This window comes from Carassius carassius, chromosome 49, assembly GCF_963082965.1.
Source record: "Carassius carassius chromosome 49, fCarCar2.1, whole genome shotgun sequence".
Taxonomy (NCBI): domain Eukaryota; kingdom Metazoa; phylum Chordata; class Actinopteri; order Cypriniformes; family Cyprinidae; genus Carassius; species Carassius carassius.
Genome location: NC_081803.1, coordinates 18,891,525 through 19,000,591, shown reverse-complemented (window position 1 = coordinate 19,000,591; position 109,067 = coordinate 18,891,525). Strand labels below are relative to the sequence as shown.

The following is a 109,067-nucleotide window of genomic DNA, read 5'->3' as shown; positions in this document are numbered from 1 at the left end:
CCTATTGTGGACTGTTTCAAAACAGTTCAACTTGGATATTCTACAACCTTTTCACTTTTATTTTGCGTGTTGCAGCAATCTGCATTAAAATTTGTTGGTCAGTGAAAACTTTGGAAATCTGTTCTTTGCATGTTTGTCAATTAAATAAAAGTTAAAGGGAATAAACAAATCACAGATTCTTGATTTTCACTGCATTTTACAAAATGTCCCAACTTCTTCAGAATTGCGGTTGTATATGCATAACATTAATGTTACAATCCGTCATATTTAATGTTAAAAAGTTTAAATGAAAACAAATCAAACAAATGACAGCCCTAAACATATTTTTTTATTGTTTTACTTGTAAAATTATTGTATTATTATTATGATTATATATGATGCCTTATATTATTATAAAATTTTATTCATTTTATTTGAAAGCATTTAATGTGTGGAATGTGTTGATGTCTGAAATCATGCCTTTGAAGATTACTTATATCAGAAATAGAGTCTAATCCAACTAACTTGTATACAAGTGAATTCCAAGTATGTAGTATGTATACTGTGCACATCTGTTCTTAATAATTCAATCCCTACAGAGTGTCCTGCTTGATCTATCACAATATGATCCCATATGTTATCGTATGCCATCTTTCGGTGACAAACACATCAATTCCTTCACTCCCCGGTCTTTGAGAGGTCAGAAATAAGTCTTGGATATGTGTGGTGGTTACATGCGCAGATGTCTGTTAAGTCTGAGCTTTGTAAATCATCCTGTAGCATGTTGCCGTGGCTCAGTTTCAGCAGACCTGCCACGGATTGCTTCTGTAATTGGAATGGTGTTTTTCCAGCTGTGGATGTGAATTGATTCAGTGATGGAGAAGAGCGGGGCTCTACGGTATATTGGGAAGAGTGGCACATGTAATGAATTTCAGCATGCGTTAGGATGGAAGAAGGGAGGTTTGTTATGGTTTCTCAGGTCTGCTTGCAGGAGTTTTTCGTCATCCGTGTGAGCAGGCGGTCAGCCAGGCTTGATCTTGTGTGCTTGGGTGGTAAAATAATTCATAAAATGTTTGTTTGCAGTGTAAACAAATCAAGCTGTATGAGCAATAAGTCAGTCATTACCACTGATCTATAATAGAGAACTGGATCACTCTTGACGTCATAAAAGTGAAGTCGCAGCGCCGCCATATTGTTATTCCCTAGTGTTCCCATACATTCTATTGAATTAATAAGAAATTGTATGATTTTAATGAGATATTATCATGTAAACTGTTATTTGTTTAATGAACATGATTATCATCAGACAGACAAATCCACAACATAACCATTTCAGATGATAAAGTGCTCATGAAATCTTAATAAAGATTAATGCTTTGTATTTATGCGTTAATTTGCCTTACTTTCACGGTTGATGTAATTATATGTTGTTTTTTATTCGTACTGCAAATGTTTTTCTAACAATGATTTCGTTAATAGCATTAATTTTTTTTTTTTTACAGTTAATGATTTAAACGTTGGTTAAATTAATAATGAATTAAACATACACATTGCTCTTGGAAACTAATGTTAAAATACCAATAAAGAATTTGCGTTATCTTGAGGAGTCTAAAATAGATATTGCTCCCTCAAGACATAAAATAATACAAACATCATAACCTTTTCAGAAACATAACACTAGCTGCATATGCTACGGACTTAGAGACATTAAGCTTTATGATGCATATAAGCTTCAATACAATATAGAGCAATAGTAGCAGGCTTTTATTTTAATATGTATTTTATGTCTGAATCCATTTCTGATACTAATAGCAGATATATATTCATGTTTAATATTTTCTGCATAGTTGCATACACAAAGAAATCTATTTTGTCTTGAATCAGCCAACTGTGTCGGCATTATGTAGTAGCTGACACATCCACCTTAACTATTTCAATATAGCGCTTATCCTGCCAAGTCAAAAAGACTTGGACTGAAGTAAAAATTAATTTACATACACTTATCCAAGGTGTGACTCATACGTTTCAAATCGCATGATAACGGTCAGTGTTTTGGCTGTCAGTCAATGATGCTCTCAGCCCATAGGGAATAGTAAGATGGCGATGGAGATGGCTTCAATGGCAGTGTAGAATGCGATGAGCGATCCAATCATATATATATAGATCAGCGTTCATTATTATAAAATAAACCCCTACTGCGTGTTTCAGGCTTCACCCTAAAGGGGTTTATTTATTTATTTTGAAAGCTCTGGGTACTATCCAGATAAAATAGGATGTACTAAAGAGTAAAAAATGCGTTCAGTTGTCTCAAACATATGCAAATACAGTATTTACAGTATTGTGTTTATCTTCTGATTTTAAGGGGTTGAAATGTGGCCATGTTGTGTTTTGGTCAGTTTCCCATTTCTGTTCTCTTCTGAAACTTTTGTCAGCATGTCATGGAACGTTCTTGTCTTTCATCTAGAGTAAATCTAATGAGGTCCTGTGAAATGTACTGTACATGTCACATCGACGTGTTTGGAGAAAGCGCTGCTGAGCATTTGTTCATGGCATTATTTGGATGCCCTTGTGATTCGGCACGCCTCATCTCCTGCTTGGAGAAAAGCCTTCTGTGCTGTAGGCTTCCCTTGACTTTCAAGAGCGGAAGGGTCTTTTGAAGGAGAAGAGGCAGAGAGGGTTCAATCGATCCGCTCCTCGTCGAAATGGGTTTCTCTTTTATTTAGCAGCAGGGCTGTCAGACATCAAAGCAATCGGGGGAGACAGGAGAGGGGACAGATCGGATCATTTGTGAATGTAAAAGAAGATCAGGAGCGCTGCAAAGGTTACAACCACTGCAGAACTTCAGCAGCTGTCAATCAGACATCTGTATCATTAGTTCCAAGTGCCGTTCACTTGATTCGTTTATGAAAACGTTGAGTTGAAGAATGAAAATGATATGGCGTTTAAAGCACACATGTTTGAAGGCCATCTCATTGAGTTTAACTTTTGAAATTCATCTGCTCAAATATTCTAATAGTCACAAATATAAAGGACTTCAGGTCATATCTGATTTTTACATAATGAAAGAGCCATGCGCAGGTCTCATTGACATAGCCGTTGTTAGTCTAGAGAAAGTACAGGAATCCCAATATTATGATAATTATTTTTTTTTGTAATTGGTGAGGAATAAGGCAGCAGTGGCTCTATGTGTGAAAAGTTACATTTCAGTGTTTTACATGAACCAAAACATCACACACACATAGAAAAACAATTGTTTTAATCAGATGATAGTTTGTAATTAAATCATTCACTGCATCATTCATGAACTGAATCAACAGATTCATTGACAACATTCTACTTAAAAGAATGATTTGTTTACAAAGACATTATTAGTTTTGAAGTCATATAATATTGCACATTTTCAGCTTCATAAGAATTCATATATTCATGCTTTTATGATACTTTAATATTGTGTTTGAAGGCTCCAGTCCCCATTCATTGTAATATTATGGAGAGTAATGACCAGCAAAATCTTCCAAATGTCTCCTTTTGTGTCCTCCCCAAAAAAGAAAGTCAAACAGGAACAACATGAGAGCGAGCATTTTAGTTAAATCTTAAAGGAAGAAAATATATAGGTTTGGGGTCAGTAAGGGTTTAATAGTTTGAAATTAATAAATTCAAATTAAATTAATTAAAAATTAATAGTTTTAAATACTATAAAGACATATATAATGACACAAAAACTATCTATTTCAAATAAATACTGTTCTTTGGAATGTTCTGTTTAACAAGAAAATGGTTTCCACAAACATGTGAAGCGGCACAACTGTTTTCAACAATAAAAATAATAATAATAAATGCTTCTTGAGAAGCAAATCAGCATATTAGATAGATTTTTGAAAGATCGTGTAACACTCAAGAAAATTCAGCAATATTACATTTTAAAATATATTAAAATAGGGAACAGGTTGTAATAATACATTTCACAATATTATGTTTTTTATGACACTTCGAATCCTGCAAAACTGAACACCAAAAGAAATAAAATATATTTACAATGCAGGTAATTCTTAACTCTAATATAAAACATGTATTTCTCAGCAGCAACCTTCTCTTGCAGAATCTATTATGTTGTTTCCATGTATCTGACAGTAATTCAATTTAGAAGTGTCATTTAAACATGTTTTTGAAATGTGCAATGCAATGAGCTGCACGAGCCTCTTTTGCAGTATCTGCGCCATCAGCATATTTAAATGTGTCTTTACATATCACCAACATATCAATGTGCTTAGAATGTATGTGCCATTTCACTATTATCTGACTCATTCAGACACATGTTGGCCTAATGTACACTGAAAATATATGACAGATGAATGTGTGTACAGTACATTTCCATATAGGCCACATAAAAACCTGCAGTGCGGAAACTCATCTGTCTTGTAAGAAACGACACACACAAGCTGCACGTGTGACATGCAATGCATTCTGAATTCACAGCATGCTGGATAAAAAAGCAATATCAAGTACATCTCAGAGCAAAAGAGGAAGAAATTGCATTAAAAAAAAAGGTATTAAAAAAAACTGACTGCAGTCTTGTTACACAAGCATGTGGTGGGATTGGAGAAGACTGAGGTGTTTTTTTTTTTGATGATTAGACATACAGATACAGGGAGATTCAACCAATAGTAGAAAAAGTAAAAAAGTAGTTAGCTATGCCACTAACAAAAAGAAACTAGCTACATTAAAGACATGATTGGGTGCTGTCAGGAAAACATCACAATGATAAACAAGCAATCCACACGACTCCAGTCCATCAGTTAATGTCTTGAAAAGTGAAAACCTGTGTGTGTGTTTGTAAGAAAGAAAAAAAAACAGTCAATAAAGCATTTTTACTTTAGACCATCACTTATGAACAAAATACAGACAAATTAAACCTTAAATACAACTAAAAACGTTTAAAATAGGCTACAACAAAAAATTGTGTGAATGTCTTTTCAAATGTAAGTATGTCGGTGTTGTGTGTGTGATTTATAAATAAAATGCATGTACAGTACACATATAAATGCAAAAATAATTAATTAGTGACTGTTGATTGACTGCGAAGCTGTGTGCAAAACAATATAACATTAAAAAAAACGATGCTTCAATTTGTCATGCTGCAATACTGTTGGGAAAAGCTACTGAGAATCTAGTAAGGAGTAGGATTTTTAGTTAATTATTTCCCAAAGCTGATTGAAACGAATCAGAACATACAGATTTCCATATGCAAATCAGCAGCTATAGCTAATGAGTGAAGGGAGCGAGTGTTTTTCGAGAGGATTCAGGGGTGTAAATGAACGTTGTGTGTTGGGACTCGCTGCTTGAGCTGTATGCATAAGGAACAGGCAGATTGTCAGACAAATGAAGGGCCCGGACTTATGGTTGCTCCGAGGACTGGCTAATTGAGCAAACAATTATTTTTGCATTCAGCGCACACAATGCAGATGTGTTTTGAAGACAGCTGTCAGGATGACTCCATCTGAATAAGCCAACAAGGAGTCTTATTTCAAATATGCTAATTTTTTTCATTTTTAATTAATTTTGGGAAGAAAATAACTTTTCCTGAAGCTTTCAACTGCCAATGTGGAAATAAATTAGTGTAAAAATGCAGGAAAACATACATTTTTGTATTTAGTGCATGTGGGCGAAATCATAACCCAGTTTAATTTACTGATAACACTGTTTTTGCATGACTAAAACTCTTCAGGGGGCAGAGGACTGGCGAAATTACCACTTCACTTTTGTGATTCATTTTTTTTTTTCAGTCTATTATGTCCTTTGAAATGTTTTTGAATTTGAAGTGAATGCAATTATCCAACGTACAATTTTCCTCTTTTGTAAAGTCATGGAAATGCTGTAGTTGTTTTCTCCTATATATTTTTCCCTTAATGGTGGGATTTTTCCCATTTGTACATTTTATTTGTCTCACTTCCGGTCTCATCCACGTCCAGCTATTTTTAGCTGTACAAAACTAATTTTTGATATTGGAAGTTGGTGTGTCTTACCATATAAATGTAATGTATTATCGTCATTATGAACACACTGGTTTGTAGTACAAACATTTTTACAGTTTACTGCACATTTTTATTCTTCTCCTTATTTCCCTACAATGCTAATGAACCGGAAGTCTCTCACATCAGCTTACTTCCATATTGAAGAATGAAGCGGATAGAAGTTTACTAAGTTATGACGACTTCCAGGGTCCATTAGATGAATATTTATCCTGCCTTCATGTGCTATTAGAATTATCGTAAAAATACGTCTCCTCGTAGAAAGACTGATTTTTTTTTTCTTGTAAAATCTACTTTATTCCAGTATCTTTGTTTTATTTTAAAACAAAAAAAATCGTTTTAAATAATTATTACATTGTAGGTTTAAGAACACTCGTGCTCCCAGCAGCAGCTGCTGTCAGTAAAACTGTAATCAGAAATTACTGCACTGTGAAATATCACTCCAGCTCAGGAGCAAACAGTACTAGAACGCTGTTTGGACTGAAAACCACCTAAATTTAATATTCTCTTAATTACCAGTGTAGTCTAAGGGAACGCTTGGGAGAAGTCATTCTCTTAAAAAACAAATCCATCAAACATCTCCAGGCTTAATAAATTCAAATAAAAACAAGATGAGGTTGCATAATGTGCCAAAGCACTGTAAAAAATATAACAAGTTAAGCAAAACTTTGATTTTGTTGTACACAGAAGCTGGGGAACTGCTAGAAACTTTCTTCCATTCTTTAGCCCTGCTGTTTACAACCAGAAACTTTATAACTCTTTCATCTGTTCAGCTCTAGGATCAGCGTTTGTCTAGTTAGCAGCATGTGTCATTTAACCTTTGCTACACCATCTGAGCCCAAAGATTATTTAGGTTTAGAGCATTTGGGTATATTTTTAAGATGTAATAAAGCATTGATGTCACTGACTTGCTGATGCACATGCAGGAAATAAGGATAATATTTTGTTTCTTTCTTTGCTGTAGTTTTGTGCTGTCTTGCATGATCCTTGTTCCATCATGCTGGTTTATATGAATATTGGATTGCCAATGCATTAAAACAGGGGTTTACTGGCCGAATGATGCTGAACTCACGCTGTATTGACAGAGGGGAGCGGTGAAGACTGTGCCTCATAAAATATCGAACACAAAGGCTAATTTAATAGGGCTTTCTAGAATATCTGCTTTATTTTCCCCTGCACAGCTCTCACTGAGAAGGACTGAATGTTCATTCCTTTGAGCATATCTTATGGAAATATTTGTCTGAGCTGTGCAGTTCCTTTATTTTGCTGTTAAAATTGAATTGCAAATGATTCATTTGGTCTTGGGCATCTAAAATGCTTTCAGTATGTTAGAAATATATATTGACTGCTTTTTAAGACCTCATGGCAACTTCCAGTCTAGGAATATTTTAATTTTTTGATTTGTTTTCTTGTATTATGGAAGTGTCATCTAATTTATGAAAGCAAAATATTCCAGATTAATACTCATGGAAAGTTGGGGAGGGTAGTGTCTGGAGTATAGAGCCTGCAGCATGATTTAGATTTAATAATCCCTAGAGAAATTCTCTGTCCCAATTCCATTTTTCCTTGTAATTAAATTTTTTAAGTAGTGTGCATGATATAAGTTGTCATTTATTTATAAACTTTATTCAACAATTCAATCCATGTGGTGCGGCTGACAAAGTACAACATACGCTGTTTGCATTCAGTGGATACTCTCCAAAATGGCACTAGGGTACGTGGAGGAGACGAACTGTTGAATAAAGTATTTTTATTTTTAATTTTTTTAACAGATGAACGGAGGTTTGGAATGACATGAGGGTGAATAATTAATGACAGAATTTTCATTTTTGGGTGAACTATCACTTTAACTATAAAGTTCTCTTTGAATTCCACCGGGTTCCTGGGAGATGCGTCATTGTTTGAAGGCAGATCTTTGAGGCATAAAGGACTGTAGTGTGAACACTGCGATCTGAAAACCCATGCAGTACTACAACAGAGTATGAGAACATGCAGGCGACCCGTTCCCCTCCCACCGACACGATGCACTGGTTCCCGCTGGTAGTACTGGTGTGCCACAGCGTACGGCGGGTAATTAGCCATCATGGGAATATCTGTGGGACTGAGATAAATAACGTTAAATGGAGCCTTATTGATGGTTTGCCATCAATCTTGAAACTCCTCCAACCACCCCGAGAGCCAAAGTCTGCCTCTTTTTGTGAACTAAACATGCATGAACATCATGTATTAAAGGGTTAGTTCACCTGAGAATGAAAATTCGTCCATTCTTCTTTTTTGTAAGATAAATATCCAGATTTCAAATGTAATAAACACTTTTTTCCTCACTTCTGCTGACTGTTGGGAACCAGAAGACGTGCAGGTGGATGTCGTAGTTCGTCAGCGCTGCGTGGTTAGTGACGAGCGCGGAGAGAGAACAAAACAAAACACTGCTCACGAGTTAGAAGCACAAAACCAGGATTTGTAAAGAAAAAATGTCGGATGATTTTGAAATAAGCCAAGAGGAGACTGGTTTTCCTTTGCTAAAGTAAGGAAATTTTGTTTCCTTTGCTCCTACATTTCCCAGAGGCAAGCGCACGGCGCTTTTTTACTATTTTATCATTTACTTTCCGGTATTGAATTAAGTGTATTTAAATTCAACATTTTTCTTTCTTCATCTATTTGTATTATTTTATTAATTGGGCCTGTAATGCCACAGTGCATTATGGGATTGCACGCCTGCAGTTTCAAGCCGAGTCTGTTAATTGGCTCAGTTCACACACGGTCTTCATTCTTCTCTCTGAGATAGTAGAGATGGTATTCAGAGAAAAGAAGATACAGTAACTGAGCTGGGGGAGGAATTGAGAAGGAGAGGAATGGACGTCAGCTGGAAGTGGAAGAGGAATGGTTCGGGAGGAGGAAAATCTCTGGATGACAAATTCGTATGTCACAGGTACTGTACATAGATAGGTAACAGGTTACAGAAAAGATACACTTTTTAAAACGCAGTGCGCAACAATCCAGTTTGCTCTGAACAGGTCAAATGTTTAAGCTCTAGGAACTATTCCTTTATGGTTTTGAGCTTCAGGAAATAACATTTTGTTTCAAGATATCCTCAGAAACTACCGCCAAAATCTTTCCTGCTGTCTTGGAAAGACATCATAGAAAAACCATAATCTCTGTCTGTCTCTCTTTGTCATGTTCTGTCTCTTTTTTTATCATCTTTTTCACCTTGTGTCAGAAAACTGGATTTATTCCAGCAGTCATTCTCAGTACAGATTTGTGTTCTGGTGTCCACATTGTGATTATAAACAGAGTGCCTTCATAGTTAAAGTGAGGAGATGTAGGTCTGTATTTTTCATTTATAAAAATACTGTTTTATTCCTGTATTCATGTATTCAGAAGAAACACTACTGGGGTCTCAACTCTTCTTCCTCTCGCATCACTATAAGGTTAACCCCTGTCCCCGAACCGGTAATCTGCTTCATATTAAACATCTCAGTTAGACTGTGACCCGCATAATATTAAGCAATTATTATTTCACAGCAAGCCTTCATTGTGGCCTAGTGAGTTATTTCCATTTTGACACGTTTTTAATCGCAAAGTAACACCTATAGCAGATGTACCGGGATTGTAGGAGAATAATCTTTGCCCTAATCACTAGTAAAATTTAATTAATAAGTCTAAGAAAGGTACACAAGTCTGAGTGGGTTAGAGGTTAGCAGCCAATAAAATCAATAAGAAAAAATGAAAGGCAAACAAGGGTCTTGACAGGCCACCAAACGACATCATATGTTGTTTTATATTTCATGATCTTATTGAAAAGGCCATCAGATGAGATTGAATATTACATTTCTAATAAACTGATAGATGATGTTGGTCAGCAGCAGCTGTGAGCGCTAAAACAGACGAAACATACTACAACCGACTTCATCTATCTTCATCTTTTCGTTTACACATTGGCTCTGACAGAGCGATAATTGGTGAGGGAGATACTCAAGGTATAGCTGGAAAATGGAAGTTCACAAATTGATTGTTTTAAACATGAGGATGAGGAGATGAGGTTGAGCATGATTAGTCTTTTAGTTGTTTTTGGGCTGAGCGACATTAATTGAAGAAATTAAGATTTAAAAAAAAATAAATAAATATCTGTAAATCTGAATATGGGGTGTGAAAACTTTTTTTCCCCTTTGAATTAAGTTACACTGCCGCTAAGTTACTTAAATCCACTGCACTGATCGATATTTGTTCTTTTTAAACATAAACTTTCTTCATTTGATCGGTTTCACTGAAGAGACAATATTCTAGAACATTACTTTTTGTGCAGTGTGATCACTGATCAGAAGGTACAGTAAAAGTTATTTTCATATTCTTGTTTTGTAAAATGATTAAAAATGGCAATTGGTAGGATTTGGTAGGACTGTAAACCTAGAAGTGTTTACAACGTATTGTGTTCTCCCTATTTACATTTAGAACATATGTTTTCAGTTTATTCCTTACATTTTCTTAACTTGGTCTTAAAAGGTCTTAAAACAATTTGAATTTGCATTCATAAATCCTGTATAAAAATCCTGTATTGTTCAGTTCCTATATTTCTTTAAAGCAGTTAATGTAGTTTCACATGATATGTCATATCAAGAACGCACAAAAAGGAGGGAATCGTTTCTCTATGCTAAACAGGCATCCAGAGAGCATGACTCGTGTTATTGGGATCATAAAGCATTGCTTTACCGTGTTTGGTAATCATTTTATATCAAGGAAATATTGAAAAGGTGCGCTTACACAATGGCTAACAGCATTAGCTGTGTGTAAAAGTAGGTCCTGCTTGAATAATAACACGACTCATCTGGTTTAAAAAAACCTGAAGAGTTTTCACCCTTTATTGAAATAGTACTTGACAAAGCATAGTTTGTCGGATTAGACAAATTAGACAGTTAACCCTTTGCCTGTGTAAAATCACTGAATTGTTGGTAATGTAACGTACTTATATTCTTCATATTTTGAAGCGTCGGTCCCCATTCCATGCAACCAGCACAGCTCTGTTCAACTGAAGAAAGTCAAACGAGTGAATCATGACAACATTTGAATGATTATGTGAACTCTTTCTTTGAAACAAACCTGCTAGCTTTCTAGCATTCGGGTCAGTCGGCCTACTGACACATAATATTTCAGTAACATATGTTTATTAGGGCTTGGTCCATGTGCGTCACTCCTCTCTCAGCGGGGCCCGTGTCAGTCTCCGTCACATTAAAAGCTAATTAAGATCTGAGTGATTTCCAGTGGGGAATGTGTTCTACTGAAACATCTTCACAAAGCTGGTGATTCCCACATTAATCTTCTGCCCCCCGGGAACACTTCTATCGATTTGTGGTTCCCTGTGAACCAGTCTCATCTTGGAAGTGATGAACAGGATTAGACTAAAGTGAGCAGTCAGAGGAAGGAGGTGTTAATGCTGAAGGCGAGAGAGAGAGTTTTCAGTCAGTCAATTGCTTGTCTTTGTTATTCTGTTTAAGTGCTTTGCTTTACTTGATCTTATTGAGTGAACTGGTGTGATGGTTTCTAATTGGAAGTAACCAAGTGAATGTTGCGCAGAGAAAAGCACTTCTACTGAAAATTAAATTAGCAAGGTCACAATACTCAAAGATACTGATGTGGACACACATCTCCCTCAATATTAAAAATAATGGGACAATCTATACAGGGTTTGCAGTTACCAGCTTGTAAGTTTTATATTTTGAATAACCTTGAGTATGTGGTTGCTTTCTAGATATTCAGATCTGGAATATTCTAATTTTATCTCATGAATTCAGGGTTGTGTGCCAAATTGATTTGAGAGTGCCTAATTAAAATTAATTTACTGACTTTGATTTGAACTTGAATTGAGGTATAGAAAACAGAATCCACATTTGGAATGAAAATTAAAGGATTTTTATATATATATATAAATATATATATATATATATATATATATATATATATATATATATATATATATATATATATACAACCCGAATTCCGGAAAAGTTTGGACGTTTTTAAAATGTTAATAAAATGAAAACTAAAGGAATTTCAAATCACATGAGCCAATATTTTATTCACAATAGAACATAGATAACGTAGCAAATGTTTAAACTGAGAAACTTTTACACTTTTATCCACTTAATTAGCTCATTTAAAATTTAATGCCTGCTACAGGTCTCAAAAAAGTTGGCACGGGGGCAACAAATGGCTAAAAAAGCAAGCAGTTTTGAAAAGATTCAGCTGGGAGAACATCTAGTGATTAATTAAGTTAATTGATATCAGGTCTGTAACATGATTAGCTATAAAAGCTTTGTCTTAGAGAAGCAGAGTCTCTCAGAAGTAAAGATGGGCAGAGGCTCTCCAATCTCTGAAAGACTGCGTAAAAAAATTGTGGAAAACTTTAAAAACAATGTTCCTCAACGTCAAATTGCAAAGGCTTTGCAAATCTCATCATCTACAGTGCATAACATCATCAAAAGATTCAGAGAAACTGGAGAAATCTCTGTGCGTAAGGGACAAGGCCGGAGACCTTTATTGCATGCCCGTGGTCTTCGGGCTCTCAGACGACAGACAGACTGCATCACTCATCGGCATGATTGTGTCAATGACATTACTAAATGGGCCCAGGAATACTTTCAGAAACCACTGTCGTAGACACAATCCGCCGTGCCATCAGCAGATGCCAACTAAAGCTCTATCATGCAAAAAGGAAGCCATATGTGAACATGGTCCAGAAGCGCCGTCGTGTCCTGTGGGCCAAGGCTCATTTAAAATGGACTATTTCAAAGTGGAATAGTGTTTTATGGTCAGACGAGTACAAATTTGACATTCTTGTTGGAAATCACGGACGCCGTGTCCTCCGGGCTAAAGAGGAGGGAGACCTTCCAGCATGTTATCAGCGTTCAGTTCAAAAGCCAGCATCTCTGATGGTATGGGGGTGCATAAGTGCATACGGTATGGGCAGCTTGCATGTTTTGGAAGGCTCTGTGAATGCTGAAAGGTATATAAAGGTTTTAGAGCAACATATGCTTCCCTCCAAACAACGTCTATTTCAGGGAAGGCCTTGTTTATTTCAGCAGGACAATGCAAAACCACATACTGCAGCTATAACAACAGCATGGCTTCGTCGTAGAAGAGTCCGGGTGCTATCCTGGCCTGCCTGCAGTCCAGATCTTTCACCTATAGAGAACATTTGGCGCATCATTAAACGAAAAATACGTCAAAGACGACCATGAACTCTTCAGCAGCTGGAAATCTATATAAGGCAAGAATGGGACCAAATTCCAACAGCAAAACTCCAGCAACTCATAGCCTCAATGCCCAGACGTCTTCACACTGTTTTGAAAAGAAAAGGAGATGCTACACCATGGTAAACATGCCCTGTCCCAACTATTTTGAGACCTGTAGCAGAAATCAAAATTGAAATGAGCTCATTTTGTGCATAAAATTGTAAACTTTCTCAGTTTAAACATTTGCTATGTTATCTATGTTCTATTGTGAATAAAATATTGGCTCATGTGATTTGAAAGTCTTTTAGTTTTCATTTTATTAAAATTTAAAAAACGTCCCAACTTTTCCGGAATTCGGGTTGTATATATATATATATATGCAGAGCTTTCATACACCTCAATGAACTCACTGAGGACTCCAGCTGCCCGACTTAATTAACATAACATCAAGTTTTAGTTTAAAATCATTTTATAGGTGATTTGTTTCATATTGAAACTATTTTTAATCATGATTTGCTGCTTGCTGATGCAGTAACAGGTGGAGAAGGATTTTCTCAGTTTATGCACCCATGCAAAAAAGTCATAAATATTTCTGATCCATTTTCCGGAAAGAGAAGTCTAAATTTTAGTGCATTTATCAGCTCAAATGTACTTTACACTATAGCTAACAGCAACGTTTCCAATCAAACAATTTGGCCAAAACAGTGATAATTAAAAAAAAACAGGCTGATTACATCAGAAATGGCAGAGAGAATGAAGTCTTCATTGCAAACTCATCTTGGGTTTTCAGTTAATTATTCCAGTGAATTTCATTTTCGGTGAAATACAGAACGAACCCAGGTAGCACATGTACGTCTGCAAGATGTCAGTTAAAGTTCAGTTCTTCTTCAGATGTCAGTTTTACTACGTCAAAACATCCCACTTATGTATGATATGCCTACAAAAGGAAATGAGCTCCTCATCGTGGCACTTTAACAAAATTTATGCTGTACTGTGCCTTACAATCTCAGTCAAGTAAATCAATAAATTGTGAGTGTTATTGTTTGTTGAAGGCTTACCAGTAATCAAATTATTAACAAGCAACAATGTTTTTACCAGGCACCCATGCAAGCAACATTATACTAAACATTATTCTCGAAGTGAGTAAGTCTCGGCGCCCCTCAGGGAAGGATTCATGCATGCCCACCAAACTGATTAGCATTGCATTTCCGGTTGTCATGAACTGCTCAGAGACACAAAGGCTGAGGATCCAAAAGCAGTGTTTATTCATAGGGTATTCCACAATCATGATCCAAACATAAGCAAAAGTCATAAAACAGGCAAACTTTACAGACAGAGTAATCCAGAACGAGGGGCAGAATAATACAAGACTCAGGAAACAGTGGCTCAGAAATTCAGTACTTAACACACACAAGACTTCACTATGAATGACTGAATGAACCAGGCTATTTATTGGGTGGATAGACAGGGTTAACAAGACACAGGTGCAAACAATGAGTGCTGATGAGTCCGGGCGAAGGATTGTGGGAAATGAAGTCCTAGACTGAGTGACAGAGGTATGGGATGAAATGCCCTCTGGTGGTTATCAAGTACACCTGTCCTGCATGCCATATTGAATGGAAGTTTATCGTGTGGACAATTTATAAATCAAGGGAACGAAATAGTAAATCATGCACACGATTTAGCCTACTATTTTTTCCTGCATGCCATGTGTGGGGCTCCGTAAATATCTCACAAAAAAAAGAAAAAAAGAAACTGAGACAAAAAGTCAGAATGGTGAGACAATTCTGACTTATACTTCTCACAGATGTTTATATCATGCAGTTGTGAGAAATTGCATGAGAAAAGTCTGAATTTGGAGATATATTCTCGCAATTGTGATTTGTTTGCAATTTGTGATCTTTTATCAATTGCAAGCTTATGTTTCGCCATTGCAGAATTGCATTTGCATTTTTTCTCACAATTATGTTTTTTTTCCTCTTGAGTTTATCTTTCTGTTTTCACAATTGTAAGATATAAATTCAGAATTGCAAGAAATGTCAGAACTGTGAGATAAAAAGTCACAATTACCTTTTTAATTTTTTTATTGTAATTAAGCTTCCATAGGCCTACATGTTAGTGTAGTAAATAAACATATAGTACAGGGGTCTTCAACAGGGGGGTTTAATCTACAAAAGATTCTGGCTCCACATTTTTCACCATTATTTCTATTTATGGTCATTCCCACAGCTTTCCAGTCTCTTTTTGATAACAACACAGGAGGACACTGACCGCAGTATTCTTTCCATGTTAACTCTGGATAATTGCTTCAGGCCTGTCTCTTTAAAATTAAATTTGTGCAGGCAAAACCCTGTGGAGTCAAGTGATCTTAAGGAGCTCATTTAAACCGAGTGTGCTGTTTGATGACGCACATATTCATGGACCATTGTTCACACAGTTCTGTTATAAACATACTTTTATTTCAAACTATTTATTTTAATTTACTTGTTTACAATTTGTGTGGCAGATTTTCTCTGAATGCGAAGCAGCTGCTGCTCATCGTAATGTGATGATCTGATCCTATTTCTGTTGTTCCATCTTGAATTTCTTTCAAATATAGTGATCAGAATTCAGAACCAGAACCAACTGAACCAGAATCGGTTCAGTTTTGTGTGACAATGTCTGAACTTTTTGCATTCTAAACAAATAATGATTCAAAAACAGGGTTATCTGTCATATGGAAAGTGCAGTGAATCATGGGATACAGGTAATTTATGCATACAGAAAATTTGCATAGTTCAGTATACATACTTTATAATGCAGAAATAGTATAGTATAGTTAACTATGCCTTTTTTGCACCATATTTTTGATTATGAGAACAACATCACTTACATTTAGGTTCGTTTACATGTTCGGCATAATATTTTCAGCATACTGTGACTTGAGATGCCTTCATTTTTATTTTACACACTATTTAGAAAGTAAATCTGATATTGATGTTTTCTGAGTGTTTTTGCTCATATCAGTGGGTAATAAGTTTGTTGTTGCAATTAAATCTCAGTTTTCAATCTCTTTTGTTGTTTTAAATGATGCAAAAACAAGGGGCAAAAGACAAATCTGGAAGAATGTCTTAGTTTATGTCTGGCCAGATTTCCTCTGTTCTCTTCAGACTCCATATAGAAGCACATTAGCATAATCAGTGCAATAGCTGCTTCTGGCAAGATCTCTGTTTGGCTATTTCACTCTGGGATTCATCCAGAAATCAGTCTAAACAGGACTAATGACAATCAGAGCAGACAGAAAAGCTTAATGGAAATTAATCTGGTCATTTGCTGCGGCCCAGAATAAACGGCCTGTATTTTGAGTGAGTTTGTAATGGGCAGATGCTTGTGATCTCGTGAACTTTTCTCTCAATTTGAGTACTTTCTCTGCACAAATGTACCAGACTGCTAATTAAAACATGGACAGATTGTGTGTAGAAGATTAAACTTGACTGCGAGGAAGTTTGTTTGTTTAATTATTAAAGAACTTCACAAGTTCATCGTTAAAGCGCTTCCTCCACCACAACTTCAGTTTGAATGTCATTTGTGCCAGAAATTAGCTAATTTAATTATGTTCTATCATTACATTTAAAAAAGGAATCCAAATTTCAAACTACAAACAACATGACTTCACAATCTTTAGGTTGCTGGTCAACAAGGTTCCAATGGCCAATTCTTAAAATATTACCTCCAATCCTATATGGTAAATATGTAGCCAGTGGGGAAAATATCAAAAGCTTTCATAACTAAAATTAACCTTAGATCACTGCATTATTAACCCATATTACAGTAAGTTTAGTTTTTATATACTTGAAATTTGAATTGAAATACAAGAAAATGCATGTTGTATCAATTTCTTTTTATGTAACTTGTAATTTACATATCATGATTGGAGAAAAACAAAAAAATCATATTATGTCCAACAGACACATTTTAAGTGAACCCTTTCCAAAAGAGTGGTTTTGTTTTAAAAATAAACATCAGGTTTCTTCACGATACCTAATTTGTTCTCAATAAAATAAATATGACAGCTGGACTGAGAACTGTTTACAAAACTGGATCAAAGCAGAAGAATGGCAGTCTGTTCAAAATTAGTAATCTTACACTCATATGATGTAACCAAAAATAAATAATAAATAAATAATTATGATGGGGTCGAGATAATATCAGAGTTATTAGATGCTCATTGAGCTTGATGCAAACACTTGTGATCCAGCGGACAGGAACAATGGCTTCATTTTCAACTCCGAATCAAAGGAATCAAAGTCTTTTCAGATTCACTTAATCAAGAGTGAACAGCCAAAGCACAGATCATATGCCACTTGGGTTTCATGTTCCAGCATAAAGGCTAAAGACTTAAAACCATTGTGACATAACCAGTCTTCTTAACCCTGTAAAGACTTAAAAATAATACTAAGAAAAATCATGTTGGTAATTTAGAGGCCTTAAAAATTAATGTATCAAACATGATACAGTAAGCTATAGGTTTTATAGGCTTAATTAGATGTGTAAAATTAACCTGATTCATTTGGTGACATTTTAATGTCCATGCACCATTATTAAAAATGCATATGTTAAACATGTACTTTCCAAATGCATCTGTATATAATGCCCTTGAGGACAACCTCTGTTTGATTTTAAATTCAGCATACATTGCATATCGTATAGCTCTCTCATATCTCTTTCTCATATTGTCATATCTTATAGCTCTCTCATTTGCATGCTTAATACCTCGTCCTTTTTTGTAATTCAATACATCTTCCTTTCTGTGCAAAGCATTCATCAGTTTGACAATGTGAAACAACTCACCTAATTCGTCTGTAAATAAAATATATTAAAGTGAATGTAAAACACACTATTTTACCATACAAAATACAGCACCAGGTAAAACCAAGAAACTCTAGACATGCTTTTGAAATCCTAAAACAAGCTGCATTCTCTAAAATGTGTGTCTGGCTGGCGAACAGCTCAGGGACCTGTTTAATGGCCTAAGCAGACATTTTAATGTTTAATGTTAGAAACAGTCATTCTGTCTAGAGGTACCACAGCAGACAGACTGTCTTTGTATTTTTGTCCTTATTGTATTGTCCACAGCATTGTTTTTTAAATATAGTCATTTTAAGACACAGGTGAGATGGAGGTCGCACATGCAAACAGACAGACGTCATAAGGGCCATCATTACCTGTGTATCACTTTTCCAATTAAATGATTAAGACGCATTATTGAGGAGACCGTCTTTAGTAACTTACTGCCACCTTATGGACAGAAAAGTTAATTACACAATCAGTTTTTGTAAATACATAACTTCACTATGTTTCAATATTATGATGCCATGCGATTAAATTATTTAGCTCTCTGTTTATATCCTTATTCATTTTTGCCTTTATCTTCTTCTTTATATTGTGAGGCTCCTTGTAATATGTGTGACTTTTTCTAATATTTAAGTGCGTAATAGCAATGTGTACAGTTTTAAAGGAATTCATAGTGGATTGTTACGAGTAAATAAATGTTTTAATTACACTTCTTCTTTGGCAAATGTATGCACTAAAAAATTTATATTTTAGAACTATTAAATTGAACGATCTGTATCTGAAAATCATGGAATGATTTGGAAAAAATCATAGGTGACTTTACAGGTAACACGTGAAAAAACATAATTAAGGCCTATTGTACATGTAAGATTCAAAATAAATTCTGGGCTTCTACTACGCCCCATAGACAGTAGCTACACGAACTTAGGTGTCTTCTTCTACCCGCTTTCATCTACTCTGTGAGAAATCTTTCTTCGTGGCCATGCGCTACTTTCGTTGTCCTCCTCTCCAGCAGGGGGAAGCTGTGCTCCGTTAACAGTCGCGCGCCAGCGTAGAATAAGACAGCTGCGACAACAACAACAACAGCAATGGTTGGCAGCTCTACGGCTTATTGCCTAATGTGAGCTGTCACATTTACATCAACCTTTATAAAATCACTTCGATTTACTTGTTTAGTGTCAGGACAACTGGTTGGACCTTTTGAACAGCTTAATGGTAAGTGAGGTGTTATGTCAACCCTTATATTGTAAAATGAAGTTGATTTTCTGAGCTCGTAGTCATGTTTTTATATGATAAAACGCTGTTTCCTGCTCTTTTGCTAATTTAAGATGATTAGCTCTAGTTAAAACTCCTGAAGGTCAGAAAATCAGCAGCGAACTCTTCTCTGACATCATGGCCCAGCAGAGAGGGGTCAACAGCCTTCAGTTCAACCAGAACCAAAGTGAGTCTGCAATATCATTTCCTTTAAGAAACATCCTGCTGCTATATTATTACAATTGCTGCTAGACTGATTATATATATATATATATATATATATAAATAATTCGTGATTGTATTTTTTTTCAATATTGACATCCAGAAAGCAGAGTGACCAATAAAATATTAATATATTTATAATACAATTTCATGATAACAAATGAGACCGGTGCAAATTTTCAAATGAACACATATTTTTTTACGCAATAATTTTTGAAACCAGAAAATAATTTGCATTGTTTTGACAAAGTGGATAAAATAAAGTCAGTGTTCTCAAAAATTAAATAAATTATCAGAAAAGTTCTTGTTAGCCACTGTTAATAATGTACTGATGATCTTTTCTGTATTCATTAGCTTTGACTTTTTCCATGTTGTTTAGGTTGTTTCTGCTGTGCCATGGAAACAGGTGTTCGTATTTACAATGTGGAACCTTTAATGGAAAAGGGCCATTTAGGTAGGATAAATCTGTTTTCTTTTTTCAAAAACCTATTTGTAGACTTGTTTGTTGAATGTGTGTGATTTGATTGGTTATAGATCATGAGCAGGTGGGCAGCATTGCTCTGTGTTCAATGCTACATCGATCAAACCTCTTGGCTGTGGTGGGAGGCGGTGTCAACCCCAAATTCTCCAAAATCTCAGGTACACTTGGAGTCTAAATTGCACTTATATCCTTGGATAAAGTACACTTGAATGGCTCCCTTCAATCCAGACTTTATATGAGCTGGAATAAACTATGTGTGTTTTTTGTTCATCTTATCTCTGGCAGTATTAATTTGGGATGATTCTCGGGAAGTGCGAGACCCCAAGGATAAATTAGTGCTTGAGTTCACGTTCACCAAACCAGTGCTGGCTGTGAGGATGAGACATGACAAGTAAGATATCCAGCCATTAAACAATAGTGTTCCATCTTTACACATCTTAAAAATGCTGTTCATATTAATAACGTCTCATTTCATGTTTTTATACATGAAGAATCATCATTGTCCTGAAAAATAGGATCTACGTGTATAGTTTTCCTGACAACCCTGTCAAGCTGTTTGAGTTTGACACTCGAGATAACCCGAAAGGTATTGTGAGCATTGCTTGCAATTTCATATAGTTTCATCAGAAATAGGCTTGACTTGTTTTTATGTATTTTTCATCACTGTATTTTTGTGTTTGTAGGTTTGTGTGACCTGTGCCCTAGTTTGGAAAAGCAGTTGCTGGTTTTTCCTGGACACAAATGTGGCAGTCTACAGTTAGTGGTAAGATTTATGTTTAAATTATTATAAAATATAACAGTAGTAAATTTAATTTCGCATATTAAAATTTCCAATCATTTATCAAAGGAATAGTTCACCCAAAAATGAAAATTTGCTCAAAATTTAGATTTAGATGAGTTTGTTTCTTAATCAGAACAGATTTGGAGAAATTTATCATTAGAGAATTTATCAAATTTGTTGTCAGTGAATGGTTGCCGTCAGAAAGAGATTCCAAACAACTGATAAAAACATCACAATAATCCACATGACTCCAAGCCCATTAACATATGGTGAAGCAAAAAGCTGCATGTTTATAATAAACAAATCCATCACGAAGACATGTTTAACTTCAAACCATGCTTCCATCTAAAATATGAGTTCTCTATCCGTATTATTGCTTTTCATCTCGTCTGAATCAGGAGAGAAATATGAACAAAACAAGCACGTTTTACAAGCGAAAAAGACTGAAATAGTTCTAAACAAATATGTTGGTGAATTTTGATTTGAGAGGACATATTATGATGGACGTTTTCACTCATTATGGACTTGTATTTTAGGCAGAAGCGACGGTATGAAATTAAAAATATCTGGATTTGTTTGTTACAAACATGGAGCTTTTCACTTCACAGGACATTAATTGATGGACTGAAGTGGTGTGGATTACTTGTGGATTATTGTGATGTTTTTAACAGATGTTTGCACCCATTCTGACGGCACCCATTCACTGCAGAGGATCCATTGATGATTAAGTGATGTAATGCTACATTTCTCCAAATCTGTTCATCTACATGTTGGATGGAATTTTTAATGCTGTTCATGACGCTTTGACAGGACCTTTCCAACACAAAACCTGGCACATCATCTGCTCCATTCACTATCAACGCCCACCAGAGTGAAATCGCCTGCCTGGCACTGAACCAGCCTGGCAGTGTGGTTGCGTCTGCATCCAGAAAGGGCACGTTGATCCGTCTGTTTGACACTACAACACGAGACAAGCTAGTGGAACTACGTAGAGGAACCGACCCTGCTACACTCTACTGGTATTGTATTTGAGCTTCTTCTTTATCTAGATTCAAGCTCTGCTCACTTTGGACATTCTCTCAAATTAATGAGGTGCATCCTGGGATACTTTCTACACAGTATTGAAGGAGTTCACATATATACTAAAAACCTGTCTGCTTTTCCTTCACTGACTGATATCTATATGATATGGAGCTCCTCACGACATGCAAGAAAAAATAAATAAATTGTGAGCACAATTTACTAATTCGTTCCATTGATGTACTAAAACAATTTATAGATCGAGGGAACGTATTAGTAAATCGTGCTCACAATTTTTAAATCGAGGGAACGTATTAGTAAATCGAACCCCTTAGACAAAATATTTGTTAATATTTAGTTAATATTTCTATAATTTAAAAACACATTTGCATGTTCATGGTTCTCTGATGTCCATTGGTCACATGGCATGCAAGTAAGCAGATCAAATATCTGATTTTTATTTGGTGTTTTTATTTTGAATATATATATAAAGGGATGTGCATCTATTTTATTTAACAATATATTAAAATTATATTTTGTTCTTCTAAGCCACATTAATTTTACATTTCATTCAAATATCATTATTATTTTTGGCTTTTTGTGAACCACATTTAGAAAACCCTGGTCTACAGAACTAATTTAAGTAACAATTTCAGTAGAATTTAAGTAGAAGTTTCTTTTAGATTAAAAGAAAACATAATTTGATTTAAGTTTGCCCAAACTTCTTCACTGCATTTTATATGAATAGATTTTTAGTATTGCTTTTTTTATGAAAAAAAAACGTATGAAATTAAAAAATGTCAGATTATTTATTGAATTCTGTTGTTTTACAGTATTAATTTCAGCCACGACTCATCCTTTCTGTGTGCATCGAGTGACAAGGGAACAGTGCACATATTTGCTCTGAAAGACACTAAACTGAACCGGCGCTCTGCGTAAGATTAACCATTTCACTCCAAAAAAATCTTATTTGTCATTTCATTACAGTTTTCGTTACATTCTAAGTGTTATTTAGAAATATCCTAGTAGTCACTGGGTTTTATGTGTGGCATTTTGTCTTCTCTAGTTTGGCACGTGTAGGAAAGGTGGGTCCGGTCATCGGACAGTATGTGGACAGTCAGTGGTCTCTGGCTAATTTCACTGTGCCGGCTGAATGCGCTTGCATCTGTGCCTTCGGGAAGAACACCTCCAAAAACGTCAACTCTGTTATTGGTACGTGGGTTTTATTGAAGTCCTTTGAGTGAGCTGTTATTGATTTGTCAGTTTCTCATCACTTGTCTCTCTTTGAAGCCATATGTGTTGATGGGACATTCCACAAGTACGTCTTCACCCCTGATGGAAACTGCAACCGCGAGGCTTTCGATGTGTATCTGGACATTTGCGATGATGATGATTTCTGAGGCTGGAGATTGAGCTGTAATTTATGTAAACTAGTAGTCACTTAACAGCGAACTCTGCTGGTTGGTCCTGTCGCAGTGTATGTTACTGCGCTGTATAATCAAATGTACATAAAATCAGTCTGTGAGTAAATGTCTTGTTACCTTTTATCTTATCACTCCACATAGAGGAGGTTCAAAGTCTGTTTACGTGTTCTTCTGAGATACTCAACCTTTGAACACTTTGGAATGATTACTCATCATTCTTTGTCCTGTTTGTGTGCTGTTACTCTTGAGGAATAAGGTCTCTCAACCTTTAAGGAACTTTATATATTAAATAAACACAGCCTTTTGGGAATTAATTAAAAGAGCAGGGTTTTGGCTTTGTGTTGTGTTTTATATAAAAGATGGTAAATCATAAATCATAGATTTAATCTATAATCAAATCAACTGTTGCATTTTATTATACACTGTTATAAATAGACAATATATAATGACTAGGTTTCAACGAGTACCACAGATCAGATGTTTGGGTTTGGTAGGAAGTCTCTTATTTTCACTAAGGCTGCATTTATTAGATAAAAAATGCAAAAATTAAAAAATATTATAGTTTAAAATGTAAATGTGTTCTATTTAAATATATTTTTAAAATGTAATTTATTCCTGAGATGGCAAACATTTCTTATTATCGTTGAAAACTGTCAATATGAAAATATTGTGAAATATTTTTGTGGAAACCCTGATATATGCAGGGTTTTTGGTGATTAGAAAGTTCAAAAGAATAGCATTTATTTGAAATAGAAATAATTTCTAACATTATAAATGTCTTTGCTGTCACTTTTGATCAATTTATTGCAACCTTGCTGATTAACAGTTTTAATTTCTTTAACAAAATACTCTCCCACTGCTCCGGGTGTGTGTTCACAGTGTGTGTATGTGTTTTCACTGCTATGTGTGTGCACTTTGGATGGGTTAAATGCAGAGCACGAATTCTGAGTATGGGTCACCATACTTGGCTGAATGTCACGTCACTTTCTTTTCTTGAAAACAAAAAACGTTTGAACTGTAGTGGTTACAGGGGGGCAAAATCTGATAATAGCTATCAAGTATAAAGTAAATCTAACATAAAATACTGTGTGTGTGTGTGTGTGTGTGTGTGTGTATAATACTGTAAAACTTTAATATATCAACACCACTGCATAGTTAATTCAATATTTATTATATTTACATACATAACATTTATGTCAATATTTACACAAAATAGTTAAAAGGTCTGTCAGTGGATATCACATTCACATACCACAAACGTACATTTTAAGATATAACGTTACATAGTGAGTTTTGAGTGCACAGCTCAACTTCTGCTAATGAAGTGATAAATGTGTTTATATCAGATATAAACACCACACGACAGAAATACTCAATGCACGTTTGTATTTGCATATGTATTTGCATTCTCAGCCATAATTTTGACAGACATAAACATGATGAGTGTGGAGTCGAGTCGAGAGAGGGAGTGTTTGCTGCTCATTATTACACACGGATGTGCCGAACTGTCCGTGACTGAGAACATCCAAAAACACGCCACACGACTCAGAGAGAGAGTCCCGAATCGATCAGAGACGGTGGAGGTGTCGTGTTGGCTTGCTTTTGTTGTATGACAGCAGCAGATTGTTGAGCCCAAATTGGGATTTCTCCTCAGAAAGTGAGTTTTTGTCAAGCTAACATGTTAGCCATCTAACGTTACGCTAACCAGCAGAGTGACAAGAGAAAAAATATTTAAACTTCGTGACTGAAACCCATAGAAATAACCATAATCTGAGATTTAGACGTTTTAGGTGTATGAAACGTGCTTATTTATATAAATAAAGTCTGTACATGTGTTACATTCGCGGTATGTTTGTGCTAGCTTTAACTAGCTTCTCATAGCTTTATGTTAGCTCAAAATTGATAAGCTAAACTGATTATTTTAAAACATTGGTTTTGTTGATTATTATTTGAATAATTATAAAAAAAGTATTGTGAACGTTTAACACTGACATTTTAAGAATCGACTGGACATTTGCAGCAGGCCAGCATGAACTGACAGCTAATATTGACGTTTAACGTTACATTGACATTAAGTATCTTTTTATTGATAATTAATGGGTTAGAACTTTGACTTTTATTTATGCCACGCCTTACATTAGATATAATAATGCAGATTTGACGCTTGGGCACATGACTAATATCGTGCAACCTTCCCTATTCAACATGTTTGTGTGTTTGTTTGGCAATCACAGTCATTACATGTCATTTGCAGAGGTTGCATACTAAATAACTTAATTACACATTAAAGAGACCTCACAAGTGATCCTATCGTTTTATTAGGCACAGTTTAGTCCACTAGGATGGCTTCTCGTAAAAAGGTGCTCCTGAAGGTGATCATTCTCGGGGATTCTGGGTACGTGATGATCTTCTGAACCAATTATGCCTGATAATGTTATTTCAGTTTACGTTTCAAACACTTAGAGTAATAATTCTTCTTGTGTTTGTGTGCTACAGTGTGGGGAAGACTTCTCTGATGAACCAATATGTCAATAAGAAGTTCAGCAATCAGTATAAAGCCACTATCGGTGCTGACTTTCTTACCAAGGAGGTGATGGTGGATGACAGGCTGGTGACAATGCAGGTATGAGTCTTTAGATGTATTTTTATATTATAAACCATTGTTAACTAAAGCTAATCCCATATTTTTTTTTCTAGTTGCCAAGATAGCATTTCTCATGTATATATATATAAATTACTAAATCACACAAAATAATATTATTAAATTATTAAAAACGAATAGTATATCAATGATACTAAAATAATAATACATCTATTTTATATATAAATATTATTAATGATTATGATTTTATAGATAGATGGATAGATATAAATTCTTATTTATTTATTTTACCTGAGGTACTATAACAATGTCAAGTCCTTTCACACTCAGAAATACTATTATATTACTATGATTATATATGTTAATATATAATATTAATATTATAAATATATGTATATATATAGAGAGAGAGAGAACTAGCGATATTTAATATAATTATATTTATGTATATTTATATATATTTATACAAAAAATAAGTGGACCTCAGGGTAAAAAAAAAAATTAAATAAAATAAAATATATATATATGTGTGTGTGTGTGTGTGTGTGTGTATATATATATATATATATATATATATATATATAAATATAAATATAATATTATTATTATTATTATTACTAATCCCGCATTTATTATTATTATTATTATTTATTTTTTTTATTTTTTTTACCTGAGGTCCACTTACAGTGTTTTTTGCACTTATACATATTTTTTGTATATATAATGCATATTTGTGTTGTATTATTTCATGACCATCTTTCAGCTCAACCAGTTTTTTTGTTTTTGAAAAACATCAAGGACATTTTGATTTCTAATGATATGGCCCTTTAAATGCAAACAATGCAGCACTGTACTATTTCATGGCCGTTTCAGATCTGGGACACGGCAGGACAGGAGCGCTTCCAGTCATTGGGTGTAGCTTTTTACCGCGGGGCAGACTGCTGTGTGCTGGTGTATGATGTGACTGCGCCGAACACCTTCAAAACCCTGGACAGCTGGAGGGATGAGTTCCTCATTCAGGCCAGCCCTCGAGACCCGGAGAACTTCCCCTTTGTAGTGCTCGGCAACAAAATCGACTTGGAGAACAGACAGGTGTGTCTTTATTTAACAGCGCGGGATTACATGTTTACATTTTGACATCAAATTCTCAGAAGAAAGATTTCAAAATCTCATCTAAACACAATCTTCTTTTGTTGTTGTCTTCCAATGATTGTTGTACATGTAAACACACTCCTTTTGGGGATACTGAATGGATAGATAGTTAGAGATGGTCAAACTGGTTTTATAAAATATTTAGTATTGATAAGTGTTATTAAAATACTATTACAGCTTTTGTTTAATTTTTATTTAACATTTTGAAGCAGTTTTTATTTTTCAATGGATTAGTTCACTTCTAGAATTTCCTGATAATTTACTCACCCCCATGCCATCCAAGATGTTGATGTCTTTCTTTCTTAAGTCAAAAATAAATTAAGGTTATTGAGGAAAACCTTCCAGGATTTTTCTCAATATAATAAACTTAAATGGGGATCAGCAGGCTGAAGGACCAAACTGAAGTTTCTGTGCAGATTCATAGGGCTTTACATGATCCCAGCCAAGGAATAGGGGTCTTATCTAGCGAAACAATTAGTCATTTTCTAAAAAAAATTAATAAAATGTATATACTTTTTAATACATCTAAAGCAGCAGTAAATCTGACAATTAGGCATTATCTCATTCAGTATTGCAGATCAAATCGCCTGAGATATTGCCCAATTGTCAGTGAACTACGGCTCTGTGTAGTGAATGCCGCTCTGTCTGAAAGCAGGTGATGGAGATTTCCTACTAATCACAGAACCGGCGCGCCTGACAGTTGCATGAGATTAACTGCACAGCCCTACTTTTTAACCACAAATGCTCATCTTGCACTAGCTTGATTTCACACATTACCAGGGATGTGATTCTTGCGGATTAATTCGGAATTCGGTTTAAAATCATGACAATTAACTAAATAAACTGCGAAAAGGTTATGGACGGAAACATCATGAACGGAATGATCCCGAGAGCACTGAAGGAGCTCATGGCGCCATCTGCTAGACAGCTGAAAGGGTTCAAATGTGAGTAGATTCAGTGCTGAAATGTGTTTCTCACCATGTAACTTTTTTATGAATGGTGGTAAGAATTTGAGACTAGTACTGTCATAAAATATGCAATGGTTGCGGTGTAATTATATAAATATAAGCTGCAGTCTGCTGTTCTACATGTCTGCTGAACAGTTTCGATTCACTGCTCTTCGCATCACTGTAATTTGCATTTGGGAACACAGCATTCATCATTAGATTCATTTATAAGTCTGTTGTTGTTTACAAAAATAATCTTCAGTGTTCACATGATTTTTTTGAAATCATTCTAACATTCTAACATTTAACATTTTGATTTGCTGCTCAGAAAAAATTTACTATTTATTATCATGAATGTTAAAAACAGTTGTTGCTGCTTAACATTTTTGAGGAAACAATGAGACCACTCAAACATTTGTGGTAAGGTTTAAAACTGAGAGAGTTGATTTTATTCATCATACATTAAACCGATAAAGTGAGTGTAGAGTGAATACATTTAAAATGTTTTAATAAATATATTTGACAAATGCTGTTCAGTGAACTTCCTTTTTATCAAAGAATCCTGAAAAAAAATATTCCACAAAAAATATATGAAGCAGCATAACTCTTTTGAACATTGATAATACTTAGAAATGTTTCTTGAGCATCAAGAACTGGAGTAAAGATGCAGAAAGCTCTGCATCACAGGAATAAATTACATTTTATAATATATTAAAATAGAAACCTTTTTTTATTTCATAATATTGCTTTATTTTTTTACTTTATTTTTGATCAAAATCAAATAAATGCAGCCTTGGTGAACAGAAGAGAGTAATTTCAAAATCATTAATAATTGTAATGTTTCCAAACTTTTGGCAGATATTTAATAATACTAATAATAACAATTCTATTAATACTTTTATTATATTACATTACATTTTATAATATGAATTATTATCGTGCTTTTTATTTTAACTGGACAATAGTATGTGTTAAAATATAAGATTTATCTTTTCATGTGATGATGGCGTGGCTTGGTCAGATGTTCCTAATTTTTTGTTTCTAGTCCTCATTTCTCCCTATTAATTTCTTCTTTGTGTGCAGCAACTGTTAACGTTTGTTTGTGAAAGTGGTATTCGTGTAGTGAATCGAGAAATATTTATTAGTCAATTAGAAGATGACTTCAGCTTATTTTTAAGAGATGCTTCCCAAATCTGTATAGCAATGAATTGTAAAAAAAAAAAAAAAAAAAAAAAATGATCTGAAGCTTCATGTCTTAATCTAAACATAAGTAAATGTGAATTAATGTCTATTAAAGATTGTACAGCACCCACTATTTATATATTTCATATTTAGGTACTGTGATGACTTAAAATGTGAATGTGCAAAAAAAGTCAAATGCCCTTTACAAAAAAAGGTAAAGCAATGATGTCTGAAGATTTTTTATTTTAGAAAGAAAATGAGATCTACCCTACCTTTTCGAACTGTTGTACACAGACGAAGAACTAAACGCGCATGACCTTTCCAACGGGTTTACGTCACCCGTGAAGTCGTTGATTCGCATCACAGAGTGCAAGATGAGCATTTGTGGTTCAAAGCATATACATTTATGTCTACAATATTTGGACCTTCAGTCTGTTGATTCCCATTTAAGTCTTGTTAAATTAAGAAAAATCCTAGATTCTTTTCCTCAAAAACCTTAATTTCTTTTCGACTGAAGAAAGAGACACAAACATCTTGGATGACATAGGGGTCAGTAAATTATCAGGAAATTTTTATACTGGACTAATCCTTTAATGTTATTATATATATATTACTATATCTGTGTATATTCATTTTAGTTAAAGTTGTAGTGAAAATATTGTTTGTGGGGTTTTTTTGAGTGTGAAATTATTTTTATTAGCTTTTTTTCTGAGGTCCAATTACAATTTTACTCAAGTCTTTTTGCAACTTTAAATAATTTATACTATATATTTTTGTTATACTTTTAAGAGTTTTTATTAATATCTGTAATATTTTTATTAATATTTACTAATATTAATATTTCGTTTATTATAATTTTTTATTGGGTCCAATAATAATGTTTGTCAAGTCCTTTCACACCTTTATTTTTTTCTTTTAATTTTAAAGTTGAAGTCATTTTCTGTTTTTGTAATTTTGTTATTTTATATATTTTTAATTGATTTTATTTCAGTTTTAGATGTAATTATTTTACTATATAAAGTTAAACAAATTTTGTTATTTTATTACGTTATTTTAGCAACAAGCTGAAATAATCGTAATTTTTTTTTTTTTTTTTTTTACTTTTTAATAAATTTTTTTTGTTTCAGTTCATGATAACCCTGATATTGATTCTAAAATCTGACTGCATGACTGGATGATGCCTTATTAAACTGACCAACTGTCTGCCCTGTGCAGGTGACAACGAAACGAGCCCAGGCCTGGTGTCAGAGCAAAAGCAATATCCCGTACTTTGAGACCAGTGCAAAAGAGGCCATCAACGTGGACCAAGCTTTCCAAACCATCGCTCGCAACGCCCTCAAACAGGTACGTACCATTTGACATTACGGGTAGGAATCTCTAGGCAACCTCACGATTCTACCTGATTTTGATTCAGAGGGCTGCGTTGCGATTATAAAACGATTATCAATGCATCAAAGTGAACTGCAAGTGATTTCAACACCCCTCATATTTATAGAGGCTCCCCGATGTGCAAAAAATATGTGTGATATTCGGATGTTTGCTAATGTTTTGACATTTGTGATTCAAAAATTGCAACATCCGCATCGCAATGCATTTTTTTTTTTTTTATAATAACAGCACCTCCACTCTGATACTAATGTATGCCCCTCTCACAGGAGTCTGAGGTTGAGACGTATGACTTCCCAGACCAGATTAAACTGAGAGATGACAGACCCGTGGCCTCTGGTGACGGCTGCAGCTGCTGAGGCAGGACGTATGGAGACAGAGGGGACCAGAGATGCAGAGGAGAGCCAGTGTGGGGCAGACCGATCCCGAAGTGCAAAACATCCAGCATTCAGAAGAAAACACTTCCTTTCCAAACTTGTATGTAAAGAACTGTTAGGAATTTAAAGAAACTCCCTACTACAGCATCACTTTTAATATAACTACCTTTAAGGATATTATTTCTATGAGAAAGAGATGAAATGTGATAGTTATTCTATTATTTACAAGTGATTTTTAATTTTTTTTGCTTTTTGTATTGTTTATTCCTTCATCCATGCAGATTATAGTCTTTCAGACTCATCTCCTGCTTGTATGTCTGTCTGTGCCTTTTACTTTGTTTTAGGATGAAGTCTTCCTCGAAATTCCTTTATTTTGCCAAATCCTTTAATATGGTAAACTAAACTCTTTAACTAAACAAATATACATACACTCAGAATACACAGCCAAGCATGTCACAATATCAAAATCATCAGCATAATTTAAGAGCTGCCAAGGCCAGAAAGAATTATATAAAGTTTGCGCCTAAGGAGGCCCCCTTACATGACTTGTTAGGCTGGTGAACATTTTGGGGATCTGGGAGCTCAGGAAGTCTTAAGTGCAATCATTTTAACCATGCAACAGTTTCTTTCACTTCGAACGAAAGTGTTTCCCCAGTTTTAATGTATGAATGTAACAGTAATGATTAATTCTTGTCTTGACCTCATGCTGTTTAATTACTAGGTTTACAGTTTATTTTGATGTTTCTATGTTCATATAGTAGACATTTCTAACAGGCTCATCTCATTGATCGAATTATGGGTATGATGTAGGTCAAATAAAGGAAAGCTGAAATCGGAGAGTGAGCCCTGACAACCCTTGAATATGTATGTGTGACTTTTTTTTTTTTCACGTCTGTTTCTATCAACCAGTGTTGGAGATTATATTGATCGAAAACCCTTAGTGATGTCTGCCAATAGAAACCAATAAACACACATCTGTCCCTCTTTTATAAAACAAGTACCTTTCCTTAAACACGGTCAAATCATTTCTCTGTATTGTTTCATCAACAATGCTTCATTAATAAATCTTTATTCAAATGACAAAACTGGTTTGTTTTGGCTTCTTTTACACTGATAAACTTTAAAGGAATAGTTCACCAATTAGCTAAAATTGGCTGAAACTTTACTCAACCTCAGGCCATATGAATTTGTTTTTTCATCAGAACATATGTGGAGAAATTTAGCATTCCATCACTTGCTTACCAGTGGGTCCTCAGCAGTCAATGGGTGCCATCAGAATGTGAGTCCAAACTGCTGATGAAAGCATTACAAAAATCCACATGATTCCAGTCCAACAATTAACTATTTGTGAAGTGAAAAGCTCCATGTTTGTAAGAAACAAATTGATCATTAAGGTGTTTTAAACTTTAAACCTTCATTTATGGCCATAATATGGAAAATATTCTGACGGCACCCATTCACTGCAGAGGATCCATTGGTCAATTCAAATATGTTCCGATGAAAAAACGAACTCTACATCTTGTATGGTCTGAGGACGAGTAATTAAGTACATTGTTACTTTTTGGTGAAATATTTAATTTAACAACTCAAAGCAATTGTCTTAAGACATGAGCAAAAGCACATTATTTTATGCTTTTTAAGCCTTCGCAGTCCAAGATGAACACACGGCAGCAGATGTTTCTCTTGGATGTCCTCCTAACATAGTGCAAACAGCGTCTGGGATCACATTTTTCCTCTCATGCTTGAATTTGTCTCTCAAATTGTCATTATGAAACAGGTGGTCCAAATACATCCATAGTTTCCATCACTAGAGACAAATGGTCCAAGAAAGAACTTACAGAAACACGAAGAATCCGAGCTTCATCCGCAGTCCATCTGCTATAAAGACATGACCAAAAATAAGATAAGTTTTATTGTGTATAATAGAAATGTACTGTTATTTTTTTTTTTTATGAATTAGTATCACAAACACAGGATGGTATTTGAAAGAGGAAAATAAGGTAATTAGACCAGTGTGGCATAGTGTGTGACCTAAATCTAAATTAGGACAGCTATTTTTAACGCTAGAGTTTTTTATGTGATCGTTCATGTGCTTTAACTCACACAGACAGTGTTTGTCCTGTAACATCCAGGTTTTTATTGATTCCTCCTTTCCTGGGCTCAGGATCAGGAGATAAAGACTGCAGGGCGATAGCTGCCTCTCTCTCACATGGGAAAGATACATTTAAAAAGCTGATGTTTCGTTAAGGATAAGCAAAACAGGACTTGGAAAAAAACATGCACCTGTTTCTCATGCATTGACCGATCTACTGTTACTTGACTGCACACGTGTCTCTGATCTAACTCCTTCGTGCAAGCAGGTAAGAGCTTAATAGTCTTAATATATCCCGGGATAGACAAGCAGAGTTCAACTGTATCATATTAAAATAGTTTGATATTTAAGAACAGCAGTACTAAAAGGATACAATTCCAGTTTTTTATCTGAATCCTTTTCACTCACGCAAGCCGCCATATTGACGTTTTGTTGGATTTCAGTTTGAAAGCGGCATTTTCGTCATGTTTTGATTAAACCTAATCCTTATTTTCATAAAATAACATTCGACAAAGATAGATTTGCATTACAGTTAAAACTATATCTTGCATTCAACTTAAATGGTTCATGCTTTTCTTATATTTAATGTTATGTTTATTGATTATTGTACTGGTTTAGATGATCAAAATATAATTCATATTTTTTATGATGAATTTTCATAATTTAGATTTTCAGGAACGAGAGTAAATCAATAAAATCTACACAAAAATACAGTAGTAAAAATAATTTATAAAGTGATGTTTCTTACATAAATACGTCAAACGGTGATTCAAAATTCAATTAATGTTATTTTATTTTATCAAATTATTGTAATTACTATTAAGATATTATTTTGTAAATGCCGCGAAGAAACAGACATTTTCTAAACTTACTCATTTAAATGAATCATTCGAACGAACCGATTCGGAATGAATTTTTCATATTTTAGATTGTCAGGAACGAGAGTAAATCAATAAAATATAGCTACACAAAAATACAGTAGTAAAAATAATTTATAAAGTGATGTTTTTTGCATGAATATGTCAAACGGTCATTAACACTTATATGTTATATTATTTTATTAAATTATTGTAATTAATATTATGATATTATTTTGTAAATGCCGCGAAGTAACGGACATTTTCTAAACTTACTCATTTAAATGAATCATTCGAGCGAACCGATTCGGAATGAATCTGAATGCTTCATACAAGAGCTAGTAAACATTTAAGAGAACGCGCGGAAAAGTCGTTACAAAAATAGCGATTTGTCACTTTACTCTGCTTCTTGTCGATATGCTCCTTGCTGGAAAAGCTTTATAGCCAAGCTACTGTCACTTGTGTCACTGTCAACGGAAACATAGTTATTATTAGTAGCATGTCTAATTTGATATTTTTAATACAGGTCAGTTCAAATGAATCAAACCCAGTCAGAAACACACCTGCAGCATCTTCACTCCTCATCGCTAATCACATACAGCAAGACTCGTTATGAAGAAGCGAGCTTCGTTTATGGACGCAGAGGAGGAGGCACATATGATGCAGTCTAGTTAGTGTGTAGGCAGAGCACTAGATGTTGAAACACAGCCGAGTCTCTCCCTGCTCATCTGCGCTGGATCGGTTCAGTCCTCTGTGCTTCTTTATTGTAGGTAAGTCCGACACAGCAGAACCTCTTTTATTATATGATTGAATATTATTTCAGGCGAAACATTTTCCTTTTATGATTTTTTTTTAAAAAACATAAATGACAGAGTAGTAAATATTTTTCTATATCTCTTTTTATGTAATGATTTAAACAAGATTTTTTACAAGGACCATAATGATAATCATTCTAATAAGCCTTTCTTATTGTATTACTTGTTTTTCTCTTACTGCCTATATCTTTATGCCTGAATACTAAAAATAATTTGTTATTTAGAAAACAATGTGCTAAATAAACATTTACAATGTAATATATAAAGAAATATATCTAAATCACTTCTGTTCCTTTTCATTTCTTTATGGTTCTCTGTGTATTTGTTCATATATATATATATATATATATATATATATATATATATATATATATAATTATTTTATTTATTTATCGGGGATTCAAAGAAACCTAAATTAATCTGGATTTTGAAAATGTTAAACAAAGAAACATGATGTAAAATAAATAGGAAAGTTTAAAACCAAATATTACGAGACTATGAAATCAATAGAAAATCATAATTTTCATAATTTCAGTATTTTTTAAAATTCAGATTCACACTTCAGTTGATGCTACAACAATTTGTAATGAAAAAAAAACAACTATTCAAAAAGAAAGCATTTTAAATGTATATTTATTTGTAGCCTATATTTGAAGTTTTTTTTTTAAGTTTGTATTTTAAGTTTCATAAAATGAAGAGATTTTTCAACCTTTATTTTATTCAACCTTAATTTATAAAGCACTTTCAAAACAATACAAATGGAAGTTCTGTACATAAATAGCATATTATCTAGAAATATAAAAAAACATAAAATATTAATACCATAACGCCAAAAACACAAGACATAGAAGAAATCATTCACAATTGTCAGACCTAATAAAATGCTGATCTTCTTGTTTAGTATTTGAGACCAATTACTAAGAACCTGTAAAATACATGTTAATTTTTGAAAACTCATTTGAATTGTTACTCTCATAATTTAATTTGTAATAAAAAAAACTGTATTCAAAAAGAAAGCATTTTCAATAGGACTCCACTGTATTTCTTTAATTTACACTATATTTGTGTTTAATTTATTCATAATTCTTTCCTCATCATCCCATCAGCTGTAACACTTCCATTTCCATGACTGAAATCAATAACGTCTCAGAAACATCCATTCCAAACCCTGTGAAGCTGCTTGTTCTGATTTCTTTATTGGATTTCATTGCTTTTATGAGTGCATGATCCTCCAGCGGTGACGGGCTGATGGGGACTCTCCGTGACCTCCAGTTTGCCCTGCAGACTAAGATTGAGGAGCTGCGGCAACGTGACGCCCTCATCGATGAACTGGAGCTGGAGCTGGACTCCAAAGATGAGCTCATCAGACAGCTGCAGGGCGAGCTGGACCGTCTCCGCACCGCCTCTGTCTCACTCAACCCCTCCGGGACGACAGAAGCCACAGGTGAGCTGGGAACTCAATCTAAAGCCTGGATTAACCACGCGGACACATTTTATTTATTGGTGCATTTTATTTTATTGGTGCAGCGTTACCAGATGAGCCCCAGCGAACTAAACGCCAGGCCATTTCAGCCGAACCCACGGGGCTGGATCCAAATCAACTCACCCACGTCACCCTCACCAACTACAGCAAGAGCGAGGAGTGAGTTAGAGCCCGGACACATGAGGGAATTAGAAAAGACACGTTTGATTGCGTCTCATCTCCATGTGCTCATCCCAGGTCTCGAGAGTTGATCCAAAAGGCTCTTTTGGAGAATGATTTCATGAAGCACCTGGAGGCCAGTCAGATCCTCACCATCATGGACTGTATGTATCCCACCACACTGGCACAGGGCTGCTGCGTCATCCAGGAGGGCGACGACGGCTCTACCGTCTACATCCTGGAAGGTGAGGAGCATCTATTTCAAATCTACTGTTTTTACTTTATGATCAGTTAAAACTTTTTGGAGAAACGGTTTATGTAAAACTGAAAGGCCCCCTAACAGCAGCGTTTTGTTTTTATGCTAACCTCTGTCAAGTGGGCAGCTGAATTTGCTGCCTGTTCGTCATGTGTTTGTGACAGCGATCCTCTGTGCAAAAAAAAAAAAAAACACTTCACTTCACATGATGTGTGCTAGTATTTCATGGCTTTGCACAGGAATAGTTCAAGCACAAAAAACTAAAATTCTACATTTTTCAGCATCATTCCTCCAGTCTCCTTCAACATGATCCTTCAGAAATCATTCTAATATGCTGATTTGCTGCTCATGAAACATTTCTAATTAATATCTATATTGAAAATACTATATTTTTAATAAATAGAAAGTTCAAAATAACGTTTATTTGAAATAGAAATCATCTGTAACCTTCTAAAGTCTGATTTTTCATCAGTTTAATGCATCCTTGCTGAATCAAAGTATTAACAGTTCTCCCACACACATTCATCTCATTCTCAGCCTCAAGGTTGTTGGGTTTGTTTGTGTGTGTTGTGTGCAGAGGGGTCTGTGGAGGTTACCAAAGGAGAGCAGAAGCTGTGCACCATCGAGCCGGGGAAAGTGTTCGGAGAGCTGGCAATCCTCTATAACTGCACGCGCACGGCCACCGTCACGGGTGAGATTCACTCAGTCTATGTGCTTCAGCACAAAATATCACTCAAACTGGGAACTAAATGAAGCTGACTATTTAATGAGCTTTTTAAAAATGTAATTAGCTATTTAATTAGCTTTCTCCTTTTTTCAGTTCAACTGAGTTTTAATGGGATTTGCTTTATTAGTTTGACAAAACTGTACGTTTATACTGTTAACGTGTTTGGAGTTTAGAATAAACATATAAAAGTAATATAAAATAATAAAGTAATATAGAGTAAAATAACAATAGATCAAATGGAGTAAAAAACTTTAATTAACAAATTTGTTTTTCAATTTAGTTTATTAAATTTAAATTTCAGAGAAAGTAACAACCAGCTTACCAAAAAAAGAACAAGATGTATCATACAACCATAGAATAATTCAAATGTGTAGGTAAATATAGAGTGAAATAACAGAGTAAATTGATTAAATGTATTATTTATATTAGATAACAGAATTCATTCAGTTAAATTCTAAAATAGATTTAATCAAGATATACAAAGGGTAAGAGTTATATGAAAATATTAATGTTAATATAGAGCCAATAACAAAATTATTAAATAAGTATTATTACAAAAAAACAGAATGGTTAATTAAATTAAATAAGTTAATTTATGAAGGAACAGGATGTTACATACAAAAATGTAAATATATAATATATATAAAATAATATTAAAATAGTATGATTAATAGAGTATTAATAACAATAGCGCAGAGTGAATAAAAAACTTAAAAAACAAAATGTAAACAAAATAATATACCATTGCAGAGTAAATTATATATAAAAGAGAGAGAGAGAGAGAGAGAGAGATAGGATGTGACATAATTAGTTAGTAGGAAGAGTATAAGCCTGAATTTATAAGATCACAAATACAAAGTTTGTTGTTTTGAGTCTGAATTCCAGCTCATCTGCCAGCGCTGTGGGCTATAGACAAGTAAACGTGGAGGAATCGGCAGTGTGTAATTGCTGGGATGTTTGGCCATATGGTTTTTCTAATATATCCTCATCCTATGCCCTTTTGTGACACATCGGTTTAGTGTGATGGATTGGGGTGAAATGAGTTGACTCTGGTGGTGTCTGTTTAATCACAATAATAAAAATTCAATTAAAATCAGGCCTTTGGCTGTTTCTGTTCATGCAAAGATCACTCTATATTTCCCTGTAAGAATCTCACCTGTGAACCCTGATCAGATTTGTTGGATTTCAAACAAAAAGTGCTAAACATTTTTTGCGTTGTTTCTCTCTGCCGCTCAGAATGAGTACAATTTGTTATATTTGCATAATTATAAAATAATGTTAATCAAAGATGTTTCTCAACTTGACACACATTGGCTTCATCACTCAGCATAGTGTTTAAAAGAATAGTTCACCCCAAAAAAATGGTGAAAATGTACTCAACCTCAGGCCATCTAAGATGTAAATGTAGCATTTGATCACTTGCACACCAGTGGATCCTCTGCAGTGAATGGGGTGCCGTCAGAATGAGAGTCCAGACTGATAAAAACATCACAATAATCCACAAGTAGTCCACACCACTCCAGTCCATCAGTTAAAGTACTGAGAAGTGAAATATTTTTCACAATATAAGTATTTTATAGCATTTTGGGACATATTAGTCCATGTCACATGTTCTGGTTTTATACTGCAGATTTTGGCAAATGTAGTAATTGAGGTATTTTAGCATTTCATTTAATTTCATACTACAAAACAGTACAGATTTGCTGGATTTGAACAAAAAGTGCTTCAAATTTCTTTATTTATTTTGTGGCCCAGAATGACAACAATAGAAGCTGGATTTACATAATTAGAGAATAAAATAAATCAACAATGTTTCTCAACATTGTCATATTTCTCTCTTTTGTTAATAGAAAGATGACAAGCAGTGTCTGCTGTTCAGGGTCAGCTACATGAATAGCTTGAAAATAAAATAACTTGAACAATAGTTTCTTACAGCATCCTGCGTTCATTGTCTGCTTTCACCCCATCAGTTATTTCTGGGCTTTCTCATTTCTAGCTGTTTTTGATGTTAGAGGTCAGCTCCATTTTCAATGTACATCTGACGTCACTGAGACATCAGAGAGTGACAAAGCAGGGTGAAGGTCTGTTAGAAATGTCAACAGCTACTTTAGGTTTAAAGTATGACTCAGGGTTTGGGGGAGGGTTCATATATTCCAAGACATTATTACCTGAAGCTCCTTGATGGCTAATGTCAAAATGCAAGATTTAATGTTAAATATTTTACAAAGGTTAGCAGATCTGCATCACTGATCTATAATAGAGAACATTATATAGATCAGTGGTCTGCACTCAGTCACACACACCTTTAACCAGAGTTTTTCGGTTCGTTATCATGGCTTGGCACATCAGAGTATTTTTTTTACATTTTTAAAAGAAAAAAAAACATGGACTGTCATGTCTACTTCAATATTAATTTTTATATAAAAAAAAAAATAAAGAGAGCGAGAGAGAGAGAGGGAGGTATTATTTATTTATATATTTATTTTATGGATTGGCCATTATTTAGTGCTTTTCACACTTAATGTTGGTTTCATTCATACTGGACACCAGAGGGCGGCCTCTAGCAGAAAATATGCAATAAATGTGCATCACAGAAATAATAGAACTGATGACACTCCAAGAAATCCACAGTATGGACAATGATAAAACATGAGGACAGTAAACACTGGACTGCAAATGGAAAATAGTTTATCTGTTTTCTTTAAGCCTTCTCTGGTATTTTCATAATTAATTATGGATATTTATAATCCATTCAACATTGAAGAATATATTTCCTGCCTCAAACCATATCAGATCACTAAAGGTTATTTCAAACACTGATGTTGTGGTGTAAAACATGTTATAACGTTCTCTTTTGTTGGACAGCCGGTTTCTCCTTAAAGATGTTTTGCTCATCTCATCGCATAAACTCACAGACACACAAACAGAGCCATTAAAACACTTGAAAATTATTTAAACATAAAACCAGAAGAAAAAAACAAAAAACGCGATAATGACTACTGTACTGTGTCTGTGCTCGCTTAAGAAATCAGCCAGACGGCGGGAGCGGAGGGGGATCGGGCGGGTTTTTCATCGGTTGACTGTCACCTGACCAAACCCGGAAAACAGGTCTCATAGCTTCCACTTGTCGGAGAACGTGCTAACAGCCGTAATAAATAATAGCGATATCTATTGACTTTTACGATAATCAGTTAAACTAGCTAGATTAAACTAGCGTTTTATCCAGTTTTTATATCTAAATGTTAGTGAAAATAGATATCAGTCCACATATGTAATGGACATTGGCTATGATAATCTTTAGTATCTATTTTGAAGGCATCTTGAGAAAAACTGCTTCATATTTAACAAAGCATATGCAAAAAGCTTGAACCGGAAGTGACGGGTCACGGGACCCGGTTAACAGAACATGGAAGTCTGTTGTGCATAACCCCTATTGCAGCAAACCCTGCGTCACAATGTTCAAACTAAGTTAAAATAAATGCGTCCCAAAGCAAAGTATGTTGAAAAGCGCGACAGAAGTCTCCGTATGGTCTACTATTTCAGGTAGATTTTTGAAGTGTGGATCCGTGGACACTTTAATGGCTAATATTGCCCACAATCCTTTGTGCTTAGGCAAAGGATTTGGTTCAGAACTATAAACGCAAATAAAAAGCATAAAAAAACTACAAATACGGCGGATGTGAGCGACCGACGGTTAAGTAGAGAGGTTGGGGTAAAGGGGTTTGAGTTACTAATAATCAACATTTCATCTGGTAAAAAATATTTTTTAATGTTATCTGTGTTATATTTCATTGTAGAGGATGTTAACTGTGACAAGATGACTGATAGGCCAGTTTACAGTGATGGGTTGCGTGTAATTAGGCGACAGAATGGACTGTTAAAGATGAAATTGCATGACATTATAGTTTTTCCCAAAGCTTGCCTATCCCTTTTTCTACATACTCAAAAGTGTGTACTTTGTCTTCACCAAAAGAGTACATACTTTAAGGGCGTAGTATAAGTAGGCACATTGGGACGCATCAAAAGATTTCAGTCTTGGTCGAACTCTTCTTCTTTTGCTGCAGCTTGATTTGAGTACTGTGTGTTCACAGAGAGAGGCGTCACCATGTTTTTGAGTAGTTTAGAGTGACAAATCGTACCAGGTTGGCAGGTCTGGAAAAATAAAACATTTAAGTAGTTCATTTGTCTTTGTCACACTGAAAGTGGAAGATCAGGTCAAACTCATTGCATCATGGGAGACAATATTCTATGCAGAGTATATAGTTCACTGTTGTGTATTGGACATTTTGTCATTCAGGTACTCTGTTCATTTTAATAATTTGCAAACTTGGAACAATATACTCATTACATACTGTAAAATAGTACAGTAACTATTGTAGTAAGCTATTTTGAACAATATACACATATATATTCATATCCACACACACATATATACTGTACATACATAATGGAAGAACAATAAGCCAGGAAATAGAATGTGCAGGATATGTAATCATACAATCATGCCATCAAATAATCTTTTGGCTTAAAGTGAAGGTATTTTTTTTTTTTTGAGTTTATTGGTGTTTACTGAGGAATATTAACAGTATGTGATAGTGTTTGTGTGCGGTGGGCTGGCAAAGTAATTACGTTGAGTGGGATGTGAAGAGTTCTCAAAGCAGCATCTGTCAGTCGTGTTGAGAGGAAGTACAGAACATATTGTGTGTTGAGGTAAGGGGATCAAGCCCACATTTATATTTGCACATGTTTATGAATTATGAAGCAGAGAATTATAGTAAATCCATCTGATCTTAAATGTTGTAATCCATGTCATATATTTCAATAAAAGGCTTTTTGACTGTAAAGTTCCAGGGCCCTCATTTATCAACAGTGCATAGAAAAGGTTCTATAATTTGCTATACGAATGAAATTTAGAAAGTACAAAAAAATCCGCATTTATCAAATATGCCCACGCAGTTCTTACGCACATGAGTAAGCTATCATTGATGATAAATCCCATATGTGCGTAAGTAACATGCTCGTTCCCGTTCTGTTATTTGCATTCAGAAATGCCTTCAATGAACCGTATATGGTGACTCCCTTTATAAATCACGTGAATGTATGTTGAATGGCAAAAAAAAAAAAAAAGCGGTACCGACCGAGAAACCATTCTGTGCTCTCAGCACGGTCTTTGAAAACACGTTCTGACAGGAAACACAGGACATATAAGGATTGTTTAATGCATACTGTGACACTCTTAAAGTCTGCGTGAACCGGAAGTTGCTGTTGACTTTATTTCAGTGTAAATACGTATTTCCATCTGAAACGGAATATTTAATAGAGGGCATGGTTTTATGTTTGCGCACCTACTCTCTGTCTCTCACTTATAGCAATCTAACGGTGGAAGGGGTGTTTAATGATATTCTGCCCAAGCCGTCAAACTGACGTCATCAGAAAAGGAATGGCGTTCCAAAACGGAAGTAGGCGTACATGTTCAGATTTTGATGAAAGATTACAAAGACATTTTTTTTTCTCCAGTGGATTAACTTGCATGGATTAATTGTTTACATCAAGACTAGCATTGTGCGCTAGTACAGTGAATAAAGTCAATTTCGATTTCATGGGGACTTTAAAGTCCCCATGAAATCAAAATTAACGTTTTTTGGGTGTTAGCATCAATATGTTAGTCTTAAGGTTATCTATAAAGCAGTGTGCTACAAAACATTGACAAAATTTGCATTAAGAAGATTGCAGTTCGTCACTTCTGCCAAAATGGCTCAACGTTTTTTTGACATCACATCGTATTTCATCTTCTCATCAAATTTTCTGACCAATTTCGTTCTTGTGCTGAACACAAAAGAAGATATTTTGAAGAATGTGGGTAACCAAACAGTTGCTGGTCCATACTGAATTTGATAGTAGCAAAAAATACTCTGGAAGTCACTGTGGACCAGCAAATGTTTGGTTATGTTCCTGAAAATAGCATTTATGTTCAGAAGAAGAATGAAACTCATTCAGGTTTAAAACCACTTTTGAGTGAGTAAATGGTGGTACTGTACAAAAATAAAACACTATGACAGATTTTTTGTTTGTTTGTTTTGTGGGTAAACTATTCCTTTAACATTAACAAAACACAAAGAGAAAAATCCCTCACTTGACTGTAGACTTGACTGAAGAAATTTTACACAGTTGCTTTAGGATTATATAATGTTTTATTTTTATATTTGTTCATTTAATTTATTGAATGCTCCTGCTTAATAAACCTATTGTACCTGAAAATAAAGCACTGTTTGTTTTATTTATATGTTATGTGTAGCTGAAATGTGTATCTTTGTCATTCTTTTATCTTTGTTATTAAAAAATAAGAACAAAGAGTTTTATCTTCACCCTCTTTGGCCTAAATATCTGCCATTCAGTTTTTTCTTTTTTTGTTACCTTGAAAGGCTTTGTCTTTATAATTGGGAAATTAGTTTGGCTGTAATGCACAGACAACTTGCAAAATAGTAAAACCAACATGACAAAGAATTGTGATAAATTTGTGAATCGTAATATTTCTAAAAAATAAAAAATCATGATAGGATATTTTTTCCATATCACCCACCCCTAAGACTATAGAATACCCAAGACGTGTCACCCGTATAGTTTTGAATGGGGGAAAATGCAATGCTCAATATGGCTGTTCAATCGCAGGAAGCAATGTTTCCCCAATCAAAGAGATAGGAGCTGCACTTGGATGCCCGAGAGGCGTTTCATAGATGGCGGCCGAGTGACATGACTTGTCTTAAAGAGACTTTGATGGGCCCGAGCAGCATATCAACAAAACGCTATTGGCTATTTAAAAAAGCGGGCGGGGCTACTCGATATTTTACTTGAAAGGACAGTTTAAGAAACAATATATTTAGGGATTTGAATTAGTAGTGTCATTTATTTGCATGGTAAGAATAAAACCGCACATTTTCAGGAATAATTTCCTCCTTTCTCACCATTATCGTCTTCTTCCCTTTCAGCCCTGACTGATATCAAACTATGGGCTATAGATCGACAGGGTTTCCAAACCATCATGATGAGAGCTGGTCTTCTCAAGCATTCAAACTACATGGAGTTCTTGAGAAGGTAACACATTTCGCTTCAAATCAAATTTGACATCTGAAACCAAAATCAAGAGTTTAGATTTAGTAATACTAGTAATAGTAATACCATCACCTGAATTGTGTCGTCAGTGTCCCCTCCTTCAAGACTCTCACTGAAGATGTGCTGAGTAAATTAGCAGATGTTCTGGAAGAGGTGAAAGTGTTTGAACACTGCATATACGAATTGATTCATGTGATCTTTGTGAGCTTCAGTGTTTTTATTCTGTGTTGTTTTCGCTCTCTCTTTACACTTTAGACTCACTACAGTGATGGCGACTACATCATTCGTCAGGGCGCTACTGGAGACACATTCTTCATCATCAGTGAGGGTCAGGTGAGAAAGCAGCCTTAATTGTAGTTGAGTTGTAGAACAGAATATTTATTATAAGTTTTGTGGCTGTTTTGGCCAACAGGTGAGTGTCACCCAGCAGAAATCAGCCAGTGAGGAGCCAGTGTTCCTGTCCACGCTGTCTACAGGGGATTGGTTTGGAGAGCAGGCTCTCAAAGGGTCAGGGAGAAACTTCATTTTTTTTAGGGTTGTAATTCTCATTCTAACCAATCTGGTTAAGATTTAAGAATATCTTTTTACATTTTTTCACTTTTCTTCCCAGGGAAGATGTGCGTACAGCAAATGTAACGGCTGTTGGAGATGTGACCTGTCTGGTTGTGGACAGAGAGTGAGGAGCTCGCAGCACAATCACAATCAGGGATCATTCAAAAACAGCAGACACTATCTATCAGGATCACATCAGCACAACAGACAAAATCACAGTCAGTCAAATCTACAACCACGATCATTTGAAACCACAACCAATATCACAACCATCCCAAGCAAAGAAAATCGTAACATCACAATCCACAATATCATAACCAGCAAACTATTTCAATCAAAATATTAATAACCACGTTTGCTCAAAATCATAGCTAGTCTGAACCATCATAATCAGTCAAAAGTAGAATCTCTACAATCACAATATAAGAACAGTCAGTGAACTAATAACATCATCTCTCCTCCGTCTTGTCACATTTACTGACTGCTAATAAAACTCAACTCTAACAGGTCTTTCAAGCAGCTGATCGGAGGACTGGATAATATGAGCAACACGACGTATGAGAGTGAAGAGGTGAAGACCAGGTAAGCTCACGATGAGCTGCCTCAGATCAATCGATCAGAGACGGTTTAATCAGAATGACTGACATCTCTCATAGGTTGGAGGCAGAGGCCGCGTTCTTCTCTAATATGTCTCTCAGCGACGTCCGTGTGATCTGCACGCTTGGGGTGGGCGGCTTCAGTCGGGTGGAGCTGGTAAGACGAGTAGTTCGATGTTTCTGTAGAGGTGATTAGAAGTATATTGAGAGCATGTGTTCATATTGATTCTCTACAGGTGCAGCTGAAGAACAATCACAGTCGCTCTTTTGCCATGAAGGTCCTGAAAAAGCATCACATCCTGGGCACGAGTCAGCAGGGCCACATCCTGTCTGAGAGACGCATCATGATGGAAGCCCACAGCCCTTTTACTGTCAGGTCTGTACAGCTCAGTGCCAGTTGATAACTTAGTCACATGATTTGATTGATTTAACTGTTTAATGTGCAATGCAAAATCAATCTTATTTCATATCAACCGATATTCAATCCTACAATACATTTTAATGAGTTTTATTGTTTACACATGTTGGTCTCATAAAGCTCAACTCTGTTAAAGGAGAAAAAAATAGAAAGAAAAAAGATTTGTCTTGCATGGCACAAAGTAAATATTGACTGTGAATTATGTGGCCATATGCGTCTGTGAACTGACATTCAACTTATTTTAAGCCTTTTGGCACAAAATTAGAACTAGAATATCAAGAAAGTAAAATACCATAAGTTATCAATATATTATTTCATTTAATAATTCAAAATAAAAAAAATATACTGATTAATTATTATTATTATTATAATTGTGAATAATGTTAATAAAAATTCTTAATATTTTTTTAAATTGTTAATATATTCATTCTAACAGTGTAAACTGTATATTATCAGGCTACATAGAGTATTGGGTAAAAGTTTAAAAACTGAAGAATTAAATAAAGCATATTTGTTGACCACTAATTTGATTATAATAATTTATATTATAATTATTATAATAATGATTATAATTATAATAAAATGTATAATAAATATAATTAAAACTATTATAAATATTATTATAATATAATTTATATCACATTAGATACAATAATTATTATATCGTATATCCATTTAAAAGGCAATTATAGTCTAATTATAATTAGTATAATCTGATTATAGTAACTTAAAGAATTAAATAAAATTCTTAGTTGACAGATGACACTGTAGCTCTACATATTTTATGAATCACATGGTATTTTTATGAAAAGCATGCAATAATAAGCCCATAATGGTTCCATGTTTCAGACTTTATCAGACCTTCAGAGATTCGAAGTACCTGTACATGCTGCTGGAGGCGTGTTTGGGTGGAGAGCTGTGGACTCTGCTCAGAGACAGGTATCAGGATTAGTGGTGGACCGATATTGGTTTTTTGACAGCCGATGCCATACCCTGGAAAGCAGGGGGGCCCGATAGCCTATATTAAAGCCGATTTTATATATATATATATAAGAAATTTGACAATGGATTAAAACTTGTGCTTTAGTTGTACTTTAGATGACAAAGTATTTTTCACAAATAAATAAATAAATATTTAATTAAAATATAATTAAAAAGGAAGTAAACACTGTAACCAACAGGGGAATCCTTATTATACAGAACTGTTCAGAATGACAGTAAACAAGAGGGAGAGTATGAGCTGTACGCGCTTAGGTGCTGCCATTATCAGCGTCGTCAAAATAAAAGTCCCGCCTCTAACACATCGGGCAAAATGAAAAATTATCTTCCGATGCCGATATTTGAAAACTGACAAATATCGGTCGACCACTTATCAGGATCCCGCGCAGTATTTTCTCATATTCTCCTGAACCGATCTAGTGACCTACAGGAAGTTGTGTGGCTGTTTTCAGAGGCTCGTTTGATGACAGCACCACACGCTTCTACGCTGGATGTGTGGTGGAAGCTCTCGCTTTTCTACATTGCCGTGGAATCATCTACAGAGACCTAAAGCCTGAGAACATCATACTGGACAACCGGGGATATGCCAAGCTGGTAAGCAAAGCAGTGTTATTTTAGTATTATTTATATTTTTTTAGAATATTTATTATTATTTTGCATTAGGTTTTATTATTTTATTTTGTTTTAATTTTAATTTTGGTTTAATAAATTCAATTTTTATTTTAAAATGAATGAAATTAATACTAAGTTCAGCATAACAAGTTTTTATAGTTAAAGTGTTGTCATATTTATATTTTGTTTCGGTTTTAATTTAAAATGTTTACTTAAAATGTGTAATAGGTTTGTTTACATTTTTTGTAGAATTTGTAGTGTTGAATTTAGATTTTTTTTTGTACTTAAATTGATTTAAGTACTTAATTTTAATAAGTGTTCATCTGATATTTATATTTCACTCTGTTTCAGCTTTATTTGAATTAATACAAACATTTTAATATTTTTATTTTCTGTTTAGCTTTAAATTCGATTTTCACATTTTTATTTCAGTTTCTTCTAGTGATTTTAGAGCTTAAATATTCATATTTTTTAAGTTTCAGTGTTAATCTATTTTTTATTTATTTTAAGCTTTAACAAAAAACTGATTTTAAAGTATCAGTTTGAGTTTTTTTTTTTATTCATGCTTTAATTAATGAAAACAATTTTTAAAAGTTTGTTTAATGTTAGTTAGTGTTAGTTAACAATCACAACACTAAACCAATGTACTTCTGTTGTAGAATTAATACACATTAAATTACTGTACATACTACATTTGATATCCATAATACTTTTTTTTATATTAAATAAAATGTTTAATTTTGTCTTGAAATGTATTTGTAGCCATATATTATACTAGTCTACAAAATTTTTAAGCATATGTCTTTAGATTTCTAAGAAAAACAGTCATTGTTTTCTAGGTGGACTTTGGTTTTGCTAAAAAAGTTGGTTTGGGGAAGAAGACATGGACGTTTTGTGGCACTCCAGAGTACGTGGCCCCTGAGATCATCCTAAATAAAGGACATGACGTCTCGGCCGACTACTGGTCTCTAGGAATCCTCATCTTTGAGCTGCTGAGCGGAAGGTTGGTGATTTATTAATGTCATTATTAACAACATTAAGTTTTTCCTGTTTCCAAAATCCCAGGAAGCGAAGTTCACACTCTGACTCTTCTAATTATTAACATTCAACACCATTTGTACTCTGTCCCTCCGAGCCCACCTTTCTCAGAGTCAGATCCCATGAAGACATACAACATTATTCTTCGAGGAATCGATATGGTGGAGTTTCCCAAGAAAATCACTAAGAGTGCTGCGAACTTGATCAAGAGACTGTGCAGGTACAAAGAGAGAGACGTGTTTATTCAGAAAGGCTGTTTAAAAAACTGTTCTTTTGTTATGGAAACCTGAGCTGCTGAAAAAACATCATTCTGTATATTATATTTTTTTAGGAGGGGGGAGGGGAATTGTTACAGAAATACAGTGACTCAGAAATTCTTACTTTATAATTTATAACTAGTTGAGGCATACCTCTGCATTCGCGCTATTTTATGCAAGGTGCGAGTTGAAATATTACGTTTACGTTGTGTCTGATTAATGCAATACAGTAACAAGGTTTCAGTGTTTTATTTAAAAAAACAAATCTAAGAGAAAAAAAACGAAATGCAGTGTGAAAAAAAAATTAAGAGAGAAAAGTGTTTATTTTAAAAGAAATATTTGAAGAGAAAAAAATTGATTTCTTTTTGTTTTGTTTTAAAGAGATACTAAAATGTGGAAAAAAAATTAAGAGAAAGAGTTCATTTTAAATTAAAGGGTTTTTTTGAGAGTGAGAGAGAAAAAAATTTGTTGTATTATAAATTTTTTTTATAGGAAATAACAAAATTTTCGCCCTTTTTTCACATTGCAGTTCAGGCCTTCCATGTGTGAAATTTTAATTAATATCATGATGCACATTTTTCATCAATAAATTTTATTTTCAAAAATAAAAAAAATAATATATATATGTGACGAGTGGGACGGGGCCGAGAGCCGTGGGAACGGAGCGAGGCCGGGGGGGAGTGATTGGAAATGAGCAACACCTGCTGGACCCACCGATCTCCTCCGTGGGACTCGAGTCCGGTGGGTCGAGCAGCTGTCGCTCATTTCCAATCACTCCCCCGGCCTCGCTCCATTCCCACGGCTCTCGGCCCCGCCCCACTCGTCACAATATATATTTGATTATATATTTTGAAAATCAGCCATAAAGTGTATCATATGACCTGGCAGGGACAATCCGTCTGAGAGACTCGGCAACCAGAAGAATGGCGTGAAGGACATCCAGAAACACAAGTACAGACAATACATGCCGCTCTGACTTTATCACTACATATTCACTGTACTGCATTTTATTTAACAGTCATGATGTGTGGGCTGTGCTGGTTTTAATGTGTCTTGCAGATGGTTTGAGGGGTTTAACTGGGATGGTATTCGTGAAGGGACCCTGACTCCTCCGTTTATACCAAATGTGAGATTCTCCAGCGAATAAGAGAAATGAATCATTTGATGGACTGTTTTTAACATGGAGGGATATGAAAAATACATATGTTCAGAATGAATGAATCATATCCGATAAATAAAAAGAAGTATTAGTTGACTTCATAAATCCTGATAGAATTTTACTCCGTCCGAGATATTTTTAGAGAGTTGCAGTCCTGAGGGTGTGAGTTTCATCCAAAGAAAATGAGTTTGGTTTGTTTGCCACAGGTGGAAGGACCTTTGGACACGAGTAGTTTCGACAGTTTCCCTGAGGACACAGATGAGCCGCCGCCTGATGAGGAGTCCGGATGGGACCTGGAGTTCTGATCGGAGGGACCAAACGCTTATATGAAAGAATTCCAGAATAAAACAACAACAGACCTGAACGTCATGTGCAAATAAATGTTTTTATTCTTCAGTTTTGCTAAGAATATCTTGATTATAATATACACACGTATCGACATATCGCCATGACTTCTCTGAATAACATGACTAGGCACAATTATGAGGTGAACTCACATTTTCTGATATAATTTCAGCACTAGAGTCTAGTGATCACCTGACTGTCATGCCAGTTATAATCAGGAGAATATACATGATATGATTTAGGGGATGAATCACAGAGTCATTGTAGGTACAATGCTAAAAATCAAGAATATTATTATAGGCTAAAAATGCGATCTGTACTAACTGGATTAGTTTAGTTTTGTTTCTTTGGGTGACTCTTCAGTTTTCCCACAGTTCTGCTTTTGAGGCTAAATGGTTTTAGATCAGTAGCTCTCAGTTAGTGGATCAATAATAAATAAATTATTTACTAAACATTTAGCATTGCAAAATATATGAAATATTATTATTTTAACTATCTCAGAAATCTCTTTTGAGGTCAAACTAATATATATATATATATATATATATATATATATATATAAACAAATATTAAATAAAATCTAAATATCAATTAAAAAACTTTTTTTTTAAATGCCTTGAAAACTTACTGAAACAATCTAAAATTATTTTTTAAGTATCAAAAAAAGGTAAAAATCACAAATTTACTAAAATAACTGAAAATATAAAAATTAAGGCTGAATCAAAATGGTAATGAATACTATAGTAGTATAGAAATAATATACAACCAGAGTGTTCAATTCAATAAACTTTTTATGTGAAAAACACATTTTTGCCTCACCATTTGATGTCTAAAGTTGTGAATCAAAATCTGTTGAGAGCCACTGATCTACATCACAAAATCACAGCAAGGTTTCTTCATTGTTTGTTTTAAGATGAAATGTCTATTTGTTTTACTACAGTCACATTCGGTAAACCGTTTATCTAGACCTGGTTGCCGGCCACGTCACATGTGATGCCTGTACACTTCCAAGTGCAGGACTTCAAGCACCAAGAACATCAAAGCACTACTTGTTGATCTGAAACCAAAAAAATTTGGTGGATGTGTTCACTGCACCTTACAGTTTCTCCATCTCTAAGGTTTCACCCTCGTCTCTTCAGATGATAGCAGAGGAGCTCGAGGATGAGGACGATGAAGAAGATGAAGAGGGGTTCGAAAGGGAGGGTGGAAGATTCCACAGCACCCATTTACGCTTGTTTTGCCGTTTTTGGGAGAGGTAGTCCTCTTTTTCCCTCTCTTTCCGAGCTCTCTGGTAGTGGTCGTCCTCCTTCAGGAACCAGACCGGAGGCCAGCGGTGCTTCTCAAAGTATTCTTGGTTCTCTGAAAATGCAAATGAACATGCATCCAACAGGGTTATTATAGTAAACAAAAAGGTAAAAAACATTTTAGTTTCTTGAAATATATAAAATAATATAAAATCATTTGAAAATATACTTATTTCAGTTAACCCTCTCAGGCTCAAATTAAGTTTTAGTAACTTAGTAACTTTAGTAACCTTTAGTAAAGTTTTTAGTACTCCAGATACATAAAATATGTATCTGGAGTAACTGTTGCAAATCAGCAACGCCTGCCTTGAGAGGGTTAATCACCATGGCAACATTTTCATTTGGTCTAACTTGATGTACTAAGATAATGAAAATTGAAATACAAAACAAATTTCATAAAAAACTATATAGGCATATTTTAAGAAACAAAAACTGATGAAAATAACCAAATCACAACTAAATTAAAGGGTTAGTTCACCCAAAAATGAAAATGATGTCATTAATAACTCACCCTCATGTTGTTCCAAACCCGTGAGGCCTCCGTTTATCTTCGGACCACAGTTTAAGATATTTTAGATTTAGTCCGAGAGCTTTCTGTCCCTCCATTGAAGCTGTGTGTACGGTATACTGTCCATGTCCAGAAAGGTAAGAAAAACATTATCAAAGTAGTCCATGTGACATCAGAGGGTCAAGTTAGAATTTTTTGAAGCATCAAAAATACATTTTGTTCCAAAAAAAAGGCACTTACAACAGACCCGGAAGAGAAGACAATGCTGAATAAAGTCTTAATTTTTGTTATTTTTGGACACATGGACTACTTTGATGATGTTTTTCTTACCTTTCTGGACATGGACAGTATACCATACACACAGTTTCAATGGAGGGACTGAGAGCTCTCAGACTAAATCTAAAATATCTTAAACTGTGTTCCGAAGATGAACGGAGGTTTCACGGGTTTGGAATAACATGAGGGTGAGTTATTAATGACATAATTTTCATTTTTGGGTGAACTAACCCTTTAATAAAACTTGACCAAAAATGAAAATATAATATTTAAAAGTAATAAAAACTAACTTTTACTTAGTACCTGCTGATTTGGCCCTCATGTCTCTGAGGAATTTGCGGCACACGTTGTTGTAGTTGGTGCAGATGTGGTGAAGGCACCAATCGGTGAGCTGGTAGGCACAGTGGAACTGAAACCACATGACAACAATAATCAGCATTTATTCACCCTCAAGTTGTTTCAAAAACACAGACTATATCATTCAGAATTTGGTGTTGGAACAATTTTTTTTTTATGTTTTTGAAAAGAAGTCTGAATTTATTTGATCAAAAATACCATAAAAACTGAAATAATATTACAATTTAAAATAGCTGATTTCTATTTGAATATTTTAAATGTAATTTATTCCTCTGATGTAAAGCTGAATTTTCAGCATCATAAACTTAAGTCTTCAGTATCATATGATCATTAAGAAACCATTCTAATATGCTGATTTGCTGCTTTATATTTTTGTGGAAGCTTCTATCATTTTTTTTTCTTCAGGATGTTTCGATGTATAGAAAGCTCAAAAGAACAGCATTTCTTTAATAGAAAACCTTTTGTAAAAAAAAAGGTCTTTACTCTCAGTTTTTATCAATTTAATGCATCCTTGCTGAATAAACCTTTCTTCTGCGAAACGTCAAAGTTCCTAGATTTCTTCTAACCAAAACTTTTCATTTTATTTCTTTATGTCCTGTTCACCAAACAAGTGAGCAATGTGATAAATATCTCGGTTTGTAATGGCATTATTGTGAGTGAGCTCATTCTCCACAGTCAGTCTATACCAGCTCAACCATGGAACTCAAGCTATGTTGAATGCGTTTTATAAATCATACCATTTAGTTTCATTATTACATCAGCAGTCATCTACAGGATCCCACTTTATGGCAGAGAGCTCCTTAGTCGTGAAATGCTCAGCCTTTAGTAAAGCATTGACCAGTCAGGCATGACTTAAAGAACCATGTGAACGGTCACAGGAATGCAGCAAAAATTTGTCTGACTTCACACCAAATTCCAGAGCAGGACACGGATTACTGCAACGTTTGCAAAAAAAACCTATCATTTCCGACACAACAATTCTAAAAAACCTGTGATTGTTAGAAGATGAAAATTCAGTATCAATCGATAAAGGAAATGAAACAACTTAAACAACCTATACTCTTCAACTGATAATATATGCTACATTTACTGCAGGAGGGGCTTGTGGTTGTTTTCACATCATGCAGTTTTACCTGAGCCATCTCCAGATATACCAGCACTTCTCCGTCGATGTCCGTGCCCACAGCAGCGGCCTCCTTCAGAACAGTCACTGTATGGAGTTCTGCAGCAAAACACAATCTTTTCAATCAATTCTGATCATTATTCATTTAAATGAAAGGGGACACCGCATATTTTTATTCATGTTAGTATGTAAATAAAAAATCCTAATATTTACCCTGTTATTAAAAACTTGTGAAATTAATTTAAAATTAAGAAATTAAAAGGTTTTAGTAAGAATGCGCTGAAATAACCTAAAGTGACAGTAAAGACATTTATATCGTCACTAAAGTTTTCTCTTTTGAATAAATGCTGTTCTTTAGAACTTTATTTTCATCAAAGAACTTTGAAAACAAAAATATTAAGCAGCACAACTTTTTCAACACTGATAATAAAAAGAAATGTTTCTTGAGCAGTAAAGCAGCATACTAGAATGATTTCTGAAGGATCATGTGACACCGAAGACTGATGATCACAGGAATTAATTACATTTTAAAATATATTTAAACTGAACTATTTTAAATTGTAATAATTTCACAAATTTACCATTTTAACTGTATTTTATTTTTCAGAAACAAACAAACAAAAAATCTTACAGACCCCAAACTTTTGAACAACCGTCTATATATTTTATCTAAATAGAAGATAAAATAAAACCCCAGAAGATAAAAATTTTTTTAATTAACTAACTGATCTCTGATAATTCTTATATTCATTATTGGCATAAGAATCGACCATCAGACCTGTGAGGGCGACCAGGTGAGACAGGCAGAGGCGATTAGCCAAGATAATGAGCTCCATGGCGTCCAGGTCAGGTCTGGAGCAGAAGCGTCCCGTGTAGAGATATTCCAGCACCGCCTGCATACTACTACGGGTCGTGTTTGGGAACAATACCTGTGGAACCACAACAAGTCATGAGAAAAATCTGTACACCAATGCAAAAAAGACATAAATCAACAGTAGATGTCTTTGAAGATAATATTAACATCTGGACACTACTAAAAGAATCAAGTGTAATATTGTTGCCAAATATTGAGGTCAAAGGGACAAGTGGAAATACACAATTTACCAAATATTCTTTTTGTCAAAAGTGATGTTTACAAATGCTGCACATGAATGGGTCACATCCATAAAATGCTGTACTCACCTCTTTAGTACAGCTCTCGACAAAAGGCCCACCAAACATGGCTGCCATCCAATCACAGCTGGAGATGAGCAGGGGTTTATGGGCCTGAACGGGACCATCGTCCAGTTTAAACACCACATCTGTGATATGAAGAAACAAATCTTTATTGCATCAAAACAGATGAATGCGAATACGACCCTATGATTTCCGCAAGATAATGAAACGTGGACAGAATCGTGGAATCCAGTCACAAAATCTTTCTTTACAGTATGGAATGTGGAATCTGGGAAATTTGCGATTAATAAGTCAATTGCAGGTCTGTATACGTAATTAAATCATGATATAGACAAGTGTCTGTGAATATTAAAGTCCAAAAGACTGCTCTTTAAATATGCTTATCTCAGCTGAGTTAAAAATAAAAGGAATTGTTAAAACTTTCATCCGATCACATACGAAAACATTAATTAAATTGTTAATGTTTCATGCCTTCATATGATTAACGTGGTTTTTGCTAATAACTTTGCATAAAGTCATAAATAAAAAAAAAGTGCTGGTGGTGGTGGTGGGGGGGGTCTTAGTGTCCTATTATTGCAGCTTTTATGAACTTTTAAAGTTTTATGAATTCAGTTGATTAGACATACTTTTTATTGTTAAAATATAATTGAACCGTTAAAACAGAATCCAGAAAAATTTAAGTCAGAAAATACTGGCTTTGGGAAAAATTTGGGGAATATATCACAGGGCCCTAGAAGTTTACATTTTGTTACATTCAATTGTATAAGTTTCGTGATTTCAATGAATCAGACATGCTTTTTGATTACTACAATTTTACCATTTAAACAGAGTCTAGAAAAATGTTAACAGAAAAGAAAAACAATCCAGATTTTTTTTTACTGAAAATGTTATTTGAGAAAAAATGTAACCTGAGAAAGTCCCTTTGGCCAAGCATTCCTTCACCCGATTGGTCCGTCGCACATGGAAAGCCTTCGTGATCTCCTGATTCATGAAGGCCTCATTGTTGAGGATGTTGGCGACCATCATGCGCAAGTCAAACACCTCCAGTAGCTCAGCGATGTGTGCGATGTGCATCAGGTCCTTCTCGTGTTCGTCCAGCTGGCCCGTGTAAAGGTAACGCATGACCACACGAAACGGCCCGAGTAACACAGAGGGGTCCATGTCCACCACCGTCATCAGCCGGGAGATGAACGTGACGGGGTCCTGGATCATTTCTCTCCTGATGCTGATGAAAGCCCGACCCAAAGATGACAAAAGCTGCCCCCCGCGTCCGCCCTCAAGGATCCCATCGGAGTCTGCGCCGATTAGAGTCCCGTCACTGATGCAGGGCCTGAGGTTGACCCTGCTTTCTTCATCGCTGCTCTCACATATGTCAAAGCTGGTAGCCCGTGCAGGAGGCTCCCGTCCCGTGGGTAGCTTACGGTCAGCCTCGGCTTTCACATCCTGGAGGAAAAGGTCATAGAATTTTGAGGAGGCTGTGGCGAGGTAGACCTTATGAGCAAAGACTCGCTGGTTCTCCTGGAGGACCAGAACCACATCAGCACACAGTGGATCCTCCAGCAGCCGGCCCGGGTGCTCCTCGGTGGTGGAAGGGGGCGGCGGGATGACTATAACGGGCGCAGGAGGTTTGGGAGGCAGAAAAGGCGCCTGCAGAAGGGGCCGTTGGACGTCGCGCAAGTGAGACTTCCAGAACTGCAGGTGGCGCCGTGAGATGAGAGCTGCGCGGATGGCATTGTCAAACACATCCTTCACTCCAAACTGAGCCACCACACTGGTCTCGTAGTACGGCACACCCAACTCTTTGGCCACCTCACGACCCTTCTCAGGAGGAAGAATCTCGTTCGCTTTGATGGGTCTGTAAGGTGGGATCATGGAGAAATGGCGACAAAAAGGATGTACTACAATATCTTGTGAATGGCACATATTTGGTCTCATGTCCCATACATGACGTCCAATTCACACTGAAGATCCAATCAAATAGTCTGAATATTATTGATATAATATTGATAAAAGAATATTTCATATTTACAATTTAGAGAAGCAGGTGGTATTTATAATATAGAGACAGTTATAAACATTTTTATTGATTTTCTGTGTGCAGTATTAATATTTTAAAATTTGTACTTTTATTCAGAGGAGATGCATTAAATTGATCAAAAGTGAGATAAAAGACACAAATAATAAAATTCTATTTCACATAAAAGTTGTCATTACTAAATCCTTATAATGACTTCAACAAAAATATGTAATTTTATCTATTTTAATTGTAATTACATTTTAAAATTCATTTTAATTTAATCCACAGAAATAAATATAATTTTTAAAATATAATATTTATTAAATATTTTTGGTCTGTTTTCCAGAAAAATAATGACTATAAATTTGAAATAAGTGTATCCACTAAATTAAACTAATCTGTGATCAAAGGGTCTTTAAATCACAGATCAAAAATTTGACAGTTCACCTGGCAAGAGGTCTCCGTGCCCTATTAACAGCTTCCAGGTCAGCGTAACGCAGGTCTAACTGGCAGCCCACCAGGATGACTGGAGCACGAGGGCAGAAGTGCTTGATCTCCGGGAACCACATGGTCTTCACATGAATCAGAGAATTGGGGTTGGCGATGGAGAAGCACAGGACCACCACGTCTGACCTAGTGTCCAGATACAAGATGAAGCACTCAAGAAAACACTGAAAGTAAGTCTTAAGAAAGATGTGGTCCACAAACTCACCTGCCATAAGCAAAGCGGCGGTCTTTGTGGTGGTCGCCAAAGGTGTCCCATAATCGAAGAGACACACTGACATCATCCACGACATCTCTGGAACGTTCCAAAACCTTCAAAACCAGAAGAGAATTGGATTTAAATTGGAACTGGATTGAAGTTATAATACTTCTCTTATGCTTCTGAAGTGTCATGAGTGGAAAGATAAAACCCGGACCTCTTGACAGACTCTGTACTGGTCAATGGCCCAGACAGTGGGCACATGCGTGGCCAGTAGTTGGTACTGTGTGAGAGTGGCGTTACACGCCCGAGCACAGATCAGACGCGTTTTGCCCACAGCATTGTCCCCCACCACCACACATTTAATGGTCTCAACATTAGGCCTCTCATACTCCATGTCAGTATCTGTAAACTGGGACCTAAAAGCAATGGATAAAAAAAGAATTCATGCAAGAAATTTGTCAAGTTTAAGTGAAAAAATTATTTGCACAATCAAGAATACTGTAAATGATATTTGTAAAGATATACTTTTTATGTCCTCATGTTCAAAGTGCAGGCAAGATGGATTTTGATCAAAAAACTGATTATTGAGATATATGACAACGTCCCAGATACAAAATGATAAAAGATTATATAATTAAATGGCAATAAAAAATGTTGATATAACAATAAGTTGCAATGCAGTATTTTTCCCTATTCTCTCATAATTGTAAAAGCTATTTTTTGCCCAGTTTGCTAAATATCTCTCTAAAAGTTACGATAAAAATAAAAGTAGTGCTGTTATGTTGCTATGGATAACATCAAAATATATGGGTTAGAGTCCAATTTAAGTAATAAAAGTAGTCCATTTACATCGCAGCAACAAAATGAATTCAAAAATAAAGAAAAATGGAGACAACTTAACTCTTATCACAATATTTTCCTACTTTTACTGTGGACTCCCATTTTAAATGTCTCTCAAAAGTTACCAGCAAAATAAAAGTAGCACCAATGTTGCTATGGACAACAGCGAAATATTCGATTCAGCGATAATTTTAAGAATCATTAAACTTCCTACAAAAAGGAGTCCATTACATCATAGCAACAAAATTAAATATTATTACTATTCTGCATAGAAAATATTGTTTTCTATAGATTATTACCAATAAAAAAAAATGTGTAACTTAAAACTCTTATAACAATGTTTTTCCTGCTTTAGCTGGGGACTGCCTCTCTAAATACATCTCAAAAGTTATGTTGCTATGAACAACAGCGAAATATCCAATTTAGAGTCCATTTTAAGTATCGTTAAGCTATGAAAATAATTCAAATGAATTCAAATATTGTTTCTCAACATAGACAATGTTACTTTTTCGCAATAAATAAATAAATAAAAATTGCGAAAACTTTTTTTTTCTGATTTAACCGGGGTCTCCATTTCTAAATATCCCTCAAAAAATATGGTTAATAATTAAAGTATCGCAGTTATGTTGCTATGGACAATGGCAAAGTGTCCAGTTTGGCGAGAAAAAAAATATATACTCCACAGCGTTGCTACTGACCAATCAGAGTCAAGTATGACGTCAGCATCGTTAGACGCGCTCAGAACGCGATGAAAAAATACGCTGCCTACAAATACTGTCTAGGTAGGTAGCTCACTGGGTTTTAAGACACAGCCTCAATCCTGAACTTATGTAATGTCCTGCTCAAGAGGGCAATTAATATAGCCTACACGCAAGCACATGCATTTATGAACGCGCAATACCTTACCGAAGCGAACTGAAAGGATGCATCGGGTTGGCAGTCGTTTGTGATCTTAGAGATGAAGATGATGGTAATAAAATGCCCGGTTGATGCGGAGAGCACCTGAAGCGAAACGGGCATACACTTCATTTTCCCGGCAGAGACGCGGAAGATACCGAATTATTTTAGCGTAGTTTACCGCTACCAGACTTTAGCTAACCCATGTTACCAGCACATGCCCTTATTCTTGAGCTCATCTGAGTCAAAAACACCGATTGAATGCGCAGAGAAGCGCGACGGCTGGAGGTTTCCGATTCGTGACATTCCCGGTGTTCCTTGCTTTCTCTTCCGCATGTAGCAGCGCCATCTGACGCACCACACAATCGCTGAGGAGAATTAGATTTAACGCCTTTAACTTCCTCAAGCTTCTTGACTGCAAACATAATATACTTAATCTTAATATATATATGCGTTTTCCACCATCTTCAGTCGTGTGCACTCCTGTTTGCCCACCTGTACACTCACTTTTATGAAATAATAATACTTAACATTAAATCTTAATAGATAAGTTTGCAGTGTCATGATGTGTGTTTGGTGTTAATATAATTAAAGTCATCATCTAAAAGTCAGACTAAAATGCTTTAAACTTTTTTTTTCAGTTGATATAAAATCTTGCATGGCAATCAGAGAGAACTGAAAAATTTGGATTCATAATTTCTACAGTGTTTACTATTTGTTAGGCCTTAGAACCCTTATTATTATTAACCAATTTTATTTTATTTTTCTGTCAAGTCAAGTCACCTTTATTTATATAGCGCTTTAAACAAAATATATTGCATCAAAGCAACTGAACAACATTCATTAGCAAAACAGTGTGTCAATAATGCAAAATGATAGTTAAAGGCAGTTCATCATTGAATTCAGTGATGTCATCTCTGTTCAGTTAAATAGTGTCTGTGCATTTATTTGCAATCAAGTGAACGATATCGCTGTAGATGAAGTGACCCCAACTAAGCAAGCCAGAGGCGACAGCGGCAAGGAACCGAAACTCCATCGGTGACAGAATGGAGAAAAAAACCTTGGGAGAAACCAGGATCAGTTGGGGGTCAGTTCTCCTCTGACCAGACGAAACCAGTAGTTCAATTCCAGGCTGCAGCAAAGTCAGATTGAGCAGAAGAATCATCTGTTTCCTGTGGTCTTGTCCTGATAGTCGTCTTAGACAAGGTCTTTACAGGGGATCTGTATCTGGGGCTCTAGTTGTCCTGGTCTCCGCTGTCTTTCAGGGATGTAGAGGTCCTTTCTAGGTGCTGATCCACCATCTGGTCTGGATACGTACTGGATCCGGGTGACTGCAGTGACCCTCTGATCTGGATACAGACTGGATCTGGTGGCTACGGTGACCTCGGAATAAGAAACAGACAAATATTAGCGTAGATGCCATTCTTCTAATGATATAGCAAGTACATCGGGTGTTATGGGAAGTGTTCCCGGTTCTGGTTTACCTAATTAATGCAGCCTAAAAATCCTTTAACGGATTTGGATATTAAAAGCATATTAGTATGTTATGTGTAAGCCAGGTTAAAGGGGTCTTTAATCTAGATTTAAACTGCAAGAGTGTGTCTGCCTCCCGAACAATGTTAGGCAGGTTATTCTGTGACAGGACTAATGATCCATCATATCCAGCAGAGCTTTGTGCTTCAATTGAAAATATGTTGTTCACATATTAAATGTCACTTAATTTCTTTTATTTGATTAGTGACATGATAGGACAAAAAATACTTATGAAAATATAAATTTATTACGTATTTTATAGGCTATATTACATATTTTTATATTACATTTATTTATTCATTCATTTATAAACATATGCATCATAACTTTCTATTTTACTTTACAAAATCTTAAAACTTTGTTTATTTCCAGATTTGTTTTCCTAAATCATCTCAGACTTTTGGAGTCCACTTTCTTTAATGAATATTTTCCTTCCTCAGTTTTGGAAACTGATTGAATGGTAATGAATTGTCAGGTTGAATTAACTGAGGTTGAGCTACAAACATTTACATTTTCTGCTTAAAAGATAAAAATAACCACTTAAAACTTCATACCTGCTGCCTCACATTTTAGCTTTTTCCCTAAATCTCTCAGGTAACCTGACTAAAAGTAAAAAAAATATGACTTCAATGTGACATGAAGGACAAATAATTGATCAGCATTTCCACGTAGTCTGAGAATCACTGGAGAATTGGAAAATTAAAGGCCTATGGTGTGTGTGTGTGTGTGTATTTATTCTTTAGACTACTCATTCATGTTATTCAGTAAAGATGTGTGTGTGATTTTCCTGCACTACTTCAGTAGTAACAGACAGATGTCTGTGTGAACAAAGGTAATAAACCCAAAATAGCTCCGTCTCCAGCCCCCTTCAAAACCAGTGAGCGCTCTGATCATTATCAGTGTAATTAACCCTCTAGGGGAGGAAATTTCTTGAGGCTAATAAAATTCAACCTGGAAAACACCACTTCCTCTAAAGCCTTTCCAACATCCACTGATTAGACACTGATAAACGCTCCTCCGTCAGACCCAGCACTGCAAACGGTGGGAAAAAGATGTTTAATTAACAACATGACCAGTTCTGACAAGCTGCATTTGTCGGTTTTCACGAAGTCCTTAGGCATTGTCAAAAACCGCTCATACTCTACCTTTAGCACAATTACCTGTGCCAGGTGTTAACAAAACTCCCTGAACTCTTCTACTTTAAGTACTGCAGCCGAAAGCAAACAAGAGAGATGTGCAAAACCAAAATCACAGTTATATGAAGTCCAAACCAAACATACGTTAGTTGTTTTCAACAAAGAAGCCATTGAGAGTGACCTGCCTGAGGGAAATGTCATTTATCTTCTACACAGTTACTGAATCAACAAGATCCTCCAGTTTAAAATGTAAACCAAACATTATTTAGAATCCTAAGAAATCTGATTTATTTATTTTTTAAATAAAGGTTGGTTTGACAATTTAGGTTTTTAAATTAATGAAGAGTCTTTAACAAAAATGGAATCTTTCCATCGCGTTAAAGGTTTTTTGTGTAAGAAGGTTCTTCAGACCTTTACACTAAAGTTGGTGACTTCACGACTTAACATCTGAACAGATTTTAAAACACTGGGCATACCGACTTTGTAACAGTCACAGAGGAAAACCTGGCCATCATCCACTAAATGACTGAGGAGCACACACAACCAGACTTTAAAGTTGTTTTACGATCACAACAAACTCACGCAAAAACATGCGTCTTGTTGCTGGGAGATGCGTGACGAATGAAAACAATGTGTTCTAAAATCAGATCAAACCATCATCATACACTACACGATTTTCTATGAAATCGGTCAACTCAAATCTGCAGACTGCCTCTGCCTTTTGGAAACTTGCATCAACTTCACCAGACAGTAAATCAGAGGAAAATCATGGCAAAATCGTGTAGTATATTCCAGCCTTAAGAAAAAAAAAGTTATTTTAAGAATGTCTCACCAAAAGGTCATAACTTTGACTGGTCCACTTAAACTAGTACACACACTAGGCATACACACACATAAGCACACACAGAGTTAGTGTGTAAAGTGGTACTCCCAAAGTTCTGGGATCCAAATATATACAGTATATATATACATATGTCTGACTGGACCGATTCAGATCATAGTGGTCGGCCATTTACACCAAAAAATGCCAGGGCTGATTTTTTTTTGTCCCAGTCCAGCCCTGATGTACATTTTTTGGAAAAAAATAAAATTTTAAGTATCTAAATGCATTTGATGACAGCACACAAAAATAATTTAAACGTCCAACTGGAGATAAAATCATAGCAGGTATTAACCATCCGTCCATGAATATTTATGAAGAGATGGAAAGTCTGAGCTTTCGGATCCTGCGTTCTGATTGGTGATTATAGGGGTTTATGAGCCGTCAAGCTCAGCTGAAGATCTGTATAAAGCTGAGGCTGTCATCCACCTGAAACATAAACCTACAGAATCAGCAAAAGGTTTGTGTTTTTATCCTAGTTTTGATTCTGAGTGCAGACATGCTCCTGAAAAGCGGATTTGTTTTGCTCCTTGTTTTGGTTGCATCTGCATTTGGAACAGATCAAGAACCTGCCCAACCTAGACGAGCACGATTCTCTGCCAACAGCCCCAGTAAGTATTATTTTCTTTATTTAACTGTCTTTATGCTTTTGTTTTTCTCGGAGCATGCATGGGCAAATGTCCAGAAATGCTTAGTAGATTCAGGACTGCCCATCTAGAAAAAAGGGTCCACTTTTACACTTCTTTGAATAAAAGCACCTCTCAAAAACTTGTTCTTCTTCTCTAGCTGAGGTTGCCCGTTGTCTGAACGGAGCTCTGCAGGTGGGCTGCGCAGCGTTCGCATGTCTGGAGAATTCGACCTGCGACACTGACGGCATGCATGACATCTGCAACGCCTTCCTCCACACTGCTGCGATTTTTAATACAGAGGTACAAAACCTCATTAACCAGAACCCTTTACTTAGCGAGTCAAAATTATACCTTTTCACTTTCCGTTTGCTTTGCAATGCAAGTCATAATCGGGGTTCTTTTGTTTTTACAGGGTAAGACGTTTGTGAAAGAAAGCATCACGTGCATCGCCAAAGGTATCACCACTAAGGTCTTCCAGACCATCAAACGCTGCTCCACCTTCCAGAAGATGATTGCTGAAGTGCAGGAGGAATGCTACAAGAAGCTTGACATCTGCGAAGTGGCCAAATCAAATCCTGAGGCCATTGGGGACGTGGTCCAGGTGCCCAGCCACTTCCCAAACAGGTAATATAGCGCGCGAACTTGTTTGGCATGCGTGATTGGTCCATATTAGACTTAAAGGCGCAATATGTAATTCTTTTGCTTTAAAAATAGCAGAATTAATTAGAAGACACGGCACGTTTCTTTATTTCCGTTTTGTCGCCCGTCTATGGCGTCATATAAACTTTGACCCCTCTAGTTTATCTAACTTCCTGCGGAACCCGGCGGAGCCGCCAAATACAAAGGTGAACAGAAGCAAAGACGAGACGAAGAAGAAAAAGTAGTAGCTAGCCTTGATCGAGACTATTATATTCAGAGGTGGAAAGTAACGAATTACATTTACTCGCGTTACTGTAATTGAGTAGCTTTTTTGTGTACTAATACTTTTTAAAGTAATTTTTTAAATCTGTAATTTTACTTTTACTTAAGTATATTTTGTTTGAAGTATTGTACTTCGCTACATTTTAAAACACATTAATTTACTGTGTAAAAAAAAAAATAATAATAAAACGCTCCCTGGAAACTACGGCATAATGGGCAGGAGGGCAAACTGGCGCTAAAATCACAAGAAAGATGCAGATGGACAAAACAGGCGTTAGTGGTGCAGACACCGCTGAAAACGAAACCCCGTCATATTCTGAAGTTGAACTCGAAGGAAATGAAGTGAACCCCTGGCCATATGTATGCTCTATTATGCAGTGTGAGCTGTACTTTCCTAGGAAGACCAAACTAGCAGCTTATAAAATCTCGACAAGACATCAACCCTTCGCAAGAATGTAGTAAGCTAAATAATTGCATCGTTGAATTGGTGGTTAAAATGAAGCTTTGACATTTTAGCAAGAGGTTTTGCACAAATTAGCTAAAAAGACCGTGGTGAGGAGTGTGCTATTTTTGTTTTAATGATGTGCGCGCGCATTTATAGTGCGTTCTTTCACTGTGTGATTCAGTCTCCTAAAATGCATTTAGAATGATCACAAAATTGAAGATATAGGGGCAGAAAATTCACACATTTATATAATTTCATATATTAAATCAAAATCACACAAAGAATTCCATCGTTTCCTCCAAAAATCATCATGAATATATACATACATATATATAACAGTTCAGTAAACAAGTTAATTAAGAGACTTGCGTTTTAGACACCATATTGCCATTGTTTTTGCTCTATTTCTACAACAGAAAATAATTCCAAACACAGCCACCAAAGCACAGTTTTGCGTCTCTGAGCAACGTGACAGTGTTTCGTTCCTGAATGAATCAACCGTTTAAATGATTCGGTTCAATCGCAATGACTCACTTATTAACAGTGACTTGCTGACACATACTGGCCATTTTTTTTTCACATTTAAAGTATCTTTTGATTTTTTTAAATAATTAATTTCTTATCATTTCAAATGAGTATTCAACATTTTATGTCTTGTATATCAAAACATTATTCATGCATTTGTAACTGCAGGTTAAATGCATTCTTGTCCTGCACTAAACAGTGTAATACATCTAAATGCCACTTCCAATGAATCTTCTGCATTTCCTCTGCATTAAAAGATGAGTTTGTTGATACTGATTTGCCTGGTAACAGCCCAAATTTTTGATTATTCTAAATAACTGATTCCTTTAATTAAAAACAACTAGTTTGAGATTAATAGACTTATCCCAGGGGTGTCAAACTCAGTTCCTGGAGGGCCGTAGCCCTGCAGAGTTTAGTTCTAACCCTGCTCCAGCACACATATCATGTAGTTTTCAAATAAACCTAAATGATTAGATTAGCTGGATCAGGTGTGTTTAATTAGGGTTAGATCTAAACTGTGCAGGACTGTGGCCCTCCAGGAACTGAGTTTGACACCCTTGGCCTGTCCCATTTTGACTCCCTCCCACTGTTAAAATGTAACTAAGTAATTTTTACTCTGAGTAAAGTTTAAATGAGCTACTTTTTACTTTTACTTGAGTATATTTTTAGACTGGTACTTTTACTTGTACTTAAGTAAAATTTCATTAATGTAATGGTACTTTTACTTGAGTAGAATATTTTTGTACTCTTTCCACCTCTGATTATATTTTATATTTATAATGTTTATATTCGTATTTATACCTCAATCAATAACTTAGTTATGGATCATTATTATGCTTTGCCTGCACGTTCTGTGAAGCGCAAACGTACGGGTGAAATAAATGACCTGAGAAGGTTTTGAGGACAAGAGAAGAAACCAGACACGGGTGAATATTGGAGTTGCATTTCCAAGATAGAGAGAGCTTCCTGACAAGCTGAAACTACAGAGAGATGCGGTATGCATCCATTCAGCTAACTATATCTATCCATATATTTTGTGAAACGATGATGTCTTGTGTAAAACGCAGACGGACTAGCTCTCATGTAGAGTATAATGTAAATCTACATGTGTTCTATAAAGTAGCTTCAAATGCAGTTCACTATCTTGTTCGATATCATCGTATAAACGTAATTATAATTATTAACGAAAGGCAACCGTGTTTTTTTTTACATATATTACTACTAGTTAGATGGAATATTGATTTGATAGGGGTCTGATAATTCATATATCTCTCCGTTCGAAAAGACGTGATTGTCAAAATACTAGGCTGCTGCTGCTGTAGGTGAAGGGAGACCGCTGACAGACCAGGCTCTTGTCTTCATGACAACAATATCTATACTTCATGTTGAACATAAATATAAAGCCTACTGATAAAGGACACCATCAACAGTATTGACGGCAAAATAGACTATGTTTGACAGGTGCAACATTTGAAAATCTATATTTATTTATTTTTTAAATTACATTTATATCTGAATTTATGTCAACCTATAGACTTTCAAACATCAAAATGAATTAATATGTATTTGTGTACAAGATTACATATAAACATATTTTCCTATCATATTTTGTCTGGAAACGCTTCCAACACGCTTGCGTGTCGCGTGAAAAATGGGCGTCGGTTCTATTTCTAGCATGCACGCGTTTTCCGCGCGGCTCACACAGGCAGTCTGCAAGCTCTAAACTATTAACAGGGGAGCCGAATTAAAAACTGACACGCCTAACAGCTGAGACGCTTGCGCCACGCATCCAGTGTGTCTCCGGCCTCGGTTAAAATGAGTGAGGAATGTGGGGAGCGACGCGTGTTCCAATGAACAACAACTCCCATGAGCCTACGCTCTTTGCCGACCAAAGTACGTCTCATGTTATTATTTTGATTGAGTGACCCCTGGTGGCCAAAAATTCCACACTGTGCGTTTAAAGGGATAGGATTTGTTCAGTTTATTTATTTATTTATTTATTATTTGCAATTTTGCTTTAAACCAAAGATACACTCAAAAAAATAAAGTGACAAAATATAAAAAATAAATATACGATTTGAACAAATTTTAACAGTCATAATGCAACATACTGTACAATATAAGGTAATAAATGCAATAATACACTCTCCACCTTATTTTGCAGGAAGCTGTTTTCTGTGAATGTGCAAGACTTCTGACTCATTAATTAAAATGACAAAGTACAGTAAACGTTAGAAGAACTATTCTATATGTTTCAAGGCAGTGTACATTAAAATAATGCATTAAAATGATCAAATATATGATAAGAAATAATAGTTTGCCATAGCAAGAAGCATAACGGGCTGTTTGGTTTTTGTACAGCTTAAATAACTAAAAGCCAGTGACACCAGAAGCCTCAGACATTCAAAGTTGCAAATGTTTTAAAATAAGGTGGATATTATGTTCCATATTTGAATTCTTCTGGTGCCAAATTATACATTTGTGTGAGGAACAGGCCAACATATAAGTTAAACTTATGTTATGGTGCTTTATGGGCTTTTAATAGCTTATTACATTGTTGGTAGCCTACTTTTTGAAACTTTGAACTGCAATGGCTAGAAGTAAAATGTATGTTCTTTAGAAAAAACAAAAACCTTTTTTTAATTTTTTTTATTTAAACAATAACAGAATTTTACATTTTGAGTTAACTTTTTCTTTATATAAGAAGCGTACTCAAAAGTGCATACTCATGCATCATACTTTGGTGTTGCAGGTACTACAGCACACTTCTGCAGAGCTTGATGGAGTGTGATGAAGACACCGTGGAGGTGATGCGAGCCGGGCTGGTGGCCAGACTGGGACCTGACATGGCCACACTCTTCCAGCTGCTTCAAAACAAGCCCTGTCCACCTGAACCTGCCGTTGCTGGGCCTTCTGTGATCGAGGGCCACACCAGCTTCCGCTGGCCTCCCATGTTCAAAATCCAGCCCAACCTGCGCAACAGGGACCCCACGCACCTCTTCGCCAAGAAACGCTCAGTTGATGGAAGCTCTTAGAGTCGCACAATCTTCACAACTACCAGTTTGCATCATGCATTATGCTGATGTTTATAAGTGGAAGACGGTAATGAATAATTAGTGAATGTAGTTTTATTATGGGACACAACGGAAATCTTTGTTTGATTCTTTAACTGCATTACATTGAATATACATGCCAATGTCATTTATAGCATAAAAATGTTTTAGACTCTTAATATTTATTGCATTTTTAATGGCCTAATGCAAGGAAAGCAAAATATTAGCACAAATTTTTGAAAAGGGAAACCTGTCACCCTAACCAACTTGTTGTGGCAGGGCAGAAATATTTATTAGTGTACAATGAAAATAATTTATATTTATTTTCCTACCAAATGTCATTTAAATAGTATTTTATTGTTTATTGTAATCGGAGTCTGAAATGAAAGAGTCTTTATTCTTTAAGAGAAAGAAAACTACATATTTCTGGATATGTATCATAAATGTTTCCTATGCTGGTCATGAGAAATATTCTATATGATTAAGAAGGGCATACTTTGTTCATGTTGGTGATATTGCATAGTTGATGTGCTTGAGTAGAAATAAAATTCCTTGCTATACTTAATTGTTTCATCTTTCATTGCTTACTGTATGAAATGTGTCCATGTAACAGCCATAAAAACTCTTCAAACGGTAATGTTGCTGCGTGTACTCGCAAGGGGGCGCTGCTTCCAAACACATTAACCACGTTCTTACGTTTACCAGACAAAACACTCGAAGTAGTTGATTCCCTGTTGTTACATATTTTTCCTAACGTGAGCTAACCTTATTAACATATTTGTATATTTTTACATGTTACAGTAGAAAATAGTTTCTTTGGATTTAGGATGGATAAAATGCTAGCAATAAAATAATCTGAGAGTTTAAAGAAATATCCACTGATAGTGTTTCATAGAAACACTATCAAATCATAAATGGAAAATGAGCTAAATGGAAAACATTAGTTGCATTCAACCAAGCAAATTTCCATGACTTTATTATAATTAACATAACATATTATTATAATATAAAAGAGTAAATGAAAATACAAAAATGTCATAATTTAGACTTTTATGTCTTAATTATAACTTTGAATCTTATATTTGACTAAATTTTGTATTTTCATTTACTCTTATATTATAATAATATGTTATAATTTTCAAGTCATGGAAATTTGCTTGGTCAAATAAAAGATTAAAAGTTTTAATTAAGACATAAAAGTCTAAATTCTGACATAATACATCATGATTATGACTTTTTTTTTCTTCTCATACATACACAGAAAGTATCATAAGTATCTCACAATTTAGACTTTTTGTTATAATTTCGTAATTTCAAATTTTAAATTGATTATTTTGAATTTTTCCATCACATGACTGAATATGACATAAAAGTCATAATTATAATTTAACAAATCTATTTTTTTTATGTGCCGGAAATTGGCTTCCATAGTCAGGAGTGGGTCAAAGCAATTAATTTATCTTGACCTTGATCCTTCGTGTTCAACTACATTACATCATTGACTAGAGATGATTGTAACCACACACTTTTCAAAAAAACAAAAGCCAATTTCCAAACTTCCCAGAATCAAGACAACAGTTGTCTGGTACTGTTGCCTAACTGAGACCGAACAAATAAACATCTAATCAAGTGATCCTAGAAAGCAAGTAGAACATTAGTTTGCTCTTGGGTGTTTTGTGGGCCAGAGGAACACATGGGGAACAACTTGTATAAAGTAAACAGACAGACAATACTGTTACTTATTATCCTATAAAGTTACATCACAAAGGCTTTTAAATGTAGTCTTTCCTTCATAAATGATGATGGGGAAAAGAGCAAACGGACCGATCAAGTTACAGCTGCCAATGTGTGAGACTGTTTATGAGAATAAATTGAATGTCTGTTTATAAAATATGATCTAATTTTGGGACATGAGCACTCATTAAAATGTCATTTGTTATTCTAAGCACATTGTATCATATATTGACTCATTTCTTTCATGAATATAAATACATTTTTATTATTTTCAGTCTATATTTGCCACTTAAGCTATGCAGTATTATCTGTAGTCTACTTTGTAAACTGCAAATAAGAATCAGCCTTGAATTTTTATAACCTGTCTGTTCTATACTAACCTTGTCCTCAAGTCTTGGCTGAACAATCGTTCTCCTCTCTTCATAGGCTACATGTCATCACATCAGCCCTATCGTAAACACACACAGGCACGCATCTAAACAGGTGTCATGACACCTTGACACCGAAACCATGAGAGCTTAGAGAAATAAACACAATGAGTGACAGTGTCATCACCGGCACCTCAACACAGCGACATCTCTCAAAACACTCAGTATGTGCAGGGAATGTAGAATTGTTAGGTGTGCTTTACTCATTGCTATCAATAGACAAGGGATCTTTTTGCCTGTGAAATTTTGCTAATGTGACAACACAAGCTGCAATGCTAAAATAAACTAATAGTTTGTAAGTGCCCAACAGATTCAGAATGTTGAGGTTTAGAACAAAACATGAAACAACATAATCACAGAACAAAATTTATGCTAGAAAATTGCTAAAGAGTTGCTAAATAAGGTTTACGACTACTGAACGGATGTGCTTGCGAAGCAGTCAGGCATTTAGCAACTTATAGCAAAAAATAAAAGTTAAAAGTCTCTTTTAAATAATACTAACTACAGAACCTGTTTTACTAACAAATCTAAAATTGCTATTGTCAAAACCACTAGGGCATTACAGAGGGAACGCATGGCTTGAAAATGCTGTTTCTCTTCTGATTTAGGACAACACACTGAACCAATCTATATAACACAAGCAAAACAATCATGGAATTGCCTTTTGATATGCTGTGCTTAGTCTTTAGCCTACAGCTTGGTAACGTAACACCTTTATGGAGCCCAGATAATTCTATTTGTTTGCTCAAATGTTTGTTTTGAGGCTGCTGGTTGTAATGACAGCACTGTCGTTATTAGAGCACTTGAGTCATTTATCCAGGACTTCCCTGGACCATCTGTCAGAGGTGATAATAGCCGATGGTCAATTGCACCTCATGGGCCATTAGCTGCTCATAAAAGTAGGTGTGTAGTCCATAGATAGCTTTGACAAGGGTGCAATGGCACAAACAGAACAGCAGATGTGACTCCTAACGTCTCCTATTTCCAGGCATTAATACAATTATGACCCTTTCCTGCTAAAAGCAACAAGATTACTGAGATTGAAAGACAAAGATGCTAAAAGGCTTCTGATGGATCAAGCAACACATCCTGATATTTCAAGTAGCTTAGCGTGTCAAGCTAATAATAATTTCAGATTATTTACATTTTTATTAAAAATTATTCAAATGTATCTGTTATATTTTCAGAACAGAAACACCTGTATGATTGAATTTTGAGTTTGGATTGTAAAGTAGATTGCCATATTAGTTTCAATCTTCTGAAAAACTGCTTAGCATTAATCGAAGATCTAAAGGCTTGCCAGTGTGCTTAACTGTCTTGATTCACTGCCTTGAGAGTATTTCCTCCTGATGTATAGCCTGACGCTGCGGTGCTTGCTCTTGGTGTTGGCGTGGTTAATCGATGAGGGGCCAGCGGAGGGGAAAAACACTTCTTCTCACCGTTAATCATGTGCTTAGCTCTCTCTCAAGCTTTCAGCATGAGTGGACGGTTCGCATTTAAGTCAACAACTTCTTATGCACGTCTGCCCTACCAACAACCTCGGGACTGGCCTGTGAGTTAAGATGTTTGGTTCGCCTCTCATTACTTTCCAGCATGCATGAGCTACATATACAAATGCCAACTTCAGATCATATTTTATATATAACATTTTTTATTTATATTCCCACAGGAAAGGCAGTATCAGTCAGCTTATTGAAAGCCTGAATATAAGTGCATGGCCACTGCCTCGAAATTCACATCAGGACGTACCATAAACAATCACGAACACATCAAAACTATTTGAGAACAAACTGCACACTGTTCCTCACAACAAGTTGCCAATCCTGTCATATAAACCCTGTCATTTGAGAGTGTAGCTTCAAATTATGAAGAAGCTACAGACATGCAATGCTCTGAAACTGGTGCTAACAGATTGTCAACCACCATGCTAATGCTAAACAGCTGTTTCATATTAATAGTTACTAAACATTCATTCAAACGTGAATTTAGTCCTTCAGGACACCAAACAAAAGGTAACTGCACCTTTTGATCGGAACAGCAAGCAATGAGTAACATTTCATTTGTAGCTTATTTTAACATATAGAAACTCTTCCATAAATCTGTGACACCCTACAAGCACGAGAAGGAAATTTTTAACCATAAGTTATTCATTTTTCCACAGTGAAAGAGAAAATGTAACACAATCACAACCAGCCAGAACATATTTGACGTTTAAAGGTGAAGTGTGTAATTTCTGCACAACTAGCATTGACAAAGCAAAAAAAAAAACTGTTTTCAAACAGGTTTCCTAAATAATTACTCCATCTGCCATTGGTCAAACAAACAGATATTCCCACTCTCTGTTGTGATCAGTCTTGTTTTTGAGTCTGCTGGTATGAAACATTTCCTCCCGCTTGCGTTTCTGTGCTAGAAAAGCCCAGGCTGACCTCAGTCTCCGAGCCTGCAGAGTTTACGAGTCAGAGGAAGCAGAAAGATGCAGAGAGATCCTCTGTGAACATAGAGGTGCAGGTGTTCTCTACTGTCAGCGTTTTTTGAAGGATCGTACAGTTTGTTGTGGGGAGACTGTCGGAGGGATGTAGGGTTCTTCGGGTCTAGACTCTCTTAGAAAGACTGAGTCCGGCTCGGAGGAGCAGGTGGAACTCCGTTCATTCAGGATGACCTGAGAGTACATGGGCTCCAGGGGAACGGAGAGGTCCAGATACTCCTGCAACGGAAACATATACATTATTAAGTCATCCCTATAATGCACTTCAATGAGAACAATGAAGATTTTCATCCAAGTTGGCAGATGGAGCAGCATTAATAGAGTTTCTGCCCATGATGTATTTCACATCAGTCATCATGTTTACAGGTAGCTACATATGCAGTCTGCTGGCCCTACCTGATTGGATATCATGGACAGAGTGCGATCAAGGTCTTCTACCAGCTTTTTAAAAGTTGGCCTCTGTGTGGGAACTGCATGCCAGCAGTCTTTCATCATCAGGTATCTGGGGGGAAAAAAAACAATTGCATAACTGAGTCATTATGTGAAGACAACACAAAATTATTTATTTTTGTATTAAATCTTATTGTGGACAATTCATCACTGCTTTTTATTCTAACTAAAAAAATATATAATAATTACTGTTTTTTTACACCAAAAGTGGAAAATATAGAATCTTTTAAACTTGTATTAAAATGGTGTGATACATTATTGAGCAATGTATTTAAATAATGCAAAAAATTTAAGTAATTATTATTATTGCAAATAAAACAAATATTTATTAAAATAAAAGACAAAGTCTGTTTAATAAAAAAATGTGTCACGTTATGGAAGTAAAATGTTTTTAAAAGATTCTATTTTATTAAATTCAGAAGGATTTTAGTTGCTAATCAAAACATCTGAATGGTCATTTTTATTCTAAAAAAAAAAAACAAAATCTGCTAAAATAAGAAAAAAGTAAAATAATAAAATAATTATTACAGCAAAAAAATACATGAATTATACAAGTTACACTCAAATATGTTTCAAATTGTGGAAGTTAAATGTTCTTGATTTGTTTGAATGCTTCAGTTTAAAAGGTTTTAAAAGATTCTATTTAATTAAATTAAAAGGAACATATTTTAGTCATTAATTATAATGTGCCGTACATCTCCTGAGTGCAGGCTGAGGGTCTGTCCATGCGATGACCTTCTCGCAGTAGCTTGAAGAGCTCTTCCACAGGCACTCCTGGATAAGGCGAGCCCCCCAGAGTGAAGATCTCCCACAGTAGAACACCAAAAGACCACCTACAACATGAGATCACTCAGTTAGTACCAAAACAGAACCAAGAAACTGTTCTTTTGTGAAGTAAGCAAGCTGAAATAAAGATATACTGGCATCGAAAACAAATGAGCCATCTTACACGTCACTTTGATGAGTGTAAATCCTGTCAAATAAAGCCTCAGGTGCCATCCATTTGACAGGCAGCCGGCCCTGAAGAAGAAATAAGGATGCTCACTTGTCATATATTGACTTTTTAGATAATAAATGCAACTATGAATAACTGACTGCTTACATTTGTAGTCTTCTTGTAGTAATCTATGTGATGAACATCCCGGGCCAAACCGAAGTCTGCTATCTTCATCACATTGTCCTCTGTAACAAGTACATTGCGTGCTGCCAAGTCTCTGTGGATACACTACCAAAAAAAAAAAAAAAGCATTTATTTCAGCCCATATTTTAAAGAAATAAATCACATAGTATGTCAACAATACCTTTTTGGATGCCAGGTACTCCATGCCACGAGCCACCTGGTAGGCACAGGAGACCAAGTCTTTAATGGACATGCTCTCCACAGGCACCTGGTCAGGATTGTAACAGTACTCCATGCCATGTGGCCGGCGGGCACGCAGATATTCCCGCAGGTTTCCTTTAGAGGCGTATTCCACAATGACATACAGAGGGCCTGAAACAGGGAGATTGGAAACAAACGTGTGTTTTGAGAAAGGAAATCCTTGTAGTGTGATCCAACATCTTCAAATGCCGCATGATTGTAAGGATAATTAAATGGGCTCTTACCATCCTGGGTACAAGCTCCGAGCAGGTTGATGATGTTCTTGTGTTTTCCGATCATCTTCATCATCTCCATCTCTGAGATGAGGTCAGACAGATCCTTCTCAGTGGCATCAGCTAATAAAAACATGAGAAATGTTGATGAGGTCTGGTTAATAATGTCATCTGATAAATAATGCGGTTTGGTCTTAAAGCCCCCATGAAATCAAAATTGGAGTTTTATGACTAAAATGCCTGTTTGGTCTGCAAAAATTTCTTTTTAATTAGTATTTTTGTCTGGTTTCATAATGTAACATTGAAAACAAATACCTAAACATAATAAATTCCTAAAATGTACCTTTAGAAATTACATCAAACCATTTCATGGGGTCGTTTAGTCTGTTAATTTGCAAAACCACACACATTTCAGCATTTTCACAGCAACTTTAGTTATGCGGTTGGGCTTGTCTTTGTCCAGTCCGATGGCTTCGCCCATCACCACCTGACCAAAGCAGCCCTCACCCAGAGGTTTCCCAAGTACCAGCCTGTTACAAAAATTACAGAAGATTTCAGAATCATTTCTCGGTTGACCTTGTTTCAAAGTTAAGGATGTGAGAAAAGTCCAAATTTTAGATCCACAGTGTGTGTACCTCTCTCGGGGCACCTCCCAGCATGGGTCCTGGGGCAGCTCGTACTCAGACACCCCTGACAGCATGGGTGTCCCGCTGGAGGAGAGCCGTGAAGGTCGGACCAACATCACACCAGAGTTCAGAGAGGAACTGGATTCCACAGACACCTGTAGAGTGAGGAAGTAGAATGGATTTTTTAAGGGCCTTGAGAAGGATACAAGGGCCCTTCTTTGGACAGCAGTACATCAAAGCCCTTATCTGTTACCTGTCTGCGGAGAGGAATGCTTTTGGCCAGCTTATGGACGGCCAGCTGGCTACTGAAGTCGCTCTTCTTGGAGGAGCTGTGGACTTTGACGATGGTGGCGATTCCTACCATGAGGAAGATGAGGAAGAATCCAACGCAGTAGATCAGAACCTCCAGGTAGAACTGACTGGGGACTGCAGAGGGTATGGTTGGGGCTTATGGGACAAATAGAAGGCTACGCAGTCAGTAATGTTTTTTTGTTATTTACATATCTTATTTAGTGTTATTTTAAACCATTATAGTTTACATTTTTATATTTTCAGTTTTGAATTTTAGATAAAAATAAATGTCACTTTTATTTGTATGATTATTATTATTAATACTATTTAGGTTTAATTTATTCTTATTTAAATTTTAGTTTTAGTTAACAACAATAACCCTAAGTCTAGTTTTCCAGTAAAAACATCCTCAAAACAAGATTTTACTTGACAAGCAAAAAAAAAAAAAATATATATATATATATATATATATATATAAATCTCATAAGTTATTTTTAAACTTGCAATTGTGAGATAAAAAGTCACAATTAATTTTTTATGTTTTATTCAGTGGCAGAAATGGGCTTCTATAGGTTTATGCTGAACTTGATTCAAGATATTTTGTCTGGACACAAGTGTTATTTTACACAAATATCTTGTTTTGGCAAGGTTTAAATATTTTTTTATGGAACACAAGACAAAATATGGATATAATAGTGATGCTTGCCATAACAAACAGCACTAATAAGGCTGAATCTACTTGTGCAGTGTCATGAACACCTCTGTTACTGTGTCTACAGCATTAAACAGTGCTTTGCATTGACACACACTGGTAGCTGCTGGTGACAGGCACACACACACACACACACACACACACACACACACACACACCTCAAGCTCTGTTTTATTTCAACCAGTGCATTTGACACTACTGGCACTGAGAAAAGAGCACAAGCACCCTTTTGTGGCCACACAATGGCTTCTTTGTGGCATAGTATTTCATCCCACATTCTCCACCAGCGTGATGCTGCAGTCATCCCATGCACAAGTATGAAACTGAACCATCCTGGCCAAACTGTCCTGGAAGGCCAACGTGACACAAGGCTACACCTGACGGGTTGTTAATAAATTAGAGCATTGTTCATATAGAGTTGAGCTGTTCTGCAATAGTATGCAGTGGTTGAAATAAAACAAATCCTCCAGAAGATAAGGAACTAATTATGTGATGCTTGAGCATTAATAATTATTTTTCCAGCAAGGAAACCCATATTAGTTAGCGATCAAGCGGATAATACGTTGGGTTAGAGGAAGTGACATCAAGTGACAGCTATAACAGTCACAAAAGTCCGAAAATAAATGGCAACTTCATACATTAGTAAAAAAAATGTTTTAATGAGCCAATTAAAATGCAGCACCAAGTCACCGTAATTAGATTATAGTCAGTGACTCCAGAATTATATCTAGATCCTATTTTAAGGCAATATTGTTTGCACCATTTTCAGCAGAGGTTTTCAACCAGAGGGCCAAGGCCCAATAGGAAGACTTAGTGAACTTGACATGACTTAAAATTATTAAAATAAGACAAAGCAAGCATTAAAATAAGCTACAAGAAAAGCTAATTCTAATTTTAATTCAACTTTTTTTTTTCTTTGAAAAACCAGGTTTACACCTGTCTTGATACATTGTTATGATACTGCTTACTCTCAAAATGAGCATAACTCATTTAATCTGAATAAAAGTGACTTGATGTGCAATAACCACTCATTAAAACAACAAAGATAGCAGGTCAGAGAGAGAAAACCAGGTATTTCGAGAAAAATAAGTAAAGGAGGTGAAACAGTGCTATAACTCATGTCATCAGCCAGAGGTGAAAACCACTGAGGGCACCTAAGTAAGATGATACTTATAGGGGAAGATGTCACTTAAATCCAAATGTTTGGTCTACTTGGCATGCTGGTGCCATGCATGGGTGGTTTTGCACCTGTGGACGGACCATGATACACCTCGTCTTTTGTCAATGGTGCAAAACATACACCAGCTAAAGTGATAGCTGAGTAAATGCTCTTTGACTTTTACGTGGCTCACCTGAAAATGGCGAATGACACATACAAATAGCCACTATTAGGACGAGAAGGAAAGGTCTAGAGAGGACAGAAAAGAGTTGCCGGATACCTTTGACAACGGTCAACCATGCTGAATGATGGGAGATTCCAATTGAATTGCCCGCCAAGCAAGTATACTCCCCAGCATCCTCAAAGGACACATTCCTCAACTGGAGCACCTCCATCTCCTTGTCGGTGGTGTTGAGGCCTGCCGTCTGAAAGAGAATGAGAAAAGCAGACCCGAGGCCCATGACGTGAGGGGAAGGGAGGAGGAAGCAGGAAAACGTTGAGCTCGGGAGATTTTGGGGAGTCGTTGCATCTATCCGGTTGGATTAAAAACCAGTTAGATGCTCGGGAAACCACCTGAAAACTTTCTATCACCTGAAGAGGGATCAAATATTGCTGCCCAGCACCATCACCTTCAATTTACCTCCACCCACATCAGGCAAGCAACATGGAGACTCTCTCCAGTAAAACCCAATCCATTGCGAGGGAGTTATCGCCATTGGTTGGGTCGACCGGGAGTTTCCATGGCATAACGGGATAGGATAACCCAAAGCATGAGAGAAACCCAAGGCTAAAACCTCTGAGGAGATCACTTCAGATTATCCTATGGTCAAGTTACCTTGTACGTCATGTCTAAGGACAGTTAACCAGGCTGACTGATTGGCTTCTCCTATATAATTGGACACTTTGCATATATACTGGCCACCCTCTTCTTCTGTGATATTGTAGAGCGTCAGCACCTGGGTGTCCGAGCTATTGACCCCCGAGTGCTGGAGATGACAAGAGACCAAATTCATCACATCCAATCCCAACCCAGGACATCCTAATATGTGTGGACCACTTATATGAAACTGCTCCATGCAAGTCAGACTTAAGTAAACTGACTGCATTTCAAACCTTTACCTTTAGGACGCGTACGTAGGGGAGTCCATCAGGTCCCAGTTTGCTTCCGTTCACATGTATGTGTTTGAGCCACTGAATGTGAGGCTGGGGATCGCTGAAGACCTTGCAAACAAACTCTACATCACTGCCGACCACAGCTGTTCGATTCGCAGGGAGACCAGCGTACAGGATAGGCCTGTGAGGCGATCGCTCTGTAATATGCACAAGACAGGGTTTGTTAGATTTGTATTCAAGCACAGTACTTATTCCAGAACTGCTACTGGTTGATATTGAGAGATGACTGACCCACTACGTCCAGCTGATAGGTGTGATTAATACTTCCATATTCGTTTTCCACCAGGCACGTGTAGTTGCCCTTGTCTGAGGGCACCACTGACTCCATGATTATTGTCCACATGTGTTCCCGCAGCTGGGAATGGTTTGGAATGGAAGTGTATTGACACAATATTTACTCAAAATACACACACACACACAAATGAAAACCAGATATACATACTCCATTCACAAATCTCTTATGTGATATACACACACACATATATATACAACCCGAATTCCGGAAAAGATTTTAATAAATAAATTAAAATAATAAATAAATAAATACATTTTAATAAAATGAAAACTAAAGGAATTTCAAATCACATGAGCCAATATTTTATTCACAATAGAACATAGATAACGTAGCAAATGTTTAAACTGAGAAATTTTACACTTTTATCCACTTAATTAGCTCATTTAAAATTTAATGCCTGCTACAGGTCTCAAAAAAGTTGGCACGGGGGCAACAAATGGCTAAAAAAGCAAGCAGTTTTGAAAAGATTCAGCTGGGAGAACATCTAGTGATTAAGTTAATTGATATCAGGTCTGTAACATGATTAGCTATAAAAGCTTTGTCTTAGAGAAGCAGAGTCTCTCAGAAGTAAAGATGGGCAGAGGCTCTCCAATCTGTGAAAGACTGCGTAAAAAAATAGTGGAAAACTTTAAAAACAATGTTCCTCAACGTCAAATTGCAAAGGCTTTGCAAATCTCATCATCTACAGTGCATAACATCATCAAAAGATTCAGAGAAACTGGAGAAATCTCTGTGCGTAAGGGACAAGGCCGGAGACCTTTATTGGATGCCCGTGGTCTTCGGGCTCTCAGACGACACTGCATCACTCATCGGCATGATTGTGTCAATGACATTACTAAATGGGCCCAGGAATACTTTCAGAAACCACTGTCGTAAACACAATCCGCCGTGCCATCAGCAGATGCCAACTAAAGCTCTATCATGCAAAAAGGAAGCCATATGTGAACATGGTCCAGAAGCGCCGTCGTGTCCTGTGGGCCAAGGCTCATTTAAAATGGACTATTTCAAAGTGGAATAGTGTTTTATGGTCAGACGAGTCCAAATTTGACATTCTTGTTGGAAATCACGGACGCCGTGTCCTCCGGGCTAAAGAGGAGGGAGACCTTCCAGCATGTTATCAGCGTTCAGTTCAAAAGCCAGCATCTCTGATGGTATGGGGGTGCATAAGTGCATACGGTATGGGCAGCTTGCATGTTTTGGAAGGCTCTGTGAATGCTGAAAGGTATATAAAGGTTTTAGAGCAACATATGCTTCCCTCCAAACAACGTCTATTTCAGGGAAGGCCTTGTTTATTTCAGCAGGACAATGCAAAACCACATACTGCAGCTATAACAACAGCATGGCTTCGTCGTAGAAGAGTCCGGGTGCTAACCTGGCCTGCCTGCAGTCCAGATCTTTCACCTATAGAGAACATTTGGCGCATCATTAAACGAAAAATACGTCAAAGACGACCACGAACTCTTCAGCAGCTGGAAATCTATATAAGGCAAGAATGGGACCAAATTCCAACAGCAAAACTCCAGCAACTCATAGCCTCAATGCCCAGACGTCTTCAAACTGTTTTGAAAAGAAAAGGAGATGCTACACCATGGTAAACATGCCCCATCCCAACTATTTTGAGACCTGTAGCAGAAATCAAAATTGAAATGAGCTCATTTTGTGCATAAAATTGTTTTTTCAGGCATTAAATTTTAAATGAGCTAATTAAGTGGATAAAAGTGTAAACTTTCTCAGTTTAAACATTAGCTATGTTATCTATGTTCTATTGTGAATAAAATATTGGCTCATGTGATTTGAAAGTCTTTTAGTTTTCATTTTATTAAAATTTAAAAAACGTCCCAACTTTTCCGGAATTCGGGTTGTATATATATATATATATATAGCCAAATAAGCATCAAAATCACGTCGATATTGATGATGTTGCTTAATTTTAATGGTTGGCTACTGATTATTCTAGCACATTGTGGTACTTCTTGTCTTGATATTTGCACATTGTCTCTCTATGTTGAGTCATTTTTACATTTTCTGGGGTCTTGAAGGTAACGGTTATACTTTTATATGGCTGATGTGACAGTCCCTTGAATCCATTTTTAAATCTGCATCAAATCATCACAAATATTTTGCCAAGCCCTAATCACTATTGCAAGCTATTTGTAACCAGAGCTCCATTGTTTCAAACACGTTTACATCAGAGTGTGTGCATTCAGGTGTCGGGTTCAGGGTGTATAGATTCAGGCTGTGATTTTGACCTATTGTAAGCTGAGGTATCAGCTTTCATTCTCTCGGGTCAGGTGCAAAGTAAATGAGGGCTTTATGTCCCACATAACAGTGATATCAGTCAGGTACTGAAGTCTGCTTATATGCAAACGTACCTTGTAGCCCCCGATGCGCTGGTCTCTTTTGAACTCTTTTCCATTCTTAAGCCAGCGTAGTTTCGGCATCGGATTTCCTTCGGCCTGACATCGGAATTTCACCGTTTTGCTGGCTGGTACGGCATGAAGCTTTTTTTCCATCTTTTCAGGTTGGGCCCAATGAGGTGCCATTGCTAAAGAGGAAATATGGTATTAATAACAAAGAACAATTCATAATTTGATTTCCTTCCTGAAAACGAGAATGCATGCTTACGTAAGAGCTCCTGGCTACTTGACGGCTTGTTCTCTTCTGACGATGACTCATCGTCATCCTCATCCTCGGAAGACGCTGTTGCGTGACCTGTGACAAAGGCGACAGGATGTGTGTCAGAGAATAAATTCATACAGCCACTCATATAGCTATGCATGAGTCCACAATCCATCATGCATGATTTAGATGTCACAAATTCAGCAAAGCACATGTAGATGTGGTTATTTATTTGTCTGTTTGTCCAGCCTGATCCACCAAATCTGATAATGTCTTGATTTATATCCCTTAGAGTGTTTGATTTTTACCAGTCATGAAGAAGAGAATAGCACCAGGTTGAGAAAGGAGAGGCTTATAACGCTTTTATTTATTTTTTATTATTTATGTATTCACAATATTCTGGTGATTTTGTATTCCTGCTTGATCTGGATATTGAACCAGGACGAATTCACAGAGCGTCGGACAGTGAGAACTCAAGAGTCACTGCAGGCTCCGCTCCAGAGCTGTACCCACGCTCCCATCACACAGACACAAACACACACTCTGGGGAGCTGTCTGAAAAATTCACCACTCAACGCCTGACACATTCCACAGCTGAACAGAGAGAAACGGCCTCACAATGTTCCAGTTGCTCATCAATAACAAAAATACAATCCCAAAAACAACTTTAACTAGTTTTTAGCTATTTCAGAAGACAATAAGTGGTATTTGCCTGTGCAAAACTTGCATGCATGATGCCAGGAGGGTTGCAACCTGTTTGCTTATATCACGTCTAGGTCATATTTTAACCATATTTTAACATATTTTATAATTAAAAGAAAATAATGATTACAATTCAGATAAAGAAAATGAAGAAAAAATTAAATGTAAGAAAATATTTTCATGAATTTTTATTCATCTAATTTATCACATTACAATTAAGCAAATTTTTTTGCATGAAACATTAATAGTTTAAATGTTGATTTTAGATATTTAATTTTGTAACATATTTATACATCAAAATACTATTTGTTGTACTGCATTTAATGATTTAAAAATTAAATAATAATAATTTAAATATAGTGCAGCAAAATTGTTATAAATTATGAATATATTTCCTTTTTTTTTCATTTGATTTTTGAGGTGTAATGTGTTCCAGTCATGTTTATCATTAGATTCAAATACTTTGAATCTAAAACATAAGCCTGCTAGCAAAAAAATGTGATACTTCCTTTACAAAAGAGGGGGAAGAAATTCTGAAGAAAAAATGAAACCGTTTAAAGATTAACCTCCTGTGGCCCATTACACTTATTAGGCCTGAGTTTCAGTACATACCACACAAAAGCCCAAAAAAACCCTGACGCCAGAACATACAGCCGTCCCATTCAAAGAGACCCCCCACCAACCTAAAGTCACCTTAATTGTCAAACAAACTAATCTAATCTATCTCTTTTGTCCTCCGCCGTGTTTCCTGACAATGTGAGCGGATCCATAAGAGACCAAAGGGGGAAAGAGAGAGTGTTTGGAGAGACGGAGAAGAGGCTGTACCAGCAGGTTCCTCGGCTAGTTGTCATGGAGATCTCACTTAAGCCTAGTGGAGGTATTTCCTGGATCACAGGCCCCTTAATCCCGACAGGGAAACGGGACGAGAGGGGGTTGGGATCAACTTTTGCTTCAGCCCAGTTTAACAAAAAAAGCATGGTGTGCAGGAAAGGTTGAGGCTGAGGGAGATGCTGGTCTTGTAAATGTTAAATGAGAACTGATGTCTCATCCTATATCCTTTCATTCACTTTATTTCCAATCATTACGGTCACATACTAGAGCAGAAACATCACGTGCACCCCTAAACCTCACATGAGAAAAACAGCACTTTAAACTGCAGTTAATAGGGCTGACAACTCCCAGCATGCCCTTTGATTCTTACATACTAAAATTAAACCCTGGCTGTGACTACTGTTGCAATAAATTCAAATAAGTTATTTTTAGAGGAGTCTAGCATTTATTAATTCTTCATAGACAAGTGGTTTTGCTTTAAGTGGCAAATTTTCTTTACAAAAATGTCCACAAAAAACATCAATCTGACCCTGCCTTTTATAGTCACAACAATATGCAACAAAGAGTTTGGTTTCTGAATTGCACTAGAAATTCAATTGTTTTGGCGACCGAACTGGTTTTTAATGTAGTCTGGGTAGGTCTTTTTAACTTTTTGATGAAAACGTCAAAGAGCCTGTCCTTGTTAGCATGTATATATATATCTTTGTATGATATTTCCACTCAGAATATCATACAAAGCTATTGCACAAGCTTCACCAAAAATGAGCTCTTGCACATAAAACGGCACTGAGAATAAAAATAGTTAAATTTACCCCTCAACATGCACAAATTCCATTTCTTTGGTAAAATTTGAAGCAGTTCACAAGACGAGGAAAAGTGTACCACCTAAACAGCTGAAATGGGCAAACTGTAAAATTGGAAGCACATTTTGTTTACTGAAGAAATTCTGTGGAAAAATACTTGCTTATGACTGCTAGAAAATAATCTAACTAAATTAAAACAGAACATTTTCCATAAAAATGAAAAAATCTTGATATGCTCGTGACTACATCATTCTTCCCAGTCTGACAGACCCAAAAACACAAGCATGATTTCATCGGCGAGCAGTACCAACACACATCTGTGTGCTCAGATTCAGAATGCTCTTGACTGGCTTCTTGGTAAAGCGAAGAGAATGTGTTTTCTCAGAGAGAGGCGGAGGCCCGACCCATTTGTCTTGGTCATTCAGTCCAAGCTGAAGTGGACAACATCTGTCATCACCTCATTATTCATCCGCGACTTCTTTAAAAGCCTAAATGTCATTGCATTTCCGATCATTATGACCCTTTTAATGAACTAAACCTTCAATAAAACAAGCCTCAAATCCTTATAGCTGACCGTCTCTTCGCATCTTCCAGGATTGGTGCTAAGCTCTGCACTTGGCTGGGAATCAGTAAAGGAATTCATAGCCTGGATGGTTTGCTGCTGGGATTTCCTGCCTGTCTAGTAATAGTCCTGGGCACAGAGTCACGACTACTAGTTAATTCAGGCAAGAGGGCAAACAGTTAGATCAATGCTTACAAACAATGGACCAAGAGTTTATGCAGCAACAGGATATGGACGATGGTGGTTTTCACATGCAGATGAGCTCTGTCTTAAGCAGCTGTGAATGGACACTATGTCCACTTGTATGCAAACACGCATCATCAATAAGGCTGTAAACAACTAAGACTAGTGTAAGCGTGTTGGTGTCAGGCTGTCACAACAACAATTCTGCCCCTGCCCCTTTACAATAAAGGTAAATGCAAATTATCAGACTTCTTGATTCAACTCAAAACAATGAACTATGGCTAGTAATGATTGATATTAAATTTGAATAATATTTTGTCTAAATTAATATAAAAAATGAAACTTGAAGTGAGCATGACGACAAAGATGATGATTTAAATGTTAACTTAAGATTAAAAAAGAAATAACTAAATTATATATATATATATATATGTGTGTGTGTGTGTGTGTGTGTGTGTGTGTGTGTGTGTGTGTGTGTATGTGTGTGTTATTACAATTAACTAAAACCATAAAGCAATTTTCATTACTTGGAATAAATAAAAAGAAATTTTATTTAACACATTTTATTTTACTAAAAAAAAAATATATATATATATATATAATTTAAATTATGGATTATTACGGTTAACTAAAACCATGAAACAATTTTCATTACTTAAAATAAAATAAATGTTAACCGAAATAACATTTCAAAAATCAACATAGTTGCCATTTTTGGTTCAAATTGATGTACTACAATAATTAACTGAAATTAAAATCAAATAAAACTATATAGACACTTTTAATAAAAAGTACAGTAACACAAACTAAAACTAAGCCCCTTTCACACTGCGATTCCGGAAAATACACAGGTAATGTGTTCCGGCAATTGTTCCCGGGTCGCTAGATTTTGCACTTTCACACTGCCAGTGATTCCCCGGAATATGTGCGTGCATTCACACACAACCCGTAAAGGTCCCGTAAAGACACGTGACATCACGAAGTTAGGTGTAATGTACGAGTCGAAAACGCTAGGCATGTTAACTTTCTCTTAAGCTTGCAATAAAGTGCGTCATCACTACGACACACCCTTTATGGCATTAGTTCTGGATTTTGTTCACACAGCGCTCGTTCCGGGATTGAACCCGACAGTGTTACTAGGTCCCCGAACTGGGATCAATCCAGGAATCAATCCCAGGACATGTTTGTGTTCACACAGAAGGTGACCCGGCAATGTTCCGGCAATTTTCCGGGTCCAATGTGCAGTGTGAAAGGGGCTCTAGACACTGATATCCAATGTTGGGGGAAAAAAATTATAAATAAAGCTGATATAACCATATGGTTCCAATATATCAAAACCAATGAGTAAGAGAGAAGCAGCTAATGAGCATTACAGATTTAATGAATAAATTATTCAAAGCCATTCTCTGACTGTAGTAGTCGTCTGTATTGTATTTGGAGATCTTTTAGTGCATTGAGAAGTCTTTGCAATGCTATGCATTCCACCGTGATCCATCTGAACCTCTAAGGTTTCAAGAAAGAGCGAAAGACCCCAAAGCACTTTGGATGCATAAAGAAAAAGCATCTGGAGTCCAACAGCACATCAGATCCTAATGAGTTCCAGCTCTGCTAGTTAACGCCACATCAAAAACAGAGCCATGACCAGAACTCTGCTGCTGCATGAGCTGGAGCCAAGTGTAAACCGAACATCAAATGAATGTATTCGAACCTAAATCAGGCAAGTAAAAGATGTGCTGCTTGCTTTCTTCCAATTGTTTCCATTTGTGCCACCTCAGATTAGGAATAGCCTGGAAATGGACATGGGAACAGGAAAAACTTACCTTGTTCGGTTACTGCGGGACGTGAGTGGGCCAAGGGGAGCTGAGCTAGAATAACCCACAGGAGAAGCAAATCCCATGACTTCATCATCCTGAGAGATGGGCAGCTGGGCGAGGAGGGTGGGCCGAGTCAGCTCATTCACTCAGCTGTGGGCAGCACTGGCCCATCACCACTGCAAGCATAGAGCTACCTGCCAAAGAGAGAATGTGTACAGGAATTAGTCTTATACGCTATGCATAGATGCAAAGGAGGAAAATTTACTTTTTATTGGAATGTTCTGGCTTTGGGAAATTTTTCTCCCCATTTTTTCTTTTTCAATTGACATCTATGCTTCCTTGAAGTACCTTTAAAATCACTGGAGCCTTTCCATTCCATAAAATATTCTTTATAGTGTAAAAGAGTTCTTTACATGCTAAAAAAATCTAAATTACCATGGCAACAGGATTGCACGATAAAACTACATGTCCCATAATTCTCTGTGGCAACACAGAAATGATAAACATACATAAAGCGTCAAATAAACATCTAATATGCAGTCTTTACTTTTAATTTTGTGAACGAGTCCATTTTATTTTGATCAAAATCACTTGAAGACGCATCACATCACAATAAGAACAAGTTAAGGACTTCAAGCAACACACAGTTTAAAAGTTTCAAATCAGCATATTAGAATGATTTCTGAAGGATCACGTGACACTGAAGACTGAAGTAATGATGCTGAAAAGTCAGCTTTGCATCACAGGAATAAATTATATTTCAAATACATTCAAATAGTAAACAGTTATTTTAAATTGTAATAATATTTCACAATATAACTGGATTTTTTTTATCAAAGAAATGCAACCTTGATGAGCATAAAAGACTTCATATTTATTAAAAAAATCTTACAAGCCCCACACTTTTGACCGGTGTTATAAGTTCTCACTTATAACCATATCAAAGAGCCACAAAATATATGCCCAACTACACTCACACTCGGCTTACAAAGACCAGACCCCTCTCATTTACTGAAATAATACCATCACCTGGCAATAAAGCCTATCTGGTACCCACTAATTCAACTTCTAAGGCTCCTTCATTGCTTTTAAATATTAATTAAGTTTGATTAGCATTGACAACCGTTTAAGCATCAATTCACCACCCAATTAAACAACCACTGATAAATAATTAAAAAAAATCTCCTAATTTCAAAGCAACAATCGTCCTATTACCAAAAATTCCAACTTCACTAAGAAAAAGCTGTAACTCGTCGACTACATACCTCACAAATCAAAAACTAGTTCAAACATGGTTTTCCCACAAGTATGAAGAAAACAGAGGCCCCAAACCTCTCGACCCCTCACCCGACAGCAGCTGCCCCCCTGAGTAGGTGTAGAGAGGCCCTCCTGGTGGTGTGAAACACATCTGTTAATGCTATGACCCCCTAAGACCCGCCACTTGACACCTGTCTTTCGTCGGGACCCCAGTCAGGCCCCCATCCCTGCCAAACATTACCAAACAAAAGCCTGTAATCTGGTGGTTGTTTTTGTACCCCCTCCTCCAATAATAGTGCTGCAAACCATTTGCTCTCGCACCTTCAACATTACTCACAATTTCCAATCTGAAACAACAACACAATTTGGTGCCACATGTTTTGCTCTCATTACTAATGAGGGGAATTAAAGTATTAGTGAATGTAAACAAAGTTGTTTTTAACTTATTAGCACCTTCACTGTAAGGCTATAGGTTTCACACAAGTGTGTTTAAAATCCTCAACCATGATCTGTTTTCATCTAGAGTTGAAGAGAGTTGAAATACAGCAACATCCAATTCTGTTAATTATGAACACCTCATAAGAATAATAAACGAGGGATGTCCGTCCATTACTGAGAGCTGTCGGATGGTTTTATTCCAGAGTAATTCAGCTAAAGGCAAGTACATGAAGAGACGGTCGTTCTGCGGTGGGTGGTGACCCTGAATGAAAAATCTTAAATGCTGATGTGCAGCGGGTTTATGATAAGGCCATAAGCGTAGTTCATTTACCTCCCAGGCACTGTCCATAACCGCGTCAAAGCAGTAAAATTTAAGAATCTCTTAAACTGATGAGAATGTGGAGTTATTCGTGGCACTTTTTCACACATGAAACTGCAGCACACTGGAGAAATTCAAAGAAATGTTATTGGATGAGCTATAAAAGTGTTTTTCAACAACAGTCACGAAACCATGTAAAAAAATAAAATAAAATAAAAAACGTGTGAAGTTCTAGAAGAATAATAGCTAACATGTTGCACGGTCTTACCACCAGTCGGATTAAATAAAAATTATAAAAAAAAAGAGAGATTGGTAGTGCTCATGCATGATAGATTGTGCTTTTTAAAACATTATGTGCAGGAAACAAGCCATTTCTAATGTTAAACACCAAAAATAAATAAATAAATGTAAAAAATTATATATATATATATATATATATATATATATATATATATATATATATATATATATATATATATTAGCCATAGAACATCACAATAAATAAATTAAAAATATTAAGTAAATACTTTGACAAATTTTCACTTTAGAAATTGCTAGTGAAATTCACAAATAACACAAAAAAGGCAAATAATTAAACATGAAATTCCGAAGACTAAAATAGCATTTTCTTGTAAAACATACTTAAATAATGTTTTATTTACCTTTAACTTTGAAAAATGATTTAAATTATTTTCATCTCTAATGAAACTTAACATCTTAAAAAAAAAAAAAAAAAATCAAATATTATATAAAAAATAATGTGTGCATCTTACAGATTAGCAAATATAAAAATGGATAACTAACTTACTAAATAATTATATATATATATATATATATATATATATATATATATATATATATATATATATATATATATATATATATATATATATATATATTTATATATTCTATATTCTATTCTATATATACTTTTCATATCTGGCCCTAAATAACCTTTCAGTAGATTGTATTATTCTCATTTGCAAGCTGCTTTGGACAAAAGCATCTTCTAAATGTGGATAAATGCAAATAAATAAAATTCAACTCAACTATTGCCACAAAAAAGCATTGAAACCCGTAGTCCTTCCAGAGTTCTCTACAGTAATGCAAGAGGAGAATTTGAAAAGCCCATTGTGTTAATTAAAGTTTGGGGTTTACTGTGTTCCCTAACCCCCCTGAGAGTCCAGCCCTTAATCACTATGCTGCTGCATCCATGCATGACATTCCTCGACTTGGTGTTTGTTTTGGGAGATAGTCATCAATCCATCCCAGGACCTCACTGTTCACTACAAGGTTCTTTGGAGAACCCAAAATGGTTCTTCTGTGGTATTGCTACAGGGGCAGTCATGGCCTGATGGTTAGAGAGTCGGACTTGTAACTTGGAGTTTGTGTGTTCAAGTCTCACGTCTGACAGGAATTGTCGGTGGGTGGATTGAATAACCATGCGCTCTTATCCCCCTTAATACCATGACTGAGTGTGTGCACTTGGATGGGTTCAATTCAAAGCACAAATTCTGAGTATGGGCCACCATACTTGGCCACACATCACTTCACTTAAAAGAAGAAAAAAATCCTTTTGGAACCTCAAAAGTTACAAACCATAAATATTATTCATGGAATATCTAAAACTCTGGACGAAACCAGTGGCATGAATAACCACCAGGTGCATGGACAGAGCTCATCTTTCAGTGCATCCAATATTACACATTCAATTTGGATGGGCTGGATTGGATTTGGATTGGATTGGATTGGCACATTCAATGGGCTCCAGTTGACATATTATGAGATTCGGCTGTAACTCAGCACAAAGTGCCACGATGGGCTCTTCTGGGAGGGAGGTTGTGGTTTTTTCAAAAATATCATTTCATTTATGAGTCATCTCTGAAATTAATGCTTCTGGAATTAAGTAGTCATCCTCAAAGATGATCCTCGTGATCAGTAAGTGGCCCTAAAGGTAAATTAGCACAACATCTCGAGCGTGGAGCACAATTACTGTTTCAGTGGTTCTTGACCAAGATGTTTAGAATGACTCTACTAGTGCATCTTTTCCCCCTAAAGTCTACAACAGAGGTCAGGCCAGGGAACATCAGCTCAGTTAAATCACACACACACACACACACAAACAAACTGATTTATCATTACCACAGAAACAGATCCTAGAAATGTTTATTTCCTCAAGTAAAACAATGCAAACCACCTAGGGTTTAACAGCTCAAAATAGGTCACTTTCATATACATTGATATGCAAATTGAGGGAACACAATGTAGCATTCTTATTCTACTCCTGCTGTGAGCACCTATTCAAGGTTGGTCTCTTCATGAATGTGCAAATACAATGGAAATGGGAATGATTTGCTTTAAAAAGCACAATACATACAGGCTATATGTGTAAGGTTCTATACATGTTGCCTATAGTAAACATATAGACTCTATTTATCTTTATATCTCAACCATATAGGCTATAACACTTCTGCATGGACCTCTCTACATAAAACGTGCAAAACAAGTTTCTTTAAAATATGCAAAAAAAATTTTTTTTTTTTTTAAACACTCACCTCTGGATGTTATTGTGAGCACTGGGTTGTGTTGAAGTGCACTTCTTGTGGGAGTAATTTAGGTTTGTAAAACATTACTCCAAAACAAGCGTTCTCCGCAGAAAATGTCCCATGCTGAAGTTGCTCAAAACAAGCCTCTCAGCCAGATTTCTCTCATGCAGGGCGCGTTTTTGCAAAAGTAGCGAGAAGAAAAGGAGTCACGTTTAAACCAGCCGAACCACACAAAAGTTTTTTTGTCCAGGTGCGTAGAGGGACCGTTAGAAAACTTCCACGTATTTGCTGTTTGGCACGTTTTTAGGAAGAAACTCGCGCGGGTGTCTCGCGGCGAACTGAGATTTACGAGTCACGCCGAAGCTGCTGCGAATGCGCGTGTTTGTCGTCCACTTTCTCTGGCGCTCACAGCAGCGATTCTTCCTCTCGAAATGAATATGAAGGAGGTTTTTTTTTCATCGTTCCTCCCACTTCCAGGATTTGAGGATTCAAGAATTCCACTGCACCCCTCCTCGCCCCCCCCCCCCCCTTCACCTTCATCTATCTATCTATCTATCTATCTAGATAGATAGATAGATAGATAGATAGATAGATAGATAGATAGATAGATTGATTGATTGATTGATAGATAGGTGCACTTCCTCCTTCACTTTTACAAATTTAAATCAATAAGAGACCTATACATGAACAAATTCACAAAAACAATAAAGAACTTCACAGCCATGACTGAAGAGGAACAGTTAAAGACAGACAGCAGCACTGGCTGTGAGAAATGTGTGGATGTGCCACAGCTTGAGAGACAGCAGGAGAACGTGTGTATTATATCTGACCTCTGTGTGTTTCCCTTCTGTTAGTGACCCTCAGCATGTGTGTGTTTATGTTTAACACCGTGGTATCATTTCACACGTTCTAATTTGTTACACTGTTTATTTAAGTTTAAATTGTTATGTTTGCTTCGATTATTTTGATCTTTTCATTGTTATTATTATATCTCTTCACATATATTCTATAATATATTGTATTTTTTACAGTCATGCCAATAAAGCAATTTTGGAATTTAGAAAGATAGATAGACAGGCGGACAGACAATGGGTGTGTTATTGTATCAGTCTCTGTTTCTAATTGGATTGATTGGTTCAGTTGATGTCATGTGGTCTCAGAGCACTTAATGTCAGAGTGACTTGAATGAAAATATGAACTGCAAAAACAAATAAAGACTCCATTTACTGTTCAAGTCAATAATAACCCAGTCAACTGTATTCATCAATGTCTTGAACAAGAGTTCTGTTGGAATATATATCGGCCAAATTTCACTTACAGTACATGAAACTTGTAGTATTTAGCAATCATCCACAACATCTTAGCATCACGGTGGCAAGTTTGCACAGGTAATTTTAATCAGAAAATCTAAAAACGACGTTTTATTTTACTGTTTTTACCAAAAATTTGTATTTCTTGGGTACTTAAGATTGTGTCACTTAAAACTTCAGAAAAGCAGCTCAGGTTCTAAGTGACTTTAAGAGCATTTGATGAATTACCTTTTTACTGTGACACCGCTATATTTTTCAAGCAGCTCCCCATGAGGTGCTTTAGATCAACATTCAACTCCATTTGCTCACTTCCCTTTCAGAGTGAGTGTATCTCCATCTGCTGAACCCATCCAGCTCTCTCAATCCACACACCACAGCGCAGGAGCCACCTGCTTCATTCATGACCACTGATGTGGTAAGTGGACGACTTGGATCGTAGAAAAACCACAGTGCAGGTCTAGGTCCCACAGCATTGACATCTGGAGATGCGTTTACAGTGTATTTCACAGCAGTATGCTGTGTGCTTTAGAAGTCTTTGGTTACAATTACAATATGATGTCTAAGAAACAAGTATGTATTCGTATTTTGACTCATCTCTGTGAAGTGATACTGATACAAATAGATATAGTCATAAATATGAAACTGGGGCCATGATTTAGCATGCCAAATAAATCTTGGTCACCATAATCACCTAGTGAAAAATGAAGAGAAATATCCATGAAATCTTCAGTGAAAAAAATGCTCCAATAAGTATGGTTTCTGTACTTTAAAATAAATAAATAAGATAAAAAAATACTGTACAACAATAAATTACACAAACAAAAAAAGCTAAATACATCAATAAAAAAATACATTTAAATAATAAATGATATATAAAATAATTAAAACATGACCAGGGGTAAGTTTCATAAAGTAAAAATACAATATTTAGATTTTAAATATAGCTTTATTAAACAGAGCAGTCTGTTCATCCATCACAGTGATCTTTTTCATCTAGGGTTCAAGCTAATTAGCATTTGTTCCAATCAATAACTGGAGTAACACTTCCATTTTGTTTGGACAAAGTCCTGCACTACATTATAAGCACTCAAGAGGAGGGACGTTTACTGCTGTAACTGGAAGGGTCAAACATCAGTTAAATCACAAACAATGAAGTGACATTTCCACAGCATCACTGTAACTGGCAGCAGAATCAATGCAGCAGAGTCAGCAATGCTAGAACTGGCACTTCATCTGTTCGGCTCCCACTAACACACTGACGGATGCCCTCATTGAGAGCCGGAGGGTGATTGATAGTAGATTGGAAAAAGAATTGATAGATAAAGTATTCATGAATTAACAGTGGATAAACGCCAGGCTTTGAACTTCTGCCATGAAGAGTACTAATAATCACTATTAACAAAATATTGCAACAAAAGTGATATTTAAAAAAAATTCTGTCCTGAAATATGAACAGTACACAGGACTGAATGAGAAGGTCAAGCATCTCAAAATGACGCTGGAGGCAGATGCTACCTTTTTTGTCAAAGCATTGATTTCTTCACAACAGTGGTCTCATCTGCTTATTTTCATCTCTTTTATCAGGGAGTGGATGGATTTGTATCTAAAACTTTTACCTTACCTGTCAGAAAGTGGTGAACAATAGCAGCAAAAGACAATATGGATACTACGTCAAATCAGGATTATTATAGTTAAATGCATACAGTAGTCCATGCAAAAATAAAAAATCTGTCATCATTTACTCACCCTCATTTTTGAAAAATGTTGACGTAGCCATTGACTTCCTTACTTTTTAACCCCCATACTAACTACTGTCAACTGTTGGGTTATCATTCTCAGACAGGTTTGGAAGAACCTTAGGGTGAGCAAATTATCACATAATTTTTTATTTTTAGGTGAATTATTCCTTTAACTAAAACTAAAACCAATAAAAAAAACTAATAAAAAAAAATATATACACGTTTTACATACAAATAAAGTTTTTTTTATTATTTCAGGTAGTTGCTAAAGCATCATTTAGTTTAACTTGATATATTACAGTTATTGAAGCTAAAACTGTAATTAAACATTTTCAAAGGACATTAATAAACAAAAACACAACAGAATTACTAAAACTTTAAACTAAAATTTAAATGAAAACAGAAACTATAAAAATAAAAACTAAATCAAAATTAAGAAAAACTATAATAGCATCGCAATTATACTAATATAACACTGGTTCAAATTATATGCAGCATCTGCAACCATATAGTCATTGGTTATTTGTGATGCCAACCAAAAAAGATAAATGGTGCAAACAATTATGATTAAGTATTAAAATGTTTTTTTTCTTTTTTAAATCTGGAATAATATAGTAATGTTTTTTTTAATAGGGTAAAAAAGAAAAGAAAAAAAATAAGTAAATATTTTAACATTTATCTAGCTACTGGCACTTCTCGCTAGATTCCCGCATTTAAATTCATCCTCTGTTTCCCTTTAAAACCGGCCTGTGTCTGTGTTTGGCCAGTCTGGAACATGCTGCTCTCAGTAAACAAACACTAAAGTTTAAAATGTGCCCGTTTTACTGGGCATCCCCTGACGTGACCTCGCCAGCTCGCTTTTGACGTGCTCAGTAATTAACAAAGAGTCCAAGAGGATTGATTATTGTTTCTGCCAGCAGGAGCGTTTATGTGGTAACACTGTTGTCATATTAACGCCGTCCTGTTTTATCCCTTGAGACAGATTCAGATTGTATTCTTGAAGTAGTTAAAGGTCAGTCAACCTGGGACTTTTGTAACTTTTGTTAAACCCCACTTGCTTTCTAAACTCACTTACTTACTTTCACACCAAGCTAAAATTTTAATTTTATGCTTATTTGTCACCAATTTGCAATTCTCAATGTTTTTGGATCAAATTTTGCATCACAGATTAAAAATGAAATACTAAACTGCTGGTACTTTGTAGTTTTAGATTACAATACTCTGAAAACTATTGTATTTTCTTAATACATTTTGCCAAGTACATTAGAATTAGAGTATAGAAAGGTTAGGCAGTTTGTTTGTTGGCATAATTTCTGCTGGAAACTATGGTCATTTTCTTCTGCTCATCCATAATAACAGGCATTCATTACCGTGAAAATGACAGGCTCAGAGTGGGTTGCCACCCTAAGATTTTTCATAATGACACACAGTCTTCATGGTTTATGGTCCTGGCTTGTTTTTGCTATCGCTTCTGTCCTTGTTTTGCCACCGGTGTTATGAAACTACATGATGCCTATTACAGAACTGAATGATGATACTTCCACAAACATAAACTGCTCAATTATCATTACCAAAATGTGATTATTGTAAAGCGGGGTGATTCTTTTCTATACCCACTGTATACACACATACAAATATTTTATATAAAAAAATCATAAATGTTTATATTTATAGAAATATTTTACAATATTATTTAAAAATAATACAAAATATTACAAATAGAATATTACAATTCTAAACTTACATAGCAAACAATATATTTTTTTAAAGTTGCTAGATTTTTGTTGATGCTTTTCGACAAATGACTACATTAACATGTTGTAAAAGATGATATTAGGTATCTATTGTTCATTAAATTCATTTTTAAATATAAGCTGAATGAAGGACACAAATTGAAATGCCAGAGAAGCTTCTCATTTGAACTTAAATGACCTGTTATTATTTCTAACAGGGACGATATTCTGTATTGATGAGGTGTTTTGCTTAATGATATAGCTGCATTTGTATAAATTGTCTTTAACATCTTTAATGTCTAATGAAAGTGAATAGATGTTGCTTTGATTGCAACACAGCTGTGGCAGTCAAGTTGACAAACAGCTGTGAGAGTGATTTACACATGGCCAAAACACAGTCAGATTCACACTGATAGTTAATCAGAACCAGAATCAGAGTAGAGTTTAGTAAAGATGCCCAAAATAAACAGGCACAAATTAATCAGCCACAATGTGCATAGCACATGTTAGCAGTGGTGGCCAGAGAAAGACGTGTTGGAAGTATTGCATGTAACTGATCAAAGACTTTATCAGCTGTGAATGATTAACGCTCTCAGACGTACAGCTTCATGTTGCTCTTTTTGCAAACGAAATGTATTTTCTATGCTCAATTTTCAGGTTCTCCTAAACTTAGTTTCTTTATAGAGGAAGCTGGTTTTGGAAGCTACTGCCAGTTTCCTTTCGGAACATGACATCCAAATTCCAAAGGTTTGTGGTGTCTTTTAGTTGTTTTATACTTTGTATTTTGAACAAATCTGGATATTCTGAAGCAAAGCGAGCCGTTTAAATGTGCCTGGTTTAGTCCTCTCAGTATTTAGGAAGTGTTAGCACAACTTTATGCCACAGTGGCAGTGATGGATGCCGAGGAAAGCAAAATGCGGTTTTGCCGGGCAAAGCATCGCCACACCCAGATCGCCACAAGGAGCAATCCGGCAAACACAATTCCTACGGAAAGCACAGAATGGTGCAAGACGTTCATAATAATTCGCAGTTAACCAGTCTGCATGAAGATGAATGTACATGCATGTCATATCATGATCAGTGAGATCACAATGCACGCTGTGGACGGCCACACAGCTGGAAATGCAGTAATGGTGAGGTCATGTGGTAAACGGTTGCCACTTCTGTCAGGATCGTCCATTAAATGGGAAATGCATCCAGTATTTTCAGTATCTGAGAGCCTGTCATTACTTTCAAAGTTCACAAGGGTTACAGATTTTCTGAAAATTACATGCTTGCGTGGTTTAGCATCATTGCATATTCACAACCCTCTGTGGTGCACCAACAAATGAAACGAGGACCTTAAAGAACAAAGGGCAAGCGGATACCTAGGTCTGCGGTCGCATTGTGAATTCAGCTCAGACGAGACATGTTTGGCCAAAACTGGCCTGTTTTGGTACTTTCTGACCATGGCCAAAGTGCGGCTTTGTGCTGTCTAGGGGTTCGGTTGCCCAGTTCCTTCTATGACCTTGCATTTAGTCATGCTGAGAGATTCACAGGAGGCTAAAAATAACCACTTCAATAAAAACACAATCAGGTTCCCTGCAAAACAAATGATTTCTTGATTTCAAGATGTTTTTAATTAGCTTGCTGTCCAGAATTTGTTTTAAATGTTGCATAATTGTTCCACTTGTTTTTAACTAGCTTATACCACAAATAAGTGGAAAAGATCCACTTATAAATACAGGAAAAGTCTTAATATCTTAAATGGCATGGTTTCACAAGTAAATTTATCTTGTTTAAGACGTTTTTCTTAGATTATTGTAACTGGAAAATTAGACAAAGCCCTGTGCTTCCAATTTCTGCATTGTCAAGCGTTGTCAAAGTTGGGGGTTCAATCCCCCTGGAACACATGATAGGTAAAAATTGATAGCCTGAATGCACTGTAAGTCGCTTTGGATAAAAGCGTCTGCTAAATGCATAAATTTATTTATTTTTAATTTATACCGTTAGAAGACGATCCTAAAATGTCAACTGTGGTTTTGTATAGTAAACTGATGCTAAAGGTTTATATTTGTGATTATATTATAAAGTTAACTAAAACTAAAAAGAAAAAAAAATATTACTTATTATTACTGAAATAAAATTAACAAATATATATTAATTTTAATTTAGTTTAACTCACTAAAATACTAAAATAACTAAACCTAAAATTGAGATAAAAATTAATATAAACAGTATATTAAAAATAATTACACTGTAAAATATTAAATTAAAAAGCATAATAGCATCTTAGTGATACTAACACTTTAGTTTAGAGACCAACTCTCACTATTAACTAGTTGGTTACTAGCATGCATATTACTGGCTATTTATTAATACTTAAAAAGCACATGAAAACTGCCTTTAAATTTGTCCAAATGAAGTTCTTAGCCATCCATATTACTAATCAAAAATTATGTTTTTATATATTTATGGCAGAAAATGTACAAAATATCTTCATGGAACATGATCTTTACTTAATATCCTAAGGATTTTTGACATACAAGAAAAATTATAATTGAATATTTAATCATTTTGACCCATACAATGTTTTTTTGGCTATTGCTAAAAATATACCCCATCGACTGGTTTTGTGATCCAGGGTCACATATTTATGCCTTATTCTGCATGATCATATTTTAGATCTGTTAATCTTACCCCATACCTAGCTTAACAATTACCTTACTAAATAAGCAACAGGAGTTATTAGTTATTTAATAGTGAGAATTGGTGCCCAAACTGTTTTTAGGTAATTTAACAATTTATCTAATAATCCTTGAAACAAGAGAATTAGACACTCATTATGAATATGAGTTTTTGCAGCCCATGGGGATTTTAATTAGCTGAAGACATGATTTGTGTACAACCCGAATTCCGGAAAAGTTGGGACGTTTTTTAAATTTTAATAAAATGAAAACTAAAGGAATTTCAAATCACATGAGCCAATATTTTATTCACAATAGAACATAGATAACGTAGCAAATGTTTAAACTGAGAAATTTTACACTTTTATCCACTTAATTAGCTCATTTAAAATTTAATGCCTGCTACAGGTCTCAAAAAAGTTGGCACGGGGGCAACAAATGGCTAAAAAAGCAAGCAGTTTTGAAAAGATTCAGCTGGGAGAACATCTAGTGATTAATTAAGTTAATTGATATCAGGTCTGTAACATGATTAGCTATAAAAGCTTTGTCTTAGAGAAGCAGAGTCTCTCAGAAGTAAAGATGGGCAGAGGCTCTCCAATCTGTGAAAGACTGCGGAAAAAAAATGCGGAAAACTTTAAAAACAATGTTCCTCAACGTCAAATTGCAAAGGCTTTGCAAATCTCATCATCTACAGTGCATAACATCAGTTATGCAGACCTTTGTTGGATGCCCGTGGTCTTCGGGCTCTCAGACGACACTGCATCACTCATCGGCATGATTGTGTCAATGACATTACTAAATGGGCCCAGGAATACTTTCAGAAACCACTGTCGGTAAACACAATCCGCCGTGCCATCAGCAGATGCCAACTAAAGTGAAAGTGAAAAAGTGAAAGTGACGTGACATTCAGCCAAGTATGGTGACCCATACTCAGAATTTGTGCTCTGCATTTAACCCATCCGAAATGCACACACACAGAGCAGTGAACACACACACACACTGTGAGCACACACCCGGAGCAGTGGGCAGCCATTTATGCTGCGGCGCCCGGGGAGCAGTTGGGGGTTCGATGCCTTGCTCAAGGGCACCTAAGTCGTGGTATTGAAGGTGGAGAGAGAACTGTACATGCACTCCCCCCACCCACAATTCCTGCCGGCCCGGGACTCAAACTCACAACCTTTCGATTGGGAGTCCGACTCTCTAACCATTAGGCCACGACTTCCCCCATAAAAGGGGACTTCCCCCTTAAAGCTCTATCATGCAAAAAGGAAGCCATATGTGAACATGGTCCAGAAGCGCTGTCGTGTCCTGTGGGCCAAGGCTCATTTAAAATGGACTGTTTCAAAGTGGAATAGTGTTTTATGGTCAGACGAGTCCAAATTTGACATTCTTGTTGGAGATCACGGACGCCATGTCCTCTGGGCTAAAGAGGAGGGAGACCTTCCAGCATGTTATCAGCGTTCAGTTCAAAAGCCAGCATCTCTGATGGTATGGGGGTGCATAAGTGCATACGGTATGGGCAGCTTGCATGTTTTGGAAGGATCTGTGAATGCTGAAAGGTATATAAAGGTTTTAGAGCAACATATGCTTCCCTCCAAACAACGTCTATTTCAGGGAAGGCCTTGTTTATTTCAGCAGGACAATGCAAAACCACATACTGCAGCTATAACAACAGCATGGCTTCGTCGTAGAAGAGTCCGGGTGCTAACCTGGCCTGCCTGCAGTCCAGATCTTTCACCTATAGAGAACATTTGGCGCATCATTAAACGAAAAATACGTCAAAGACGACCACAAACTCTTCAGCAGCTGGAAATCTATATAAGGCAAGAATGGGACCAAATTGACCAAATGGGACCAAAGAATGGGAGTGGCGAGTGGCGCCGATACAGGATGGCTGCCTCCGTGACGTGCTCTGCAGTTGTTTTTGTGTTTTTGTTAGTTTGTCCTGTCTTTAGTTATATTCCTGCAATCAGTTTCACCAGGGACGAATTGCTGGATATTCGGCAATACACATCTCCCGATATTTCACCGGTTTTCGACTATTCTGATGTTTTGCTAGACATTCTTGTCGGCGGAGCGGCTGCGCTGATCACACGCTTCAAGAGGACGCGCAGGCGGGGAAAGCGAGCGGGAGCGCTCGTGAGACTCAGAAAACGTGGATTTCGAACGCCGTTGCCTAGCATCCATCTGGCAAATCTCCGCTCTCTTCCCAACAAAACAGACGAACTGCTTCTGCTCTCTCGGACAAATAAAGATTTCTCTCACTCTGCTGCTCTGTGTTTCACAGAAACTTGGCTGAATGACACCATACCGGACAGCGCGCTCCATCTGCCGGACTTTCAGCTGTTTAGAGCGGATCGCGGCGCAGAATCAACGGGGAAATCGCGCGGCGGCGGGACATGCTTTTACATCAATGAACGGTGGTGTACAGATGTAACTGTGTTAAAGAAGACGTGCTGCTCAAATCTCGAAACGCTCTTCATTAACTGCAAGCCGTTCTATTCGCCGCGGGAGTTTCATTCGTTCATTCTGGTTAGTGTTTACATCCCTCCTCAAGCGCACGTGAGCTCAGCTTTACAGAAACTCGCTGAGCACATCACAGAGATAGAACAACAACACCCGGACTCTGTTTTAATCATTCTTGGGGACTTTAATAAAGCCAATCTCTCCCGTGAACTGCCAAAATACAGACAGCATGTTACTTGTCCCACAAGAGACAGTAATATATTGGATCACTGTTACACAACAATAAAGGATGCATTTCACTCTGTTCCACGAGCAGCTTTGGGACGTTCTGATCACCTTCTGGTTCATCTTATACCGACCTACAGGCAGAAACTAAAATCAGCTAAACCTGTATTAAGGACTGTAAAAAGATGGACTAATGAAGCAGAGCAGGATTTACAATCTTGTTTTGACCTCACTGATTGGAGTGTTTTTGAAGCTGCTGCCACCGATCTGGACGAACTCACAGAGACCGTAACATCATATATCAGTTTCTGTGAGGATATGTGTATTCCTACCAAGACTCAACTAAATTACAACAATGACAAACCGTGGTTCACTGCAAAACTCAGACAGCTCCGTCAGGCCAAAGAAGATGCTTACGTGAAGGGGGACAATGTCTTGTATAAACAGGCTAAATACACACTGGAAAAGGAGATCAAAGTGGCAAAGAGGAATTATTCTGGAAAAAATAAGGACTCAGTTCACTTCGAACGACTCCGCATCAGTGTGGAAAAGCCTAAAGAAGATCACCAATTACAAGACACCACCCCCCAGCACTGTGGAAAATCAACGACTGGCAGACGATCTGAACGAGTTTTACTGCAGGTTTGAAAGAACACCCATCACCTGCCCTGAACACCTCTCCACACAACCGTTCACACCAATAACAACTCCTGCAACCAACCCTGAATGCCTCTCCAAACAAACGTTCACACCATTCACAGCTCCTGCAACCCATCCTGATCACCTCTCCAATCAACCGCTCTCACCATTCACAACTCCTGCAACCAACCCTGAATGCCTCTCCAAACAACTGTTCACACCACTCACAACTCCTGCAACCCACCCTGAACACCTCTCCAATCAAGCGCTCTCACCATTCACACCTCCTGCATCCCCCCTCTCCCCCACACCTGCAATACAGATCAGCGAGGATGCGGTGCGCCAGGTCTTCAGGAAGCAGAAAAGGAAAAAAGCACCAGGCCCAGATTGTGTTACACCAGCCTGTCTGAAATCCTGTGCTGACCAGCTGGCCCCCATCTTCACAAAGATCTTCAACAGATCGCTGGAGCTGTGCGAAGTCCCTTCATGCTTCAAACGCTCCACCATCATCCCCATCCCAAAGAAATCCAAAATTACAGGACTAAATGACTACAGGCCTGTGGCTCTAACGTCTGTAGTCATGAAGTCATTTGAAAAACTGGTGCTGGCCCACCTGAAGGACATCACTGGACCCTTGCTGGATCCTCTTCAGTTTGCCTACAGAGCAAACAGGTCTGTGGACGATGCAGTAAACATCGGACTGCATTATGTTCTGCAACACCTAGACAGACCGGGGACCTATGTGAGGATCCTGTTTGTGGACTTCAGCTCTGCCTTCAACACGATCATCCCAAACCTCCTCCTGCCCAAACTAACTCAGCTCTCCGTGCCCACCTCCGTCTGTCAGTGGATCAACAGCTTCCTGACAGACAGGCAGCAGCTAGTGAGGCTGGGAAAATACACATCCAGCACCCGTACAATCAGCACCGGAGCTCCCCAGGGCTGTGTTCTCTCCCCACTGCTCTTCTCCCTGTACACTAATGACTGCACATCTAAGGACCCCTCTGTCAAGCTCCTGAAGTTTGCAGATGACACCACACTCATCGGCCTCATTCAGGACGGTGACGAGTCTGCTTACAGACAGGAGGTTAAAGAGCTGGCTGTCTGGTGCAGTCTCAACAACCTGGAGCTTAACACGCTCAAAACAGTGGAGATGATTGTGGACTTCAGGAGAAACCCCCCTGCACTCCCCCCACTCACCATCATGAACAGCACTGTGACTGCAGTGGAGTCATTCAGGTTCCTGGGCACCACTATCTCTCAGGACCTGAAGTGGGACATTCACATTGACTCCATTGTGAAAAAGGCCCAGCAGAGGTTGTACTTCCTTCGCCAGCTGAGGAAGTTTAACCTGCCACAGGATCTGCTGAAACAGTTCTACTCCACCATCATCGAATCCATCCTCTGCACTTCAGTAACTGTCTGGTTCAGCTCAGCTTCTAAATCTGACCTCAAAAGACCTCAACAGCTTCCTGACAGACAGGCAGCAGCTAGTGAGGCTGGGAAAATACACATCCAGCACCCGTACAATCAGCACCGGAGCTCCCCAGGGCTGTGTTCTCTCCCCACTGCTCTTCTCCCTGTACACTAATGACTGCACATCTAAGGACCCCTCTGTCTAGCTCCTGAAGTTTGCAGATGACACCACACTCATCGGCCTCATTCAGGACGGTGACGAGTCTGCTTACAGACAGGAGGTTAAAGAGCTGGCTGTCTGGTGCAGTCTCAACAACCTGGAGCTTAACACGCTCAAAACAGTGGAGATGATTGTGGACTTCAGGAGAAACCCCCCTGCACTCCCCCCACTCACCATCATGAACAGCACTGTGACTGCAATGGAGTCATTCAGGTTCCTGGGCACCACTATCTCTCAGGACCTGAAGTGGGACATTCACATTGACTCCATTGTGAAAAAGGCCCAGCAGAGGTAGTACTTCCTTCGCCAGCTGAGGAAGTTTAACCTGCCACAGGATCTGCTGAAACAGTTCTACTCCACCATCATCGAATCCATCCTCTGCACTTCAGTAACTGTCTGGTTCAGCTCAGCTTCTAAATCTGACCTCAGAAGACTACAGAGGGTAGTCCGGACTGCTGAGCGAATTATCGGTACAACCCTCCCATCTATTCAAGAACTGTACTTATCCAGAGTGAGCAAAAGGGCTGTCAAAATCACTCTGGACCCCTCACATCCAGCACACTCCCTCTTTGAACTGTTGCCATCTGGTCGACGCTACAGAGCACTGAGCACCAGAACGACCAGACACAGGAACAGTTTCTTCCCTCAGGCAATCCATCTTATGAACAGCTGATAATAACTGTGGGACACACTACACTATTTATATTTATATACACTACACTTTTTATCCAACACACATACTTAGCGTACACGTAAATCTTTTGCACATAATATACATGTACATACATGGAACACACTATACTACTTATATTTATATTTATATACACATACACTTATTTATCCAAACACACATACTTAGCGTACAGTTAAAATTTTTCCACATAATATACATGTACATACATAAATGCTCATTTTAATATACCTGCCATACATTGTCAATTTGTATATTGTCAATCCTTACCCACCTATTTGTATTTTTTATTCCTTATTGTGTTTTTTGTTCTGTCGCTGTTATGTTGCACTGCGGAGCTCTGTCACGAAAACAAATTCCTCGTATGTGTGAACATACCTGGCAATAAAGCTCATTCTGATTCTGATTCCAACAGCAAAACTCCAGCAACTCATAGCCTCAATGCCCAGACGTCTTCAAACTGTTTTGAAAAGAAAAGGAGATGCTACACCATGGTAAACATGCCCCGTCCCAACTATTTTGAGACCTGTAGCAGAAATCAAAATTGAAATGAGCTCATTTTGTGCATAAAATTGTAAACTTTCTCAGTTTAAACATTTGCTATGTTATCTATGTTCTATTGTGAATAAAATATTGGCTCATATGATTTGAAAGTCATTTAGTTTTCATTTTATTAAAATTTAAAAAACGTCCCAACTTTTCCGGAATTCGGGTTGTACTTCTTGAGCACTTGATCTTCGTCTTATAGTCGTACAGCAGTTCCTTGTGCTGTGAGGACAGACTGCTGTAATGTTCCCCTGTATTTGTCTGCTTTAAGTCATTTTTGATGGTGAGATGGAAGGAAACGGGCAGAGTGGTTGGAGAGTGTTTCTGGGTTGATGCTGGAGTTTGTGGTGGGGTCTGGGGCTGAAGTTTGGAGACGCTGATGGGCTGAGAGAGCAGCTGGCGGGCAGGCTGCTTGCCGAGGAGCTGTCCACATTTCCGTATTTTTAACCTTGCCTCATTCCATGGTGAGGGCCATCAGTCACATTTTGAGGCTGTTGTGCACTGCACATGAGTTCAACTGCTGGAAAATCTTTCAGAGAAGTGTGGATTCATGCAAGAAAATCTGAAAAACATGGTTTTTAGCATAAGTTGAGCTAAATAAGTGACAGTTTAGATTAGTTAAAGTAAAAGGCAACATTAAATAACACATTCTGAGAATCCCCAGGAGGAAATGTTATTTGATGAAGTTTTCAATTGTGCTTTAAATGGATCGTTCACCCAAAAATGAAAAATCTGTCATCGTTTACTCACTCTCATGTCGTTCCAAACCTGTATGCATTTCTTTATTTTATGGAAAAATAAGTTTTTTTGAAGAATTGTATCAGTTCCCAGTGACTTCCACTGTATGGATAAAAAAACACAATGGAAGTCAATGGGAACTGAAATTACAGTATAGGGGTTTCATCATTCTTCAAAATATCTTCTTTTGTGTTCCATTGAAATATAAAGTCATATACAGGTATAGTGAGTAAATGATGACCGAATTTTCATACATATCCCTTTAAGTATCATCTTTGTTGCAGACGTTTTCCCTAAAATGCTCTAGAATATATGAAAATAGACTATTTGATGAATGTTGATAGCAGGTCAGGTAATGTTTGTTTGGGAAGAATATGATTCTGAATTTTAGAGGAGAAATGTTAGTCGTTTTCTCAAAATAATATTCTAAGGAGATATAAAGTCACAACTTTCTCTCTATATAATCTTATTACTGTCTAAGAGAAACATCTAAGATATTAAACAGATCTTATTTGTGATTTTTTTTGCTATCTTTTAAAAAAAAATCCACACATTTTCATCCTATAGTTTCTGCTATTTGTTCATTGCTGTTGTTTTGTTTTATTAATGCAGTCTGAAAACAGCATAACATACTTACACTAGACATGACAGAACATCTTCTTTCAAATGCTAAGACTCAATGATCAAATAAACCCCCTATGTAGGTGATTTCTCTACTGTGGGATGACCCATATGATTCATCTGCATGCAAATGGGGCATAACCGTGCCTCTGATCACCCGACACAAATCAAACTTCATCCACGTAGTTTGATATGTTACAGTGTGCGTGTATACAAGGTCCAAACCGAGAGTATTTCACTTATGGTCTCTGTGCCATAAGCAACGATACATCAGTAGACCGCTGGGCACCACTAAATCACCAGAGTTTGGAGAAGCCGGGACAAGGGCCTTCGTCAGCAATCACCAATGTTTATTGTTCGAGGAGTGAGCGAATGCTCTGCGGGATCCTGGAGCAAACAAATACACTGCAGCCTCGGCAGGGCATAAACACTGGCAGCCCCCCTCGCCCTCCACACAGGAAGCAGCTCTGCTGACAGGGGTGTGGGGGACAGCTGAAAACACACATGCCACGCTATGTCAACATTCACGCCACATATACAGACATGTGTCAAATTCAGGATATCCGAAGTGGTGGACTTCATTTCCTCAAGATTTCTGAAGTTCATCCAAGATCTGACGGCTAGTTTTGGATAGGAGCTGCATGGTTTCAAGCGGCTCGTTCAGCAGCTGGACCTGGTTTAAATTGCCAGAACATCTTGGTCAAGTCAGTTAAGGCAGGTAGACCACCTGACAACATCTAATAGAAACATTTGGAAAAAAAAATTGCAATACATGCAATACAGCCAGAATACTTTAAATCAGTGCTTCTCAACCAGTGGGTAAAACTTCCAAAGGGAACTTAAGACGACTCAGAATGATTAAAAATAATACAAAACAACTAAGAATCAATATATTTCTCATTTTGAATCTTTTTTTTCCTCTGAAGAACCAGGATTCCCATGGCCTTGGAAAATATGTATGAGATTTTTTTTAGTTCACTGTATAAACCGGCTTATATCCAATAATTTTGGATTCGCTAAAATATTATTCAAGGAATAATTCACCCAAAAAATATAAATTCTGTCAGCATTTATGCACCATGTTGGCATTCCAAAACCCATATGATTTTGTTTCTTCCCTGGAAATAGAAAGAAAAGTTTTCAAATATTCATACTGCTACTTTCCATAAAATGAAAGCATAAAGAGACAATCTCTATAAAGGAAAAAAACAAAAGGGGACTTCTGTGTCATATTCAAAAAGTAATATATGATGGTTATGTCAATACAAATATCAATTTATAGATATTTTTCACTATATTTTTTTCAGCACTTTTAGTCATGGCTATATAATAATAATAAAAAAGTGCCCAAACAACAACTTCAGCAATCACCCATATTCATTCATGAACATAATTCCTGATTATGCCATAAAGCCCCTGTGAGACTGTGATGAGGTTTCCTGTAAAAGTCTGGAATCGATTCAGGCTGTTGTTCTGTAAAATAATGGCAAGTTAAAACCAGAGCTTTGTCTAAATTAACCAGAGATGATTTATGAATGTTTTTTTAATAAAAGCATGTTTCAGAAGCCGTGCCCTCTCATCTCCTCTCTGAGGCCCAATGTGGCGCCAACTACCACTAGCTCCAGATGTGTTTCTTTTCTCTGCACTGTACCCCCTCGACCACACGTCTGGATGGGCTCCAGGTGCCAACAAAAGCCCTTCCGGCTCTCCACCACGCCTCTACATCTCCAAAAACACACGTGTGTGGTTTCCTCAGCAAGACTGATCAATGTCCCCCATAAAAATGAACACACACAGAGATCGTTTCAGCTCAGATGTGTGTGATTCATAATACTTGATGGAAAATATCTGAAAGGTAGCTTGTTTTGCCATCAATTTGTTACTTTTGAATGGCAGGCGATGGAGAAAGTGCTTTTTGCTCTAGATAATGTAGTTACAACATCCACCAGCAGAGGCTAGCTGGCATGTTTTTAAGTGTACAGTCTTTTTAAACTATTAGATAAAAAAAGGTGTATATTTATCACATTATGCAGCTGTGGCCACAGTAAGAGAAACAATGGGTTGGTTTATGATGTGCTTTTATTACACAAGGATTGTGCAATTTTGACCGTTGGCACTTTAGGCCTAGTGCTGGTGAGAGTGTGGGTGAATCTCATGAAACCCAAGAACATTACAAGGTCAGATGTCAATAAACAATTTTTTTTTAAATATGAATTTTTGATTAAAGAAAATAAAGCACCTTTTTTAGAAACATTCAACATTTTGCACTGCAACATTACTTTCATGAAGTTTCTTTAATTTACAAATGTTTTAAAAGTCCTTTATACATTTTTTTTGATTC

General features: G+C 36.4%; 7 protein-coding genes across 11 annotated transcripts; 4 read left to right on the top strand and 3 right to left on the bottom strand.

The window, feature by feature from the left end:
- The first annotated feature begins 19,112 nt into the window (after nucleotides 1–19,112).
- On the top strand, nucleotides 19,113–23,355 carry wdr45 (WD repeat domain 45). Its single transcript, XM_059544417.1, has 11 exons — nucleotides 19,113–19,291; nucleotides 19,404–19,508; nucleotides 19,923–19,997; nucleotides 20,078–20,182; nucleotides 20,310–20,415; nucleotides 20,516–20,610; nucleotides 20,708–20,787; nucleotides 21,616–21,824; nucleotides 22,659–22,760; nucleotides 22,892–23,037; nucleotides 23,116–23,355. The coding sequence occupies exons 2-11, from the start codon at nucleotides 19,460–19,462 to the stop codon at nucleotides 23,223–23,225; spliced, it is 1,077 nt and encodes a 358-aa protein (XP_059400400.1). The 5' UTR covers nucleotides 19,113–19,291; nucleotides 19,404–19,459; the 3' UTR covers nucleotides 23,226–23,355.
- A 1,351-nt stretch (nucleotides 23,356–24,706) lies between these two features.
- On the top strand, nucleotides 24,707–31,980 carry zgc:100918 (Ras-related protein rab7-like). The gene is made up of 6 exons (XM_059545617.1): nucleotides 24,707–24,906; nucleotides 25,572–25,644; nucleotides 25,746–25,872; nucleotides 26,725–26,943; nucleotides 30,348–30,476; nucleotides 30,788–31,980. The coding sequence occupies exons 2-6, from the start codon at nucleotides 25,592–25,594 to the stop codon at nucleotides 30,875–30,877; spliced, it is 618 nt and encodes a 205-aa protein (XP_059401600.1). The 5' UTR covers nucleotides 24,707–24,906; nucleotides 25,572–25,591; the 3' UTR covers nucleotides 30,878–31,980.
- Nucleotides 31,128–33,524, bottom strand: LOC132132978 (EKC/KEOPS complex subunit LAGE3-like). Its single transcript, XM_059545618.1, has 3 exons — nucleotides 33,361–33,524; nucleotides 32,999–33,127; nucleotides 31,128–32,773 (listed from the first exon to the last, which is right to left on the bottom strand). Exons 1-3 carry the CDS (start codon nucleotides 33,405–33,407, stop codon nucleotides 32,662–32,664), a joined length of 288 nt encoding a protein of 95 aa, XP_059401601.1. The 5' UTR covers nucleotides 33,408–33,524; the 3' UTR covers nucleotides 31,128–32,661.
- A 628-nt stretch (nucleotides 33,525–34,152) lies between these two features.
- LOC132132724 (cGMP-dependent protein kinase 1-like) lies at nucleotides 34,153–50,421 on the top strand. Of its 3 annotated transcripts, XM_059545222.1 has the most exons (20): nucleotides 34,153–34,614; nucleotides 35,895–36,130; nucleotides 36,196–36,301; nucleotides 36,380–36,546; nucleotides 37,135–37,248; nucleotides 44,271–44,376; nucleotides 44,484–44,547; nucleotides 44,650–44,727; nucleotides 44,807–44,901; nucleotides 45,005–45,070; nucleotides 45,454–45,528; nucleotides 45,603–45,699; nucleotides 45,779–45,918; nucleotides 46,810–46,899; nucleotides 47,412–47,553; nucleotides 48,411–48,574; nucleotides 48,707–48,829; nucleotides 49,755–49,817; nucleotides 49,926–49,992; nucleotides 50,232–50,421. In XM_059545222.1, the coding sequence occupies exons 2-20, from the start codon at nucleotides 35,908–35,910 to the stop codon at nucleotides 50,328–50,330; spliced, it is 2,079 nt and encodes a 692-aa protein (XP_059401205.1). In that variant the 5' UTR covers nucleotides 34,153–34,614; nucleotides 35,895–35,907; the 3' UTR covers nucleotides 50,331–50,421. The 3 variants fall into 3 exon arrangements, with proteins under 3 accessions (XP_059401205.1, XP_059401203.1, XP_059401204.1); XM_059545220.1 differs by lacking the exons at nucleotides 34,153–34,614; nucleotides 35,895–36,130 and having other exon boundaries at nucleotides 36,186–36,301; XM_059545221.1 differs by lacking the exons at nucleotides 34,153–34,614; nucleotides 35,895–36,130; nucleotides 36,196–36,301 and having other exon boundaries at nucleotides 36,411–36,546; nucleotides 37,095–37,248.
- Nucleotides 50,422–51,018: 597 nt separating this feature from the next.
- Nucleotides 51,019–59,964, bottom strand: rhobtb2b (Rho related BTB domain containing 2b). Its single transcript, XM_059544950.1, has 10 exons — nucleotides 59,584–59,964; nucleotides 58,052–58,253; nucleotides 57,844–57,947; nucleotides 57,579–57,764; nucleotides 56,023–56,969; nucleotides 55,121–55,239; nucleotides 54,717–54,867; nucleotides 53,949–54,037; nucleotides 52,762–52,867; nucleotides 51,019–51,729 (listed from the first exon to the last, which is right to left on the bottom strand). Exons 1-10 carry the CDS (start codon nucleotides 59,604–59,606, stop codon nucleotides 51,506–51,508), a joined length of 2,151 nt encoding a protein of 716 aa, XP_059400933.1. The 5' UTR covers nucleotides 59,607–59,964; the 3' UTR covers nucleotides 51,019–51,505.
- Nucleotides 59,965–63,600: 3,636 nt separating this feature from the next.
- On the top strand, nucleotides 63,601–69,261 carry LOC132132086 (stanniocalcin-like). The gene is made up of 4 exons (XM_059544326.1): nucleotides 63,601–63,734; nucleotides 63,910–64,052; nucleotides 64,165–64,376; nucleotides 68,396–69,261. The coding sequence occupies exons 1-4, from the start codon at nucleotides 63,623–63,625 to the stop codon at nucleotides 68,676–68,678; spliced, it is 750 nt and encodes a 249-aa protein (XP_059400309.1). The 5' UTR covers nucleotides 63,601–63,622; the 3' UTR covers nucleotides 68,679–69,261.
- A 3,937-nt stretch (nucleotides 69,262–73,198) lies between these two features.
- fgfr1b (fibroblast growth factor receptor 1b) lies at nucleotides 73,199–92,165 on the bottom strand. Of its 3 annotated transcripts, none has more exons than XM_059544323.1 (17): nucleotides 91,726–92,165; nucleotides 87,163–87,350; nucleotides 82,268–82,354; nucleotides 82,015–82,187; nucleotides 79,579–79,702; nucleotides 79,294–79,484; nucleotides 78,455–78,599; nucleotides 76,266–76,459; nucleotides 76,022–76,167; nucleotides 75,795–75,916; nucleotides 75,399–75,509; nucleotides 75,095–75,285; nucleotides 74,896–75,018; nucleotides 74,743–74,813; nucleotides 74,489–74,626; nucleotides 73,740–73,845; nucleotides 73,199–73,562 (listed from the first exon to the last, which is right to left on the bottom strand). In XM_059544323.1, exons 2-17 carry the CDS (start codon nucleotides 87,248–87,250, stop codon nucleotides 73,380–73,382), a joined length of 2,193 nt encoding a protein of 730 aa, XP_059400306.1. In that variant the 5' UTR covers nucleotides 87,251–87,350; nucleotides 91,726–92,165; the 3' UTR covers nucleotides 73,199–73,379. The 3 variants fall into 3 exon arrangements, with proteins under 3 accessions (XP_059400306.1, XP_059400308.1, XP_059400307.1); XM_059544325.1 differs by having other exon boundaries at nucleotides 76,266–76,438; XM_059544324.1 differs by having other exon boundaries at nucleotides 87,163–87,346.
- Nucleotides 92,166–109,067: the final 16,902 nt, after the last annotated feature.

Excerpts from the sequence above, each read along its gene's own strand:
- wdr45 (XM_059544417.1), top strand. The coding sequence starts at position 19,460 with ATGGCCCAGCAGAGAGGGGTCAACAGCCTTCAGTTCAACCAGAACCAA. Across the intron at positions 19,509-19,922 it reads TCAGTTCAACCAGAACCAAA|GTTGTTTCTGCTGTGCCATG; the intron begins GTGAGTCTGCAA and ends CATGTTGTTTAG. Across the intron at positions 20,611-20,707 it reads CACTCGAGATAACCCGAAAG|GTTTGTGTGACCTGTGCCCT; the intron begins GTATTGTGAGCA and ends TTGTGTTTGTAG.
- zgc:100918 (XM_059545617.1), top strand. The coding sequence starts at position 25,592 with ATGGCTTCTCGTAAAAAGGTGCTCCTGAAGGTGATCATTCTCGGGGAT. Across the intron at positions 25,645-25,745 it reads ATCATTCTCGGGGATTCTGG|TGTGGGGAAGACTTCTCTGA; the intron begins GTACGTGATGAT and ends TGTGTGCTACAG. Across the intron at positions 25,873-26,724 it reads ACAGGCTGGTGACAATGCAG|ATCTGGGACACGGCAGGACA; the intron begins GTATGAGTCTTT and ends TGGCCGTTTCAG.
- LOC132132978 (XM_059545618.1), bottom strand. The coding sequence starts at position 33,407 with ATGGCGGCTTGCGTGAGTGAAAAGGATTCAGATAAAAAACTGGAATT. Across the intron at positions 33,128-33,360 it reads TCAGATAAAAAACTGGAATT|CTTTTTAAATGTATCTTTCC; the intron begins GTATCCTTTTAG and ends ACGAAACATCAG. Across the intron at positions 32,774-32,998 it reads ACAGGACAAACACTGTCTGT|CAGATGGACTGCGGATGAAG; the intron begins GTGAGTTAAAGC and ends ATGTCTTTATAG.
- LOC132132724 (XM_059545222.1), top strand. The coding sequence starts at position 35,908 with ATGGGGACTCTCCGTGACCTCCAGTTTGCCCTGCAGACTAAGATTGAG. Across the intron at positions 45,071-45,453 it reads TGTCTGGTTGTGGACAGAGA|GTCTTTCAAGCAGCTGATCG; the intron begins GTGAGGAGCTCG and ends CAACTCTAACAG. Across the intron at positions 45,529-45,602 it reads AGTGAAGAGGTGAAGACCAG|GTTGGAGGCAGAGGCCGCGT; the intron begins GTAAGCTCACGA and ends CATCTCTCATAG.
- rhobtb2b (XM_059544950.1), bottom strand. The coding sequence starts at position 59,606 with ATGCATCCTTTCAGTTCGCTTCG. Across the intron at positions 56,970-57,578 it reads GCACGGAGACCTCTTGCCAG|ACCCATCAAAGCGAACGAGA; the intron begins GTGAACTGTCAA and ends CCCACCTTACAG. Across the intron at positions 52,868-53,948 it reads TATATCTGGAGATGGCTCAG|TTCCACTGTGCCTACCAGCT; the intron begins GTAAAACTGCAT and ends ATGTGGTTTCAG.
- LOC132132086 (XM_059544326.1), top strand. The coding sequence starts at position 63,623 with ATGCTCCTGAAAAGCGGATTTGTTTTGCTCCTTGTTTTGGTTGCATCT. Across the intron at positions 63,735-63,909 it reads ATTCTCTGCCAACAGCCCCA|CTGAGGTTGCCCGTTGTCTG; the intron begins GTAAGTATTATT and ends CTTCTTCTCTAG. Across the intron at positions 64,377-68,395 it reads CCCAGCCACTTCCCAAACAG|GTACTACAGCACACTTCTGC; the intron begins GTAATATAGCGC and ends TTGGTGTTGCAG.
- fgfr1b (XM_059544323.1), bottom strand. The coding sequence starts at position 87,250 with ATGATGAAGTCATGGGATTTGCTTCTCCTGTGGGTTATTCTAGCTCAG. Across the intron at positions 82,188-82,267 it reads AAGTAGCCAGGAGCTCTTAC|CAATGGCACCTCATTGGGCC; the intron begins GTAAGCATGCAT and ends TTTCCTCTTTAG. Across the intron at positions 73,846-74,488 it reads TCAGCCTGCACTCAGGAGAT|ATACCTGATGATGAAAGACT; the intron begins GTACGGCACATT and ends TTTTCCCCCCAG.